Raw genomic sequence first — 144,179 nt, 5'->3', positions numbered from 1 at the left:
AAGTGGTCATGAGTATTGAAAGTGCTGTCTGAGGATCATTGTAGATAGTACACTGCTGCTACAAAATCATGAGGGGCATGGATAGGGCAAATAGGCAAAGTCTTTTCCCTGGGGTCAGGGAGTCCAGAAATAGAGGGCATAGGTTTAGAGCGAGAGGGGAAAGATATAAAAGAGTCCTACAAGGCAACATTTTCACACAGAGGGTGGTATGTGTATGGAATGAGCTACCAGAGGAAGTGATGGAGGCTGGTACAATTGCAACATGTAAAAGGCATTTGGATGTGTATACGAATAGGAAGGGTTTGGAGGAATATGGGCCGGGTTCTGGCAGGTGAGACTAGGTTGGGTTGGGATATCTGGTCGGCATGGACGGGTTGGACCGAAGGGTCTATTTCCATGCTGTACATCTCTACGACTCTATGACCCTATACATGTATGTGGATGTGGTGCCAATCAAAAAGGCCACTTTGTCTTATTGTTGGAGCTGCACTCACCTAGGCAAGTGAAGAGCATTCTGTCACATTCTGGATTTGAGCCTTGCAAATGGTAGAATAGACTTTGGGGAGACACAAGGTGAGACATTCACTGCAGAATTCCTAGCCTCTGACCTGCTCTTATATCCAAACTACTTATATGACTTGTCTAGTCAGTTTCCAGGGAGAAGTGGGTATTGCAGATGCTGGTGATCAGAGTCAAGATTAGAGTAGTGCTGGAAAAGCACAGCGGGTCAGGCAGCATCCAAGGAGCAGGAAGACCTTTGCCCGAAACATCGATGTCCTGGAGCTGAGATGACTGACCTCCAACAACCGTAAGCACAACTGCTTTCTTCTGCCCTGGATGTGACTCCAACCAGCAGAGAGTTCAACCCTGATTTCCAGTGGATCTCATTTTACTTAGGTAGAGACAAAAGAACTGCAGATGCTGGATTCCAAGATAGACAAGAGGAGGCTGGAAGAACTACAGCAAGCCAGACAGCATCAGAAGGTGAAGGAATCAGCGTTTTGGGTATTAACCTTTCTGCCAGACTCAAAGAGGGTTCTGAAGACAGGTTAATACCCAAAACATTAACTTCTCCACCTCCTGACGCTGCCTGGCTTGCTGTGTTCTTCCAGCCTCCTGCTTGACACAATACTCAGCCAAATGCAACCTTGCTGCGTTCCATAAGCTTTTGATTTAAGTGGTACAGTGACCACGGAAATGGTGCAGAGAAGGAATATAAAGAAACACTTATAGTACTTTTCATGACCACTAGACATCTCAAAGCACTTCAGTACATTTGAAATGGAGCCACAGCAGAGATGTAGGAAACACAGTAGCAAACACCAGAGCAATAGTTGTCAGATAATCTGTTTTTGCAAAGTTGATTGAATTGGCAAGTATAATACAGTACACTGGAAATAACTCCCTGCCCCTCTTCAAATTGGTGCCCGTGCGATCTCTTCTACCACCCAAAGAGTCAGACACCACTGTAGTGTAGCTTCTCATCTGAGACACTGTGGCACTCCCCTGGCACTGTACTGGAGTGCCAGCCTGGATTTTTCTTTGCTGAAAATGTGTTGCTGGAAAAGCGCAGCAGGTCAGGCAGCATCCAAAGAGCAGGAGAATCGACATTTCAGGCATGAGCCCTTCTTCAGGATTTTTCTTTCACTTAACTTGATACCTGGAGCCCTGTGACTGAGAGGCTTCAATGTTACTGACTGAATCCCAGCCCACACACTACAAGAGACGGGGGATAACAATCATCTTTATTGAGAATTATGGAGAGTCATAGAGTTTTCCCTTGAGTATTGGAGGCTGAGGGGTGACCTTATTGAGGTTTATAAAATCATGAGGGGCATGGATAGGGTAAATATGCAAGGTCTTTTACCTGGGGTGATGGAGTCCAAAACTAGAAAGCATAGGTTCAGGGTGAGAGGGGAAAGATTTAAAAGGAATCTGAGGTGTGTGTATGGACTGAGCTGCCAGAGGAAGTGGTGCAGACTGGTACAATTACAACATTTAAAAGGCATCTGGATGGGTATATGAATAGAGGGATATGGGCCAAATGCTGGTAAATGGGACTAGATTAATTTAGGATGTCTGGTCAGCATAGACAGGTTGAACCGAAGGGTCTGTTTCCGTACTGTACATCTCTATGACTCTATAAAGCAATCAGCTGGACCACCTCAGACCAGCACTGAATCCTGGGATCACCCTTATGGACTGTAAAATCACTCTTTAAAATAGGAATGACACAACGGATTGTATATTATGCGAAACAATGAAGACAGAGAAAGGAAAGGTGACCAGTTTAAGAAGTAGGACAGACCTGGTGAGGAAGGCTCACTCAAACTGAAACGTTAACTCTGATTTCTCTCCACAGATGCTGCCAGAGTTGCTGAGCTTTTCCAGCAGTTTCTGTTTTTGTTAGTGAAAAGAGAAATAGATGAAGGATTAAAAAAGTGAAAAAGCTGTTGTGAGAAAGAAAAGGCGAAGCGAGGAAAGAATCAAATAAAGAAAATAAAGAATAAAAGGGAAAATGGAAAAAAGGGAGAAAGAAGGGGTGATATAAGAATGAAGTTAAAAAGCTGCATGATTATGAGGAGGAGATAGAATGAAGAGGAAAATGAAGGGGAGAAAAGGACGTCAACAGAACTAAAAGTATTGCGGAGGCTGGAGATCAGAAATAAAAACTGGAGGGACACAAATGTAAGAATATTTTTTTAAATTCCGAAAGAGCAGTAACAGATCACAAGAGGTAGAAAGCAAGATGCGTAAGAATATGATAGCATGAGAGAAAAGTGAGGAAGGGTAAGTGAGAGACAGATACAGGACTAAAGAAAGAGAAGGCTTGTCAGGCCAGATGCAAGGTACAGTTTAACCGAGAAACAGGCCATGTCTCCTCTGTGTGGTTCTGAAAATGTGCCATCTCTGAGAAGCTCCAAGTTGAAACATATATATATAGAGAGAGAGAGAGAGAGGCCCCATCAAACATTACATTGTCAGTCAATTAATACTATTACGGGCTGCAGAAGTGACAACAGAAGTCAATTAAAACCAACAGAGTGACATGTTTCATTCGCGTTAATAGGCCAGATGTTACAAGGGTGGTGGGAGGGGGGAACGGAGGAGCTAGAAAGAAGAGAGCTAAACAGTCGACTAATGGACAACAAGCAAGATCCTTCATGCAACCCCTCCTCCCATCCCCCCCTCTCTCTTTTTTAAAAAAATTAAAGTCTGCTCCAGTTTATTAATGAACTACCTGCTTTCCATATTCATTAAACAGCTGGCCTGACAGATGTGACAAATACTCTGAAAACCCGGAGAGAGCAGAGAAAAAAAACCACTCTCCATCTGGCTCCCTTGTGCAGTAAGAGATAAGATTCTGCCCCCTTTTCGCAGTTAAAGCAAGGAGAGAGACCGAGTGACGAGAGAGAAAGAAAAAAAAACCCCAATGCAATGTCAACATCTGCTCGCTTTTTAAACACTGTGTAAAAGACAGTGACATTTTAAGCAAATGAGCCTTGTAACTTTTTTTTTATCTCGCCATCTATTCCTCATTAAAAGGGGAGCTGCAAAACTCCTCAATGCTCATTTTAATTTATTTGTTTATGACTTAAGTCGATGTTACATCTACACGCCGTTTTGCATTTTTTATTAGTGACATATGGAGCGCATTTATCAACATTTGTTACGATCGTCTTAAATGATTTTGTTAACTCATTTTCTTTTATTTGAAACTTTATTTTCTCTCTCTTTGGAACATGGTTTGCTGTCTGTCTCTGTCTCTCTCTCTCTCTCTGTCTTAAAGTGGCAGCCTTCGATCAGCCGAAGATTGAATGGAATGTTCCCTTCCCGGGTTCAGTTCTCTCCCCATTGCTGTCGAGATTGAGTCCTCAAATCGCAGAGGGCCGCTGCACAGCAGGAGGCCGTTCGGCCCGACTCGCCCCTGCTGTCTCTTTTGAAGGAGTTGCTCACGCCGAGGCAAACTCAAGCGGCATTTGCTGGAGCAACTCTGCAGAGAGAGAGAGAGAGAAAGAGAGAGAGTTTCAGAGAAAACAGAACTTATCCACATTTCCGTTCAAACATTTAAATACCCTTTTTAGGGTGGCATGGTGGTTCAGTGGTTAGCACTGCTGCCTCATAGCACCAGGGACCTGGGTTCAATTCTCTCCTCAGCTGACTATGTGGGGTGTGCATAGTCTCCCTGTGTCTGCATGAGACCCTCTGGGTGCTTGAGTTTCTTCCCACAATCCAAAGAAGTGCAGGTTAAGGTGAATTGGCCATGCTAAATTGCTCCATAGTGTTTGGGGTTGTGGGTTAGGTGCTTTCAACTAGGTAAAAACAAGGATTGCAAGATGCTGGAAGCCAGATTTGGAGTAGAGTGGTGCTGGAAAAGCATAGCAGGTCAGGCAGCACCCGAGGAGCAGGAAAATCGACATTTTGGGCAAAAGCCCTTCATCAGGTGCATTAGTCAGGGTTAACTATTGGACAGTAGGGGAATGGATTACTCTTTGTGGACACATTGGGCTGAAGGGCCTGTTTTCACACTGGATCTTTGTAGGGACTTCTAAGCCCCTAAAGTGGGCAACACAGAAAATGTTCACACCAAACTTTGCTTTTCACATCCTGTCATGGGGTCATGGACTGACCCTTAGGTAGAGCCTGATGTCTCATATGGATCATGGGTCTCTGCCCTGGGTCTTTGCATGACTTCAGGTTGATCCTTGGCCAGTTGAAGTTTGGGGAATAGAGGACAGGATGGCGAGGCCCAGACTTGCTTCCTTTTCATTCCCTCTCTGCCAATCTCTCCGCCTCATTGTTCAGACCTTTAGACTCACATGGACCAGTTATTGCCATTTTGACTAATTGTCACTGAGCTCCTCCCAGCCATTGATGTTACAGAAACCACAGGAAATAGGAGCAGGAGGAGGCCATTCAGCCCTTTGAGCCTGCTCTGCCATTCAATATGGCCATGGCTGATTGTCCGACTCAGTATCTCACACCCTCTGATCCCTTTTGCCCTAAGAACCATATACATCTCACTTTTGAATACATGCAACCTTTTTGGTCTCAACTACTTTGTGTAATGGAGAATTCCTTAGGCTCGCCATCCCTTTGTTACCTTCTCAAGGTCAAAGATGACTTGTTTTTACTTTGGGGCAGTGGGTTCCAAGTGACTGAATATTCCACAGGCTCACCATTCTCTGGGTGAACAGATTTCTCTTCTTCCCTGTCTGAAATGGCCAACCCCATATCCTTGGACTATGACCCCTGCTTCTGGACTGCCTCTGCTATCATGAACAACCTTCCTGTGTTTACCCTGTCTAATCCTTGTTCAAATTTTACAAGTTTCAATGAGATCGCCCCTCATTTTTCTGAACTCTAGTGAATATTGCCAGTGCTGTCATTCTTAAAGGTGTCATTGTCTTCCCCTGAGACACTCTCCATTTGAGTTGGGAAATGGCAACATCATGAGGAAAGGAACTCAGCGAGGGAAGAGCATGTTCCAAATCACTGGAAGGAATGATTTGTCATCGTAACCATGGTTCATTTGTAGTACTCATATTTTTGAAGTATAAGAATCATACATTTCATGTACCAATCCAGGATCGATTGATTGATTGTGTGAAAAATACTAAGATACAGTGAAAAGTGTGTTATACAGGCAGGTTGTGCCATACAAAGTGCATCAGGGCAGCAGAACAGAGTGCAGAATACAGTGTTACAGCCACAGAGAAGGAACAGGGAGAGAGAACAAAATTAACATTTGAGAGGTCTGTTCAAAAGTCTGAAACTGATTGTGCATGTATTCAAACTTTTGTATCTTCTGCCCAAAGGAAGAGGGTGGAAGAAAGTATAAATGGGGTGGGAGGGGTCTTTGATTATGTTGGCTGCTTTCCCCAGGCAGCAAGAAGTATAGATGGAGTCAATGAATGGAAGGCTGGTTTGAGTGATGGACTGAGCTGTGTTCACTACTCTGTGTAGTTTCTTGAGGTCTTGGGCAGAGCAGTTGCCGTACCAAGGTGTAATGCATCCAGATAGGATGCTTTCTATGGTGCAGCTATGAAAATTGATAAGAATCACTGCCGACATGCTGAATTTCCTTAGCTTCCCGAGGAAGTAGAGGCGTTGCTGTGCCGACATGGGTGGACCAGGGCAGATTGTCAGTGATCATCATTCCCAGGAACTTGATGTTCTCGACCACCTCTGCCTCAGCACCATTGATGCAGACAGGGGCATGCCATCCATTCTGCTTCCTGAAATCAATGACCAGCTCCTTCGTTTTGCTGACGTCGATGGAGAGATTGTTGTCTTTACATCCTGCCGCTGAGCACTCAATCTTTTTCCTGTACTGTGCCTCGTTGCTGTTTGAGATCCGACCTACAACGGTGGTACTGGGGTGTGGAGCTACTAATCCCAACTGGTGCTCCATTACGGCACTGAGCTGCTGTCTTTTGTATCAGATATTGAACCCAAGGCCTTTCCCATCCTCAAAGTGAGGCAAGAGAATCCACAGTTCCATCTTGATAGATCTTCCCTGACCAAGATCTATTCCTCCAGCAGTGCTTGAAAAACAGATTAGCCAGTCATTGCTGCTTGTTAGGATCGTGTGGTGCACACTCTTTTGTTCTCTTCATATTTTCTTGGGTTGTGGACACCAATGGAAAAGCCACAATTAGTTACCCATCCTTAATTGCCATTTGCGTGCAGTGACTTGCTAGGCCAAAAGAGTTAAATCTTGCATTGTATTGCTGTGGGTGTGGAGTCATGTGGGGGTGAATTTCCTTCCCTATAATGAAACAGATGCTTTTATTTTATAACAACACCTAACAATTGTCATAGTGTTATGGGCCAGGCCAGACCCCTTTGAAAGATTTCAAGGAGGTAGCCCAGGCCTAACTTTTCTAATCATTTTGAGCAGGTGAAACACAGATAATCCAGGAGTGATGCAGATAATCAAAATTTTCTCAGTTTTAAATAAAACGGAATTTATTTACAGAGTACAGAATGAAACACAAGCAAAAGAGTACAGAATACAGAATAACTTAACCTATCCGAAAACCCAACATATTATCCCAACTTAATGATGCTGTTCCAAATTCCTGCAACAATCTCCATAAACACTCCTTAGCACAAAAAGTAAAATCAAACACAGGGGTAAATGTAGGGGTGGGTGGGTGGGTTGATCTTCAGAGGGTTGGTGTGGACTTGTTGGGCCAAAGGGCCTGTTTCCACACTGTAAGTAACCTAATCTAATCTTACAGGAGAGAGAGAGAGAAAGATGGCAGAGCAATTCAGCATGGACAACATTCTTCCATGTAGCTATTTATTTTGGATTCCCAGCTAACAACTGACCAGTAGCTCCGAACAGCCAGACTGCTCAAACCAAGCCAAACCAGAGAAAGCTGAGCTCCGAGAACTGGCCACTCCCCTTTCATTGTACAAGTGTTTTCTTTTTAACTTGAAAGCCTTTCACCTGAGGCAGTATCTGTTAGCTATAATCAGATTGGTCCTAAAACACATCCAAACCAGATATCTCGGAACCTCTGCATTTACCACCACTCTGAAAAGAAAGACAATCACAACATAACCTTGTTAAAGGAGCAGCATCATCACAATAGTCACACCATAAATCTATTATGGTCCAACAGATTTATTTGGAGGTACAAGCTTTCAGAGCGCTGCTCCTTCATCAGGTAGCTGCAAATCAATGTACTCCAAATCCTAACTATTTGTGAAGAAAGTTCCTTTTGCAAGTCACTTTGCCAATCTGTTTTTTCTCAATTCCTCAGGAGGTAGGAGATTTTTTAAAAATTGTTCCCAACCCAGTGATTTTTCACCCACCCAACCTTGTACACCTGGAGCAACAGCATGCATTATTGTATCACAGATACAGTGATTCAGCACAGTCACCTAGAATCATAGAATCCCTACAGTGTGGAATCAGGCCATTCATTCCATCAAGTCCACACCGACCCTCTGAACAGCTTCCCATTCAGACCTATAAAACGACACCTTATGCCTGTAACCCTGCATTTGCCATGGCTAATCCACCTAACCTGTACATCCCTGGATACTGAGGGCCAATCCACCCAACATGCACATATTTGGACTGTTGGAGTAGACTGGAGCACCTGGAGGAAACCCACACTGACACAAGAGAAAACTAGGGAGCATATTTTTAAAGTGAAAGGAGATAAATTTAAAAAAGGACACGTGGGACAACTTTTTTCAGAGTGTGGCTCATGTGTGGAATGAACTGCCAGAGGAAGGTACACCTGGCTGATGGACGTACAGTTACAGCATTTAAAAGACATTTGGATAAGTACGTGAACTGGAAAGATTTGGAGGGATATGGGCTGAATGTATGCAAGTTGGACTAGTTTAGTTTGGGAAAATGGATGGTGTAGACCAGTTAGACTGAAGGTTCTCTTTCCATGCTGTATGACTCCAAGACTCCATGACTGCACCAAGATATTATGTTACACAAGATTCACATGGTTATTGAATCCTCAGTTCACTAGCACATGAATCTACACACTGATCAGGACAGTGAATGTTAATTTTGGAATTTTTTTTATAATAATGAAATTTACAGCATTAGCCTATATACAGCCATACATAGGTGTTGGGGGTAAAATTTGGTCTTTGGAAAACGGGGAGTGTTGCATTGTAACTCACAGTCGGCACTTAGTCACAGACTAATGCAACCCAGAAACAGACTCTTTCATCCAACACATTCGTGCTACCAAGCATCACAATCTGACCTATTCCCATTCCCCAGCATTTGGCCCATATCCCTCTAAAGGTATAGGGAATGTTGGATGACTAAAGAAATTGAGAGTTTGGTTAAAAAAAGAAGGAAGCATTTGTAAGATATAGACAGGATAGATCGAGTGAATCCTTAGAAGAGTATAAAGGAAGTAGGAGTATACTTAAGGGGGAATTCAGGAAGGCAAAAAGGGACATGAGATACTTTAGCAAATAGAGTTAAGGAGAATCCAAGAGTTTTTACAAATGCATTAAGGACAAAAGAGTAACTAGAGAGAGAATAGGGCCCCTCAAAGATCAGCAAGGCAGCCCTTGTGTGGAGCTGCAGAAAATGGGGGAGATACTACGTGAGTATTTTGCATCAGTATTTACTGTGGAAGAGGATATGGAAGATATAGACTCTAGGGAAATAGATGGTGACATCTTGCAGAATGTCCATATTACAGAAAAGGAAGTGCTGTATGTCTTGAAATGGGTAAAGATGGATTAATCCCCAGGACCTGATCAGGTGTACCCTAGAACTCTGTGGGAACCTAGAGAGTGATTGCTGGGACTCTTCCTGAGATATTTGTATCATCGATTGGCACAGGTGGAGTACCGGAAGACTGGAGGTTGCTAATGTGATGCCACTGTTTAAGAAGGGTGGTAAAGACAAGCCAGGGAACTATAGACCGGTGAGCCTGACATCAGTGGTGGGCAAGTTGTTGAAGGGAATCCTGAGGATCAGGATGTACATATATTTGGAAAGGCAAGGACTGTTTAGGGATAGTCAACATGTCTTTGTGCGTGGGAAATCATGTCTCACAAACTTGATTGAGTTTTTTGAGGAAGTAACAAAGAGGATTGATGAGGGCAGAGTGGTAGATGTGATCTATGTGGACTTCAGTAAGGCATTTGATAAGGTTCCCCATGGGAGAATGATTAGCAAGGTTACATCTCACGGAATACAAGGAGATCTAACCATTTGGATACAGAACTGGCTCAAAGGTAGAAGACAGAGGGTGGAAGTGGAGGGTTGTGACCAGTGGAGTGCCACAAGGATCGGTGCTGGGTCCTCTACTTTTTGTCATTTACATAAATGATTTGGATGTGAGCATATGAGGTACAGTTAGTAAGTTTGCAAATAACACAAAAATTGAAGGTGTAGTGGACAGCGAAGAGGGTTACCTCAGATTACAACAGAATCTTGACCAGATGGGCCAATGGGCTGAGAAGTGGCAGGTGGAGCTTAATTCAGATAAATGCAAGTTGCTGCAATTTGGGAAAGCAAATCTTAGCAGGACTTATAAACTTAATGGTAAGGTCCTAGGGAGTGTTGCTGCACAAGGAAACCTTGGAATGCAGGTTCATAGCTCCTTGAACGTGGAGTCGCAGGTGAATAGGATAGTGAAGAAGGCATTTGGTATGCTTTCCTTTATTGGTCAGAGTATTGAGTATAGGAGTTGGGAGGTCATGTTGTGGCTGTACAAGACATTGGTTAGGCCACTGTTGGAATATTGCGTGCAGTTTTGGTCTTCTTCCTATCGGAAAGATGTTGTGAAACTTAAAAGGATTCAGAAAAGATTTACAAGGATGCTGCCAGGGTTGGAGGATTTGAGCTATAGGGAGAGACTGAACAAGCTGGGGCTGTTTTCCCTGGAGTGTCGGAGGCTGAGGGGTCACCTTATAGAGGTTTACAAAATTATGAGGGGCATGGATAGGGTAAATAGGCAAAGTCTTTTCCCTGGGGTCGGGGAGTCCAGAACTAGAAGGCATGTGTTTAGGGTGAGAGGAGAAAGATATAAAAGAGACCTACAGGGCAACTTTTTCACACAGAGGGTGAAACGTGTATGGAATGAGCTGCCAGAGGAAGTGGTGGAGGTTGGTACAATTGCAACATTTAAGAAGCATTTGGATGGGTATATGAATAGGAAGGGTTTGGAGGGATATGGGCCGGGTGCTGGCAGGTTGGACTAGATTAGGTTGGGATATCTGGTCGGAACGGACAAGTTGGACCGAAGGGTCTGTTTCCATGCTGTACATCTCTATGACTCTATGACTCTCTGTGGCTTGAGGGAATAAATATCACGTTTCATCTTACATCACGATCAACTGAAGCATGATACACTGCTAGATGCAAGCCACCTTGCAAAATTTAAGTTTGGTCCAGAGAATGATACACCTGGGAATGTAATGTTTTTAATTATAGTTAGTCATCATAAATGTCTGTGGAACTCTTCAATGCCACAATATTGGTGCCTAGTTTCTGACATCATCAGAGATAACATAAGCGTTGCTACATTAAATAAAATACCATGCGAGAGCCAAGGTCATATCAGATAACAGTGACCATGAAAATATCATTGTCACTGATTAATCACTAGCCAATGAACAAATAAAGAACCTAGGATCTGTAATCATTAGATTTCACTAATAAATCCAAAGGGGTCACTTTCTAGATCTGCACTTATCCCCTTCCCTATACATTGCGAATGGGGACATTGATGGAGCCTTGTTTAATTCGTGACTAGATGCAGCAGGACTTCAGAGCTGACAGCTGACCCACTTAGCACGTGATTTCTTAGCCATGTCAATTGATAAATGTAGGAAAGTTAAGACAAAAGGAATGCTTGCATTTATGTAGTGCCTTTCTCAGCCTTAGAGCATCTCAAAGCATTTCATAGCCGAACTGCTTGAGGTAGTAAATGCGGCAACCAATTTCTCTACAGCAGGGCCCCTCAGAAAAAAAATAGTGCAGTCTTGACTGTGCAATCTGTTCCTGTTATGATTGCTAATGTATAATTATTGGTCAGGGTACTGGAGAAAACCGATATCAGTCTCCGTCAACATAGTGACTGGGACAGGGCAGACGGAGCTGGGCTAACATTCCATCCCAAAATGAACAATTAAAAGCATTGTCATTTTCAACATTAAAGCTGCATAAAAAAGAATGTGAAAGTATAGTCACAGTAAAACAGGAATTGACACTTCCAATTCAAAGTTGACAAATCGAACGAACAGTTAGACGGTACGGGTCTTGAGGCGGTTGCATGCAGCTGTGGGAGCAAGAGACAACTTTTGGCAGAAACTCTCTTTATTAATGAATTATTAAAGAGGGAGTCATAACTATTTGACTACATTTTAAAGTAATCATTGCTGCATTACTGTGTAACATTGTCGTACTCCTCAGTGAAACTAATTACTTGTCAAAGGCAGCCCATTACTCTGGATAGTCCCCAGACCATTGCCCACTCCCCAACTGCATCATCTAATATTGAGCGACCACTCAATCCCACATATGACACTGTGCCTGTAATGAGATTTTCATCTCACATTAGCCTATATGCATCTTGCAGAATGCCAGTATTTCATTTAGAATTCTTTGTTCTTTTGCATTTTCTAACGGGCATGGTAAGCAAACTCTCTCAGAGAGAAAAGACCAACGGGTGAAGATCCAAATGTTTAAACTTTTGCGGGGTAGAATTTCCACTTTGTTTGTGATCAACAGGCTGGATGCAATAGCATTTGAAATTGCCCTCAATCAGGAAAGTGAAGTAACTGTAGAGTAAAAAGTGAGGTCTGCAGATGCTGGAGATCAGAGCTGAAAATGTGTTGCTGGTTAAAGCGCAGCAGGTCAGGCAGCATCCAAGGAACAGGAAATTCGACGTTTCGGGCATAAGCCCTTCATCAGGATTCCTGATGAAGGGCTTATGCCCAAAATGTCGAATTTCCTGTTCCTTGGATGCTGCCTGACCTGCTGCGCTTTAACCAGCAACACATTTTCAGCAAAGTGAAGTAACTGTCCACGTTTCTTCCCAAACTCACTTCCATCATGACAAATCTAAAACCTGGCAGCATAAGTGAATCAAACTATTTATTGTGCTCTCTTTATGTTGCAAGATGTGGTAGCACTGTGGCTCAGTGGTTAGCACTGCTGTCACACAAAGCTAGGGACCTGGGTTCAATTCCACCCTTGGGCACCTGTCTGTGTGGAGGTGGCACATCCTCCCTGCATCTGGGCAGGTTTCCTCCCACAGTCTGGTTAGGTAGATTGGCCATGCTAAATTGCCTAGGGATGTGTAGGTGAGATAGAGTAGATGTGGGAAATGTATGGGTAGGGGGTGATGGTGTTTGGATAGTCAGTGTGAACTTGATGGGCTGAATAGCCTGCTTCCATTCTATGAAAAATTATCATTGATCTATTTAAGAGTTGTGAGTTTTAACACAGCTCAAAATTAACATCTCAAAAGCATATCACCACCAAATTTTAAATCATTTACAATGACCTAGATATAAATTCATAATTGTTCCATCTCCTAGTTCATTTGTCTACGTTCATTTGGAATTTTTAGAAGGTAAATATTTTAAAATGTGTAAGCACATTTTAGAAGGTGCTTCTAATGGCTGTGAATATACAAAAATGAGTACAAGCACGGCTGAGAAAAGACATATTTTGCTAAAACTTTTGACATTACACTCAAGGAGTACCTATAAAAGGACAACTGTCTGAAGAAGTTAGGAATATTGCAGCAAGTAACTCACCTCCTGACTCCCCAGGTTCTGTCAACCATCTATTAAGCACAAGTCAGGACTGTGTTGGAATACTCTTCATTGATTGGATAGGTACAGCTCGAACAGCACTCAGAGAGCTTGATACTCCCAGAATAAATCAGTCTGTTTGATTGTAATCGCATCCACAGGCACTTCCTCCACCATCAATGTCCAGTAGTAGTAATGTGTACTATTAACAAGATGCACTGCAGAATTCACCAAGTCTCCCTGGACTGCACCATCCAAACCCACAACCACTTCCATCTAGAAGGATAAGGGCAGCAGATACATAGGAACACCGGTAAGTTCCCCTTTGAGCCACTTACCATCCTGACTTGTACATAAATCATTGTTCCTTCGCTATCACTGTGTCAAAATCCTGGATTTCCCTCCCTAAGGGAATTGCGATTCAATGTGCAGATGGATTACAGCTCAAGAAAACAGCTCATTGACCCAGCACCACTGAAGGAACAGTGGTATATTTCCAAATCAGTGATGAGAATCTTGGAGGGGAACCTCCAGGTGGCGGTATTCCCATTTAGCTGCTATCCTTACCCTTCTAGATAGTAGCAGTCATGGGTTTGGGAAGAGCTGACTAAGGAACCTTCGTGAATTTCTGTGATGTATCTTTTTCTCTCCTGTTGGAGATGGACTTTGCCTGGCAGTTGTGTGATATGAATGTTACTTGCCACATGTGGACACAAGCCTAGATGTTGCTACATCATGACATGGTCACCTTCAGTATCTGACATATCACCAATGGTACTGAACATTGTGAAATCATCAACAAGTACTCCCCTCCTGACCTTATGATGGAGCTAAAGTAATTGATAAAACAGATGAAGATGGTTGGACAATAGACAATAGACAATAGGTGCAGGAGTAGGCCATTCTGCCCTTCGAGCCTGCATCACCATTCAATATGATCATGGCTGATCATCCTTAATTAGTATCCTGTTCATGCCTTATCTCCATAGCCCTTGATTCCACTATCCTCGAGAGCTCTGTCCAACTCTTTCTTAAATGAATCCAGAGACTGGCCTCCACTGCCCTCTGGGACAGAGCATTCCACACAGTCACCACTCTCTGGGTGAAGATGTTTCTCCTCATTTCTGTCCTAAATGGTCTACCCCGTATTTTTAAGCTGTGTCCTTTGGTTCGGCACTCACCCATCAGCGGCAACATGTTTCCTGCCTCCAGAATGTCCAATCCTTTAATAATCTTATATGTCTCAATCAGATCCCCTCTCAGTCTTCTAAACTCAAGGGTATACAAGCCCAGTCGCTCCAGTCTTTCAGCGTAAGGTAGTCCCGCCATTCCAGGAATTGACCTCGTGAACCTATGCTGCACTCCCTCAATAGGCAAAATGACTTTCCTCAAATTTGGAGACAAGAACTGCACACAATACTCCAGGTGTGGTCTCACCAGGGCCCTGTACAGCTGCAGAAGAACCTCTTTGCTTCTATACTCAATCCCTCTTGTTATGAAGGCCAGCGTGCTATTAGCCTTCTTCACTACCTACTGTACCTGCATGCTTACCTTCATTGACTGGTGTACAAAAACACACAGATCTCTCTGTACTGCCCCTTTACCTAAATTGATTCCATTTAGGTAGTAATCTGGACAAAAGACATGCCCTGACAAACGTCTGTGGGCCTCTTCAGGAACTGGAATGACTGACTTCCAACAACCATAGCCATTTTTCTTTGTGCCAGTAGAGATTTTTTCCCCTGATTCCCATTGAATCCAATTTTGATAGAGCATTTTAATGCTGCACTCTGTCAAATGTGACCTCGATGTAAGGACAGTCACTCTCACCTCCCTTCTGGAATTCAGCTCTCTTGTCCATGTTTGAACCAAGGCTGTAATGAAGTCAGGAATTGAGTGACCCTGGTGGAATCCAAACTGGGTGTCACTGAGCAGGTTATTGTTGAGCAGATGCTGCTTGATAGCACTGTTAATGACACCTTCCATCACGTTACTGATGATCGAGAGTGGTCGAGAGTGTGGTGCTGGAAAGGCACAGCAGGTCAGGCAGCATCCAAGAAGCAGGAGAATAAGCCCTTCATCACGAATCCTGAGGATGCTGCCTGACCTGCTGTGCTTTCCCAGCACCACACTCTCGACTCTGATCTTCAGCATCTGCAGTCCTCACTTTCTCCTGATGATCGAGAATCGACTGATGGGGTAGAAATTAGTTAGGTACTTCTGTCCTGTTTTTTGTAGACAGTAGTAGAATCATACAGCATGGAAACAGACCCTTCAGTCCAACTCATCCATGCCGAGCAGGTATCCTAATGTGAAATAGTCCCAGTTGTCTGGATTTGGTCCATATTCCACCAAACCTTTCTTATTCATGTATCTGTGCAAATGTCTTTTAAACAGGACTAACAGGACGAGACAGGGTAGATGCAGGGAGGATGCTCCTGATGGTGGGTGTGTCCAGAACCTGGGGTCACATTCTGTGGACCATGTAGGATGGGGATGAGGAGACAGTTCTTCACCCAAAGAGTGGGTGAGCCTGTGGGATTCATTGCCACAGGAAGGAGTTGATGTCAAAACATTGAATGTGTTTAAGAGGCAGCTAGATATAGCATTTGGGGTGAATGGGAATCAAAGGTTATGGGGAGAAAGCAGGATTAGGCTGTTGAGTTGGGCAATCAGCCATAATCGTGATGAATGGCAGAGCAGGCTCGAAGGGCCGAAGAGCCCCTTCCTACTCCTGTCTTCTATGTTTCAATGTTTCTATGTTAAACATTGTACCTGCCTCTACCGCTTCCCCGGCAGCTCACTCCATTGATGCATCCCAGCCTCTGCAAGGATTCCGGGAGGCAACGAAGCTTCCTCATTGTTTATTAGTGCTGTGGTTTGGGCACTTTCACGCTGCCTGGGTTTCCTTCGAGAGTATAGTGCTCGGTTTCTGTGCGCACCATTGGTCCAAACTCCCCTCTGAGATTGGTTTCTCATTCTTCTGAACACTGGATGGATTTTGTTTTACTCAGTAAAAAGTTTACTATGGTTCATTTTGAGGACTTAGTTTTCTACAAACCAAATAAAGTTATGCTACTTCCCTTTGAACTGCTTTCTCCTGTCTGCTGCAAAAGTGAGTGAGAGTGTGTGAGAGAGAGAGAGAGAGAGAGAAATAACAGTGGAGAGTGACAAAGAGAGAGAGAGAGAGATTGTTGAACCTAGCCAATGGATCACATTTATCCATTTTGCAGATATAAAATGTACACCTAAATATCCAAAAGGGAATCTCTGCATACCTTTTCCAGCAAATGGGACAGTGGGATGTATTACATTTCTTGTGGGGACAAGATTGAGGTTCAAAGGAAAGTTTGTTTCATTCGGTATTTGTGAAATGAAAAGCAGGGTTTTGAAGTCTGAATTAAGTTTTCTGAAACACAGTAGCACTCTGAGCATTGTTTGTACCTACTTGGGCAACTCTATCCCACTAGCCACCCTGCAGCATCCCCCTCCCTCGCCCCCCCCAGCCTCTCTCACCAAGGATTTAACTATCAATTATAAACAAAATGCTTTCAAAGTGCACAACAATTCTCTCATCCTTGTGCCACTTAAGTGCCTGACTGCTAAATATATAATTGTGCCTCCCACCCAGTTAGTTTATTGAAGAAAATATCATCTTTGGTAATCTGAAGGATTCACTTTAGCATGTGGAGATCCCATAATGTGTGAGCCTTACATCTGACTATGAGTGGAATAGCAGTATCATAGCCAGACCATATCTTCCACCTGATTGTCCAAGTATAGTCACAGGTTAATACCACTAGATATCATCTAGGCTTCCTGGTGGGTAACACAACCAGTACAGGATGAGACCATTAACAACAACGACTTGCATTTGTGCAGCATCAGCATTACAGTAAAACATCCCAAAACGCTTATCATTCAGTTCATCATCTCTTTTACCAACTTTACGATTCATATTTTTAATCCTTCCAGGATTGTACTGGAAGGTTTAGGAATTGAAGATGAAGCGTGGAGGTTCAGCAGTATTTGGTGAGGAAAGGTCAGGATTACATCCAGTCAGAGATGATGATGCTCTCTTGATCACCTTCACAAATTTCAACCTCCATGAACTACAGTTCATCTAAATCTTTGCTGCCTTTATCCTAACTCTCACCTCATCCAGTTCACCCTCAGCCCTGTGCTCACTGTGACGTTGCCTCTTAATTCAGCAATTCCTCAGTCTTAAAATTCTCACCCTTGTATTCAAATCCCTCTTGGGCCGAGTTAATTCCCGTGAATTCTTTTATTCATTCACAGGATGAGGGCGTTTTCGGCAAAGGCTGGTATTTATTGCCCATCCCAAATTGCCCAGAGGGCAGTTAAGAGTCAACCACATTGCCATGGGTCTGGAGTCACATGTGGGCCAGACCAGATCAGGATGGCAGTTTCCACTAAAGGCCATTTGTGAATTTTCCCGACAACCGACAACAAATTCATGGTCATGATTAAGCTCTTAATTTCAGATATTTATTGAATTGAAATTCTCCAGAACATTGCCTGGGGCTCTGAATTAACAGTCTGAAATAATGCCATTGCCACACCACCACCCCTCCTCCCCCACACCCCACCACCCCAATCTCTTTTTAGCTCTGTAACTTCCCCCAGACTAAACTATCTGAGAGGGAAGGATGCAGAAGAGATGACCTGGGGGGGGGTGCAGTGTTGAAGGGTGTTTGCCTGAAACATCGACTCTCCTGCTCCTCAGATGCTGCGTGACCTGCTGTGCTTTTCCAGCACCACACTCTCATTTCTAAACTATCTGAGAACTCAGCATTCCTCCAGTTCTAGCCTCTTCCATGAACCAGGATTGACAAACATGCCTTGAAACTCTGAAATCCTCCTCTAAGCCTCTCCACCTCTTTGCCTTTCTCTCTCCTCCATTTAGTCTCTCCTCTTACATTAAAAACAGTCATAAAACATTATCCCTTTGATCAAGCATTTTGTCATGTCTCCTAATTGCTCTGTTTGTGAGGTTATCTTTCATAATGATCCTTTTGATGTGCCTTAGAATTTGCTTTGCTCAGGTTTAGTAGGGAGTTTCAGAACGTGGATCCCAAACACTACAGTGAAGCACTGCAAGTTGGCTACGATGCACGAGAATTGACAGCAGATAAAAGTTTTGTCTGATCATCAGGAAAGTTATGTTCCAAACTGGGTTTAGTCAATTAAGAAAATGTTCAATAATAATGCCTGCAGAACCCTAAGGAATAAGATGCTTTTTTTTTGCTGGATTAATTTATAATGATGAGTGCCTTCAAATTACAGATTCATTAGATATCCTAGTCTTCAGGGGGAAGGCTGCTTTATGCAGTGATGTGAATAGATTTGAGTTTTGTGATACTTCTTGTCCCGTTGCGAACCAGATTGAAGAATGCACAGCTACAAGGGGAACCGATCAGTTTTATAGACAGCTACAGTCGATACCTTGTAGCTTAGGAAAAATAAATAGACAGCTTTTTGCCTCGAATCTGAATCCCTGTCACACTTATCCGCCCCATTCTTTTCCAGTTTCTGTTTTTCAAATCCTCAATGTAGCCATTAATGTCAATATGGATTCTATATTAAGCAATAACCCTGGAAATGAATTTCCTTGCCTCGCAACTCCCTGTGTGAAAAGGTTTTACTTATTTTTGGTTCTAAACCTCTTACTCTTGATCTTGTATTATTCAAACCTTCCCAACAGTTGAAGTTGATTGCTCACTCTCTGTTCCTACACTCATTGCAAACAATACTATCACAATTTTCTGGGTCGTTCTGATGAAAAAGAATTCTCTGTCAAAATATGAATGGAAAATCTAAGGTAAACGTCAGGAAGCGTTCCTTTATATTGAGTGAAAGTGAGGACTGCAGGTGCTGGAGATCAGAGTTGTGAGTGTGCTGCTGGAAAAGCACAGCATATCCTGCAGCATCCGAGGAGCAGGAGAATGCTGCCAGACCTACTGTGCTCTCGACTTCCTTTATCCTGAGTGTGATTAACAGATAAATGTGCAAAGTGATTGCTTAAGTAATGATCAGTAGGATTAAAGCATGAAGGCAGGTGGAATACACTGACCTTGTATTCCCTTGGGCATGAGAGTTTAAGAAGTGACCTCGTTGAGATTTTTTTAAAAATTCCTTTATGGTGAGCAATGTGGGCCATTTGTTGTCAATGCATCATTGCATTAGAGAATAGCTGGTAGAGACCTGCTATTGTGATTCCCTGCAGTCAACAGGCGGGGTGAGGAAGGAATAACTACATTTGTCTGGAAGGTAGAACCTGCAATTTTGACCCAAGGGTGGTGAATGGATAGCAATAAATTTCCAAGTCAGTTTGATGTTTCACTTGGAGGTGAACGTGCAGGCAGTGATATTCCCATATATCTCCTGCCTTTATCATTCTAGGTTTAATGTGATTAAATTTTATGATTGTCACATGCACCAAGATACAGTTACAAGTATTGTTTTGCATACTATCCAGACAAATCATAACCTTACATAAGTACATCAGGGTAATAGAACAGAATGCAGTACATAGTGTTATAGCCACAGAGAATGTACAGAGAAAGATTAACTTTAATATATTCCAGTTCTATTCATGAGTCTGCTAACAACAGGGCAGAAGCTGTTCTTGAATCTGTTGGTATATGTTGTCAAACTTTTGTATCTTCTGCCCAATGGAAGAGGGTGGAAGAGGGTGTATAGCCGGGGTGGGAGGGGTCTTTGACAATGTTGGCTGCTTTCCCGAGGCAGCAGGAAGCCAATGGATGGAAGGCTGGTTTATGCGATGGACTGGGCTGTGTTCACAACTCTCTGTAATTTCATGTGGTCTTGGGCAGAGCAGTTCCTGTACCAAGCTGAGATGCATCTGGATAGGATGCTTTGTATGGTGCATATATAAAGATTATTAAGTCATTATAGACACACTGAATTTTCTTCACTTTCTGAGGAAGTAGAGACATTGGTGTGCTTTCTTGACTGTAGCGTTGCCCAGGATGGATCAGAATAGATCGTTGGTGATATTTACTGCTAGGAACTTGAAGCTCTCAACCACCTCAACCTTAGAACCATTGATTCAGACAGGAGCATGTCCTCCACTCCGCATCCTGAAGTCAATGCCCAGCTCCTTCATTCTGCTGACATTGAGGGAAAGATTGGTGTGGTAGTGGACCTGAGTATGGAGGGAGCCTTGGCAAGTTGTTGCAAATTCCCAACCTCTGATTTTTTCTTGCGTTTAAATGATTGGTCCAATTGAGTTTAAGATGATTAAAGGAGTTGACGGAGCTGAGAACGAGGGAGAAATTTAGGGTTGGGTTATTCAGATAGATGTGAGGAAGCACTTCTTCACATATAGGATAGCAGATATTTGGAACAATATCCACCAAAAAGCAGTTCAGGCTGGATGGCAATTGAAAAGTCGCAAATTAAGATTAATAAATTTTTATTTGGCAAGAAAATAAACACTTAGAGAACAAAGGTGATCAGACATGTTGAATTACAGATCAGCCATGGATATAGTTCAAGAGGATGCATGGTCAACACTTGCCCATTGTTGCTATGAGAGGTGGTAGCTTTGTAGTATTACTGCTGAACTGTTAACCCAAAGCATGGGTAATATTCTAGGGACCCAGGTTCAAACTTTGCCAAGGAAGATATTGAAATTTGATTTCAATTTTCAAAAATCTACTATTAAGAGTCTAATAGTGAGCACAAAATCATTGAGTAAAAAGTGAGGTCTGCAGATGCTGGAGATCAGAGCTGAAAATGTGTTGCTGGTTAAAGCACAGCAGGTTAGGCAGCATCCAAGGAACAGGAAATTCGACAGTTCGGGCCACACATTTTCAGCACATAATCATTGTCAGTTGGGTCTGCTGCAGATGGAGGGAGAAGTAGGCATTGAAATGCTATAGTTATAGGGGGGTAAAAAGTGAGGTCTGCAGATGCTGGAGATCAGAGCTGAAAATGTGTTGCTGGTTAAAGTACAGCAGGTTAGGCAGCATCCAAGGAACAGGAAATTCGACGTTTCGGGCCAGAGCCCTTCATCAGGAATAGTTATAGGGGTTCAATCATAAAGGGAATAGATAGGTGCTTCTGTATCTGCTAGTGAGAGCCCAGGATGGTGTGTTGCCTCTCTGGTGCTAGTGTCCTGGATGCATTGGAGCGGTTGCTAGACATTCTGGAGGAGGAGGGGGAACTGCCAGCGGTCATGATACACATTGGTATAATGACATTGGTTGAAAAAAAGGGATGAGATCCTAAAAGCAGAATATAGAGAACTAGCAAGAAAGTAGAAATGTAGGTCCTGGATGTAGGTTTGCTCGCTGATCTGGAAGGTTCATTTCCAGATGTTTCATCACCCTACTAGGTAACATCTTCAGATTGCCTCTGGCGAAGCACTGCCTTCTATTTATGTGTTTCTTTGGGTTGGTGATATCATTTCCTGTGGTGATATCATGTAGGCCCTCAAAGGTAGTTATCTTAGGCTTACTACCAGTGCCATGAGCTAGTCACAGTAGAAACAACATGATATATAGGATAAAGGATGAGTCATTATCATTTAGAATAGGAAGGAAATCTAACAACAACTGAACAACCAGGAACACTATAGGCAACTACCAGCCGATACAACCAAAGGACACACCCGTGAACTGAACAGATTGATCAAGGCTTTTGATCCAATCCTTCAGGGTATTCTATGAAGTCTCATCCCATGTACTTCTCACACAGGGGACTTCTATTGCCTTCCAAAGATACATAAAGCCAACACCCCTGGTCATCCCATTGTGTCGGGCAATGGGTCTCTGTGAGAGAACCTGCATGGTTATGTCAAGGACATCTTGAAACCCATTGTACAAGTGACCCCCAACTTCAGTCATGACACTGCAGATTTCTTACAGAATCTCAGCACCCCCAGTCTAGTCGAACTGGAAACATTCCTTGTCACAGTAGATGTTTTGGCACTCTACACCAGCATCCCCCATGATGATGGCATCACTGCAACAGCCTCAGTACTCGACATCAACAACTACCAATCTCCAAGCACCGTCCTACAACTCATCTGCTTCATCCTCAACCACGTTTTCAGCTTTGACAACCAGTTCTCCATCCAGTCACATGGAAAAGCCATGGGGACCAAATTTGCTCCCAATATGCCAACATTTTCATGCTCAAGTTTGAACAAGACCTCTTTGCTGCACAGGACCTCCAACCAACACTATACACCTGACAACATTTTCTTCCTCTAGGCCCATGTTGAGGAGTCACTGAAACAAGTGGACAGTGATATCAATGAGTTTCATCCCACCATCAGACTCACCATGGATTGCTGTTTAGTATCAGTCTCATTCTTGGATACTGCCATCTCCATCAAGGATGGGAACCTCAGTATCTCACTCTACCGCAAACCCACAGATAACCTCACGATGCCGCACTTCTCTAGCTTCCACTCGAACAGCCATCCCCTACGGACAAGCCCTACACATACACAGGATCTATTCAGATGAGGAGGAGCATGCTGAACGATGCCCTCATTAGAACAAAGTTAAAAATCACACAACACCAGGTTATAGTCCAACAGGATTAATTGGAAGCACACTAGCTTTCGGAGCGACGCTCCTTCATCAGGTGATAGTGGAGGGCTCGATCATAACACAGAATTTATAGCAAAAATTTACAGTGTGATGTAACTGAAATTATACATTGAAAAACATTGATGGTGGGATGAAACTCATTGATATCACTGTCCACTTGTTTCAGTGACTCCTCAACATAGGCCCAGAGGAAGAAAATGTTGTCAGGTGTATAGTGTTGGTTGGAGGTCCTGTGCAGCAAAGAGGTCTTGTTCAAACTTGAGCATGAAAATGTTGGCATATTGGGAGCAAATTTGGTCCCCATGGCTTTTCCATGTGACTGGATGGAGAACTGGTTGTCAAAGCTGAAAACGTGGTTGAGGATGAAGCAGATGAGTTGTAGGACGGTGCTTGGAGATTGGTAGTTGTTGATGTCGAGTACTGAGGCTGTTGCAGTGATGCCATCATCATGGGGGATGCTGGTGTAGAGTGCCAAAACATCTACTGTGACAAGGAATGTTTCCAGTTCGACTAGACTGGGGGTGCTGAGATTCTGTAAGAAATCTGCAGTGTCATGACTGAAGTTGGGGGTCACTTGTACAATGGGTTTCAAGATGTCCTTGACATAACCATGGAATTTGTACTTGCAGAGTTACATTGCACTTTGCTCAAAAACTGCATACATTCATGTAGAACTCTGAGCTCGAAAACTGCAAGAATTTATGTAAAACTCTGTTATCTCACTTTTTAGATTAGAATCAATCTAAACATCAGGTCATAGACAGAGAACACAGGGGGCTAACACCTTCAACATATTGTCTAGCTATCACCATTGTTAACAGCTAACCCGAGAATGCAACTTTTAAAAAAAGGTTTTGTGATTTCCACATGAAAGAAGTGAAACTATCACTGTATTCTAACAGATGAAAGGCTTAACAGACAATCAATTTTTCAATGTATAATTTCAGTTACATCACACTGTAAATTTTTGCTATAAATTCTGTGTTAGGATTGAGTCCTCCACTATCACCTGATGAAGGAGCGTCGCTCCGAAAGCTAGTGTGCTTCCAATTAAACCTGTTGGACTATAACCTGGTGTTGTGTGATTTTTAACATTGTACACCTCAGTTCAACACCGGCATCTCCAAATCATGACTACTATCGACCTCATTAGAACAGAATACGATGCAAGTTCCAATGTGCCGCAATGAGAAACTGTAATGACCTCCTCAGGAGACAGACGCGTGATGCGACCGACAGGGCACCCTTCGTTTGTCCAGTATTTCCTGGGAGCAGAGAAACTATGCCAAGCTCTTCGCTGCCTACAACACATAATCGATGAGGATGAGCACCTCGCCAAGACCTTCCCTACGCCTCCACTTCTCACCTTTAAACAATCGCCAAACCTCAAACGGACCATTTTTTGCAGCAAATTGCCCAGCCTTCAGTACAATATCAACCACAACACAGTATAACCCTGTCATGCCAGCCACTGCAAGACGTGTCAGAGTGTCAACATGAATACAACCATTACACATGGGGACACCATTCATCATGTACACGCAGGTACTCATGTGATTCAGCCAACGTTATGTATCTCATACGCTGCAGGCAAGGATGTCCTGAGCATGGTACATTGGCGAGATCAAGCAGACACTACAACAACGGATGAATGGGCACTACACAACAACCACCAGGGGCGACTGTTCCCTCCCACTTGGGGAACACTTCAGTGATCAGGGACATTTGGCTTTGGATCTTTGGGTGACCGTCCTCCAAGGCAGACTTCAGGATATGTAACAACGCAAAGTGGCCAAGCAGAGGCTGATAGTCAAGTTCAGTATCCAAGGGGATGGCCTCAACCAGGACCTTGGGTTCATGTCACACTACAGGTGACCCCGCTGCACTATACCTCTCTCACACTCACAAACACACACAAGCACACATACACACACACTCTTACATACTCACACACTCACACAGACCCTCTCTCATACACACACTCTCTCAGACACACACACACATATACCCCCCACACTCACACCCACATACACACACACAAACTCCATCACACTCATGCACACATTCTGCCAAACACGCACACACACAGAGACACACACTCTCTCACACGCACATACTCACATGCACTCTTTCTGTCTGTCTGTCTGTCTCTCTCTCTTTCCCTCAGAAACACACATCACACGTCAATGGGGTAAATTTGCATTTGCAGAATTGTATTTGCAGACACATTCTATTTTTGCTCAAAAAGCACACAACTTGCAGGTAGTCAATACAGGCAATCAATCCATATAACATTTTAAAAATTTCTACTTTGGAAATAGAACCAGTCTGACTCAAAATTAGGATACAGACAGACTCTAACCTCACACCTTTAATGCATTGTCTGAGCTGAGATGTCACCTTTTTTAATAAAACCTTAAGTTATCTCGAGAATGTGACTGAAAAAAAGTTCTGGGATTTACATATTAATGAACCGAAACCTGCAACCCTTTCTAAAAGATGAAAGATTTCACAGCAGTCTAGGTTTGTTCAATATATCATTTTAATTGCATGTCACTGATCTTTTGCTATAAATTCTGAGTTATGATCCTGCCCCACTAGTTACCTGAGGAAGAAGCAGCGCTCAAAAAGCCTGTACTTCCAATTAAACCTGTTGGACTATAACCAGGTGTTGTGTGATTTTTAACTTTGTCCACCCCAGTCCAACACTGGCACCTCCACATCATACTTTTGAAAGGTGTCCCACTTGTCAGATGTCTCCTTGCCTGTGAACAGTCCTTTCCAATCAGCTTTTGAAAGATCTTGTCTCATACCATTAAAGTTTGCCTTACTCAAATTAAAGGCATTGAATTTTATGGAAGGGCTATCCTTTCCTGTAACTATGCTAAAACTAACAGAATTATGATCACTAGTCCCAAAGTGTTCCCCTGCTAACACTTCAGTCACTTACCCTGCCCTATTTCCCTAAAGAAGGTCAGGTTTTGCTCTTTTTCTGGTAGGTATGTTTGCATACTGATAAGGAAAATCTTCTTGGACACATTTTTAAAACTTCCCCATCATCTAAGCCTTTAACACTGTGGCAATCCCAAACAATGTTTGATAAATTAAAATCCACTACTAATACAACTCTCTTATACTGACATATATCTGAGATATCTCTTCATGCTTGTTCCTTAATATCCCACTGAAAGATGTTGTGAAACTTGAAAGGGTTCAGAAAACATTTACAAGGATGTTGCCAGGGTTGGAGGATCTGAGCTATAGGGAGAGGCTGAACAGGCTGGGGCTGTTTTCCCTGGAGCATCGGAAGCTGAGGGGTGACCTTATAGAGGTTTACAAAATTATGAGGGGCATGGATAGGATAAATAGGCAAAGTCTTTTCCCTGGGGTTGGGGAGTCCAGAACGAGAGGGCATAGGTTTAGGGTGAGAGAGGAAAGATAAAAAAGAGACCTAAGGGGCAACTTTTTCACACAGAGGGTGGTTCGTGTACGGAATGAGCTGCCAGAGGAAGTGGTGGAGGCTGGTACAATTGCAACATTTAAGAGGCATTTGGATGGGTATATGAATAGGAAGAGTTTGGAGGGATATGGGTCGGGTGCTGGCAGGTGGGACTAGATTGGGTTGGGATATCTTGTCGGTATGGATGGGTTGGACTGAAGGGTCTGTTTCCATGCTGTACATCTCTATGACTCTATGACTATTGGGAGCCCTATAGTAGAAGCCATTTGAGGTGATCATCCCTTTCTTCTAACTTCTACCTGTAGAGTTTCACTGGATTTTTCCTCAGAAATACCTCTCTAATTACAGTAGCAATGTTTTCCTTAATTCAAAAATACCACTCCCCTTCCCCTCTTTCCTTCCTTTCTACCCTTCCTATAGTATCTAACGTTGAGCTACCCATCCTGTCATTTCCTCAGCCAAATTTCTGGAGACATTCCAGTCACATGTTTCCATACATGCCGGGAGTGGATCCACCTTACTTATAAGACCTCTTACATTGAAATAAATGCAGTTTATTTCTTCAGAGTTATCTCATTTTCTGACTTGCTCTTGACTGCCTTTCCTATTCTCACTTTAAACTTCTGCCTGGATGTTGTCCAGATCTTACTGCAGATATAGGGCCTGCTTCAGTATCTAAGTCACAAATGGTGTTGAACAATTGCTGTGCAATCATCAGCGACCATCTGCACCTCTGACCTCGTGATAGATAGAAGGTCGTTGATGAAGTAGCTGAAGATAGTTGACCTAGGACACAACTCTGAGGTATCCCTGCAGACACAGCCTGGAACAAAGATGACTGACTCCAGCAACCACCTTCAAATGTGCCAGGTACAATTCCAACTTGGGCAGAGGGTCTTTCTCCCTCATTCACATTAACTGTTCTTTTGTTAGAGAGCTCCTTGATGCCACACACAGTCAAATGTGACCTTGATACCTCAAGCAGTCACTCTCACCTCACCTCTGTAAATCAGTTCTTTTGTACAAACAAGGTTGTACTGAGCTCAGGAGCTGAGTGGGCCCTGGTGAAACCCAAATTGGGTGTCACTGAGCAAGTTATTGCTGGGGAGGTAATTGGCCAGGTTGGATTTGATCTGCTTTTTGCATACAGGAAGTGCGTGGTCAATTTTTAACATGGTTGGGTAGATGCCAGTGCTGTAACTGTACTGGCAACAGCAAACTCTAGAGTAAAATTCCTCAGTGCTATTGTCAGAATATTACTGCCCTTGCAATACCCATTGTCTTCAACCATTTCTTTATATCATGTGGACTGAAATTACTTGGTTGGAGTCAGGCATCCCTGATGCTGGAGACCTCCAGAAGAAGCTGAGACGGATCATCCAGACAGCAATTCTGGATGTGACTGCTGCAGCCATATCTTATTCATTGATGCACTGGGATCTCCCATTTTTGAGGATGGGGGTGCTTGAGAAATCTCCTCCTCCAGTCAGTTATTTAGCTTTCGACCATCATTCATGACTGGGTGTAGAAGGACTGCAGATCTTAGGCCTGATCCATTGGTTTTGGAATTGCTTAGTTATCAATCGCTTTCTACTCAGACCGTTTGGCACGCAAGGAGTTTGGTTTTCGAGCTTTACCAGTTTGACACTTTATTTCTACTTAACCCTCCGTCAACAACAACAACAACAACAACAACAAATTATTAGTGTGACTAGAGACGGGCAATAAACATTGGCCCCGTCAGCACATCCAATGAATACATTTTAAAAAGGATGTAATATGCCATTCCAAAACACGTTAGAGGAATATAAGCAACTATTTGATCAGATAACCAAAAGCTCAATAAGGTCAGATTTTGAGAGCGTCTCAAAGGAGGAAAAGGAGGTGTAGATGGTTAGAAGAGAAACCTTAGAGCTTGGGGCCGAGGCAAGTGATGGTGTGGACACTACTGGTAGAGCGAATGCCTTGCAGGAAATTCCATGGGCCCCAGTTAGAGAAGCACAAATATCTCAGAGAGTTGTGGTTGTAAAGGAGAGGAGATGGTGAAGGATGAGGCCAACAAGAGATTTAATAGGGTGCAAGATATGAAATCAAGATGTTGATTGATGAAGAGGCATTGTAGTTCATCGAGCCCTCGGGCAACAGATGACCGGGTGATGGTGTAAATTAAATCATAGGCAATAGAGATTTTTGTTGATCTCAAATTTATTGAGATAGGGAGTCCAGTCAGAAGAGCATTCGAATTGTCAAGTCTTTTTCATTTCAAGATGGCGGAGGCAGCAGGGTAGGAGGTGTTCGGGCTCCTGGCTCATCCGTTCCCTCTTGCATGACCATTCCGCACCTTTTTTTTAAGTTTTATTTTTCTTCGTTCAACTTTTGAATAATATTCATGTTTTGTTCTTCCTGTGATGGTGGAGAGAGTTTGCGGGGTGCTGTTGGGCAGTGGATCCGGTCTATAACTCGTGGCCATGGCAGTCCAGGTATTAGCATCTGTTCCGGTGTCAATGAATCATGGTCCGTTCCTCTCTTTCGACGTTTCGGCGGCATTTGCAAAAGCAGCGGAGTGAATGATCCCTCCATCATTGGGAGTTAGGTCAAGTGATTCTCAGAAGTTGAGATGGGCCCACTCCTTGAGAGCTGGGACAGTGTCTAGACTATTGTGGTGGCTGGAGTATCAGCAGTAATGAGGTGGCTTTGGCAGAGGTGACAGTCTGAGTCTGGTCAGCAGTGGAGGGGACTGCTTCAACCTGCTTCCTTCTTGCTGTTGTGACCTCAGGGACAGCTATGTCAGCTGTGAGGGTAAGGAGTGTCCTGTAGCCACTTGTGAAAGCAAGAAGCCGTGGTTGGAACAAAAAGTGAAATTTGTCTTAACTTTGCATTTTTAAAAAAATAATTTATGTAATTAACTGGGCACTGGATTAATTATGGTGACTTATTCACACTTTACAGTGTTTTCAGAAATGCACTGTGACTCAGTGGTTAGCACTGCTGCCTCACAGCGCCAGGGACCCAGGTTCAATTCCAGCCTCGGGCAACTGTCTGTGTGGAATTTGCACTTTCTCCCCATGTCTGCGTGGGTTTCCTCCGAGTGCCCCGGTTTCTTCCCACAGTCCAAAGTTATGCAGGTCAGGTGAATTGGTCATGCTAATGTGGGAGATATAGCTGTTTGGATCAGTAATTGGCTTGCTGAAAGAAGACAGAGGGTGGTGGTTAATGGGAAATGTTCATCCTGGAGTCCAGTTACTAGTGGTGTACCGCAAAGGTCGGTGTTGGGTCCACTGCTGTTCATCATTTTTATAAACAACCTGGATGAGGGTGTAGAAGGTGGGTTAGTAAATTTGCAGGTGACACTAAGGTCAGTGGAGTTGTGGATAGTGACAAAAGATGTTGTAGGTCACAGAGAGACATAGATAAGCTGCAGAGCTGGGCTGAGAGGTGGCAAATGGAGTTTAATGCGGACAACTGTGAGGTGATTCACTTTGGTCGGAGTAACCGGAATGCAAAGTACTGAGCTAATGGTAAGATTCTTGGCAGTGTAGATGAGCAGAAAGATCTCAGTGTCCATGTACACAGATCCTTGAAAGTTGCCACCCAGGTTGACAGGGTTGTTAAGACGGCATACAGTGTTTTAGCTTTTATTAAAAGAGGGATCGAGTTCTAGAACCATGAGATTATGCTATAGCTGTACAAAACTCTGGTGCGGTCGCACTTGAAGTATTGTGTACAGTTCTGGTCACCGCATTATAAGAAGGATGTGGACGTTTTGGAAAGGATGCAGAGGAGATTTACTAGGATGTTGCCTGGTATGGAGGGAAGGTTTTATGAGGAAAGGCTGAGGGACCTGAGGCTGTTTCCTCAGAGAGAAGAAGGTTGAGAGGTGACTTAATAGAGACATATAAGATAATCAGAGGATTAGATAGGGTGGACAGGGAGATCCTTTTTCCAAGTATGGTGACAGCGAGCATGAGGGGGCATAGTTTTAAATTGAGAGGTGGTAGATATAGGACAGATGTCAGAGGTAGTTTCTTTACTCAGAGAGTAGTAAGGGTATGGAATGCTTTGCTTGCAATGGTAGTAGATTAGCCAACTTTAAGTACAGTTAAGTCATCTTTGGACAAGCATATGGACATACATGGAATAGTGTAGGTTAGATGGGCTTCAGATTATTATGGCAGGTCGGCGCAACATCGAGGGCTGAAGGACCTGCACTGCACTGTAATGTTCTATGTTCTAAATTACCCATAGTGTTAGGTGCATTGGTCAGGGGTGAAAGTAGGGGAATGGGTCTGAGTGGGTTGCTCTTCAGAGGGTCAGTGTGGACTTGTTGGGCTGAAGGGCCTGTTTCCACACTGTAGGGAATCTAATCTAATAAATTACTGTCCTATACTATCGAGGTGATGAAGACATGATGAGGGTCGAAGCTGAGACAGAGCGCAGTCAGGCCGTCTATCGATCGACCTTTTCTATATATTGGGAAAGAAAACCAGGCAGGCATTAAGGGTGCACCATCGCCTGATTTGTGCTGATGACCAAGATGACTTTGTATCTTGTTTGATGGCTTTAGCTTTCTGTCCGCACTCTTTAGTATTTTACGCTCTCTTTGCTATTCAACTAATACTGATTCCAGTTCATTTGGCTCGTTGCTCTGATTCCTCGCTTTGTCAGTGCTTAATGATGCAGGGAGGAATTAATCTCGTGCTCCCACTCACTCCATGCACGTAAGTGCCAAGAAATAGAGTCCAGGTGCAGAGACAATCAGCCGGAGTCCTTAGTCACCAAATACTTGGGACATGTTTTTCCTCTTCAGATAACAGGAGCAAGACTTTGTTTTGACTAATATCTCCCATGTGAAGTCTTTTATGTTGCTTCACAAGTGCCACCGATCAAGGGGAAAGAAGCACTTCCTCGCAACATTAACCAGTCTATTAGAGATGAGGCGAAGCAAATGAAAGAGTCGAGCCAAATAACCTAGCATTAGACACGGTTAGAAGACAAAAAGTGAGCCGGGTATTGAGATAGCTGCCAAAAGAGAAAGTTGCCAGATAAAGGAAGCATAATTTCCCCTGTTTGCGCTTGCTATTTTATCTTTTCTTAAAGAGAACTTCTTGTTTTTAAGTTTGGCCCATTCTCTTCCCTTTCTCCCCTTAGCTTGTGAAGATGCTAACTCATAATGGGACTGAGATTGCAGTAATGGTAGCAAGCTTGGTGACATTAAGTGAGACAGTCAATCATGGAGATGGGAACAGAAGGTTGCAATGTAACATTGACTGATTCAGAGTGAGAGGGAGAAACCTGTTCTCTTCCCCAGATGGGGGTGGAGGCAGGGTTATCAAATATTTTTAAGTCAGAGGTGTGCTAGGCCCAACTATCTTCAATGGCTTCATCAATCATCTTCCTTCCATCCTAAGGTCAGAAGTGGGGATGTTTTTTTAAGATTGTACAATGTTTGGCACCATTTTCAATTCATCAGATACTGAAGCAGTCCAATTTCATATGCAACAAGACCTGGACAATGTCCAGGTCAAGTGACAAGTAAAATCCATGCTGCACAAGTTCCAGGTAATGGCCATCTCCAACAAGAGACAATCTAACCATTGCCAATCAGCATATAATGACATTGTCATTGATGAATCACCATTGACTACAAGTGGAGAGGTGATTGTGGAATGGTAATGTTACTGAATGAGCAAACCAGAACTCTCAGGAAATATTCTGGGGTTAAGAGAATCCCACCTGATGGCAAAATTTGAATTCAGTAAGAATCTGAAATTAAAAGCTAGCCTGATTTCAACCATGACGCACTTGCTCATTGTTGTAAAAAGATAACTGGTTCATTAATGTCTATTGGGCTGAAAATTTGTTGTGTTCACCTGATCTTGCTAACATGTGACTCCAGACCCACAGTAAACTCCGCACTCTGAAATGGTCTGGCAAGCCACAAAGTTGCATCAAAACACTACAAAGCCGGAAAAAAAATTGAGGGAAACCAGGTGAACCACGCAGCATCAACACAGACACCGGAAACAGTGATGGTACAAGCAGACACGATCAACCCTGCAAAGACTTCCTTACTGACATCTGAGGACTAGTGTCAAAAATGGGAGAGCTGTCCTACAGACTAGTCAAGCAACAGCCTGATATAGTCATCCTCATGGGATCATACCTTACAGGTAATGTCTCAGACAACACACCATCACCATGCTAGGATATGTCCTGCCCCACCAGAACAATACAGTGGCACAGTGATTAACACTGCAGCCTCACAGCGCCAGGGACCCAGGTTCAATTCCCACCTCGGAACTGTCTGTGTGGAGTTTGCACATTCTCCTCGTGTCTGTGTGAGCACCCTCCGGGTGCACCGCTTTCCTCCCACAGTCCAAAGATGTACAGCTTAGGTGAATTGGCCATGCTAAATTGCCCATAGTGTTAGGTGGATTAGTCAGGGGTAAATAGAGGGGAGTTGGTTTTGCTTCGGAGGGTCAGTGTAAACTTATTGGGCTGAAGGGCCTCTTTACACACTGTAGGTAGTCTAACGTTGGCAGCGCAGTAATACTCAGACCAGAAGAAATTGCACTGGGAATCTTCAACATTGACTCCGAGCACCATGAATTCACATGGCATCAGGACAAACAGACAAGGAAACTTCCTGCTGGTTACTACGTATGCTCCATGTTGAACAGCATTTGGAGGAAGCACTGAGGTGACAAAGGCACTGAATGTACTCTAAATAGGGACATTCAAAATCTACCACCGACAGTGCCTCTATTGAGTGAGCTAGTTGACATTGCGGCGATTGTGGTGGATGTTGAGGGAACCAACAAGAGGGAAACATCTAGTTGACTTCATCCTCACCAATCTGCCTGCTGAAGATGCATCTGACAATGACAGTATCGATTGCAGTGTCCACTGCACAGTCCTTTTTGAAAATGCCCTCTGTTGTGTTGTGCGGCACTGCTACTGTGCTAAAAGGGGCAAAGTTCGAACAGATTTGGTAACTCCTACCTGGGGGCAACCTTGGGAAGCTGTGGGCCATCTGAGGCTCAATTATATTGAGTAACAGTAATCCCAAGGCCCAGCATAACTACAAACGTTATGCCATTTCAGGAGCTCATCCAAATACTTTTTAAAAGCTGTGAGGTTATTTGCCCCAGCTACCCACCCAGACAGTGCATTTCAGACCTCCATCACTTTCTGGGTGAAAAATGTTTTCATCAAATCCCCTCTAAACCTCCTGCCTTTCACCTTAAAATGATGACCCCTTATTATTGATCCTTTGAATAGGGAGAACAGCCACATTCTATTTGTCCTTTCTGTGCCCCTCAGTCAGATCCCCCCTCAGCCTTCCCTGCTCTGAAGAAAACTAACTAAGCTTATCCAATCTCTCTTCATAGATAAATTGCTCCATCCCAAGCAATGTCCTGGGGAATCTCCTCTGTGCAGGTTTAGTGGGGTAGAGGACAAATGCAAGAAAATGGGACTAGTTTAGTTTGGGAAACCTGGTCAGCATGCATGAGTTGGGCTGAAGGATCTGTTTCTGTGCTGTATGACTCTATGACTTGGAAATATATCAATGTTCCTTCACTGTCAAGATTAGAGAGATGCTGGAAAAGCACAGAAGGTCAGGCAGCATCCAAGGCGCAGGAAAATTGACATTTCAGGCAGGAGCCGTTCATCAGGAATCTTCACTGTTCCCTTCCTTCAATGTTGCTGAGTGAAAATCCCGAAATCCTCTCCTTAGTGGCATTGTTGATCGAGCAACAGAAGGTGGACTCCCGCAGTACAAGAAGGCAGCTCACCACCACCTTCTCAAGGGCAAGTAAGGATAAGCAATAAGTGCCAGCCCAGCCAGTGGCAACCACGTCCCACGAGACAACAAAGAAAAAAGCCCCTGATCTGAAACCAGCCTCCCTCTCTCTGCCTGAAACTCAATAATGCCAGCCCACGCTGGACAACATCTATGCCTGCATTGGACCCACTTTCCTTTTCCTCAAATTCATTGCTCCTGACCTAATCTGCCTCCGTGCTAACTCCATTCCTCTTACACCTCTGAAGGATCTCAGAATCAGAATCTCCGCTCACAAATACCGAGCTCTCTCATTTCATAGAAACAAAGGGAAAACCAGCCAAATGACTTTAGACCTTTGAAAGATTATCGTCTGAGAGCTATTATCTTGCAGTAGATCTGCCATTGCAATTAATGTCATGGACACCAAAGGACAGTGAAAGAGTTTATAAAAATGCAGTTTAGATAATTAGTGTTCCAGTACAGTTGCAAAGCTGGCATCTACCCACCAACGTGGAAAATTGTCCATGTAATTAATGGGAGATGTCATTCACAGTGCTATCAAGTAGCACTTGCTCAGCAATAACCTGCTCACTGATGCTCGGTTTGTGTTCCATCAGGGCCACTCAGCTCCTGACCTCACTATAGCCTTGGTCCAAACAGAAACAAAAGAGCTGAATGCCAGAGGTGAAGGTGAGGTAAAAGTGACAGGCCTTGACATCAAGAACACATTTGACTGAGAGTGGCATCAAGCAAAACTGGAATGATGGAAAACTCTTGCTGATTAGAGTCATCCCTGGCACATAGGAAGGTGCTGAAAATGTGTTGTTGGAAAGGCGCAGCAGGTCAGGCAGCATCCAAGGAGCGGGAGAATCGGCGTTTCGGGCATGAGCCCTTCTTCAGGAAACTCTGAGCCCTTCGCATTCCTGAAGAAGGGCTCATGCCCGAAACATCGATTCTCCTACTCCTTGGATGCTGCCTGACCTGCTGCGCCTTTCCAGCAACACATTTTCAGCTCTGATCTCCAGCATCTGCAGTCCTCACTTTCTCCACATAGGAAGGTGATTGTGTTTGTTGGAGGTTGGTCATCTCAGCTCCAGGACATACCTGCAAGAGTTCTCAGGATAGTGTCCTCAGCCCAATCATCTTCAGCTGCTTCATCAATGACTTTCCCTCCATTATAAGGCCAGAATTAGGGATGTTTGTCAATGATTGTACCATGTTCAGCACCATTTGTGACTTCTCAGCTGCTGAAGCAGTCCATGCCGAAATGCACCAATTTCTGTGCAAAGTCCTGGCTTATGTTGAAAAATGCCATCTGCACCACACAACTGCCAGGCAATGACCATCTCCAACAAGAGAGAATCTAACATTCAAATGGTAATACCAGAACTGAATCCCCCACTATAAATACCGGAAGAAACATCAAAGCAGCGCTTCACAGGAGGCTCCAATAGCACTGATGATGTTCCCTAGCCAGGGAATGAAACGTTTGCAGCAAAAACTTCCAGCTCGGCAAACAGAATCACAACAACGGACACCCGAGCTACAAATTTTCAACCAGACTTCCCCCACTATCAACATCCTGGGGATTACAGTTGACCAGAAACTGAATTGGATTAACCATACAACAAGAGAATGTTCATGCTTAGCTGGCCACAGATGAAGTGTCAGATATTGGAGGATACTCAGTGTAGTTTCCTTTGTTCAAGAAGGGAAACAGGAATAGGACAGTTGATTGCAGACCAGTTGGACTGACGTCAAAGGTAGGAAGAAATTCTGAACGACAAGATTAAACAATACTTGGAAAAGCAAGGGCTGATCAGGGATAATCAGCCCAGATTTGTTAGAGAGAGATCCTGCCTGACAAATTTAATTGAGCTATTGAAAAGACAAGCACATATATTGATGAGGATAGTGCAGTTCGTGCGGTTTACTTTAACAATGCCTTTGACAATTTCCCACACAGAAGGCTGGTCCAAAACATATGAATCCATGGGATCCAAGGCAAATTGGCAAACTGGATCCAAAATTGGTTTGCAAATAGGAGGTAAAGGGTAATGGTGATTATTTTTGTGACTGGAAGCTTGTGACCAGCTGTGTATCACAAGGATTGGAATTGGGATTGTTGCTGTTTGTTATGTACATTAACACATCAGATGTGGAAGATATAATTAATAAGTTTGCAGAGACACAATTGGAATATTGTTGGTAGTGAGGAGGATGGTCCCAGGTTACTGTCTGATATTGATAAGCTGGGAAATTGGACAGAACAATGGCAGAGGGAATTTAATCATGGTTAGCACAATGTGGTGCATTTGGGAGGTCTAATAAGGGTAGAGATAAAATCGCATAATGCCAGGTTATAGATGAACAGGTTTATTGGAAGTACAAGCTTTCAGAGTGCTGCTCTTTTGTCAGGTAGCTAGTGGGGCAAGATTGTAGGACACAGAATTTATACTAAAAGGTCAAAGTGTCATACAACTGATGTGATGTATTGACAAACCTAGATTTCTGTTAGGTATTTTATCACTTAAAATGGGGATGCAGGTTTTGATTGATTAATAAGTAAATCCTAGAACTTCTTTCAAGTCACATTCCTGAGATAACGTAAGGTTTTATAAATAAAAGGTGACATCTCAGCTCATCCAATAAAGGTGTGAGGTTAGAGTTTATCTGTATCCCAACCTTGAGTCAGACTGGTTCTATTTCCAAAGTAGGAATTTATAAATAGTCACATGGACTGACTGCGTACAGATTGTATGCTTATTGAACAAAGTTGAATGTATCTGGAAGTACAAATCTGCAAATGCAAAATCATCCTACAGAGGTGTGTGTGTGTGTGTGTGTGTGTGTGTGTGTGTGTGTGTGTGTGTGTGTGTGTGTGTAAGATGCACCATTGAGAGCATACTGTCTGGATGCATAATAGCCTTGTATGACAACTGCTCTGCCCAGGACCATAAGAAACTATAGAAGGTGGTGTGCACGGTCCTGATCATCACAGAAGCCAACCTTCCATCCATGGACTCCATTTACATGGTTCACAACCACAGAAAGGCTGCCAACATCATCAAAGACCCATCACATTCCAGTAATGATCTCCTACAACCTCTTTGTGAGGCAGAAGATACAGAAATAGGTTCAAGAGCAATTTCTCCCCAGCTTTATTAGACTGATGAATGGACTCTCTAACTTGTAGTAATGCTGATCTTGTTAATGCTAATCTTGCTTAGCGCATGTCTTATGTGATGTAGCCTGTATGCCTTATTCTGTCCAGGTGTTTTTCTTCGGCCTATGACCTGTATGTCCTTGCTTACTATGATCTGCCTGTACTGTTCACAAACAAAGCTTTTAACTGTACTTAGACACACATGACAATATATCAAATCAAATCAAATCAAATCATCCCTCAGCCTGTGGTGTTCTAGCAAAAATAATACAGGTTTGTCCAAATTTTCCTTATAGCTAAAACTCTCCAGTCCAGACAACATCATGATAAACTTATTTTGCATCCTCTCCAAAGTTTCCATATCCTTCCTATAATATGGTGACCAGAACTGCAAGCAATACTTCAAATGTGGCCTGATCAAAGTCATATACAGCTACAACATGACTTGTGAACTTTTATACTCAATGCCCTGACTGAGGAAGGGAAGAATGTCATATGTCTTCTTAATCAACTTTTCCATCTGTGTTGCCACTTTCAGAGAGCTATGGACTTATGCCCCACTGGATATCAATGCTCCTAAAAGTCCTGCCATTTACTGGATACTTTCCTCTTGATTTCACCTCCCAAAATGCATCATCTCACACTTGACCAGATTAAAGTCCATCTGCCATTTTTCTGTCCAGTTTCCAACTGATCTACATCCTGGGGTATTCTTTGATAACTTTCCGTACTATCCACACCTCCACCAATTTTCATGTTGTCTGCAAACATACTAATCAAACCACCACCATTTTCATCCAAATCATTTATACATATATTACAAATAACAGAAGTCCCCACACTGATCTTCGCAAACACCACTAGTCGCAGACCTCCAGTCAGTAAAACACCCCTTCACAACTACCCTCTGTCTTCTATGACCAAGCCAATTTTGTATCTAACTTGTCAACTGACTATGTATCCAATGTGACTTAATCTTCTGAACCAGCCTACCATGGGTGACATTGTCAAATGCTTTAGTAAAGTCCGTGTAGCCAACATCCACTGCCCCACCCTCACCACTTGTCTTTGGTTTCTTTCTCAAAAAAACTCAATCAAGTTTATGAGACAAGACCTCCCCTGCGTAAAGCCAATAGTTTGGTGTTTGTTGGTCAGCATAGACGTGGTGGGCTGAATGGCCTGTTTCTCTGCTGCATGATTTCATGACTGTCTGGTGAGTTTAAACCTGAAAATATATTGTTGTTCCTTCAGTGTCACTAAGTCAAAACCCTGGATCTCCCACCCAAACAGCATTGTGGGTTTAAAGGACTCTAGTAGTTGAAGAAGGCAGTCCTCCACCACTTTCTCAAACATAATTCGGGTTGGGTAATGAATGCTGACCTAGCGAAGCAGATTAACATTTCCAGGACTGGTAAATGTTAGGTACTTACTGTAAATACAATGCTCTGCTCAAAGATCTAGTGGCAGTGTTCCTCTCTCTGGTCTCGATAAAGTGGGTTTCAGTCCCATTTACTCCAAATGTACATGTGTGAACGGGTTAATTTAAAACATTTTAGATGGAGATCAAATTATTTCATTGAAACAAAGGCTTGAATCTACAAAGTACCTTTCGCCACCAGAGTACATTCAAACACATTGGAAGAGTGCTCACTTTGTAAGAAGGAAAATGCAGCAGCCAATCTGTGCGCAGCACTTTTCCTTAAACTGCAGCTTGATAATGACCAAGTGTTCTGCTATTCAATGGTGTTGGTTGAGAAGTAAACATTGGCCAGGACATGGGAAGAAAACTCCACTGGGATGAAGAAGTACCGGACTCAAAGTGTTTACTCTGTTTTCTTCACACAGATGCTGAGTTTCTCTAGCAATTTCTGCTTTTGTGTCAAAATAGGCATGTTTGATGACCACCAGTGAAAGGGCTCTGGCTGACATCACACCTTGGAGATGGCACCTTCAAATAAGACATTCACTTGGAGTGCTAGCCTCGTTGTTTGTTTATTTGTACAAGTTCACAGAGAGGGGAAGACTTGAAAACACAACTTCTGGCTGAGGGTATCACTATCTGAGCCAGAGCAGACACAGACAGAAAAGGCACTAGACATGTAGAAACAGCTGGATGCACAGTGTTGATGCATCAAGAGATAATTAGATGCATTTCTGGAGCTGGAGAAGGGGCTAAGGGATTATGGTGATGACAAAGAGAGGGAACTGATCTCTACGTGAGGGACTAGCTTGTTGGACTTAACAGCTTTGTTTTAAATCTTTAATCATTCTTAAATTTTGACATATACTGTCTGACCTAGATGGAGCAAATGATGTCGGGTTATTGCAAATGAATTTGAGAGGGAGGGTGGAAGTTTTCATTAATGCATCTGTCATGATCTGGAATGTGATGCCTACTAAGGTGATGGATGGAAGTAACTTTCAAAAGAGAATTGTTTGTACTCTAGATGCAGTAAAAAAAATTAACAGTTTTTTAGTGAAAGTATGTGGGCCTAATTTGGATAACTCTTTCTAAGAACCAACAGACGTACAATGAGCTGAGGTCTCTTCCATAATGACAATCATCATGCAGAGGTTAACGAGGAATATTTGTACCTGACAGGCGGGAATGGTCAAGTGAGGGAGCTGTGGTTTACAAAAGAAGTTGAAGCTCTTGTCAAGAGGTAGGAGGCTTTTGTTAGGATGAGACATGAAGGCTCAGTTAGGGCTCTTGAGAGTTACAAGTTAGCCAGGGAGGACCTAATGAAAGAGCTAAGAAGAGCCAGGAGGGGACATGAGAAGTCATTGGCAGATAGGATCAAAGAATACCCTAAGGCCTGCTATAGGTATATCAGGAATAAAAGAATGACCTAAAGAAAGATTAGGGCCAATCAAGAATAGTAATGGGAAGTTGTGTGTGGAGTCCGAGGAGATAAGGGAAGCGCTAAATGAATATTTTTTGTCAATATTCACCCTGGAAAAAGGCAATGTTGATGAGGAGAATACTGCGATACAGGCTACTAGACTAGACGGGATTGAGGTTCACAAGGAGGAGGTGTCAGCAATTCTGGAAAGTGTGAAAATAGATAATGCTCTGAATGGGATTTATCATCGGATTCTCTGGGAAGCCAGAGAGGAGATTGCAGAGTCTTTGGATTTGATCTTTATGTCGTCATTGTCTACAGGAAAAGTGCCAGATGACTGGAAGATAGCAAATGCTGTCTTCTTGTTCAAGAAGAGGAGTAGAGATAATCCTGGTAATTAGGGAGCAGTGAGCCTTACTTTGGTTGTGTTGGAAAAGATCATAAGAGATAGGATTTATAATCATCTAGAGAGAAATAAGTTGATTAGGGATAGTCAACACAGTTTTGTGAAGAATAGGTCATACCTCACAAACCTTATTAAGTTCTTTGAGATGGTGACCACTAGATTAGATTAGATTACTTACAGTGTGGAAACAGGCCCTTCGGCCCAACAAGTCCACACCGACCCGCCGAAGCGCAACCTACCCATACCCCTACATTTACCCCTTTACCTAACATACGGTCAATTTAGCATGGCCAATTCACCTGACCCGCACATCTTTGGACTGTGGGAGGAAACCGGAGCACCCGGAGGAAACCCACGCAGACACGGGGAGAATGTGCAAACTCCACACAGTCTGTCGCCCGAGTCAGGAATTGAACCCGGGTGTCTGGCGCTGTGAGGCAGCAGTGCTAACCACTGTGCCACCGTGCCGACAAACACTACTGTTTGTCATTCTTATAAATGACCTAGATGAGGGCATAGTAGGATGGGTTAGTAAATTTGCAGATGATGCAAAGGTCAGTGGAGTTGTGGATAGTGCTGAAGGATGTTGCAGGTTGCAGATGGACAGAGATAAGCTGCAAGGCTGGGATGAGAGGTGGCAAATGGAGATTAATGTGGAAAAGTGTGAGGTGATTCACTTTGGAAGGAGCAACAGGAATAAAGAGTATTAGGCTAATGGTAAGATTCTTGATAGTGTGGCTGGGCAGAGAGATCTCAATGTCCATGTACATAGATTTTTGTAAGTTGCCATCCAGGTTGATAGTATGCCCTATTAGCAACCCAATGTGTTAGCTTTTATCAGTGGAAGGATTAGGTCTCAGAGCCATGAGGTCATGCTGCAGCTGTACAAAACTCTGGTGCAGCCACACTTGGAACATTGCGTACAGTTCTGGTCACCACACTAAAGTAAGGATGTGGAAGCTTTGGAAAGGATTCAGAGGAGATTTACTAGGATTTTGCCTGTTATGGAGAGAAGGTCTTACAAGGAAAGGCTGAGGGAACTGAGGCTGTTTCCATTAGAGAGAAGAAGGTTCAAAGGTGGCTTAATTGAGACAGAAAAGATAACCAGAGGGTTAGATAGTTTGGACAGTGAGAGCCTTTTTCCTCAGATTGTGATGGCTAGCATGACAGGACATAGCTTTAAGTTGAAAGGTGATAGATATAAGACAGATGTCAGAGGTAGTTTCTTTACTCAGAGAGTAGTAAGGGCATGGAACACACTGCCTGCAACAGTAGTAGATTCGTCAACTTTAAGGGCATTTAAATGGTCAGTGAATAAACATATGCATGAAAGTGGAATAGTGTAGGTTAGATGGGCTCCAGATTAGTTTCACACGTGGACACAACATCGAGGGACGAAGGGCCTGTACTGCGCTGGAACATGTGCCAGACACCCACCACCCTCTGCGTAAAGAACTTTCTACATATATCTCCCTTAAACTTTTCCTCTCTCACTTTGAACTCATGACCCCTAGTAATTGAGTCCCCCTCTCTGGGAAAAAGCTTCTTGCTATTCCACCCTGTTGATACCTCCCATGATTTTATGGATCTCAATTAGCTCCCCCTCAATTTTCGTCTTTCTAATGAAAATAATCCTAATCTATTCAATCTCTCTTCATAGCTAGCGCTCTCCATAGCAGGCAACATCCTGGTGAACCTCCTCTGCACCCTTTCCAAAGCATCCACATCCTTTTGGTTATGTGGTGACCAGAACTGTATGCAGTATTCTAAATGTGTCTGAACCAAAATCTTATACAACTGTAACATGACCTGCCAACTCTTGTACTCAATACCCCTTCCGATGAAGGAAAATATGCCATATGCCTTCTTGTCCAGTCTATTGATCTGCATTGCTAACTTCAGGGTACAATGGACCTGAACACCCAGGCCTCTCTGTACATCAATTTTCCCCAGGACTTTTCCATTTGCTGTATACAGAGGAGCCTCAATTATCCGAACGAGATGGCCGGGCACTATTTTGTTCAGATATTCGGTTCATCGATTCAATGCCTTTCCTCTGGGGCTCAGAATTTTCTGTAAAGTCTGCTCCCTGTTCAGACTAGGTATCAGCACACTGTGCGGGAGTCCCCGCCCCCTGCCCACCACAAAGCCCATCCAGCACCGTACCCCCGCCTCTCCCCTGCCCCCATCCAACACCAACCCCTCTACCTACCCCAACACCTCCACCGTGCGCCCCGCACCGACCCCCAACTCCATCCAACACCACCCCCCACCCGCCCACCAACATGGCCCCGCCCGCGCCCCCCCCCACTCCCCAATCTTGTCCAAAACTCTCCCCCTGTCTGCCCCTACTCCACCGTGCGCGCCCCCCCCCCCGTCTGCTTCTGACCCTACTCTGGGGCAGCCAGACTGGACACCAACAACAAGATTGCTGCTGCTGCTACTGCCTTTTGGGGTGAGTCTACAAATAGTGCACGCGCGTGTGTATATACGCACACGCACACACACACACACACACACACACACACACCTTTTTTACAGCAACTTTTCGATAGGTTCCACCTTTGCCCTGTAGTGGACAATGTTGGAGAAATTATCTGGGGAAGGAGGGTTTAGGGTTAACCCCTATATAGAACTCCAGGGAAAGTGTGGGAAAAGGGGGGGGGAGGGGGTGGTGGTGGGAGATCAGTCATTTAGAGATAGTGCCTGTGCTCCCATCAATCCAGGACTGTTCTCGGCAGCATTGAGTTCACTTTTATTCACAGTAAACAAAAGACACGATCAATGTTGGAAACACGTCTTTGATGTAATGTTTCTGTCGGGACCTCAAGAGCTCCTTTGGATAATCCGATATTCAGATAATTGATATTCGGAGAATCAAGGTTCCACTGTAGTTCATTCTTGAATCGGATCTTCCAAAATGCATTACTTCACATTTGCCCGGATTGAACTCCATCTGCCATTTCTCTACCCAACTCTCCAATTTATCCATATTCTGTTATATTCTCTGATAGTCCCCTTCACTATCTGCTACTCCACCAATCTTAGTGTCAACAACAAACTTGCTAATCAGGCCATCTATACCTTCCTCCAGATTATTTAAGTATATCACAAACAACAATGGTCCCAGCATGGATCCCTTGGCATACCAGTGGTCACAGTTCTCCATTTTGAGAAACTCCCTTCCACTACTACTCTCTGTCTCCTGTTGCACAGCCAGTTCTCTGTCCATCTAGCTAGTACACCCTGGACCCTATGCAACTTCACTTTCTCTATCAGCCTACTATGGGCAACCTTATCAAACTCCTTACTGAAGTCCATGTATATGACATCTACAGCCCTTCCCTCATCAATCAACTTTGTCACTTCCTCAAAGGATTCTATTAAGTTAGTAAGACATGACCTTCCCCGCACTATGCTTCCGATTACTAATAAGCCCATTTTTTTCTGAATGGGAATGATCCTATCCCTCAGTATTTTCTTCAGCAGCTTCCCTACCAATGACATCAGGCTCACCAGTCTATAATTACCTGGAGTTTCTCTGCTATTCTTCATGACCAATTCTCCGGTCTTCTGGGACCTCACCCGTGTTCAAGGATGCTGCAATGATATCTGTTAAGGGTCCAGCTATTTCCTCTCTCGTTTTCCTTAGTAACCTGGATGGATCCTATCCGGACTTGGGGACGAGTCCACCTTAATGCCTTTTAGAATACACAACATTTCCTCCTTCCTTATGCTGTCTTGACCTAGAGTAATCAAATATCTCTCCCTAACCTCAACGTCCGTCATGTGCCTCTCCCCGGTGAATACTGATGCAACATACTCATTAAGAATCCCACTCATTGACTCCACGGATAACTTTTCCCCTTTATCCTTGAGTGGGCCAACTCTTTCTCTAGTTTCTCTCCTGCTCATTATATATGAATAAAAGGTTTCGGGATTTTCCTTTACCTTATTTGCTAAAGATATTTCATGACCCCTTTTAGCCCTCTTAATTCCTTGTTTCACATTGGTCCTACATTCCCGATATTCTTCCAAAGCTTTGTCTGTCTTCAGTCACCTAGACCTTATGTGCGCATCCTTTTTCCTCTTAGCTAGTCTCACAATTTCACTTGTCATCCATGGTTCCCTAATCTTGCCATTTCTACCCCTCATTTACACAGGGACATGTCTGTCCTGCACTCTAATCAACCTCTCTTTAAAAGCCTCCCACATATCAAATGTGGATTTACCCTCAAACAGCTGCTCCCCCAATCTACATTCCCCAGCTCCTTCCGAATTTTGCTGGAGTTAGCCTTCCCCCAGTTTAGCCCTCTTCCTTTAGGACCACTCTCGTCTTTGTCCATGAGTATTCTGAAACTTACAGAATTATGATCACTATTCCCAAATTAATCCCCTACTGAAACTTCAACTGCCTGGCCGGGCTCATTCCCCAACACCAGGTCCAGTATGGCCTCTTCCTGAGTTGGACTATTTACATACTGCTCTTGAAAACTGTCCTGGAAGCTCTTTACAAATTCTGCTCCATCTAGACCTCTAACACTAAGTGAATGCCAGTCAATGTTGGGAAAATTAAAATCTTCTACTACCAACACCCAGTTGCTCCTTCATCTTTCCATGATCTGTTTACATATCTGTACCTCTATCTAAAGCTTGCTGTTGCCAACATTGTTACCACACCCCTCCTATTTCTGAGCTCTGCCCATACTGCTTGAGTCTTCCATAGTGCCATCCTTCAGCACAGCTATGACATCCTCTCTGACCAGTAATGCAACACCTCCACCCCTTTTACCTCATTCTCTTTCCAGCCTGAAGCATCTATATCCTGGGATATTTAGTTGCTAATCATGTTTTTCCCTCAACCAAGTCTCAGTAATAGCAATAACATCATACTCCTGGGAACTAATCCAAGGCCTTTCCTTCTACACTTCTTACATTAAAACAAATGCACCTCAGGCCACCAATCCCTTTGCATTCATCATCTGCTCCCTGCCCACTCTTCCCCTTAGTCATGCTGAGGTCATGATCTAGTTCCTTACAGGCTCATTTGGTTCCCATCCCCCTGCCACATTAGTTTCAAACTTCCCAACAGTGTTAGCAAAAGCACCCCTTAGGACATTGGTTCCAGTCCGTCCCAGATATAGACCATATAGATGTAGCCACTGCCCAAATATATCAGTTCACTCACCTTCCCAGTGTTAATTCAACCGCTCCCACTCAGCTGCTCGTTCTCACCCCTCCCACCGCTGATGAAAATAAATAGGCTGGTGTTATTTTCCCTGGAGTGTCGGAGGCTGAGGGGTAACATTATCAGGATTTATAAAATCATGAAGGGTGTGGATAAGGTGAATAGCCAAGGTCTTTTCCTCAGGGTAGGGAAGTCCAAAACTAGAAGCCATAGGTTTAGGGTGAGAGGGAAAAGGGTAAACTTTTCACACAAAGAGTAGTACAAGTATGGAATGAGCTGCCAGAGGAAGTGGTGGAAGCTGGTACAATTACAACATTTAAAAGACATCTGGATGGGGAAATGAATAGGAAAGGAAAAGAGTTATATGAGCCTAATGTTGGCAAATGTGACTAGATTAATTTAGGATATCTGATTGGTATGGACGAGTTGGGCTGAAGGGTTTGTTTCCGTGCCATATAGCTCTATGACTCTATAAATGTCCAAACATTATAAAACAAAGTATGACACTGAATTATTTAAGGAGATATTAGGCAAAAACAAGTATTGCAGATGCTGGAGATTAGAGTATAGTGCTGGAAAAGCACAGCATCCAAGGAACAGGAAAATTAACATTTCAGGCAAAAGCATTCCTGATGAAGGGCTTTTGCCGAAACACTGACGTTCCTGCTCGGAAGGAGATATTAGGTCAGATGATGAGAATGTTCGTCCACAATGTAAGTTTTACTAGGTTTCTAAAAGGAATAAAGTGAGGTAGCAAAAGAGGGACATGTAGGGAGGAATTCCAGAGCTTGGGGACTAGACAAGTGAAAATACAGCCATCAATTATGATTGTGAATACACTTGAGACCTATAAAGAACAATGGGCTTTGTGGGTTTCTGTATTTTAGTCTGCAAAACATATACTGCAGAGAGTCAGGTTCTTTTGAGACAGATGTCTTGAAGTTTATTTATGACACTAACTATATACACTGCTGCAATATCACAGATTTACATACATAACCTGTGTTCTGTGCTTACTGATTTTACTGAACATTACATACATGAATCTGAATGAATGAAGACACTATACTGACTGCTTTGCACAGAGAGCACATGACTAAAGGCAAATTAGGTACCTTTATACTGGAACATAATGTAATTGCCTAACTTGTCTGAAATCTATTCCATAATGCAACAAAGAGAACTCCCTGAAATCCCCACCCAAAGAGGAGAAAGATGAAGAAAAGAGGATGATGGAAAACAGGTTAGAACGGAATCACAAAGGAAAAGGGACATTAGATCCAATGACTCAATTAGAAGTCTTGCCCATGAGTCAGAAGATTAACACTTCACTCTCAATTCTCAATCTGGGGACTGAAGCACAAACACATTTTACGACAATATCTGGGAGTACTACACTGTTAGAGCCAGTAGGATGTTCCAATAAAATGTTCAACCAAGACCTTTACAAGTGGACCCTATAGCAATATTTTGAAGAGAGTAATGACTCTGAAATAAAATGGGCATTGGGTAGTGGGGTGGGTCAGGGTGGGTTGCTCTTCAGAGTATCAGTATGAGCTTGATAGGCTGAATGGCCTGCTTTCGCACTATAGGGATGCTCTGATTCTAGAATTCTATGAACTGGAGGAGTTTTCCCCAAATTCTTGGCCAATAGCTATCCCTCAAGCAGCGTCACTAATTATAAATGACCTGGTCCTTATCATGGCATTGTTAATGGGAGCTCGCCATGCACTGAGTTCCTACATTGCACTTCAAAAGTACTTCATTGAATGCACTTAGGATTTGCTGAGGATGTGAAAGGGTGTATATAAATACAAATTCCTTCATCTTTTTGAACATGCATTTCTCGTCACGGTGTGGAATGGGTTTAAAATCAGGATCATGAACAGACTTGGGCAAATGTGAGATATTCTGAGAATGGAGCACAATTGGATGGATCCAAATTTGTATCCAACAAAAGAATGGTTAGACAGAAGGAAGGGCATTTAACTCAAGGAAACATTCCAACATACAATCTCAATTATGTGACACTTAATTCAGACAATGATTCATGATGGCAGCTTTTGCTAATCGGTTTAAATTAATTTACTCCTGGCACAGAGTAGTACAAAGTGCTGCCTTCCCTTAAATAAATGATGAACAAAAAAAAACATACCTGTATTAGCTCTGACTTTTTAATCATTTAACAACACAATCTGTTAATTAGCTGAGAATAGTGCATGTGCTTTCACTTGCAATTAAGGTTGGACTGATGGAATTTTTCAGTCACCATATTCACTTATTCATCTCTCCAATCTACTGTAGGGAAAATAACTCTTCACAAGACTAACCTCTGAGGGCTTACATGGGGCACCATTGCTTTTACAGGCTCTGGTCTTTTTGATATTTAGTCATTTCTCTATGGTACATGTGTCTACACACTGTGTAATATCTGAAGATTTTCTCCTGATTATGCAGCACATACGGTGTGAATTTATTATACACAAAGTGCTTCAAAAGAAAATCGAAGTGTCCTCTATTTGGAAGGACTGCAACCTTAAATTGTTAAGAAAAATATTTGTTTTGCCCCCCCATTCCACATTACCTTCCCTTTCTGAAAGAACGTCACAATTTGACACATGCATCAGAAACATTATAAAATCCTCTACACACGATAAACTAGATGTCATACGACACCACATTATTGTCCAACAGGTTTATTTGAAATCACAAGTTTTCGGTTCCTTTGTCAGGTGATGTCGTGTGACTTGTGACTTTGCCCGCTCTAGTCCAATACCGGCATCTCCGCATCACAACAAATTATTGCAGGGTGCGGTAATTATTAAGGGAAAACACAATAGCTGTTCGGACTCAGTAGAGTGCTGTACACCAGACTGTAATGAATAACCAATATTGATACAATTGATTGAGGAGGGATGGTTGATTAGGGCACGAGGGGAAGTCCTAGAAAGACATTCAGAGAGGTCATGGGATGACCCTTGATCTCAGAGAATGACGATATGAATCCTAGTGAGAAAAAAAAATATAGGGAAGAACATCTGGGAACCTGGATTCTCCACTACGTATCATCTCCCCACCTGGTTTCCATCTGAACTCTAATTGCACTGTGGTATGATTCCAGCTGATGTCATTGCTGGTCAAATCAGATCCCAGATTGAAGTCTGGCTTCACACATCATGTCTTGCTTCTTCTTTTCTTTCTAACAAGGTGGTCTCTCACTGAAAAGTAAGCATACAATTTTGCTGATTCTGTTTTAACAATAAAACAGCAGCTGCACTGTGGCTCAGTGTTTAGCACTCTACCTCATAGCACTGGGGTCCCAGATTTGTATCCAACCTCGGGCAACTGTCTGTGTGGAATTTGCACACTCTCCCCTTGTCTGTGTGGGTTTCCTCTGGGTGGTCCAGTTTCCTCCTACAGTCCAAAGATGTGCAGGTCAGGTGAATTGGCCATGCTAAATTGCCCATAATGCTAGGTGCATTAGTCAGAGGGAAATGGGTCTGGGTGTTACTCTTTCGAGGGTCGGTGTGGACTGGTTGGGCCGAAGGACCTGTCTCCACACTGTAGGGAATCTAATCTTTATGTAAAGGAATTGAGGATGAAATAGAATGAACTAAACTATTAGCATATAACACATTTAAAGTTTCTGAAGTACCTCATAATATGACAATCCCATTACTCACAACAGCATCCCTTTAGAGTACACAAACATCAGAGAGAATTCCCTTCTCTATCTCATACAGAGCTTGTTTCACAGATTTCAATTCCCAGTTGTGAGAATCTGATCCCTCCTTCCTTGATTCATCACGCATCTGAGCTTAAACTTTCCAAGCTTCAAAAAACCTCTTTCGGACTTCAAACAAATGCTTCTGGACTGGAAATTTTACTAAAGTTCTTACTAAGGTAATTTTTTTAAAACAATGCCAGAGGAGGTTGTGCAGGCGGGTACAATTGCAACATTTAAAAGACATCTGGATGGTTATACAAATAAAAAAGGTTAAGAGGGATATGAGCCCAATGGGACTGGATTAATTTAGGATATTTGGTTGCCTGGACAAGTTGGACCGAAGGGTCTGTTTATGTGCTGTACAGCTCTCGTTTTTTTTGTGGGATGTGGGGGTCACTGGCTGGGCCAGCATTTTTATTGCCCATCCCTAGTTGCCCTTGAGAAGGTGGCGATGAGCTGTCTTCTTGAATTATTGCAGTCCACCTGCTGTGGGTTGAGTCTCAAGGCCATTAGGGAGAGAATTCCAGGACCTTGACCCAGTGACAGTGAAGGAACAACGATACATTTCCAAGGCAGGATGGTGAGTGGCTTGGAGGTGGTGGTGTTCCCATGTACCTGCTGCCTTTGTCTTTCTAGATGGAAGTGGTTGCGGGTTTGGACGTTGCTGTCTCAGGATCTTTGGTTAATTTCTGCAGTGCATCTATGACTCTAATTGTGAACAGCCCTCTCCTTTTCTCGGGAGCAATTGTTTTAGCTTCAGCTGAACTGCCCCAATCTCAAACTATAACGCTGCTTTCCAAGCCCTGTGCGTTTTCTCCAAACCCAAAAGCAACTCCAGTAAGTTATATCTGAAAGTGTACACAATATACTGCTTGGAGAAAGTGAGGACTGCAGATGCTGGAGATCAGAGCTGAAAATGTGTTGCTGGAAAAGCACAGCAGGTCAGGCAGCATCCAAGGAGCAGGAGAATCGACGTTTCGAGCATGAGCCCTTCTTCAGGGATGAGGAAAGTGTGCCAAGCAGGGTAAGATAAAAGGTAGGGAGGAGGGAATTGGGGAGGGGCGATGGAAATGCGATAGGTGGAAGGAGGTTAAGGTGAGGGTGATAAGGTGAGGGTGATAGGACGGAGTGGAGGTGGGGGCGGAGAGGTCAGGAAGAAGATTACAGGTTAGGAAGGTGGTGCTGAGTTCGAGGGTTGGGAGTGAGACAAGGTGGGGGGAGGGGAAACTGAGTTCATCCCTTGTGGTTGGAGGGTTCCTAGGCGGAAGATGAGGTGCTCTTCTTCCAGCCGTCGTGTTGCTATGGTCTGGCGATGGAGGAATCCAAGGACCTGCATGTCCTTGGTGGAGTGGGAGGGGGAGTTTCCCCTCCCCCCACCTTGTCTCAGTCCCAACCCTCGAATTCAGCACCACCTTCCTAATCTGCAATCTTCTTCCTGACCTCTCCACCCCCACCCACACTCCGGCCTATCACCCTCACCTTTACCTCCTTCCACCTATCGCATTTCCAACGCCCCTCCCCCAAGTTCCTCCTCCCTACCTTTTATCTCAGCCTGCTTGGCACACTTTTCTCATTCCTGAAGAAGGGCTCATGCCCGAAATGTCGATTCTCCCACAATATATTGCTTACTTTCTTCACTCATAAACTTCCCAATGTAAATAAAAAATTAGAATTCACTTTATTGTCACACGTACTCATGTGAATACAGTGAAAAGTTGACAAGTCGCCATCCTAAATACTAAGGTACCTGGGTCCAGATTCTTGAGTTCAAATTCTTAGGAAGAAATAAAGTAGAAAAGTAAAGAAATAAAATGTTCAGCATTACAGATCTTCAAAAGTAGAAAATCAAAGTAGTAAATTAGAAAAAATAAAGAGATAAAAAATATATTAGAAAAAAATAATTTTTTAAAAAAAGAGAATTTAAGACAAAGTCCATCTTAGTCCGTTTCATGTCTCTGGGCTGGGGAACCGGAATCTCCCATCTCTTCCCCCACCTTTGGAATCGTGGGTTGGAGCTCCACAATGGTGAAGAAAACACCATGTAGTGTCATTGACCAATGCCAACAAAAACCACCACCAAATCTGCCGAATGGGGTTCCCAGACCGGTCCTAGGAATCCTGGGTCTGGGCCAGTTTTCAACACCACCGCCAAAGCGGCCTAGTCGAAGGTCCCACCAGGCCACAGCTAGGAGGAACAGCCTCATCCACCCCGCATTCTCCACTGCAGCTGCTTCTCGGAGCTCCTTCCTTGCACGAAGCCAAGATAATGTCGAGGTAATTACTTAATCTGAGACTTAGAGTCATTTCAAGACGTTTTAAGTTTTAATAAGTTCACAGAGAGGATGCCATACTGTCTCCACTATCCCACAGCACTCTCCTGAGGTGAACGGTTAGCCTATACTTATACAATGACACAAACAACTTTACTTACATTCTGCACTTTACAATAATTCAAGATAAAGGTAAGCACAGTGCGGATATCTGAGGAAGGGCTTTTGCCTGAAACGCGATTTTCCTGCTCCCCGGATGCTGCCTGACCTGCTGTGCTTTTCCAGCACCACTCTGATCTAAACTCTTGTTTCCAGCATCTGCAGTCCTCACTTTTGCCACAATGCGGCTATCGCCTTGTTGCTCAAGGACAGAGAAGCTAATAAACTCAAGAAGCACCCCCACTAACAAGCATTCGATATAATGCCTATGCTTGGTCAAATTATATTTACACAACCTCAGTATTTATCTCCAGTAGTATTTTCCTTCTAAAGTGAGAAGCTGAGAGCCAAGACACCTTTTACCTTGGTCAAGTATCCCATCATGCAGCAGTATGCCAAGTTCTTACTACATCCACAGATGAACTTGATGTTACAAAAAATATTTTTGAAAAAGGATGCAGCAGGCTTGGTGATAGAAATAGACAGGCCATGAGCCCAAGCATTTCCTACCCTGCTGCAGCCATTTTGAATAAAACTATTACTCACCAAGAAATCTCTCTTTCATATTGTGTTTTTAGGAAAAAAATCATCAGGGCTACAGAAATACTAACAATTTAATTATCAAATCCTCTCAGACACACAGAAAACCCCACATACCATTAGTTCAAATTCAAAAATCCAAACCCAAAAAAGATAATATTCTAATATATAGCAAGTGCATGTCTTACATCACACTGAACAATGGAGACTCACTGGGATCTGACTCAAAAAGACCTTCCTCTTGTCCATTTAATTATAGTGGAGGGGTCAGTCGAAAGAGCCTTGATGAATTTCTACAGCGCACCATGTAGATAGGTATATTGCTGCTACTGAGTGTCAGTGCCGGAGTGAATGGATGTTTGTGGATGTGGTGCCAATTAAGTCAGCTGCTTTGTCACATCATATCAAGCTTCTTGAGTGTTGTTGGAAGTGCATGCATCCAGGCAAGTGGGGAGCATTCCATCACATTCCTGGCTTGTGCCTTGCAGATGATGGATAGGCTTTGGGAAGTCAGGATGTGAATTACACACTGCAGTATTTCCAGCTTCTAACCTGGCCTTGTGGCCAGTGTATTTAACATGACTTGTCAAGTTCAATTTCTGATCAATGGTAACCCCGAGGATGTTGATATTAGGGGATTCAGTGATGTTAATGCCATTGAATGCCAGTTATGGTTAAATTACCTCCTGATGGAGATTATCATTGCCTGGCATTTGTGCGGCACTAATGCCATTTCCCACATGTCAGCCCAAATCTGGATATTGTCAGGCCTTTCTGCATTTGAATATGGACTGCTTTAGTCCCTGAGGAGTCAGAAATGGTGCTGCACATTGTGCAACCATCAGCGAACATCCCCATTTCTGACCTTATGACACAGGGAAGAACATTGATGAAGCTGGTTTGGGCCTGAGGAAATCCTGAAGAGATGTCCTACAGCAGAGATGACTGACCTCAAACAATCATAACCACCTTCCAAAAATGAATTTAAACACTAGAAAGGTTCTCCTCTGATTTTCATTGATTTCAGTTTTTGTAGGGTTCTGTAATGCCACACTCAGTCAAATGCAACCTTAATAGTCACTCACCTCACCTATGGAATTCAGGTCATAGAGTCATAGAGATGTACAGCATGGAAACAGACCCTTCGGTCCAACCCGTCCATGCTAACCATATATCCCAACCCAATCGAGTCCCACCTGCCATCACCCGGTCCATATCCCTCCAAACCCTTCCTATTCATTTACCCATCCAAATGCCTTTTAAATGTTGCAATTGTACCAGCCTCCACCACTTCCTCTGGCAACTCATCACCTACCACCCTCTGTGTGAAAACGTTGCCCCGTAGGTCTCTTTTATATCCTTCCCATCTCACCCTAAACCTATCCCCTCTAGTTCTGGACACCCCCACCCCAGGGAAAAGACTTTGTCTATTTATCCTATCCATGCCCCTCATGATTTTATAAACCTCTATAATGTCACCCCTCAACCTCCGACGCTCCAGGGAAACAGCCTTAGCCTATTCAACTCTCTCTATAGCTCAAATCCTCCAACCCTGGCAACATCCTCGTAAATCTTTTCTGAACCCCTTCAAGTTTCACAACATCTTTCCGATAGGAAGGAGACCAAAATTGCGCGCAATATTCCAACAGTGGCCTAACCAATGTCCTGTACAGCCGCAACATGACCTCCCAACTCCTGTACTCAGTACTCTGACCAATAAAGGAAAGCATACCAAATGCCTTCTTCACTATCCTATCTACCTGCGACTCCACTTTCAAGGAGCTATGAACCTGCACGCTAAGGTGTCTTTGTTCACAACACTCCCTAGGACCTTACCATTAAGTGTATAAGTCCTGCTAAGATTTGCTTTCCCAAAATGCAGCACCTCGTATTTATCTGAATTAAACTCCATCTGCCACTTCTCAGCCCATTGGCCCATCTGGTCAAGATCCTGTTGTAATCTGAGGTAACACTGTTTGCTGTCCACCACACCTGCAATTTTGGTGTCATCTGCAAATGTACGAACTATATGTCTTATGCTCACATCCAAATCATTTATATAAATGATGAAATGTTAGTGGACCCAGCACCAATCTTTGTAGCACTCCACTGGTCACAGGCCTCCACCACCACCCTCTGTGTTTGCGCCAGTTCTGTATCCAAATGGCTAGTTCTCCCTGTATTCCATGAGATCTAACCTTGCTAACCAGTCTCCCATGGGGAAACTTGTCGAACGCCTTACTGAAGTCCATATAGATCACATCTACTGGGTGGCATGGTTAGCACTGTTGCCTCACAGCGCCAGAGACCTGGGTTCAATTCCTGCCTCAGGCGACTGTCTGTGTGGAGTTTGTACATTCTCCCCGTGTCTGTGTGGGTTTGCTCTGGTTTCCTCCCACAATCCAAAAATGTGCAGGTTCAGTGAATTGGCCATGCTAAATTGCCCTTAGTGTTTGGTGAAGGGGTAAATGTAGGGGAATGGGTCTGGGTGGATTGCGGGTCAGTGTGGACTTGTTTGGCCGAAGGGCCTGTTTCCACACTGTAAGTAATCTAATTTACCACTCTGCCCTATTAATCCTCTTTGTTACTTCTTTAAAAAACTCAATCAAGTTTGTGAGACATGATTTCCCATGCACAAAGCCATGTTGACTATCCCTAATCAGTCCTTACCTTTCCAAATTCATGTATATCCTGTCCCTCAGGATTCCCTCCAACAACTTGCCCATCACCGAGGTCAGGCTCACTGGTCTATAGTTCCCTGGCTTGTCCTTATTACCCTTCTTAAAGGGTGGCACCACGTTAGCCAGCCTCCAGTCTTCCGGCACCTCACCTGTGACTATCGACAATACAAATATCTCAGTAAGATGCCCAGCAATCACTTCTCCAGCTTCTCACAGAGTTCTAGGGTACACCTGATCAGGTCCTGGGGATTTATCCACCTTTATGAATTTCATGACATCCAGCACTTCCTCCTCTGTAATATGGACATTTTTCAAGATGTCTCGAGCTATTTCCTTACATTCTATATCTTCCATGTCCTTTTCCATGGTAAATACTGATGCAAAATACTCATTTAGTATCTCCCTCATCTCCTGTATTATCTAGGTGTCTTTTAAACATTGTAACAGTGCACACATCCACCACATCCTCAGGATGTTCATTCCATATGTGAACCACTCTCTGTGTAAAAAAGTTGCCCCTCACATCTTTTTTAAAATCTCTCCCCTCTCACCTTAAAAATATGTCCCCTCATCTTGAAATCCCTTTGGGAAAGATGTCTGCCATTAACCCTTTCTATACTGCTCATGATTTTATAAACCTCTACAAGATCACCTCTCAACCTCCTGAGCTCCAGTGAAAAAAATCCCACCTTATCCAATCTTTTTTTATAACTCAAAACTTCCATTCCCAGCAACATCCTGGTAAATCTCTTCTGAACCCTCTCTAGCTTAATTATAAGTTCCCTATAACAGAGTGGCCAGAACTGAACACCATGACCTGACTCCAGAAGATGAGTACCAACAAATATGGGAGCACTGCCTTCTATTGAGAAATTTAAATACACAGACATATACACATAACCACACACACACTGGCTATTAATGTACATCGATATTAACGCACAAATGTAAAGTAAACATGGAGCCACATCCACACACAATACACCCACAAATTATCACTCACACATGCTAATCTAACCAGGCAAGCTCAAATTGATAGCTATACATTGGAATAATTTGCCCACTAGTAAGAAACCAAAGGCCGACAGATGTGTGAAAAAGGCAAAGAGAGAGAGAGAGAAATAGACAGGGAGAAACAGAAAGAGAGAACTTGTTGAACAGGAATGAACTGAAGGATTCTTTTAATTCACCCTCCCTTCATTAAGCCAGCAGACAGCTGCAGTTTTGAAACAGAATGCACAATCACTGATCCTTACACACTTAGCCAGCCGATACTGTGTGTTAAAGATTGCTGCCTCGATTGGTAAATATTCCCCTAAGGCAGGCCCATCTGTTCCTCTGTTTCAGCTGTGGCACACAGGAGGCAAGGAGGCTGTGTTTCTCTCCTTCCTCTTGCGTCCTCTCCCTAGGGTTGTGAGTTGCCTGCCCTATTAGCTAATTTGTGTGTGTGTGTGTGTGTGTGCGTGCGTGCTTTGTTTTCCTCTTTATTCAGGAAGAAGGGAATGCAGTGGAATTTAAAGAAAAGCACAGCTTCTTAAATATGACACGGTGTATCTGTTGTCAGATTGTTCTGTGAGTGCTTGATCCTGCATGTGTTTTGATGCTAAGTCAGCACACATTAACTAAGGGAAGCCTTTGCTTTGCTGTCAGCCATTTTGCTTTGGCTCTGCAGTAGTTGTAGATATTTCTACCCTGGGATTCATTGTGGTTACATGGCTCTGTTTAAATGAGTCTCTAAAGGCATCTTTAATAATCTTACCCTACTTTTATATACCAATATGCGACATTTACAGAAGGGTTCCCTGTGGTTGCATAGAGGACAACGGCTCCAATACTGGAAGATGCAAACGACTGCTCCCCCTATAGGGGTAATGGGAAAGGTGCCAATCCTCCAGGTTTGCCCTTGAGTCACCAGAGACAGAAATGTTAGTTACCTGGATTCTGTCGCGAGAAACCTCCAGGTGAATAGAATATAGCAATGAAGGAAAGTTATATTTTTTTAAATTTGTTTCAATCACTTTGCCAGTTATAAGACTATCAGGCACAGGCAAAGAAAATCCAATCAACCATTGTTCCTCAGTCAGCCAAATGGGTGATGAGGCGTTGGGAGGCAATGCACTGTGAGGGCGGACATGTCAGGCAGGATGGTAGGGCTTTGGCAGAAGCTCCATCTTGAATTAGCATCCCAAGTTTCAGCCCAGGATCAAAGTAAAGGAACACAAGCCCAAGGCACCAATGCTGCCTCTGATTGAGGAGTGTAGCTCGCCCTTTGCATTTTGATCAGACTGCGATTCTGCACAGCCCTATTTCACTCTTGACCTCTTTCTACTCTGGCCATCAGCATGTCTTGCTTCAAGTGACCTGAATTAAGATGGAGACTAAGGGACACTTACTTAAGGTGAGAGGAGAGAAGACATGGGGTCAAATGTTTTACACTTGGGGTGGTTTGCGTGTTGAGTGAACTTCCTGAGAAAGTGGTAGATGTGGGTACAGTTACAATGTTTAAAAGATATTTGGAGAAATACATCAAGGTTTGGAGGAATATGGGCCAGCTGCAGGTTAGTTTAGTTTAGGATTGTGTTTGGAATAGACTGGTTGGACCAAAGAGTCTGGCTCCATATGCTATCATACACAGAATCCCTACGGTACGGAAGCAGACCATTCAGCCCACCAAGTCCAAACCAACACTTTGAAAAATATCCCACCCAATCCCTGCATTTTCTAGGGCTGATCCATGTAGCTTGCACAGCCCTGGACACTACAGGCAATTTTAGCATGGTCAATTCACCCAACCTGCACATCTTTGGACAGTGGGAGGAAACCGGAGCACCCAGAGGAAACCCATGCAGACATGAGGAGAACGTGCAAACTCCACACAGATAGTTGCCTGAGAGTGGGATTGAACCAGGGTCCCTGGCACTGTGAGGTAACAATGTAAACCATTGAGCCATCCAAAGCAGTGAGTTGCCTTGAGTATGTCTTTTAGCAATTTACTGACAATGCGACAAACACTACAGAGACCATTATGGAGTCTAAAATCACATGTGGGCCAGACCAGGAAAGGGACTTCCTTCCCTAAAAGGGCACTGGTGAAGAAGAGAGCTGTTTCTGAAAATCAGCTATCGTTTTGCAGTAACCATTATTGAGATTAGCTTTCAATTCCAGTGCACTTTGTTTTCCTCAGATAATTGAACTTCACCAGCTGCTATGATGGGATATGAATCATGTTCCCTGAACATTGCCTCTGGACTTCTTGAATACTAATTCCAGTGATGTTATATTTACACCAGTGGCTCCCCCCAGGAATCACATATTCCCAACCCCAACCCCAACCCCCAACACCCCCTCCCCCTCCCCCACAACCAGCTTTCCACACATACTCAAATTCCTGGGTTGAAAAGAGGAAGAATCTTCATTACTAAAAAGCTTTACATGATCTGATGGCGAGTCAAAGTGAGTCTAAATCCGGGAAAGAAGCTGCAACTAAAGCAGGAGCAGAGCCTGCCCAGGCTGACCAGGGGGATGAAACCTGGAGGCAAATCCTGGACAGAGGCCTGCAGGTGGAGATAGCGAGGCCTCATGCTCTGAAGTCCAGTGAGTACAGACTCAGTGGAAAAGGACTATAACTTGAGTGCTTTGAATGTACTTTTTATTCTCATTCTGAATTTTTTAAACTCGGTATTCCCACACTAGTCTTTTCCTTTAACTATTTCAGTTCTGTAACAATGCTTAAAGCATCTGTACTTCAGTACCTCTGATGGTGCCAAGAGATAACATTACAAACTTTTGACTGTACTCATTCCACTGCATGGGATAATAACAGCTATTCTATTCTATTCCATTTTGGCTGCTTTTGAGATGAGGCCATTGTCAGAAGCACACAGCAAGCTCCCACAAACAGCAATGTGACACCAACTAGATTAACTCTTTCAGTGACTTTGATTGATGGATAAGTATAGGCCAGGACAGTAGTGGTGAGTCTCAATTGATTCTTCCTTTTCCATATCAATATCTGTTGCCTCGGTCATATGTGAAAGGGGAGCATTACTCAGAGTTGATTCCAAAGACCAAATGGCCCTTTCTACACTGTAACGATTCATTACTTCTACGATCAGAGCTAAGTGAGTTAAGGCGATAATCAGATTGGTGGAGACAAAAAAAAACTCCAGATGCTGGAATCCAAAGTAGATAAACAGGAGGCTGGAAGAACACAGCAAGCCAGTCCTAATGAACGGCTAAAACCCAAAATGTTGACTTCTCCAGCTCCTGATGCTGCCTGGCTTGCTGTGTTCTTCCAGCCTCCTGCTTACCTGTATTGAATGGTGGAGCAGGCTCAAGAGGCTGGATTGCCTACTCCTGTTCCTGTTTTTTCCATGCAGCTCTATCAGTGATGATCTTAATGAATGGCAGAACAGTTGCAATGAACTGGATGGCCTCATCCTGCTCCTATTTCTCATATTCTCTACGTACCTTCCATTCTTTCTCACAATTAACTTGGTCACAGAGGGCATTGGGACATCTTGGAGGTCATGAAGGATTTAAAGTCCTCCTTTAGTTAGCGCTCCTCAGCTAAAACTTGCTTTGAGCCTGTCAATCAGCCTGACACCAGCAAACCCAAAACAGGCCAGGAGTGTGGAATTTAGAATTAACCGCTGTCTACATTTCAGACCCAGTCTGCTTCCACACTACTCTGCAGCACATTAACTGTTATTGCATTCTGTCAGGTGATGCACATTGACAGAAGTTCTGATCTGATCATGTAACACCTGAAGATAGGGTGAAGTTGCAACATATGTGCTGTTACCATGTGATTTTTCACAGTGAATTAAAGGAGAGATCACCACTTTGGAGAGACTAAGCAGAGGGAATTGGATAGCTGAGAGTCTCCTTATACGGTAGTACTCCAAACCAGCAGAAACTTTAACATCCCTCCATGGGAGCACTTTCAGCTGTAAGGCAGAAGCTCCCGAGTACTCACTGCATTTCCACCATAGAAGAACCCAAGGCTTTGATCAGCCCATCAGTCACCCCTTGTGAATGTAGGAGGAGCATATGAACATACTGCAGATGATGGAACCGGTACTGAAAACAAAAGATACTGGAAATCACGGCGGGTCAGACAGTGTCCGTGGAGAGAGAGGACACTAATGCTTCTAGTCTAGATGACTCTTCGTCAGAGCTCTGACGGAGATATGAGGGGCAAGTTTCTTACACAGAGAGTGGTCGGGGTTCAGAACACACTGCCAGGGGTGGTAGTGGAAGCAGATATGATAGGGCGTTTAATGGACTTTTAGATAAGTCCATGAATATGCAAGAAATGGAGGGAAATGTGCCATGGGTAGGCAGAGGGATTTGACGTCATGTTCACCTCAACATCATGGGCTGAAGGGCCCATGCCTGTGTTATGTTCTATGTTTCAGAGATGTGCAATAATATCACTGAACAGGCTGATTAGAAAATGGGCATCATGATAAATCTGGGGGCTTCTATAGTGTAGTAGTAGTGTCTCTACATCTGGCCCAGGAGACCAGAGCCTAAACTTTAGAGAACGTGAGGACTGCAGATACCGGAGACCAGAATCGAGAGTGTAATGCTGGAAAAGCACAGCAGGTCAGGCAGCATCCAAGGAGCAGGAGAATCAACATTTTGGGCAAAAGCCCTTCATCAGGAATGAGGCTTGTGGGCCGGTGGCTGAGAGATAAATGGGAGGAGATGGGGTTAGGGGTAAGGTATCTGAGAAAACGATAGGTGGATGAAGGCGATAGGTCAGTGGGGGGTGGTGGAGTGGATGGATGGACAGGTCAGGAGTCAGGACTGCACCCACCAACCCCACTACTCTGTGGCTAAACACTTCAACTCCCCCTCCCACTCCATCAAGGATATGCAGGTCCTGGGCCTCCTCCACCACCAAACCCTGACCACCCGACACCTGGAGGAAGAACACCTCATATTCCGCCTTGGGACCCTGCAATCACGAGGATGCATGTGGATTTCAACAGTTTCCTTATTTCTTCCCCCCACCCTTCACATTATGCCAGTCCCAAGCCTCCAACTCGGCACTCCCCTCCTGACCTGTCCATCACCTTTCTCAGTCATCCGCTCCACCCCACCCCACACCCCACCCCACCCCACACCCCGACCTATCGTCTTCTCCCTCATCTTCATACGCTTTCTCAGTTGCCTTCCCCCCAACCCCACCCCCTCTCATTTATCTCTCAGCCCCCCTGCCCCACAACCTTAAGCATGAAACTTCGATTCTAGATTAGATTACTTACCGTGTGGAAACAGGCCTTTAGCCCAACAAGTCCACACTGAAGCGCAACCCACCCATACCCCTACATTTACCCCTTACCTAACACTACGGGCAATTTAGCATGGCCAATTCACCTGACCTGCACATCTTTAGACTGTGGGAGGAAACCGGAGCACCCGGAGGAAACCCACGCGGACATGGGGAGAACGTACAAACTCCACACAGTCAGTCGCCTGAGGCGGGAATTGAACCCGGGTCTCTGACACTGTGAGGTAGCAGTGCTAACCACTGTGCCACCGCGCCTCCTGCTCTTCGGATGCTGCCTGACCTGCTCTGCTCATCCAGCACCACACTCTTGATAGAGTCGAAACCTTATCTGCTCCAGAGATTTATATTAATGTCTCCGGGCAGGTTGATTAGAAAATATATGCAATTACACCTCATTGTTTTTCCACTGACTGCAGTCAAAAAAGGTGGAAGTTTGGTCTCTCTGGAGGGTGGAAGGTGACGCTTGGGAGGAAATCAGCTGCTACTTCAGGTGAGGAACAACAACAACAAGCCTGAGAAGCTATTGTCAGAGATGTAAGCAAGCTGTGTCAACCCTGGGGATATCCACGCATGGACGGAACTACACTAATGTGTCGGAAAACTGAGTTAAGTGGCATTATCTGCTTCTCTCATCCTTTTTTGTGGTTCACTTTCTGCTTTCCACCCATCTGAGATAGGCTACACGGTTGTTATAAGGATAAGGATGGTCATCAGCAGGAAGTTACACGAAAGCCTTTCACTGACTTTGCATCTCAGCTCTATTATTCCACCCAATTCTGGACGCTTTAAGGAGGAGGTGGAGTACAGGAAGATTGAGTAGAATCGTAGCAGGACTCGAAGGTGGGTCTTCAGCATTGGGTGGAGGAGAGCTAAAAAAGCCATACTTGTTGCCTTGAGACCAGTGAAAGTTAAAGGCATCCAAATTCAAGTGAGGTTTTGATGCAGTAAAGAAGGAAAATTGTTTTCATTGGCAGGAAAATTGGTAACCAGAGATAATTGGACAAAGAACAAAGGTGGAGATGAGAATATTTTACACAGTTCCAATCTGGAATGCAGTGTCAGAAAAGCAAGTAGACACAGTGTCAATGGCAACTTGCTACCTGTTTGGATTCTTATGAGGTTACAATGGGTCAACAGAGCTAACAGTACGCAGAAGAATCAGACTCCAATTCTTCACTTTACATTTTCAGACTCACACACTACAAAATTCCTTCAGGTAGTTCTCCTGTCGTAACTCAGCAGCATCCTCTGAAAAAAGATTAGTTGCTTTCAAATGTTGCTCCAGAATTCCCACTCTTATTTATTCATGCCTTGGTATACCCTTCGATAGGAATAAATTGCAGGGGCGATAGAAACGAACAGGGAATCCTTTTTAAAGCCTGGGACGGCATAAATAGGCTGAATAGTCTCATTCTGTGTTCCACACAATGGGTAGATCTACTTAATGAGGTGATTCAGGGAGGAATCTCACCACTATCTTCTCAAACGTAGTAGGGATGGGCAATAAATGCTGGCCCTATCAGTAATGCCCACATCCCAAGAGTGAATTAAACTCACTACCAACACCATTTTATGATCATATGATCACACCCTATTTCATTAACATCACTTGCATTTATTAATCCCTGATTTCAGTTTAGGTTAGCTATCTTGAGTAGCTTTAGTTTATCTTTAGTTATCTTGAATAGCTATTGTCACATTCCTTGGCCAAACTGCAATACCCGAGGCTTCATTTCCTTCCACCCCCCCACAACCTCTCTCTCTCACACACACACACACACACACACACACACACACACACACACACACACACACAGTCTTGGAAGAGCTTTGATGGAGAGATTAAAACACTTCATTACGAAAGGTTAAAAAAAAATGCTCTCTCTCTTCCACTGGTTTGAGTGTGGCTTTGTTCTAAAGACATCTGGAAAAATCTACCGTCTGCCAGTTCGTGTCAACATCCCACTTCCTCCACTCACTCATCAATAACGCTCCTCACTACCAGAACTGTGCTGAAAGGCAGACAATGGTAATATTGTTGCTCTCAATATGACTGATGCTGCCTGGAAGTCCCCCAGTGACCATTGAAATGCATGATATTGGTGCACGAAAATTATCTTTAAACCAGATGGAGAGGAAGGGTCTACCTGTTTTGATTCTTGCAAGGTTACAAAAGGTCAACAGAACTAAAAGGATATAAAGAAATCAGATCTGCAATTATCTATTCTGCACTTTTGGACTCACAGATTACAAAATTCCTTACAGTAGTTCTCCGGCTCCCTGCTGAACTCATCAGCGCCCCCTGGACAAGTTGTCTGTTTTCACACTTTGTCCCAGACTTCCTGTTGTTCTCCCACTCTTATTTATTAAGGTCTTGTTTTGGTTCAAACTTAGCACCTTTGTGAGGTTTGGCACTGATACATTCACCGGCTTTTGTTCCTATTCTGCTCTCTTTCTTCTGGGAGACCTTTAATGGAAAGCATAATTGGGATTTCAGTGATTAAGGAGAATAATCCCACTTTCTGCAGTCTTTCTGGAATCTCTCATCCCTCATACCCAATCCAGTAAATCTCTTCTGCACACTCTCAAAAGCCCTGACACAATTTCTGGACACAACCGTAAAGGACTAACCAGATAAATATTGAGTCTCAATGAAAAATGTTCATTCCAGCACTTGTCAGGACAGATGCAAGAATGCCAAATTTCAAAGGGAAAACAATTTATACTGCTTGAGAACTTTGATTTTGATTAGTTGGAAAGTCATCTCTGATTGGCCAAAGCATTGCCATGGAAACTGCAACAGGAAACTACTCTTGCCCACATTTTTGGATTTTTTTTTCAATCACAGATGAGGATGTCACTGGCTGGGCAGCATTTATTGCTCATCCCTAATTGCCCAGAGGGCAGTTAAGCGTCAACCACATTGCTATGGCTCAGGAGTTACGTGCAGGCCAGATCAGGTAAGGATGGCAGTTTCCTTCCCTGAAGGACATTAATGAACCAAATAGATTTTTCCAACAATCAACAATGGATTTATTGTTATCATCAGACTCTTAATTCCAGACTTTTACTGAATTCAAATTCCATCATCTGCTGTGGTGAGATTTGAACCTGAATCCCAAGATTATTACCTGGGTCACTTGCATTAACAATTTGCCCATCATACCATGAGGCCTTTCCCTTCCCTGAAATTATCATAGATCATTGAATCTCTACAGTGCGAAAGGAGGCCATTTGGTTCAACAAATCCTCGCTGGCTCTCCAAAGAACATCCCACCCCCAGACTCACATCCCACCTTCGCCCCCATCCCCTACCCCCTACCCCCAGCCCAATCCCTGCACTGCTACATTTCCCATTGCTAATCCACCTAACCCTGGACACTATGGGGGGAATTTAGCATTGGCCAATTCACCTAATCTGCACATCTTTGGATTGTGGGGGGGTAACCAGAGTATCCAGAGGCAATCCATACAGACATGGGGAGAATATGCAAACTTGACACAGACAGATGCCCGAGGCTGGATTTGAACCTGGGTCCCTGGCACTGTGAGGCAGCAACGCTGACCATTATAATTCATGCATAATTCAAAGAGGAAATGCCCAGGCAATAAAGTGAGCAAAAGAGCTGAGGACAATTGTTTTCTAATTGGGTAATCTGTTTTAGTGATTTGGGGTTGAGAAGTAAGTGCTGGGGTAGTGCACTGAGCATATATCCCATTCACTAATTGACATTCAAATCTGAAAGGACAGACAGAGCCTTGGGACTAAGCACATTTCTCTGACAGTGCAGCTCTTCCTCAGTACTGCCATAAGGAACATCAGCCTTGGTCAGATGGTCAGGCCTTAGAAACTAAAGCCACTTACTGAGAGGGAGAGTGTTCCCCACTGAGACACAGTTGACAGCTTAATCTCATTGTGTGTTGCCCCAAAGGACAGGGTGGTCCAATGATTTCTAAAGCAGTGATTTTCTAAAAGGTTTTCGGGGAAAGGAAAGGAGCATCTAAAAACAAATTTTACTTGAAGTTGGGCTGCTCAAAGTAAGAGCAACATGGCTCCAAGGGTTGAGCAGGTCCCTGAGGAAGGACTCAGCGGAGATTGGACAAGGCGGATAAATACTCCAGCTAGGACATGGTGGAAAACACACAGAGGCAGAGATTAGAAGCCAACAACAGATGGATTGCATTCACCGGGTCTTGGACCACCGCCGAGACAGATGCAGCAACGTTGGCCGGAATCAGAGGACCACCTCAAAGATCAGACATGTGGAAACCGAGCAAAGCACTCGCTCCTGGTGCCTGCCAAGGCAACACACCCACGGCAAGGAGACTCTCTTTATTTTCTTCATGAAGGGATGTGCAGTGGGACCGAAACAAAGGGTCAAATGCAGTGATGCATTCTGAGTGGATCCATTCTGGTTCGGATTCTTGCTGACTCCAGGCTTGGCTTCTAACTTTTCCCAGGAGTGGAGGGAGGGAAGGAGGAGGATCACTGGTTTCATCTGTCTTTTGTACTTTGCCACTTTGTAAACACAGACAGAAGATTTCATTTTGACAACGGAATAGACTTGTTGGGGGCTCGTATCCTTATGTTCAAATGTTGCCATTGCCGCCTCCTCCTCCCCCAGCCACCCCTAACCTCTGACAAGTTCCACCCAAGACTGAAATCCAATCTGGGATCCCTGCGTTCCCCCAACTCTGGCCTCTTGTGGTGCACAATTGCGCCCGTGTCTTCAATCATCTCAGTTCAATGCTCTGGAACCTCCCACCTCACCTTCTTCACCTTTCCAAAGAGAGTGACTTTGGGGAAAGAGTGAGAACAGACGGCCCTGGCAGGACCCATAGGCAATTGCTAATTCATCTCCATGTGGCTCTCATTGAGAATGAGGTTCCCCTTGGTAATGGCCTATGAAGCGAGAACTCATCACCTGAGCCCTTTCTAAAGCAGACCAAGGGTTTGGCCCCACGGTGTTGGATGCCCGCACATTCTCAGGTGTGAGTCGGTTGGGGGTCTATCGTCATGGGCGAGAGTGAGGGCCTGTTGCTGGTTGATTTTCTGAGCCAGCTTGCAGAAGCTTCAGTGAGTAAAGAACAAAATAGGGATAACAGAGGAATCAGGAGCAAGAGTAGGCAATTCAACTATTTAACATGATCATGGCTGATCTTATCCTGGTCTCAACTCCACCTCCGCCTGTTCCCCATAGCCCTTTATCCTACTTTTCATATTTATTTCTGTCTTGAATTTGTTGATTGATTCTGCCTCCACCGCACTCTGGGGCAGTGAGTTCCACAGAGTCACAACGTTCCCAGGGAAGTAGTTTCTCCCCATCTCAGTTTCGAACCTCCCTCCTCTCACTTGAGATCTGTGACCTCTTGTTCGAGGCTCTCCTACAAGGGGAAACGTCTGTTCAGCATCTACCTTATCAATCCCCTTTAGCATTTTATATCCCTCAGTCAGACCCCTCCCCCACCCCCACTTCATTCTTCTGAACTCCAGTAAGTACAAGCCCCAGCTATTCAACCGCTCCTGATATGCCAGCCCTTTCATCCCTGGAATCAACCTAGGAAACCTTCTCTGAACCGTCTCCAGTGCCACCACATCCTTCCTCAGGTAAGGAGACCAGAAATGGACACAATATTCCAGGTGTGGTTTCACCAATGCCCTATATAATTGCAATAACACTTCTTTACTTTTACAATTCAGTCCTTTTTGCAATAAATGCTGGGATTCCATTTGCCTTTCTTATTTGATGCTGCACCTGCATACCCACTTTCTGCGGTTCATGCACAAAGACTCCCAGATCCCTCTGTACTGACTCACTTTGGATCTGTTTCCCATTTAAATAATAATTGGCCCTTTTATCTTTCCAGCCAAGGTAGGTAACCTCGCACTTATCCACATGAAACACCATCTGCCAGATTCTGGATCAATCTCCCAATTTATCAATATCCATCTGTAAACTCTGTCTCGCCATCACTGCCTGCTTTCCCATCTATTTCAGTATCACCCACAAACTTGGCTATGCTACAGTCTATCCCCGCTTGCAGATCATTTATATAGATTGCAAATAGTTGAGGTCCAAGAACTGAACCCTGCAGCACCATTAGTTACAGTTTGCCATCCAGACTAGTCCCTATTTATCCCAACCCTCTACTATCATTCACTCAGCCAAGTCAATACTTAACACCACCCCCCACCCCGATCTACCTTTCTGCATTAGTCTCTTATATGAGACTTTGTCAAATGCCTTCTGGAAGTCCAGATATACCACATTCTCCAGATCCCCATTATCCACCTTGCTGGTTACATCTTCAAAGAACTCCAGCAAGTTTGTCAAACACAACTTGTCCTTCATGAAACTATACTGAACTCAGCTTTGTTATCCGCCTTTAATCTCATCAGTTTACTTAATACCTTCTCCTTCGTTATAATTCTTCTGTAGTAACTGCTGGTTTTGGGATGAAATTACTAACTTCCACTCTGAAAGCAGAGACAAACTATTGGTTTAGTGTCTCTATCTTTCCAAGCTGCTCATTATTACCTCTAAAGGACCAACATTGACTTTTGCTATTCTCTTCTTTTTTATTTACTTGTTGAGGCTTGTGGGATCAGTGCTTATGCTTTACGCTAGTTTCCTTTCATAGTTCATCTTAGTTCTTTTGATTTTGTTTTGAGTAACCCTTTGCTGATGTGTACAGATCTCCCAATGCCCCAGAGTCCTGCTAACCTGCGGAGTATGACAAGCCCTAGTTTTTGCCTTTATGTTATCTTGAACTTCCTTGTTAAGCCGTGGATGACTTTTCACAATTCCCTTTCCTCTCAGGAATATCCTCGAATTGAAAGAAATTTAATATTTCCTGAAGTATTTGCCAGTGTTCTTCAACTGTCCTGCCCTTTAATATTCTAGCCCAGTCCACTTGGGCCAACTAACACCTGTATAATTAATTTTGCCTAACGCTAAAACTCTTGTATGTGACTCTGTGTTCACTCATTAGATCTGAATTTGAAACTCTAGCATGTTGTGATCACTCCTTCCAAGAGGATCTGTAACTACAAGACCATTCATCAATCTTTTCTTGTTATGTAACGTCAAATCTGAAGTAGCTTGGTCGGCTCCACGACATATCGCTCTAAGAAATAATCCCTCGTACACTCCAGGAGTCTTTTTCTGTGGCTGACGTTGCAAAGTTGATTAATCCAGTCAAGAGGCATTTTCAAATTACCCATAAATACCATTGTGTCCTCACAAGCTCTCATGGATGCTGAAAGGGATTCAATATAAGATCAAAGAGCAAAGGCTTTGCTCAGAGGACCAATCTGTGTTTTGCAACACCATTATACCCAGGACAAGTGACTTGTTTGTGAAGAAAGCAGCAAGCTCACACTGGAGGATGCCAAAGTATATTGTCAAGTTACATACAGAGTTTCAGCGATGGCCATAGCATCATGCCCCAGTGCTGAAAGAGCAAACAGTGAGGGAGGTCTCCCTGTATCTGTGGTGGCAGTGTCGAGCACAGGCAGCTGAAGTCTCCCAGGGAGCAAGTGAAGCAGAGGATTCATCAAGGACTGCTGAACATTTTAGCTTGGTTCCTTAAGAAGGACCTTAATAGAGTCATAGAGATGTACAGCGTAGAAAGGTGGAGGTGAGGGGCAAATGGGAGAAGGTGAGGAAAGGAGGTGAAAGGAGGTCTGCCCACATGGAGGGGAATGAGGAAGCAGGGCATTAAGGAGGATGTAAGAAGAGAAGAAGCAAAAGCTGGCAGGAGGGGAAAATGACAGAAGGACAAAAGCACAAAAACAAGTTCGATAAAATAATGATTTAGAGTGGTAGAGTCACAGAGATATACAGCATGGAAATGGACCCTTCGGATCAACTCATCCATAGTGACCAGATATCCCAACTTAATCTAGTCCCATTTGCCAGCATTTGGCCCATATCCCTCTAAACCCTTCTTATTCATATACCCATCCAAATGCTATTTAAATGCTGTAATTGTACCAGCCTCCACCACTTCCTCTGGCAGCTCATTCCAAACACACGCCACCCTGTGAGAAAACATTGTCCTTTAGGTCCCTTTTATATCTCACTCTAAACCTATGTTAATTATTACATTATTTCCTTATTTTTCTATCCGTGAAGGTAATGCTTCTTTTTTTACTTTATTTATTTTATTACTTTGTACCCGAGATTTTTGTACAGAGGGGCCTTTGTACCTAAGACGGTGCCATGGGTGATGATATTATACACTTTTCACCGTTTCACTGTACTCCTGTACTTGAGTACACACGGCAATAAGACCTAATTCTAAATTTAAAACTGAGCGCTGATAATCAGCAACATCAAGACAATCAAAATTAAAGCCAAGTCAAACTATGTTTAAACATTGTATAATTTAGAAAACTGTTTTTAGTCCATAACATAAATGCTGATAAAATGCAACTTAAAAGAAAGCGGACCCAGCCCTTGGTGGACTTTGTATATTAAAATTTAATTGGCTACACGTGGGTTTTATTGGTGGTGGTTAGTGTTTCAAAAGGTGATTTTGATAGTGGTAAAGTCACTCAGTTGTGTGATAGCCCTTCTGCCGCACAGATGCAAAGAAAATTAAAGCAGAACATGAGGTTTCTTGTAGTGCAGTGGTAGTGTCATTGCCCCTGACCTTTAATGCGGTGACCAGAACTTTATGCAGTACCCCAAATGTGGCCGCACCAGAGTTTTGTACAGCTGCAGCATGATCTCATGGTTCCGAAACTCAATCTCTCTACCAATAAAAGTGAACACACCATCTGCTTTCTTAAAAATCTTATCAACCTGGGTGGCAACTTTCAAGGATCTATGTACCTGGACATTGAGATCTCTCTGCTCATCTACACTGCCAAGGACCTTACCATTAGCCCAGTACTCTGCGTTCCTGTTACTCTTTCCAAAGTGAATCACCCCACACTTTTCCACATTAAACTCCATTTGCCACCTCTCAGCCCAGCTCTTCAGCTTATCTATGTCCCTCTGTAACCTACAGCATCCTTCCTCGCTATCCACAACTCTACTGACCTTAGTGTCATCCACAAATTTACTAATCCATCCTTCTATACCCTCATCCAGGTCATTTATAAAACAACATTGAGTCATAGAGATGTACAGCACAGTAACCAACCCTTTGGTCCAACTCGTCCATGCCGACCAGATATCCCAACCCAATCTAGTCCCACCTGCCAGGACCTGGCCATAACCCTCCAAACTCTTCCTATTCATATACCTATCCAGATGTCTTTTAAGTGTTGCAATTGTACCAGTCTCCACCACTTCCTCTGGCAGCTCATTCCATGCACGCACCACCCTCTGTGTGAAAACGTTGCCCCTTAGGTCTCTTTTATATCTTTCCCCTCTGATCCTAAACCTTCACCCTCTAGTTCTGGACTCTCCCACCTCACAGAAAAGACCTTGCCTATTTATCCCTATCCATGCCCCTCATGATTTTATAAACCTCTATAAAGTCACCCCTCAGCCATTGACACTCCAGGGAAAACAGCCCCAGCCTATTCAACCTCTCCCTATAGCTCAAATCCTCCAACCCTGCCAACATCCTTGTAAATCTTTTTGGAACTCTTTCAAGTTTCACAACACCCTTCCGATAGGAAGGAGACCAAAATCGCGCGCAACATTCCAAAAGTGGCCTAACCAATGTCCTGTACAGCCGCACATAATTCCCAATGCCTGCACTCAGTACTTTGACCAATGAAGGAAAGCATACCAAAACGCCTTCTTCACTATCCTATCTACCTGCAACTCCACTTTCAAGGAGCTATGAGCCTGCACTCTTGGTTCAGCAACACTCCCTAGGACCCTTCCATTACGTGTGCACGTCCTGCTAACATTAGCTTTCCAAAAATGCATTGAATTTATCTAAATTACACTCCATCTGCCACTCCTCAGCGCATTGGCTCATCAGGTCAAGATCCTGTTGTAATCTGAGGTAACCTTTGCTGACCACTACACCTCCAATTTTGGCATCATCTGCAAACTTACTAACTGTACCTTTTATGCTCACATCCAAATCATTTCTGTAAATGACAAAAAGTAGAGGACCCAGCACCGATTCTTGTGGCACTCCACTGGTCACAGGCCTCCAGACTGAAAAACAACCCTCCACCACCACCCTCTGTCTTCTATCTTTCAGACAATGGACCCAAAACAGATCCTTGCGGTACACCACTAGTAACTGAACTCCAGGATGAATATTTCACATCAACCATCACTCTCTGTCTTCTTTTTGATCCAAACCACTAAATGACCCTCAATCCCGTGCCTCTGTATTTTGTGCAATGGCCTATCATGGAGAACCTTATCAAATGCCTTATTGAAAACCATATACACCACATCAACTGCTTTATCCTCATCCACCTGTTGGGTCAACTTCTCAAAGAACTCAATAAGGTTTGTGAGACACGTCCTACCCTTCACGATCCCTAATCAACTTATTCCTTTGTAGATGATTATAAATCCTTTCATAACCATTTCCAACACTTTACCCACAACTGAAGTAAGGGTTGTCTCTACTCCCTTCCTGAACAAGGGAACAACATTTGCGATCCTCCAGTCTTCTGGCTTTATTCCTGTAGACAATGACGACATAAAGATCAAAGCCAAAGGCCTCCCAGACAATCCTAGGATAAATCCTATCTGACTCAGGGGACTTACCTATTTTTACACTTTCCAGAATTGCTAACACCTCCTCCTTATGCACCTCAATCCCATCTAGTCTAGTAGCCTGTATCTCGTATTCCCCTCGACCACGTTGTCTTTCTCTAGTCTGAATACTGATGAAAAATATTCATTTAGCACCTCCGCATCACCTCTGACTCCACGCACAACCTCCTACTACTATGCTTGATTGGCCCTAATCTTACTCTAGTCATTCCTTTATTCCTGATATACCTACAGAAAGCCTTAAGATTTTCCTTGATCCTATCTGTCAATGACTTCTCATGTCCCTCCTGGTTCCTCTTAGCTCTTTCTTTGGGTCTTTCCTGTCTAACTTGTAACTCTCAAGTACCCTAACTAAGCCTTCACATCTCATCCTAACATAAGGCTTCTTCTTCCTCTTGACAAGACATTCAACTTCTTGAGTAAACCATGGCTCCCAAGCTCAACAACTTCCTCCCTGCCTGACAGGTACATACTTATCATGGACACGCAGTAGCTGTTCCTTGAATAAGCTCCACATTTCAACTATGCCTATCCCCTGCAGTTTTCTTCCCCATCCTATGCATCCTAAATCCTGCCTAATTACATCGTAATTGTCATTCCCTCAGCTATAGCTTTTGTCCTGCGGTATATACCTATCCCTTTCCATCACTAAAGAAAGCATAACTGAATTGTGGTGATCATCACCAAAGTGCTCACCTACCTCCAAATCTAACACCTGGCTGGGTTTATTACCCAGAACCAAATCTAAAGCAGCCTTGCCCCTTGTTGGCCTGTCTACATACTGTATCAGGAAATCTTCCTGCACATATTGGGCAAAAACTGACCCACCTAAAGTATTTGAACTATAGTATTCCCAGTCAATATTTGGAAAGCTAAAGAACCCCATAACAACTGCACTGTCACTCTCGCTTCTCACGGGGATCATCGTTGCTGTCTTATCATTGTATAGGATTGTTTGTAGAAATGAAAAACAAAAGTGGACACAGCATCAATCCCTGTGGAATACTGCTGGTCACAGATTCCAGTCCAAGAAACAACCCTCCACCACCACCCCCTCTCTCCTCCAGTCAAGCCAATTTTGTATCCAATTGGCAAGTTCTCCATGAATCTCATGTGATCTAATTTTACTAACCAGTCTACCATGCGAAACCTTGTCAAAAGCTTTACTAAAGTCCATATAGGCAATGTTTATTGCTCTGCCCTCATCAATCTTTTTGGTTATACCCTCAAAAAAAAAACTGAAAATAATCATAGAACATACAACAATGCAAGTCCTTTGGCCCTTGATGTTGTGCCGACCTTTTATCCTACTCTAAAGATCAGACTAACCCCATATCCTATATTTTACTATCATCCATGTGCCAATCCAAGAGTCGCTTATATGTCCCTAATGTATCTGACTGTACTACCATTGTTGGCAGTGCATTCCACACATCAGCCACTCTCTGTGTAAAGAACCTACCTCTGACATGTCCCATAAATCTTCCTCCAGTCACCTTAAAATTATGTCCCCTCTTGATAGCCATTTCCACCCTGGGAAAAACTCTATCCTCTCTATCTCTACACACCTAGCAAGTCACCTCTCATCCTTCTTCGCTCCGATAAGAAAAGCCCTAGCTCCCTCAACCTTTCTTCATAAGACATGCCTTCCAGTCCAGGCAGCATCCTGGGAAATCTCCTCTGCATCCTTGCTAAAGCTTCCACATCCTTCCTATATTGAGGCGACCAGAACTGAAAACAGTATTCCAAATGTGGTCTAATCAGAGTTTATAGAGATGCAGCATAACCTCATGGCTCTTAAACTCAATCCCCCCTGATAATGAAAGCCAACACACCATAAGCCTTCTTAACAACCTTATCAACTTGGGTGGCAACTTTGAGGGATCTATGGACGTGGACCCTAAGACCCATCTGTCCTTCCACACTCTGTATTCAGCATTAAAATTTGATCTTCCAAAATAAACCTCTTCCCACTTTCCTCGGTTGAACTCCTTCTCAGCCCAGCTCTGCATCCTGTCAATGTCTTGTTGCAACATACAACAGCCCTTCACACTATCAACCACCCCACCAAACTTCATGTCATCGGCAAACTTAGCATCCCACCCTTCCACTTCCTGATCCAAGTCATTTATAAAAAAAATCACAAAGAGCAGAGGCCCCAGAACCAATCCCTGTGGAACACCACTAGCACTGAGCTCCAGACTGAATACTTTCCATCTACTCTGTCTTCAATGGGCCACAATTTCCCATGCACAAATCTATGCTGACTATCCTTAATCAATCCTTACCTCTCCAAATGCATGTAAATCATATGTCTACAATTTATCCACCACTAATGAGAGGCTTAGGATCCTAGGTTAATAGTTTCCAGGTTTTTCCTGTCTTAAATAAACACACATTAGCCACCCTTCAGTCCCCCAGCACCTCGCCCATGGCTGTAGATGATACAAATATCTCTGCTAGGGGTCCTGCAATTTCTTCCCTAGCTTCCCACACATCCTGGGATACACTTGAGCAGATCCCAGACACTTATCTGCCTTTATGTTTTTTAAGACCTCCTGCACCTCTTCTATAATTTTGAGACATCAAAACTTATTTCCCAGAGTTCTTTAGCCACCATTTCTTTCTCCACAGTAAACACTAAAGCAAAATATTTGTCAAGTATTTCTCCCATCTTCTGTAGTTCAATGCACAGATGATCTTGTTGATCTTTAAGAGGCCCTAATCTCTGCCTAGTTGTTCCTAATGTCCTTGCAGAATCTCTTTCGATTATCCTTAACCTTATCTGTGAAGACTATCTCATATCCCCTTTTGACCCTCCTGGTGTCCCTTTTAAGAATGCCATACACACCTTATACCCTTCAAGAGATTCACTCTATTCCAATTGTCTACACCTAACTTATGCTTCCTTCTTACTCTTGACCTGAGCCTCAGTATCTGAACCATCCGTTGTTGCATATTGCTTTTATTTTAACTGAATCAGCTGGTGATTATGGCTCAGTTGGTACTATGCTAAATGCTGAGGGAGAACATGCTGGATATCACAAAACATAGAATAATGCTGCCCTGAGGGAGGGCTGCACTGTTCGGGAGAGTTGTATACACAAAGCCTTTTCCTTGCTGACCCAGGCAGGTGGAAAAGACCCCTTGGTCTTTTTTGAAGAAGAGTAAGCGAGGGATCTCCTGGGTATCCTGGGCAGGATCGACCCCTCAACCAGACACCTTCCTTCACATTGTTCTTACCAGGAAGTAGATTATCCGGAAACCTTCACACCCTGGGCTGTTGCTGAGCTGCCTACATGACAACAGTAGCTGCACTCCACAACTTCTCCATCATCTGTAAAGCATATTGGAACATCCTAAGCTTGAATACAGCACTATCTGAAGGCAGGGAACCCAAAGTGAATGATTTTATTTATCTTAAGATGGAAACAAAGAGAGACCATTTCCTCTGACAGAGACACCAACCTAAAAACACAGCTGGGGTCTCCCTGCCTTCCACCCCGACCTCCCCTTTTGTTCTGCTGGTGGGTGAAACTAGAACAAAGGGGCAGAGCCTCAACTTAAAGGGGAGCAGACTTAGGACTGAGTTGAGGAGGAACTGCTTCACGCAAAGGGTTGTGAATCTGTGGAAATCCCTGCCCAGTGGCTCTCAGCGCCAGGGACCAGGGTTCAATTCTAACCTTGGGCGACTATGTGTGTGGAGTTTGCACATTCTCCCCGTGTATGCGTGGGTTTCGTCTGGGTGCTCCGGTTTCCTCCCACAATTCAAAGATGTGCAAGTTAAGTGAATTGGCCATGTTAAATTGCCCAGAGTGTTCAGGGATATGCAGATTAGGTGCATTAGTTAGGGGTAAATGTAGAGTAATAGGTTCGGGGAACGGGTCTGACTGGGTTACTCTTTGGAGGGTTGGTGTGGACTTGTTGGGCCAAAGGGCCTGTTTCCACACTGCAGGGATTCTAGTGAAGCAGTTGAGGTTGAAAATGTGTTGCTGGAAAAGTGCAGCAGGTCAGGCAGCATCCAAGGAGCAGGAGAATTGACGTTTTGGGCATGAGCCCTTCTTCAGGAAGCCCTTCTCCTGCTCCTTGGATGCTGCCTGACCTGCTGAGCTTTTCCAGCAACTCATTTTCAGCTCTGATCTCCAGCATCTGCAGTCCTCACTTTCTCCAAGCAGTTGAACAGTGAACAAATTGTTGAATGTTTTTAAGGGAGAGATAGGTATAATTTTGAACAGTAAAGGAATTAAGGGTTATAAATGACAAACGAAGTTGCTGGAAAAGCTCAGCAGGATTAACAGCATCTGTGAAGAGAAATCAGAGTTAACGCTTCAGGTCCAGTGATCCTCCCTCAGAACTGATGGTAGCTAGGAAAATGTCAATTTATATACAGAAGATAGGGTGGGGAGGGGGCTTAAGGAGCAAATGATAGGTGGAGATAGAGCCCAAAGAGAGAGAAGAAAAGTTGGACCAAACAGAGGAGTCAATAACGATCTGGTGAGGGTGAATAGCTGTTAATGGAGATGTTAGTGGCTAACAATAGGTGGTGTGTAATAGCAGAGTATCTGATAACAAGGCCTGGAGTGTGTGGTAGGGGGCTAGGACATGGGGGAGTTCAGACCCCAAAGTTAAACTTAATATTGTGCCTAGAGGGCTGTAGGATCCCCAGGTGGAAAATAGGGTGCTGTTCTACCAGCTTGCACTGAACTTCACTGGAGCACTGCAATAAGACTGGGACACAGATGTTGGCCAGAAAATAGGGTGGTGTGTTAAAGTGGCAGGCAACTGGAAGCTCAGGGTTTCCTTTGAGGGCAGAACATAGATGTTCTGTGAAGCAGTCACGCAGTTTACACTTTGTTTCCCTAACTTAGAGGAGATCACATTATGAGCAGCACAATTAAGGGTTATGATGAGCGGGCGGGTAAGTGGAGCTGAGTCCATGAAAAGGTCAGCCATGATCTGATTGAATGGCGGAGCAGGCTCGAGGGGCCAGATGGCCTATACCTGCTTCTCGTCCTTGTGTCCCTATGCTCTGCCCTCTTTCCTCGTCTCTGTACTTGCTCACAGCCTGTTGCTGTTTCACTGTTTTCCAAGTCTAACGAAAGGTCATCGATCTGAAACGTCTGCTTTTCCCTCAGTCCTGCGGCCTCTGAACTCGTTGGGAGTATTTCCAGCATTTTTTGCTTACCTTTCCAGGAATGAAACACCAACCAAGGTCACATCACTGGCACCCAGGAGACAGCTGGTGGAGCTGATGTACACAATGTATGGAAAACCTCAAGTTCAGGCAGAGTTCTGGTTCACAGTGGAACACTGTCTTACCCAGAGACCGAGTGAACAAGGAGGGCATTAATAAATAACATTGTGCAGAAAAAGACACATTTTTGCCGAACCATCTGAGGAAAAAAAGCAGGAGGTTTAAAGGGAATGTAAGAAACAGTTTTACCCCCAGAGGATGGTGGAAATCTGGAATTCACTGCCCCTAAGGGCGGGAGAGACAGAAACCCTCATAACATTGAAGGAGGGGGTGGCATGGCGGCTCACGCTGCTGCCAGGGACCCAGGTTCGATTCCACCCTCGGGAAACCGTGTGGAATTTGCACATTCTCCTTGTATCTGCATGGGATTCCTCCGGGTGCTCCGGTTTCCTCCCACAATCCGAAGCTCTGAAGGTTAGGGTGATTTGGGCCATGCTAAAATTGCCCATAGGGCTCTGGTATGTGTAGGTTAGGTGCATTAGTCAGGGGAAAACAGAGGATAATAGAGTAGGAGAATGGATCTGGATGGGTTACTCATCAGAAGGGCCTGTTTCCACACTGTAGCAATTCTACGATTCTAAGTATTTAGATGTGCACTTGTGATGCCAAGGCATACAAGGTTGTGTCAAATGCCGAAAAATGTAATTAGTTGGCCACTTTTGACCAGCACAGACTTGATGGGTTCAAGGCCTTTTATCTCTCTGACTGTACCTCGATTTTATGTCCATCAAGGTGTATGCAAGAAATGCCAATGCACAAACAAAAAAATCTTTGATGAAAGATTTGATGGATTGGGTCTTTTTCAGTTACACATTTTCATTAATAGTCCTTGTGTTTTTACCTCGAGTGAGCAGTTTACCTTGTTGGGGAGTTTTTATTTTAACAATACAAAGTGGAGTGTGTGGAAAAATTGTAGTGGTGGGGACGGGAAGGCAAAAATGGGTCATTTGCAGTTCAACAGCGACACTGTGTGGCTTCTCCAGGAACAGCAGGTCCTGGAAACTAGCCTTTCTGACACCTTTGGGCACAAGCACAGAAGCACCACTTCTAGGCATCCATTTGGGATGTGGACTGAACCATGAAGGAAGGGGAGGGATTCACATGGGAGCCAAGGCCAATTTTGGTCTCCTTCCTATAGGAAAGATGTTGTGAAACTTGAAAGGGTTCAGAAAAGATTTACAAGAAGGTTGCCAGGAATGGAGGGTTTGAGCTACAGGGAGAGGCTGAATAGACTGGGGTTATTTTCTCTGCAGCTTTGGAGGCTGAGGAATGACCTTATACAGGTTTATAAAATCATGAGGGGAATGGATAGGGTAAATAGGCAAGGTCTTTTCCCTGGGGTCGGGGAGTCCAGAACTAGAGGGCATAGGTTTAGGTTGAGAGGAGAAAGATATAAAAGGGACCTAAGGGGCAACTTTTTCCCACAGAGGTTGGTACGTGTATGGAATGAACTGCCAGAGGAAGTGGTGGAGGCTGGTACAATTATAACATTTAAAAGGCATCTGAATGGGTATATGAATAGGACGGACTTAGAGGGATATGGGCCGGGTGTTGGCAAATGGGACTAGGTTACGTTAGGATATTTGGAAGGTATGGACAAATTTGACTGAAGGGTCTATTTCTGTGCTGTACAGCTCTATGGCTTTATGATTCAAACACACCAGAAAGAACAACCACCTCCAACATGGGGTACTTTACAAAGTCAGACAAGCCAAAGACAGAGTTGTTTGCAGAGTTTACCAATTCTTGGTTTAAGGGGTTTTAGGGACTGCCTAAAAGAAGTGTGTGAGGGGTGGGGAGGGGTTTGTTTAGGGAGGGAATTCTATAGGAACACCGCCACCTCCAAGTTCCCCTCCAAGCCATTCACCACCCTGACTTGGAAATATATCGCCGTTCCTTCACTGTCACTGAGTCAAAATCCTGGAACTCCTCCCTACAGCAGGTGGACTACAGTTCTTCAAGGCAGCTCACCCCCCACCTTCACAAGGGGCAACTAGGGACAGGCAATAAATAATGGCTGAACCAGCAATAACTCGAGGAATTAAGGGCTACGGGGAGAATGCGGGTAAGTGGAGTTGAAATGCCCATCAGCCATAATTGAATGGCGGAGTGGACTCAATGGGCCGAATGGCCTATGTCTTATGGTCTTATAACTGCCTCCCATCAATGAATGAAAAATAATATTGGAAGGGCCTGTATAGATGTTAATGAAACAGCATTAACCAATAGCATAATCAAATGGGAGCAATGCAGGATAACCCCAGAGACGGTGAAATTTATGGTTGGCAAATTCATCCCGTGTCCATCCTCCATCTCACAATGCCTGTAAGATATAGGAGCTGAAGTAGGCCATTCAGCCCATCAAGTCTTCTCTGCCATTCAATGGGATTGTGGCTGATCTGACAGCACTCCAAAGCAAAACAAAGAACTGCAGACACTGGAAATCAGAATCAAAAACAGAAACTTGCCGGAGAAGCCCAGCAGGGCCTGTCAGCATCATAGAGTCACAGAGATGTATAGTACAGAAACAGACCCTTCAGTCTAACTCGTCCATGCTGATCAGATATCCTAAATTAATCTAGTCCCATTTGCTAGCACTTGACCTATACCCCTCTAAACCTTTCACATTCATATACCTACTCAGATGCCTTTTAAATGTTGTAACTGTACCAGCCTCCACCACTTCTTCAATCAGCTCATTCCATTCCCGCACCACCTCCTGCATGAGAAAGTTGCCCCTTATGTCCTTTTTAAATCTTTCCCCTCGTCTTTAAATTATGCCCTCAAGTTTAGGACTTCCTCATCCTGGGGAAAAGAACTTGTCTATTTATCCGATCCATGCCCCTCATGATTGTAAAAATCTCTATCAGGTCACCCCTCAGCCTCCAACGTTCCAGGGAGAACAGCCCCCAGCCTACTCAGCCCTTCCATGTAGCTCAAACTCTCCAACCCTGACAACATCCTTGCAAATCTTTTCTGAACCCTTTCAAGCTTTTCAACATCCTTCCTGTAGTAACGAGATCAGAATTGAATGCAGAATTCTAAAGTGGCCTAACCAAGGTCTTGTATAGCAATATGGCTTCCCAACTCCTATAGTCAATACTCTGACCAATAAAGGAAAGCATACCAAACACCTTCTTCACTATCCTACCTACCTGCGACTCCACTTTCAAGAAACTATGAACCTGCATTCCAAGGTTGAGGATAAGGAGTACTCATTCCTGCTTTTTGGAGGGAAGGGAGGGTAGAGGTTTTGGAGAACAGAGTCCCCAGACATAATTGACGGCTCCATCTGTTTGAGTGGTGGTGGTGGGGGTGAGGGGGAAAACGCTAGAAAGGTTGAGAAAGCACATCGGATATGGGAAGACTGCATTGTTTTCACAGAGGCAATACAGAAATGCTTCGGTAATGCCGGAGGAGGATAAATATAGGCCAGGGTACACTTGTTGGCAATAAACATTGACACAACCACTCACAGGTCTTCATCAAAACTTGCCCTGAAATCATTCACATTCAGCTGAGGACATCTTGAGCTGACACCTCATCCAAAAACCTTAGAAACGTTGGAGATTATTCAGCTTGTATATTTGATTAGAACATCACAAGTTCCTCAAAACCGCAGCTTGCGATTATGAATTTAAACTGGACAGATGTTTGCGGCAGAGATTCTGTTTAACTCTGTGGTTATAGTCACTCTCTGACCAAGGAGAACCAAATCCTGGTTCAGCTGCTCCATCTAGTGGACAGTGTAGAAACTTTCAAACAATCACCTCTCAGCTCAAAGCTCCTTCCAATATATTACAATACCCATTAACCTTTGTTGGATTTGGACATGCAGTGTGAGCATCCGCTGATGTACCTTCCCCTCTTCCCTCAATCTCAGGATATTCCTAGGCCTCAGTCAGTCAGTAGAACTTAAGAATGTGGAGACTTGCCCTCCCTGATCATTGTCAGATCATTCATCAACACAACGGACAGGAAAGGTTGAGAAGAATATGGGTTTAGATCAGAGTGGTGCTGAAAAAGCACAGCAGGTCAGGCAGCATCCGAGGAGCAGGAAAATTGACGTTTCGGGCAAAAGCCCTTCATCAGGAATAGAGGCAGGAAGCCTCCAGGGTGGAGAAGAAGAATATGGGCCAAGAGCAGAGAAATGAGGTTAGCGTTGATGGACATTTTGGTCGCTATGAACCAGTTTGGATCAAAAGACCTGTCTCTGTGCTGTAGGACTCTATGACTGAATGACAATGACTCAAACTAGGGCTGAGATTCCCACATTAGTCAGTCATTCTCCAACATCAAGACCATGTGATCCTACCTCTGTGGCACAGTACCATACCAACTCAGCTTCAAGATCTTCTTCCTCCACAATCCTCACCCAGCTCTTTGTTACCCTGAGGCTGGACTACTCCAAAAGATCATGAGAAATTGGAACCATCTGGCCCCCTCGAGCCTGCTCTGCCTTTCGGTAGGATCATGTCTAATCCGATATTGCTCACATCCACATTCCTGTCTGTTCCCCTTTACCCTAGGTTTCCCTACTGATCAAAATCTATTGCAGCCTTAAATATAAATAAGGACTTTGCCTTCACAGCTATGACAAGGAATTCCAAACACTTAGAACCCTGTAAAGAATAGAAATTATTCCTTATCTTCACCTTAATTGATGTCCCTTTATTCTGAGACTATGCTACCTAGTCCTAGACTCTCCCGGGGGGAGGGGAAGCATTCACCCTGTTAAACTCCTTCAGAATCCTTGATGTTTTTTAATGAGATCACCTCTGATTCTTCTAAACCCCAGTCAGTATTGTTTAATCTTAGCTCATTGGACAAACCCTGCCAACCATGGATCATCCTAGTGAATCTTCAGTTAACTCCCTCCAATAAAATAATGCATTTCCTGAGATAAGGAGAGCACTCCAGAGCTGGTCTCCCCAGCACCTTGCACAGTTGCAGTGAGACTTCCCTACTCTTGTACTTCCAACCCCCTTGAAATAAGGGCTAACATTCCATTAGTCTTCCTGATAACCTAGTGCACCTGTGGGCTATCTTCCCATGTTTCATATTCAAGTAACCCCCATTTCTTTGCAGCTTTCTACACCTTTTCCTTATTTAAATAATATTCTATTCTTTTGGTTCTTGCTCCCACATGAAAAATTCACACTTTCCCAACGTTCTCCATTTGCCAACTTTTGTCCACTTTGAGATGTACAGCATGCAAACAGACCCTTTGCTCCACCTCATCCATGCCAACCAGATTTCCTCAATTAATCTAGTTCCAATTGTCAGCATTCCGTCCATTTTCCTCTAAATCCTTCCTCATCATTTAACCACTTAAATGTAATTGTACTAGCCTCCACCACTTTGTCTGACAGCTCATCCCATACACACACCACCCTCTGCATTAAAAGGTCGTCCCTTTAGGTCTCTTTCAAATCTTTCCTCTCCCACCTGAAACCTATACCCTCTAGTTTTGGACTCCCCCCACCCCAGGGAAAAGACCTTGACTATCCACCCTATCCATGCCCCTCACAACTTTGTAAACTTCTGTGAGGTCACCCCTCAGCCTCCAATGCTTCAGGGAAGATAAACCTAGCCTCTCCCTTAGCACAGACATCCTTGTAAATCTTTTCTGCACCCTTTCAAATTCCCTAACATTCTTCTGTTGTACCTGTCACACAGCACGTTTAACTCATATCTAGCAAAGAAGCTGTGTCAACTCTTAATAAACAATCATATTTAACACAATTAATACTATAACAACAATATACACAATAAACCAATAATTTACACTATAAATCTAATCAACTATCTCATGCTTTAACTTAACTCCGGACGATCATATCCCACCACACTACATTGTGGACTTGACCCACGTGGCAATAATCGTCTCATCGTCTTCTCCCAGTGGTCCTGGGCTATCTTCTTCACGCAATGATTGCTCTCGACGTACTGCTCCTGAGGATGGTGTTGCGACGATTCTTATACTTAAAAGTTGCTCCAGCTCTTTTGGGAGGATCTTTAATGTCCTCCAATATATAAATCAGGACTTGATTACCCTGATTGATAGGCCCAACCAGGTGTGGAAAATTTCGATGGCAGTGTGGTCCTTGGGCATCCATTCCCGGTGGTGTTGGGAACACGGAGGTCAGATAGCCCTTTCCAAATAAGGGTGTGAGCCCATCCCCCTCGCCGGGTCTGGTAAACAACCCGAGGTTCGATTATCCTGGAGATCGCATTTAGTCTGATTATATTCAATTCCAATTCAAGTGCATAGTCATAGAGATGTACAGCATGGAAACAGACCCTTCGGTCCAACCCGTCCATGCCGACCAGATATCCCAATGCAATCTAGTCCCACCTGCCAGCATCCAGCCCATATCCCTCCAAATCCTTCCTATTCATATACCCATCCAAATGCCTCTTAAATGTTGCAATTGTACCAGCCTCCACCACATCCTCTGGCAGCTCATTCCATGCACGTACCACCCTCTGTGTGAAAAGGTTGCCCCTTAAGTCTCTTTTATATCTTTCCCCTCTCACCCTAAATCTATGGCCTCTAGTTCTGAACTGCCCACTCCAGGGAAAGGACTGTCTATTTATCCTATCCATGCCCCTCATGATTTTATAAACCTCTATAAGGTCACCCCTCAGCCTCCAACACTCCAGGGAAAACAACCCTAGCCTATTCAACCTCTCCCTATTGCTCAAACCCTCCAACCCTGGCAACATCCTTGTAAATCTTTTCTGAACCCTTTCAAGTTTCACAACATCTTTCCGATAGGAAGGAGTCCAGAATTGCACGCAATATTCCAACAGTGGCCTAACCAACGTCCCGTACAGCTGCAACATGACCTCCCAACTCCTGTACTCAATACTCTGACCAATAAAGAAAGCATACCAAACACCTTCTTCACTATCCTATCTACCTGCGACTCCACTATCAAGGAGCTATGAACCTGTACTCCAAGGTCTCTTTGTTCAGCAACACTCCCTAGGACCTTACCATTAAGTGTATAAGTCCCGCTAAGATTTGCTTTCCCAAAATGCAGCACCTCGCATTTATCTAAATTAAACTCCATCTGCTCTTTCTCAGCCCATTGGCCCATCTAGTCAAGATTTCATTGTAATCTGAGGTAACCTTCTTTGCTGTCCACTACACTCCAATTTCAGTGTCATCTGCAAACTTACTACCTGTACCTTAGGCTCACATCCAAATCATTTATATAAATGACAAAAAGTAGAGGGCCCAGCACCAATCCTTGTTACTGCCCATTTCCGTAATCCATCATTTTGAACAGCCTGTCTGGCCATACGTCCTGTAGCAGGGAGACCAGAATTGTATGCAATATTCCAAAGATGGCCGAACCAATGTCTGTATAACCGCAACATGACCTCCCAGCTCCTATACACTTACTTAACATAGCAATATATCTCTCAAAGAACTGTTTTTAATCCCATTTGCAACTTGCCTTTCCACTTTTGTGTTGTTTGCAAATTTGACTATAGTGCTTTCACTTCCTTCTTTCAAGACATTTATATTGTAAACTGTTGTGGCCCGAGGGCTGATCCCTGTAGAAGCCCAATGGTCACAGGATGGCAACCTGAAGAAAACCACCCCTGTTGCTCATAGAGTCATACAGATGTACAGCATGGAAACAGACCCTTCCATCCAACCCGTCCATGCCGACCAGATTTCCCAACCCAATCTAGTCCCACTTGCCAGCACTCGGCCCATATCCTTCCAAACCCTTCCTAATCATATACCGATCCAAATGTCTCTTAAAGATTCAATTGTACCAGCCTCCACCACCTCCTCTCGCAGCTCATTCCATCCTCCAAGATTAGTTGTGAATTTCACTGTTTGATAATTTTCCCAGATGCACAATGTCCAGCAATACTTGAATTCAAACAGCAAAGGTCTCTCTCTCTCCTGCACTGACCTCAACATGTGCTTCCTTTGTCTGTTCTTCTCCCTTTTAAAACTGCTGTTGTTTTGACTTTGCAACAGCATATGAAACAGTAATTGCTGTTCCTGTAATACGAGAAATCACCTCCAGCACCTAAAATACCTCAAAAAAGGAGCAGCTGTTACAGCCAGAAATTTTTCCCGTTCCTCCATCTTGGATTACCCAGAATCTTGCCCACGCACCAATCCTCCAACACAGTGGGCTCTTACCTGATGACTTAATCTTTTGTGAGGTACATTGTTGAACCCCCCTCTGGAAATCCCCTCTATCCACTTTATCTTGGAAAAAAAGCTAATAAATTAGTCAGATACAAGTTTTGTTTTCATCAAGTCATGCTGACTCTTTGGCTAGATCATGATTTTCCATACATACTGTTATTACTTCCTCAATAATTGATTCCAAAATCTTTTCAGTAATAGATGTGATGCCAATCAGTCTATAATAACCCATTCTTTGCCTCCCTCTCTTTTGAACTGGCCTGTCACTGTCAGTTTTCTAAACCTGTGGTAGTCTCCATAATCCAAGGAGCAACACACTCTTGACCGGACTTCCATCTTCCACCTTCTGTAAACTCAAAACCATTCAAATCTCGCACCAAGTCATCATCGTTTTCCCATGCAGACCCCCAGGATTGAGGATGACCTTCCTCCACCCTGGAGTTAAGGATCCTAAGGTGTCGAGTCCTACAAACCCTGCTACAGACAGATTGGAGGGCTGCCTGCTGAAGTGGGTGGGTGGGATTCCAAGGCTATCACATGCTCCTTCCGCTTGGCCTCCATTCAGGCTGTCTGAGCCGCTCAAAGTGGTTCGCCCCCTTCCAGTCTGAGCAGTGACTCCCGCCAGTTGCTGGGGATGTTGCATGTTTTCAGGGAAATTTTGAGGATGTCTTTGAGGCACTTCCTCTGCCCTCTTGGTAACCGCTTGTCATAACAAAGCTTAGAGTAGACAGCTTGTTGTGTGGGCCTTGTGTCAGGCACATGGTCAACGATGTCTACCCAACACTGCTGTCTGATAGTAATAAGTGCCTTAGGAACATTGGTCAGGGAGAGGTCACTGACATTGGAGAATCTCTCAAGCCAGTGCCTTTGCAGGATTTTGCACCGTCATCAATGGGAGTGATATTTGTTGAGCCATTTCTGGTGTCTGCTGTACATGGTTTCCATTGCAGATCATGACTTCCTTCCCCAGTAGACCCTGCAGCAAGTTTCAGTTCTTTGACAGATGTTGGCGTCATAGGTTCCCTTATTGATCTTAAGTACATTCTTGGTCAAGAAACACTGCAATCTTTCACAGGATCTCAGAATTAGTACAGTGCAGAAAGAGGCCATTCGCTCCATCATGCCTGCACTGGCTTGATTATCCTGTAGCAACCTCTACATATCCACACATCATTACTATCCAAATAATCATCCAGGGTCCCTCTTGAATGCCTCAGTTGAACCTGTTTTCTCTACATTTCTGCATGGCGCATTCTGTACACTAACTACTTACTAACAGACAAGTTTTTTTGTCTCACAATACCTTACTTTAGTGCGTTTTGAGAAGATTTGTTGTTCAGGTTGAGGTTGTGTTCACTGGGTATCTGTTCTTTTTGAATATACAGTATAGCTGTGTATAGGTATTCCAACCGGAACTCTATCAACATTGAGTTAGACCCCATCTACAAACCCCTGAGAAAAGGAACAGGAAATGACATCACCAACCCAAAGAAAGCCAAACACATAAATAGAAAGCAGCAATCATCAGCAGTGCTTTGCCCGGAGGCTCACTGAAGAAGTTATCTAGTAGGGTGACAAAACGTCTGGAAATGAACCTTCCAGCTCAGCGAGCAAACCTACACCCATACCTTACTTTGTTTGCACATTATGTTAAAGCCATGCCCTCTCTTCTTGTCTTTTTTTTGGGCGAGAAAATGTTCACCCCATCCAGCTCAGTCGTGATTTTGAATACCTCAGTCAGATCTCCTCTCAGCCTTCTGTCCAGGGTGAACAGTCCCAACTTCTCCTCTTTTAAACTTTAACATTCTCCAACCCCGTGTATTCCCTTCCAGGGTCCTGCTCATTCTCCATTTCAGCAATGACCTCCTGTCCCATAGCGCTCCGAGATATCTGTACTCCTCTGATTCTGATGTCCTGCATATCGCTAGTCTCATTTAGTCTGCCATTGAAACTGACTCCCTTCGTGATTATGGCCAGTTTTCCATTTGGCTGATGCTGGTAATAAGTTAATGGACGGTCTATTACAAAAAAATACAGAGGCTGACTCTCCCAGCATTTGGTATCCCAGTGCTCTACCTGAGTGTCAGTGTTGCAATTTGCATAGAGTTCTCATTGCTTTTTGTCAGACTGCAATGGCTAGACAATTCAATTTTCTGACACTGGCCTGAACACGCATTCATTCCTCTCCACTTTAAGGGGAGACATTAGCCTAATGGTATTATCACTGAACCAATGAAACGTTCTGAAGACGTGGGTCCAAATCCTGCCATCTGGGTCACTAACATCCTTCAGAGAAGAAAGTTGCCATCCTTACCTGGTGTGACTTACACGTGACTCCAGACCCACAGGAATGTCGTTGATTCTTAACTGCCCGATGGGCAATATATGTTGAGCCAACCAGTGTCACCCACATCCCGTGAATGAATTTAAAACATTTTAGACAACAGTCCCCCTCTCCTGAACAGCTCAGCAATAGTTTTAAATTAATAATCTTTGTTCTCAATTCTCTACTGAGAAAATTATTTGTCTATGACATTGATAATTTCCAACAATTTAACAATTCGGTCAGCTTGCACCCCTGGAACCTGCTACATCAACACTTCTCAAACGCTGTCACTATCCCATTTCAAGGCTTCAAAGTTATCACTACCATCAGAGATGTGAGAAGGGAGCCCCAGGGTTGGGGGGTTGGGGGCAGGGGAGCTGTCTGCACAGGTAGGAGTGCAGCAGTTGGGAGTCACGGTGGGGAGGTGGGGGCTTGGAGGTCATACCCATGGACGAGCTCGAGTCCCAACGAAGGTAGATGGCGACATTTGAATTTAATAAAATTCTGGAACCAAACTATAGACTGCTCCAATGTCAACCGTAGCCAATCATCATAAAGCCCAACCTTATTCACCAATTTTATTTAGGGAAGGAAATCTGCCATCCTTACCTGGTCCGGCCTACATGTGACTCCAGACCCACAGCAATGTGGTTGACCCCCTCTGGACAACAAATGCTGGCCCAAGCTAGCGATGTCCACACTCCCATTAACAAATGAAGGAAAATAGTTAGCCAGAGTTCGATGGTGTCCATTGCCTCACTTAGGGTCCTGCACACCCCACCCCTCCACTTTAAGAAGCCCTGTCCAACAGTCATTGGGAAAATAGCCAGAGTTACATGAGATGCCTTCGCAGGGAACTCCAGGCTACTCTAATGGAGTTTGCGTCTGACCCAGCGCAGGATCTGCTAGAATGCAAAACTGGAAACAGGAGGAATGAATCACAGCCACGACTCGAACTGAGATAAAATAAAACTTTCAGTTCAATTCAAATTCCCAAAGGCTCACACAGATCAAACCTTCATGTTAAAGTTATAGAATACAAGGCAGAGAAGGAGGAGGAGACAGGACAAAGGCACAATGTGGTGTCCTTTAGCTAAATGATGACTGAATTCCTGCATCTCAAACATCGATGATCACAACCTCACCCAGACCTTCTGGACCTGGATTACAAATGGTAAGAATTCCAGAAATTTCCTTGACCATGATCCTCTCCTGCTTTCGGCTGGGGCTTCTCCCTGCAGTAGTTTGGAGGCCGGAGCTGGAGAATAATGATAGGGTCAGCAGGAGGGGCAAAGCACAACGTTCCCCCATCGCTTTGACTCAACATAATCCAACTCTTTCTTTGAGGCAATCTGGCCAGAGCAACAAATGGACATAACTAACTGGGTTGGTCAGGTCAGGCAGTAGGGCTGTCAACGCTGGTTGGGCATCTCCAAGGAGATCTCATCACATGACCTCCAACCACCTCACCCAGCCTGCCATTAGTCACCTGATCTGTCAACTACCACCTTCCCCTCCCTAATTATTAGTCCGAGCATGAAACTACTATCCACTGGATGATTCTCAATCTGTCAAATAACCTCTTTCCTCATTTGGATATTTAGATTAGATTACTTACAGTGTGGAAACAGGCCCTTCAGCCCAACAAGTCCACACCAACCCGCCAAAGCGTAACCCACCCATACCCCTACATTTACCTTCTACCTAATTTAGCATGGCCAATTCACCTGACCCGCACATCTTTGGAATGTGGGAGGAAACCGGAGCACCTGGAGGAAACCCACGCAGACACGGGGAGAACGTGCAAACTCCACACGGTCAGTTGCCTGAGGTGGGAATTGAACCCGGGTCTCTGGCACTGTGAGGCAGCAGTGCTAACCACTGTGCCATCATGCCGCCCACAACAAGTCCACAACGACCCTCCGAAAAGCAGGTAAATAAACAAAATTAAATTGAAGAAAGCATTCTTGCAGCTACAATCCTTCTCCCCTGAGTTATTCACAGCACCGTTAATCTTTTCCTTACACTGTTCCTGAGGACACCCCTGGATAATTCACCCCCTCCATTCCCCCAAAGCTCATCCGGGGCTCTGGGTGGGGTCAATTGAAGATATCAAAGTTGAGGATAGGCAGGTTTTTTCCAATAGGTGGAGAGGTAAAGGGTTACGGCACCTGAGGTGAACTCAAAACACAGATCAGTGGCCATCTAAATGCACAGCAGCGCAGGCCTCTTCCCCTTCCTCCCTCGGAGGGTTTTCAGCATTGTCAGGGAGAGTTTGTGAAAGGGTAGAGGTGGATGGAAATCAGGTGAAGTTGGAGAGTATCGGGAAGAGGGGGCAAACCTGGCTGCAGACAGCACTAGTTCCACCCTTGCCCACCTTTCACTTCCCACTCCCACTCAAAGAAGCTCTAGGGAAATTGAAGGTTAGTGCCTCGTTATTCAGTGAGGGACTTTACATCCTGACACATTCAACATAGCACAACAAATCCAGTTCATAACCACTACTCCTATTCTTTACAAATACAGCTCCTGGTTGTGCCAGGGTATCTACTTTCGAGAGCTAGCCTTTACTTAACATCACTAAAAATTCTGTCTATCGCAGCTCTGTCGGTCAGTCAGTCAGGGAATCGAGGGTTACGACAGGAAAAGAGAGTTGCGGTTGCACAGGACATTGGTTAGGCCACTTTTGGATTACTGCATGCAATTCTGGTCTCCTTCCTATAGGAAGGATTTTGTGAAAATTGAAAGGGTTCAGAAAAGATTAACAGGGATGTTGTCAGGGCTGGAGGATTTTAGTTGTAGAGAGAGGTTGAATAGGGTGGGGTTATTTTCCCTGGAGCATTGAAGGCTGAGAGTTGACCTTACAGAGGTTTATAAAATCACAAGGAATATGGGGACAAGGTAAATAGGCAAGATCTTTTCCCTGGGGTTGGAGAGTCCAAAGCTAGGGGGGCATAGGTTTAAGGTGAGAGGGGAAAGATTTAAAAGGGACCTAAAGGGTAACTTCTTCACCCAGAGAGTGGTGAGTATATGGAATGAGCTACCAGAGGAAGTGGTGGAGGCTGGTACAATTGCAACCTTGAAAAGGCCCCTGGAATTTTGGTGATTTTCTGCAATATATCATGTAGATGGTATACATTGGGATAAACATCATTGTTCGTTCACTGTCGCTGTGTCAAAATCCTGGGTTTGCTTCCTAAAAGCACTGAGAGTGCTCAAATGCCCGAGAACTGCAGCTATTCAAGATGGCCACTTACCACCATCTTGCCAAAGACTGTTAGGAATGAGGCAATGAATGCCTGCCCTACCAATGATTCCCAACTGCACAAACAAATAAAATCAAACCAAGAACACAGGGTTAGTAGTGGAGACACCTACTTTCGCTGGGTCACTCCTTGGTAGCTTGGACTACCAGCAAGCCTTCAACCAACAGCAACCTCGGTGAAACACTTCTCAATGTGTTCACTTGAATGAGGCCAGGTTCGATCAACTTTGACCCTTTCCTGACTTCTCTGAAAACTGGGGATTTCCAAGATAGCTGCCACCGAAGGACAGTCAAAGGTCAGAGATCAATTTTTTATACATATATATGAATGTATGTACACACATGTTGAGTGGACAAGCTGAATGGCAACACAAACCAATTCTGTTTTAACAGGAACATAGTTTATATCCTTTCATTCTCGCCTGTCTTGCCAAGTCGTAACAAGGTCAACTTTCTTCATCATGCAAAGTCAGTTCTATTTCTGAGGGTTGGTTCCTTGTGGAGATTGGTGAAGAATCCCTGATGTCTGCTGGCATTCCTGCTTTGTCTGGAAGAGGTTTAACATCTCGATTTGCTGACTCATTGCACACAGTGTCCTGTTGACTCTCTCCGCCTGCGCCAGACAGGAGGCTCAGTTCCTTGGAAGGAGTTTTCCCACAGTCCGGGCTCTCCTTTTCATTTTCTCTCTCTATTTCAACCAAGTCCATTCCGTCCGCGGAATTGTTTTCTTCCAATTCTGGAATTCCAAGATGCCAGCCTCCCTTTGGAGTCTGGGATTTTTCAGGTTCTGCCCTCTGGTAAGAATCCTCACCTTCGACCTGGCTTGTGACCTTTCCCTGACCATCACATTGCAGTTCGCCATCTCCGCTGGAGCTAGGCCCAAAGTCTGGGGCCTCGGTTTGTTCCTCATCACCTCCCAAAGGCACTGCTGTCCCAGTTGCTTCATTGTCTCCCTGAAGGACTGGCTGTTGGTCATGAATCTGTCCCTCCTCCTCTGTCTGCTGAGGAGGTTCAGGTGGAGGGGGCGATGGCTTTATGAACTGATGGCACATGGGACATGTTTTTTGGACATACAGCCAGCGCCGGAGACACGATGAATGGTAATAATGTCCGCAAACTGTTACAACAGCAGCCCTCATACCCTGAGCGGGGGAAAAAAAAATTGAAATGAGACAAACAGCAATCAGCATCCAACAATAACAGCCACAAACATGTTAACCTCCATACCCTGCACCACCGATGCTCAGGAGCAACAGTGTGTACCATCTACAAGATGCACTGTAGCAACTCACTAAAGTTCCTTCGGCAGCACCATACGATCATAACAAATCCTGTACTCTCTGATATGCAAACTAGGGAATGTTTCCAAACAGAAATGTTTGTCTCACAATCTTTTGCTACTCAAAGTGTGGGCGATGGAACAAAAATGTGGTTCCTATTAACTGGAAGATTACACACACAGTATTACTGTATAAGCTACAGATAACCACTGCTGGAATTTCAAATGGCTTTTTTTTTAAGTTAGATTTATAACTATCATCTTGATGGAATTTACTTTCTTCCATCTGATCAGCATTGATATAGAGTAGCATTTAAACTTGTTCAGGGTATTTGCTTACATTAGACTGGTACCAAGTTGTTGGACAAGGTAACCAAATCATTTTGAAAGTTACTTGGCGTAATATATTAATTATTTCAAAACTTGTAAACTCTACTATCAAGAAGGGCGAAGGCAGTAGACTACAAGCTGCCGGTTCCCCTCGGAGCCACTCCCCATCTGACTTGGAAATATATTGCCATTTCTTCAGTGTCACTGGGTCAAACTCCCTGGAATCCCCCCAACTTTGCCCAACAGGAATGTGGGTCAACCTACAGCTCATCGCCACCTTCTCAAGTGCAATTAGGGACAGCCCCACTTGTGACTCCCAATCCCCAAGAAAACAAAAAACTCTGGGCGTACCTTCACTGTGACGCTGAGATTGAGAATACAGGAATGTAGGAAACAGGAACAGGAGTAGCCTTCATGGCTGATCATGCAAAACATCTCTCACACTTGCTCCCCATATCCTTTGATACCTTTAGCCATAAGAAATATAAGTTTGTAAGTTAGCTCACTGAGCTTGAAGATTTGTTTTCAGACATTTCGTCACCATACTAGGTAACATCATCTGGTGAAACGCTGGTGGTATGTCTTGGTTTCTTAAGGTAAGTGATGTCATTTCCAAAGACTCTCACTGATGATGTTACCTAATCATGGTAACGAAATGTCTGAAAACAAACCTTCAAGATCAGCGAGATAACTTACAGACTTTTCATCAAACTGAGCTATAAATCTTCTCAAAGATCCCTATGTCTAACGCCTTACTGAAAACTTCAACATATTGGCCTCAACCATTCTCCACTGTGGAAGATTCCACAGGATCCCACTCTTTGGGCGAAGACATTTCTCCTGATCTCAGTCTTAAAATGGCTCTTCTTTATCTTTAGACCGTGAACCCTGGTTCTGGGGTCCCTCACCACTGGGAACGTATTTCGTGCATCTAACCCGTCTAGTCCTGTTAGAATCATCTAGGCTTCAATGAGATTGCCCCTTGTTCTTTAAAAATCCACAGAATATAGTCCTAACTGATCCAGTCTCTCTTTATACGTCAGTCCTGAACATCCTCGGAATCAGCTGAAAAGGTTACTTATGAAGATGGTATATTTGGGATTGAAGCAGACTGTAGGGAAAGTGAAGATGCCCTCACCTCAGTTGATCTCCAATCTCCCTCAGTCGCTAACCCTTCCTTTCCATTCCACTTGCTTCTCCCGCCTTTTCTTAGTATTACACCCATCATTTCCCCACCTCAGTCTCCAGAACTGCTGAAGGATCACTGGGCCGGAAACATGAACTCTGTTTCTCTCCACGGTGCTGACTGACCTGCTTAGCTTCTCCTTTGTTTTAAGTTCTGATGTAAAGCATCTGCAATATTTGGGCTTGTTTCGTCCACCCCAACATTAGTCCCAACCACCAACATCGCGAAAACAAAAAGGCTTTCCAAACACGAGCAACTTGCATGTGGGACTAGTTATATAACCAGAGAATCCCTGCAGTGTGGAAACAAGCTCTTCTAACCAACAAGTCCACACTGACCCTCTGAAGAATAACCCACCCACACCCATTCCCCTACCCTATTATCCTATAATTACCTTTAAACAATGGGCAATTTACCGTGACAAATTCACCTAACCTGCACATCTTTGGACTGTGAGAGGAAACCCATGCAGACACAGGGAGAATGAGCAAACTCCACACAAACAGTCGCCCGAGGTTGAAATCAAACCTGGCACTGTAAGGCAGCAGTGCTAATCACTGAGCCACCCTGTCGAACCAGGAAGCATTTTCTTTCTTGCTTGTTAACAGGACCTGGGTAAAGGACAGTTAAGAGTCAGCCACATTGCTATAGGTCTGGACTGCATGTAGGCCAGACCAGGTAAAGATGGCAGTTTCTTTCCCTAAAGGACAATAATGAATCAGATGGGTTTTCCGACAATCAACAATGATTTCCTGGTCGTCACAAGACTCTTAATTCCAGACATTTACTGAATTTAAATTCCACCATCTGCTGTGACAGGTTTCGAATCCAGGTCCTCACTGGTTCTCTGGATTAACAGTCCAAGCCATCGCGCCCCTCCCCCCCCCCACGTTATTTACATTGCCCATGCAGACACGGTGAGAATGGTCAAACCCCACACAGACAGTTGCCGGAGGGTGGAATCGAACACGGGTCCCTGGCGCCATGAAGCAACAGTGCTAACCACCCAAAGGCAAGTAATCCTGTGAATTGGGTTCCTCAACATCCTATGTGCCCTCACCATCCTACATTTGCATCGTCTTCCCGAAACCCCCCTCCCCAGCCCATTGGAGGTGCAGAGACCTACCTGGTAGCAGATGGCACAGACGTCAGCGTAGTCAGCAAGCTGTTGTTGGGTGGCGCAGGGCAAAGAGCTGATCTTCTGGGCGGCCTCTCTGCGGAGGACAAAGCTGTTCCAGCCAGCGCGGGCGCGCAGCCAGACGTTGAAGTAAGAGTGCACGACGATGACCGAGGCGCCCATCCAGCTCCACTCCCCAAAGATGGACTCCACCACGCCGTAGGCAACGACGCACACCGCCACGAGGAACTCCAGGACCCGGCACGAGCTGTTGACGTAGTAGATGACGTCCTCCAGGTTCTCGATGGGCTCCCTCCTCAGGTCCTCGGTCACAAACAGCCCGTAGATGAAGATAGTCCCAGTAACCTGGAGGAAGGAGTTTCAGTCACAATATGGCATAATACACCAGTGAGGGGGCAAACTCAGAGAGGGCATGAGTGGAGTGGGGGGGGGGGGGGGGGGGGGAGAGAGAGAGAGAGAGAAAAGGAAGTGAGTAGTGGAGAGGGCATGGGGGGCGTTGGAGGGCGAGAGAAGGGGGGTAGACCGCGAGGGAAGGGGGGGTGGAGGGCCAGGGGAGAGGGGTGGAGGGCGAGGGAAGAGGGGGGTGGAGGGCCAGGGGAGGGGGGCTGGAGGGCGAGGGAAGGGGGGTGGAGGGCGAGAGAAGGGGGGTGGAGGGCGAGAGAAGGGGGGTGGAGGGCGAGAGAAGGGGGGTGGAGGGCGAGAGAAGGGGGGTGGAGGGCGAGAGAAGGGGGGTGGAGGGCGAGAGAAGGGGGGTGGAGGGCGAGAGAAGGGGGGTGGAGGGCGAGAGAAGGGGGGTGGAGGGCGAGAGAAGGGGGGTGGAGGGCGAGAGAAGGGGGGTGGAGGGCGAGAGAAGGGGGGTGGAGGGCGAGAGAAGGGGGTGGAGGGCGAGAGAAGGGGGGTGGAGGGCGAGAGAGGGGGGGTGGAGGGCGAGAGAAGGGGGGTGGAGGGCGAGAGAAGGGGGGTGGAGGGCGAGAGAAGGGGGGTGGAGGGCGAGAGAAGGGGGGTGGAGGGCGAGAGAAGGGGGGTGGAGGGCGAGAGAAGGGGGGTGGAGGGCGAGAGAAGGGGGGTGGAGGGCGAGAGAAGGGGGGTGGAGGGCGAGAGAAGGGGGGTGGAGGGCGAGAGAAGGGGGGTGGAGGGCGAGAGAAGGGGGGTGGAGGGCGAGAGAAGGGGGGTGGAGGGCGAGAGAAGGGGGGTGGAGGGCGAGAGAAGGGGGGTGGAGGGCGAGAGAAGGGGGGTGGAGGGCGAGAGAAGGGGGGTGGAGGGCGAGAGAAGGGGGGTGGAGGGCGAGAGAAGGGGGGTGGAGGGCGAGAGAGGGGGGTGGAGGGCGAGAGAAGGGGGGTGGAGGGCGAGAGAAGGGGGGTGGAGGGCGAGAGAAGGGGGGTGGAGGGCGAGAGAAGGGGGGGGGAGGGCGAGAGAAGAAGGGGGGTGGAGGGCGAGAGAAGGGGGGTGGAGGGCGAGAGAAGGGGGGTGGAGGGCGAGAGAAGGGGGGTGGAGGGCGAGAGAAGGGGGGTGGAGGGCGAGAGAAGGGGGGTGGAGGGCGAGAGAAGGGGGGTGGAGGGCGAGAGAAGGGGGGTGGAGGGCGAGAGAAGGGGGGTGGAGGGCGAGAGAAGGGGGGGTGGAGGGCGAGAGAAGGGGGGTGGAGGGCGAGGGAAGGGGGGTGGAGGGCGAGAGAAGGGGGGTGGAGGGCGAGAGAGGGGGGGGTGGAGGGCGAGAGAGGGGGGGTGGAGGGCGAGAGAGGGGGGGGTGGAGGGCGAGAGAGGGGGGGGTGGAGGGCGAGAGAGGGGGGGTGGAGGGCGAGAGAGGGGGGGGGGGGCGAGAGAGAGGGGGGTGGAGGGCGAGAGAAGGGGGGTGGAGGGCGAGAGAAGGGGGGTGCAGGGCGAGAGAAGGGGGGTGCAGGGCGAGAGAAGGGGGGTGGAGGGCGAGAGAAGGGGGGTGGAGGGCGAGAGAAAGGGGGGTGGAGGGCAAGAGAAGGGGGGTGGAGGGTGAGAGAAGGGGGGTGGAGGGTGAGAGAAGGGGGTAGAGGGCGAGAGAAGGGGGTAGAGGGTGAGAGAAGGGGGTAGAGGGTGAGAGAAGGGGGTAGAGGGTGAGAGAAGGGGGTAGAGGGCGAGAGAAGGAGGGGTTGAGGATGAGAGTGGGGGGGTTGAGAGCGAGAGTGGGGTGGTGGAGGGTGAGAGTGGTGGGGGGTGGAGGGCGAGAGTGGGGGCTGGAGGGTGAGATTTGGGGGGATGTGAAGGGTGTGAGTGGGGGATGGAGGGCGTGAGTGGGGGGCGAGGCATGATTGGGGGGAGGGCATGAAGGGGGAAGGAGATTGAGAGTCGGGGAAAGGTGCGAGAGGGAGGGCGTGAGTGGGTGGGATGGGGGGAGGAAGAGGGTGTGATGGCAGAGAGTAGCGAGTGGGGGATTGAATCATCTTGTACTCATCAGTGGTAGCTTCGTTAGATTTATCATTTATTCTGGTCTTTAAGACTAGTCTGAGGGGCAGAAAATACTTAAAATGATGAGGGACTGTGAAGCATTTATCTCCCACGTACCTGGCTGTCCTTGTTTACCATAAGGCTATAAGATACAGCGGCAGAATTAGGCTACTCAGTCAAATGCATGTTCTAGCATTTGATCATGGCCGATATGTTTCACAACCCCATTCTACTTGCCTTCTTCCTGTAACCCTTGATCCCCTTACCAATCAAGAGCCTAACTATATGCTTTTTATGGTTTATTCACAGAATGCGGACATATTTACTGTCTAAGTACTGGGAGTCTGGAGTCATATGTAGGCCAGAACCAGGTAAAGATGGCAGATTTCCTTCCCCAATTAGCGAACCAGGTGGACTTCTTTTCTGACAAGCGATGATGGATTCATGGTCATCACTCCAGATCTTACTGAAATCAAACTGCAGCATCTGGGATTTGAACCCAATTCCCCAGAATTTTCCCAGAGTTTCTCAATTAAAGGTCTAGTAATAATACAGCTAGGCTATTGCCAATCCCATCTCTGTCTTAAATACTTGGTTGTTGTGGTTCTGTTCGCCGAGCTGGAAGTTTTTGCTGCAAACGTTTCGTTCCCTGGCTAGGGAACATCATCAGTGCTATTGGAGCCTCCTGAGAAGCGCTGCTTTGATGTTTCTTCCGGTATTTATAGTGGTTTGTTCTTGCCGCTTCCGGGTGTCAGTTTCAGCTGTAGTAGTTTGTATGTGGGGTCCAGGTTGATGAGTCTGTTGATGGATCTTCTTGCCGTTTCCGGGTGTCAGTTTCAGCTGTAGTGGTTTGTATATTGGGTCCAGGTCTATGTGTCTGTTAATGGAGTTTGTGGATGAATGCCATGCCTCTAGGAATTCCCTGGCTGTTCTCTGTCTGGCTTGTCCTATGATGGTAGTGTTTTCCCAGTCAAATTCATGTTCCTGGTTGTCTGAGTGTATGGCTACTAGGGATAGCTGGTCGTGTCGTTTTGTGGCTAGCTGATGTTCGTGGATGCGGATTGTTAGCTGTCTTCCTGTTTGTCCTATATAGTGTTTTGTGCAGTCCTTGCATGGTATTTTGTAGACTACGTTAGTTTGGCTCGTGCTGGCTATTGGGTCCTTTGTTCTAGTGAGTTGTTGGCTGAGTGTGGAAGTTGGCTTGTGGGCTGTTGAGTCCTAAGGGTCGCAGTAGTCTGGCTGTCAGTTCTGAGACGCTCCTGACGTATGGTAGTGTGGCTAATCCTTTTGGTTGTGGCATGTCCTCGTTCCGTGGTCTATCTCTTAGGCATCTGGTGATAAAGTTGCGTAGGTATCCGTTTTTGGCGAATACCTTGTATAGGTGTTCCTCTTCCTCTTTTCGCAGTTCTGGTGTACTGCAGTGTGTTGTGGCTCTTTTGAATAGTGTCCTGATGCAGCTTCGTTTGTGTGTGTTGGGGTGGTTACTTTCATAGTTTAGGACTTGGTCTGTGTGTGTTGGTTTCCTGTGTACCCTTGTGGTGAATTCTCCGTTGGGTGTTCTCTCTACTAACAGGTCTAGGAATGAGAGTTGGCTATCCTTTTCCTCTTCTCTCGTGAATCGCATTCCTGAGAGTGTGGCGTTGATGATTCGGTGTGTTTTTTTTTCACACTCAGACAACAACTCACTAGAACAAAGGACCCAATAGCCAGCACGAGCCAAACTAACGTAGTCTACAAAATACCATGCAAGGACTGCACAAAACACTATATAGGACAAACAGGAAGACAGCTAACAATCCGCATCCACGAACATCAGCTAGCCACAAAACGACACGACCAGCTATCCCTAGTAGCCATACACTCAGACAACCAGGAACATGAATTTGACTGGGAAAACACTACCATCATAGGACAAGCCAGACAGAGAACAGCCAGGGAATTCCTAGAGGCATGGCATTCATCCACAAACTCCATTAACAGACACATAGACCTGGACCCCATATACAAACCACTACAGCTGAAACTGACACCCGGAAACGGCAAGAAGATCCATCAACAGACACATCAACCTGGACTCCACATACAAACTACTACAGCTGAAACTGACACCCGGAAGCGGCAAGAACAAACCACTATAAATACCGGAAGAAACATCAAAGCAGCGCTTCTCAGGAGGCTCCAATAGCACTGATGATGTTCCCTAGCCAGGGAACGAAACGTTTGCAGCAAAAACTTCCAGCTCGGTGAACAGAACCACAACAACGGACACCCGAGCTACAAATCTTCAACCAGACTTTAAATACTTGGTCTCCACAGCCTTCTGTGGCAATGGGTTCCACAGATTCCCCACCCTCTGACTGAAGAAATTCCTCTGCACCTCAGTTCCATAGGGTCCAGTTCTCTGTGCCTCAGCGGGGGTCCGGTTCTCTGTGTCTCAGTGGGGTGCCAGTTCTCTGTGCCTCAGCGGGGTGCCGGTTCTCTGTGCCTCAGCGGGGGTCCGGTTCACTGTGCCTCAGCGGGGGTCCGGTTCTCTGTGTCTCAGTGGGAGTCCGGTTCTCTGTGCCTCAGTGGGAGTCCGGTTCTCTGTCCGTCAGTGGGGTGCGGGTTCAAGCCTTTGTGAGGAGTAAAGTGAGAAAGGGGTGAAAGTCCCCCTCGTGGCGAAATTTGAGGCTCTGTAAGTCTTTGTTCTTGGGGAAGAGTGTGACTTGGATTGCAGCGCTGTGTGGTCCACTGCCAGGGCTTTCTCTTTTTATAAGTGTAATATCAGTGAGAGGATGCAAAAAAAACTCTGATCAAGCTAACATCACAACAGCCAATTGGCTTTGTTACATTTAGATTAGATTACTTACAGTGTGGAAACAGGCCCTTCGGCCCAACAAGTCCACACCGACCCTCCGAAGCACAACCCGCCCAGACCCATTCCCCTACATCTAACAGCCCAGCCCCCACTCACGCTCTCCAGCACCCCCCACTACAGCACAGTTAGTCACCTGAGGCGGGAATTCAACCTGGGTCTCTGGCACTGTGAGGCAGCAGTGCTAACCACTGTGCCATCGTGCCGCCCACTGCAGAGAAGGAGCAGACGCAGCAAAGGATATTGCTTTTACCCAGCCTGTAGCTGCAGTACTGCACACTCGGGTGCACTGATATCCATCTGAAGCATCTCCAGAAGGACAGAAGTCTCGTCAGTTTTGTGAAGCATTCATCTGCCCTTATCCAAGAATTCAGATTTCTCCAAGGAGTGACTCAAGAACAGACTGATTTTTTTTTTCAGATTGGACTTTACTGAAGGAAAATTTGGAGAACAGCTAATTTCCTCTGTAGTTGGAGGGGATGGAGTGGTCACTCAGGACTGTGGATTGAAGAACTTTACTGGTGGATTTTCTTTTTCCACATAGAATTTGAAGAATCCTATTTACTGTAACGGATTTGTAATTTTGTTGTTATAATCATTGTATGCTGTGTCTTGCTTAAATGCTGGCTGTCAGAGTCTTATAAAAGCTGGTAATGCCATCTCGGTGGTTATCATGAAATGATAAAAGGAGGGAATGAGAACGTGTATAGGGTATAAGCAGGCAGGGAAAGAGGTAAGTTTTGAATTTAGTGAAACAAGAGGTTTAGCTGAGCATGACTCAGATCAGATAAGAACTTACCGTTAACAATGGGGTGCTGGAGGCAACGGTAATGGGTTAACAAGGTAGAAAAGCATTCATTATGTAAAGCCATTTAAACAAGATGAAGTAGCATTCAGTATGTAAGGTCAGTTAACAAGGTGAAAAATATTAGATTAGATTAGACTAGACTCTCTACTGTGTGGAAACAGGCCATTTGGCCTAACCAGTCCACACTGACCCTCCGAAGAGTAACCCATCCAGATCCATTTCCCTCTGACGAATGCACCTACACTATGGGCAATTTAGCATGGCCAATTCACCTGACCCGCACATCTTTGGACTTTGGGAGGGAACTGGAGTACCCGGAGGAAACCCACGCAGCCACGGGGAGAATGTGCAAACTCCACACAGACAGTCGCCCGAGGCAGGAATCGAATCTGGGTCCCTGGTGCTGTGAGGCAGCAGTGCTAACCTCTGAGCCACCGTGCCGTATTCATTATGTGAAGTCAGTTATTCACTGTGTAACAGCAGACAGCTTAACCTTTACTATTGACACTTGCTGATTTTAACGGTCACCCAATTAATATGTATGTTGCCTTATCTGGATGCTCCTCCCTGTAAAATGACTATATAGTTCACTGAGAAACTGCTGTTCCAGAGAAGACCATGAACTCATGTCCCTGTGCACATGGGCGATCATTCTCCCCTCCTCCAGGGCCCGGAATAAAGATGAAGGAGGCAAAACAACTGTCTCTGAGCGTTTTGCTTCGACTGAGGGTGGGGGGGGGGGGGGGGAATGGAATGACAACCTGAGGGGCAACCTTTTCACACAGACAGTGGCTTGTATGTGGAATGAGCTGTCAGAGGAAGTGGTAGATGCAAGTACAGTTACAACATTTAAAGACTTTTGGACAGGTAGATGAATAAGGAGGTTTTGGAGGGATATGGGCCAAATGCAGACAAATGAGATTAGGTCAGTTTAGGAAATCTAATCAGCATGGATGAGTGGGGCTGAAGAGTCTATTTCCCATGCTGAATGACTCTATGACTCAGTATATTGGGCAAGCCATTGAGAACTGGATGGAGGCGAAATTTCTTCACTCAGAGGATGGTGAGATTTTCCAATTCGTGACCCCAGAGGCTGATCGAGGCTCAGTCATTGAGTATGTTCAAGAGAAGGATCAATAGATTGAGAATTTAAAGAATAAGGGGATAGTGTGAGAAAATAGTGCCTAGAGAGATGATCAGCCACGATCTTGCTGAATGTCAGAGCAGCCTCAAGGGGTCCAATGGCCTATTCTGATCCTATTTCCCATATGCTCATAGGTGCTTACAGCACAGAAGAGGCCATTCATCCCATCGCGTCTGTGCAGACCAACAAAAGTCTGATGACACTAACCACATCTTCCAGCTTTTGGCCCATAGCCTTGGAATCACAGAACCCTACAGTACAGATAGAGGCCATTTAGCCCATCGAATCTTCACCGACCCTCCAAAGAACAACCTATTCCCGTAACCCCACATTTACTATAGTTAATTCACCCAGACTGCCCACTACTGGACAATTTAGCATGGCCCTGGAGGCTATGGCAGTGCAAATGAATATCTAAATGTTACAAGAGTCTTTTGGACAGCAAGTTCTAGACCCCACCCACCCTCAAAGTGAAAATATTTCTTCACATCTTTCCTTATATCCTACGCTTACTTTAAATCAATGGCCCCTGGTTATTGACCATCTGACCAGTGGAAGAAGCAGCTTCTACTCCACCCTCAATCTCATGCACCTCCATCATCACCCATCTGAACCTTCACTGCTTCATGACCAACAACCTCCAACCTCTCCAATCTTCCCTCAGACTGTTCAGCCCAGGCAGCTTGAGAGGGTAACTTGCCTCTGCACCCTCTCCAGTAGATTCTCATCTTTTCCTATAATGTGGGGACCAGGCCTGCACACTGCACTCCAGTTGTAGCCGAAGCAATGTTTTATACACGTCCAGCATAATCTCCTTGCTTATTCTCTGCCTCAACTAATATGCCAAGAATCCTAACTACCTGCCCTGTTAGCTTCAAGGATCTGCGGATATGCACACCAACATCCATCCAATCTTCTGTCGTTTCCAGGATCCTATCATTCAATGTAATTTACTTGTCAGCCCTACCCAAGTGCATCATCTCTCACTTTTCCAGGATGAATTCCATTTGGCTCTGCTTTGCCCACCTGACCAGTCCGTCCATATCCTCCTCGTTGCGTACCACTTTATCAATTTTTATCTCACCCTTTGTTGTACCTCAAATCCAAAATCTACAAACACCAAACCCTGTGGAACTCTACTGGAAACAGCCTTACAGTCACAGAAGCCTCTAGCATCACTCTCTCTACTTCTCAGCCAATTTTGGATCCACTTTTCCTTGGATCCCATGTGCTCTTACTTTCTTGACTAGCCAGCCATGAGGGACGGTGGCTCAGTGGTTAGCACTGCTGCCTCACAACACCAGGTACCAAGGTTCAATTCCAGCTTCAGCCAACTGTTTGTGTGGAGTTTGCATATTCTCCCTGTGTCTATATGCGTTTTCTCTGCTTATGTCCCACAGTCCAAGGATCTGCAGGTTAAGTGAACTGGCCATGCTAATTTATCCCATAGTGTCCAGGGATGTGCAGACTGTGGGGGTTAGCCATGGGAATGCAAGGTTACGGGGATAGGGTAGGGAGGGAATGCGTCTGGGTGGGATCTTTAGAGGGGCAGCGTGGACTTGATAGGCCAAATGGCCAGCTTCTACACTGTCAGGATTCAATGATTCATCCATTATTCTCTCTCTCTCTCACACACACACACACACACACACACACACATGTGTTAACAGTGTTGTCTACATTGTTCTTGTTAATCAATGCAAGACAAGAGCAAAGCATCTTGGAGACCTGCTGGATCACAACTGTAAGAAATTAATCGTCTCTCATCAACATCATCCTGAACCCATACTCTCTGGAGCTCAGGAGAATGAGAGGATCTGATTGGAACACACAAAATTCTCCAGTGTCTGACAGGGTCCATCCAGGGAATCAAAAATGTGGGAGTCACAGTATTTTTTTAAAAATTCACTGATGGGATAATAGCATCGATGGCCGAGCCAGTGTTTATTGCCCATCCCGAACCTAATCTAATCTAATCTAATTGTTAAGTGTCAACCGCATTGCTGTGGGTCTAGAATCAAATGTAGGCCAGACCAGCTAAGAATGGCAGTTTCCTTTTCTAAAGGCTATTAGTGAACCAGATTTTTTTTTTCTCTGACAATCGACAATGAATCTTAAAACCAGATTTTCATTGAATTCAAATTCCACTGACTGCCATAGCAGGATTCAAATGCAGCTCCCCAGGACATGACCTGGGTCCCTGGATTAACAGCCCAGCAATAATACCACTAGGCCATCACTTCCCCTTAAAACAAGGTGAGGCGAAATTTCTTCACTCAGATGAATGTGAATCTTTGAAATTTTCCACCCCAGAGATGCTCATTCCCTTTGAGCAATAAAGGGAATTAAGTGATAGAGGAGTAGTGAGAGAGTAAGGTAGCTCAGTAGATGATCAGCACAAGGGCCAAATGGCCTACCCTGTACACATTGCACAATATGCCATCACATCAGTGGCTTCTATCTCCATTTAATTGATATAATTTGTTTTAACATTTGTCTAACACTACATTGTTACCACATCGATCCATCAAGTTTGTGTATACATTGCTACCGTTCAATACTCATTGATCTTTCACAGTGAATGCAACAGTTACCAGATAAAGCCCTCACTGCCTTAGCTTGACATCACCACCGTCGAATCTAATAATGCTTGACATTCCCATGCCTAACCCACATCCTCACTCATGATAATTCCTTACCATCAAAACATTCCGAGAGAAGGTATAGCACAGGATCAGATACAGAGAAACGATCACTCTGTACAGTCCCAGCAAACACTCAAGGTTATGTACAGAATGAGTTATAAACGGAGTAAAGCTCCCTCCATTCTAACAACATCCCAGATACCATCGTCACCATCTTTGGTCCTCTCCCACTGACAAGACACAAATGGCAGTGCACTGACATACAGTCGGGGCACAGCTGCTCTGGGAATCCTCAATGGTGGCTTTGGATGCCATGAGGTCTTGTGGCATCAGGTTAAACATAGGCAAGGAAACCTCCCGCTGATTGACATGTCACTCCCTTTGGCCAACAAATCAATCTTCCTCCATTATGAAATGCACTTGGAGGAGGCACTGAGGGCGGCGAAGAAAACAAAATGCACTCTGTGTGGGGGATTTCAATGTTCACCACCCCCGTACTAGGGCAGTTAGGTGGTTCAGTAGTTAGCACTGCTGCCTCACAGTGCCAGGGGCCTGGCTTCAATTCCACCTCAGGAGTAGAGTTTGCACATTCTCCCCATGTCTGGATGCTCCGGTTTCCTCCTACAATCCAAAGATGTGAAGGTTAGGTGAATTGGCCATGGGAAATTACCCATAGTGTTCTGGGATGTATAGGTTAGGTACATTAGTCAGGGGTATATATAGGGTAGGAGGAACGGGTCTGGGTGGGTTACTCTTTAGAGGATTGGTATGGACTTGTTGGACTGAAGGGCCTGTTTCACGGTGTAGGCTATGAAAAGTGGCTCGGCAACAGCATTACCGATCGAGTTGGTTGGATCCTAAAGAACATATCTGCTTGACTGGGTCTGCGGCAGGTGGTGAGGGGACCAACAAGAGGGAAAATCATGTCAGACCTCATCCTTACCGATCTGCCAGCGGCAGATACATCTGTCCATCGCAGCATCACGAAGAGAGACCACCGCACAGTCCTTGTGAAGACAAGTTCCCATCTTTACATTAGTAGTACCTTACATCATGTTGTGTGGCACTATCACAGTATTGAGCAGGGCAGACTTTAAACTGATTTAGCAACTCAAAACTGGGCATCTATGAGGCAGCATGGACAATTAGCAACAGCAGATTCATACTCCAGCACAATCTATAGCCTCACAGCTTGGCATATCTCTCACTCTACCATTGCCAGCGAATGAGCAGATCAAGCCTACCTCAATGAACAATGCAGGAGGGAATGCCAGGATCAGCAGCAAAATGAGGTGTCAAGCTGATGCAGCTGCAACACAGGACTCCTTGTGTGTCATCAGCACAAGCAGCAAGTGGTGGAGCTTAGAGATTGCACTGCCAACGGATCAGATCTGAGGTCGGCAATTTTGCTACATTCAGTCGTGAATGGTGGTGGGCAATTGAACTCACTGATGGAAGTAGCTCCACAAATATTTCCACTGTCAATGTTGGAGGAGTCCAGCACATAAGTGCAAAAGATAAGGCTGAAACAATTGCAACAATCTTCAGTTACAAGTGCAGAGTGGATGATCCATCTTGCCCTACTCTGAAGGTCCTCAGAATCATTGATCCCAGCCTTCAGTTAATTCAATTCGCTCCAAAATAATGTCAAGAAATGGCTAAAGGCACTGGATACTGCAAAGGCTGTGTGCCCTGTCAATAATCAGCAATAGTACTGCTACATCCCTAGCCAACTTGTTTCAGTACAGCTATAATACTGGTACCAGAGAATCCCTACAGGCCATTTGGCCCAATAAGTCCACACTGACCCTCCGAAGAGTCTCTCACCCAGACCCATTCCCCTACCCTATTCCTCTGTTTCTCCTGACTAATGCACCTAACCTACACATCACTGTACACAATGGGCACTTTAGCATGGTCAATTCATCTCACCTACGCAACTTTGGATTGTGGGAGAAAACCGGAGCACCCGGAGGAAACCCACATAGACACGGGGAGAACGTGCAAACTCCATACAGTCACCTGAGGTTGGAATTGAACCTGGGTGCCTGGTGTAGTGAGGCAGCAGTGCTAACCACTGAGCCTCCTTGTCGCCCGACACAACAGTATGATAAATTGCCCAGCTATGTACACAAAAAGCAGAACAAATCTAATCTAGCCAATTACTGTCCCATCAGTCTGCTCCAGTCATCAGTAAAGTGATGGAAGGTGTCTTCAACAGTGCTAACAAGCAGCTCAGCAATAACCTGCACAGTGACACCAAGTTTGGGTTCTGCCAGAGCCACTCAGCTCCTGACCTCATTACGGCCTTGGTTCAAACACAGACAAAAGATTTGAATTCCAGAGGAGAGGGGAGAATGACTGTACTTGACATCAAGGCTGCTTTCGATCCGGTGTGGTATCAAGGAATCCATGCAAAACTCAAACAGAATCAGGAGAACTTGCCCCTGGAATCATTCCTGGCACAAAGCAAGATGCTCTTCTTCATTGGAGGTCAATCATCCAAGCTGCAGGACTTCTTCAGGGTAGTGGGGATGTTTGCTAATGATTGCATCTGCATCATTCTAATCTAATCATTCACAACTCGCCAGACACTGAAACAGTCTATGTCGAAATGCAGCAAGACCTTGTCAATGTCCAAACTTGGCTGACAAATGGGAAGTGACATTTACATCATGCAAGTGTCAGACAATGGCCATCTCCAACAAGACAGAACCTGATCTTTGCCCCTTGACATTGAACGGTGTTACTACCATGACTGAATTCCCCCATTATCAGCATCCTGGACGATACCATTGACCAGAAACTGAACTGGCCTAGCCATATAAATACAACGATGACAAAAACATGGTCTGAGGCTTGGAATGCTGTAGTCAGTGACTCATCTCCTGACCGCCCACCCCCCCACCTCCCACAGCCTGTCCACCGTCTACAAGGCACAATTCAGGGACTGATGGATGATGGGTGCAGCTGAAACACCACAAGCAGTTTGACACCATCCAGGACAAAGCAGCCAGTTTGATTGGCACCAGATCCACCAAGTCAATGTTCTGTTGTCTACAAGCTGCACTGCAGAAATTCACCAAGCTCCTTCCAAACCAACGACCAACTTCATCGAGAAGGACACGGACATATACATGAGAGCACCACCACCTGAAAGCTCCTCTCTTACTCGACATCACCTTGACTTGGAAATATACCACATTTCCTTTAGTATCACAGGGTCCAAACCCTGGAATGCTTTCCCTAACCATATTGTGGGTGTACCTACATCAAATGGATGGCAGTTGTTCAAGGTGGCTGCCCTCCACCACCTTCCCAAGGGTAACTTGGGGTAGACAATAAATTCTGTGCCAGCCAATAAAGCCCACATCGAATAAAAGAAAAGACCCCATCAAATACTTGCAGGGCAGGAACAGCACTGGATTAGATACAGAGTAAACCTCCCTTCATACTGTCCCATTAAACTCATCCAGGGTCAACTTCTCTCAAAGGATGGTGAATGCGGGGAATTCCTTACCACAGAGGTGAGCGAGTGTCTGAGTGATGGCTGAAACAGACAGATTCTTAATCAGTAAAGGAATGAAGGGGAAAAACAGCAAAGTGGAGTTGAGGATTATCAGGTCAGCCATGATCTCACTGAGTCATAGAGATCAACAGCACAGAAAAGCCAGTCAAAACAAACCAACTACCTGTTCTTATCCCAGTGAATAACGGAGCAGATACGATGGGCCAAATTATCTAAGTCTAGTTCAAGGTGTTACAGTCTTATGTATGCCGTGGTATTTATGTTTTAACTCACTCAGGGGTGTGGGCTTTGCTGGTTTGGACAGCATTTTTTGTCCATCCTTAGTTGCCCCTTGTGAAGGTACTGGCGAGCTGCCTCTTGAACCACTGCAGTCCATTTGGGGTAGAGACACCCACAATGCAGTTAGGGAGGGAATTCCAGGACTCTGACCCAGAAACAGCACTCACATACATACCACAAGTCTGTCTCTGCATCCTCAATCCTGCTACGGATCTTCCTGACCTACTGACGGCATTTCGAAGTATTTGCGCCGTCTGCAACCTCTCAAACTTCGTCCACCTCACCCAAGTCATGACCTGATACAAACAGTGCCCTCCTACCTGGAGAGAGGTCAGCGCACTGCTGGAGATGATGATCAATAGCCAGAAGTCCATCTTGAAAAACTGTGCAATCCTATAGGCCATGAAACTGGGAAAGACCAACAGGAAAAGACACATGCTGACGGCACGGAAATGCTTCCACAAACTCCTAAACAATCAGAAAGCACATAAAGATATGGAACGTGAGCAGAAATGGGTGATACTGCCTATCAAGCTCCACTCCTCCCATACAGCATAACCCGGGATTTAGCTGGGTCCTTGAAGGAGTGATGCAGATAATGGGCCAGGTTACCAGAAGGACATCCTGGGCACTAAGGGTGGCTCATTGGTTACCACAGCTGCCTCACAATCGCCAGGGATCTGGGTTCGATTCTAGCTTTGGGTGACTGTCTGTGTAAAGTCCCCGTGTCTGTGTGGGCTCCCACCAGGTGCTCCAGTTTCCTCCCACAGTCCATAGATATGCAAGTTAGGTGGATTGGTCATAGGAAATGCAGCGTTTGTGGGGCTGCGGGGCATTGTGGAAGGCGAGTCTGGGATGTCCTTTAAAGGAGGTGCAGAGTTGATGGGCTGAATGGTCCCACACCACTCTATTTGCACTGTAGAGATTCTGTCATTATTTTGCCAAAGGGTGTTTTCGGAAATGGAGAACATTCCATCTTTCAAGGAATAAATGAATGATGGTTTGAAACAGAAGCTAATACGTAAGTCAGGATAATGGGATAGGTTTTTCATTCCTGCAGGAAAGGATCAGTACAGAATTGATGGGTGGAAGGGTCACCATCGTGCTGGAAACCTCCCATGACTAATGAACATACTCCAAAATCAGACAACAGCTTCGCTGAGCCTTTTCCTGAAATCATCGTAAATTGTCTCTGCAGGAACATTAAGTCTCAACAAAAGTCCCGGGTTCAGTCTCAGGTAAGTGAGAGACAAGCCTACAACTGGGTCAAAAAGGGTGGTGCTGGAAGAGCACAGCAGGTCAGGTAGCATCCGAGGAGCAGGAGAGTTAACGATTCGGGCAAACCAGCCTACAACTGGCCTTAGTGTCTGGTGGGCAAGGACAGGAGCTGGGCAGGGGATCACAGAGTGAGCAGCCCGAGCTGCTGTCGCTACCAGCCATTCCCCAACCGGCCGACGAGGAAGCCAAGGCCAGGAGGGGGTTGAGCCCTGGGGGCAAGGTCCCTAGGAATCCACCTGCCTCACTGCTGAAGCTCAGGTGAAATGAGACAGACGTTTGGCTCCACAGGCTGGGAAGCAGAGCTCAGCACGCAGCGGGCAAATAGAGAGGGGCTCAGGGAAGTGAACATGGGCGTGCTCCAATTCTGGGGGCAAGGGGTATTCCCCATCCCCACAATCTCCCCCCTCCCCAGACCACTCACCCCCTCCCCACTCCACCCTCGCCACACACCACTCCGCCACACACCACCTCCCCACAGCACTCCGCCTCCCCACACTACTCCACCAACCCTACCACATCATTCCTCCATTCCCCCCACCACTCCCCAATTTCCCCCCAAACCACTCCCCCAAACCCACTCCCCACCACTCCCCCATTTCCCCCCAACCACACCCCCATCCTATCATTCACCTGTTCCGGGAAGCTCCCAGGGCAAGCACGATGGGGTCAGTGATCTCCAGCATCGATTGGAGGATGGAGGCGACTATGATGAACAAGATGATGCTGAGCAGGAAGGTACGCTGCAGGACATGCAGGTCTATGAGGTCAGTCTGTAGCGCCAGCAGCAGAAAGGTCACCCCTTCGGTCACACCTCTGTGCACAGAACAAAATTACTGCAGGATAAAAACCAACATCAGACCCACTTGTGGTATTATTGTTTGAAAACTTCAGGAAAAGGGCATTAACAGAGAAGATTGAAAACTAAGATATTGGAGGAGTCTGCCAAACGTGTCATCCCTCAGGCTTTACTCTGCCAGTCAATGTGATCTCAATTGACTAAAGAAAGATGCAGCAAAATCTGGACCACATCCGCTTTAAAAGCAATGTGTTGCGGATGCTGGAAATCAATAAAAACACCTTAATAAATGATTTGATCAATTCCCCACAATGGACATCAAGTGACCTGTAGTTACCCATTTGCTGCCTCTTTCCCTTTTTGAATGTATTTACTATTTTCCAGTCTGATGGAACCTTTCCTGAATCTGGTAAATTAACAACCTTTATTAACCAACTCCTTTAACACCTCAAGAATTGCCAGCCTGCAAATTCATAACTTTGCTCCACATGATTTCTCTTGTGACTGCAATTTCACCAAGTTGTTTTCCCCTTCCCACTATTGCCAGAAAGTGTTTCTAATATCCTCTACAGTGAAGACAAAAGTAAATCAATTATTTATCTCATCCCCCATTTCCTTACTACCGACTACCAACTCCTCATTCTCAGTCTATAGAGCAGCAACACTCGATGATCATTTCCACATTGTCTGAGTTTTGGGAATTGCATTGTGGGGTAATTGGTAATGGCTTCTCCCATTATGACTACATTTCAAAAAGGCTTGGCTGTAAAACGTTTTATGATGCCCAAAGAAGGGGACAGGGAGTGGGGGGAACGTGGTGACAGGCTCAGTAGACAGGGCAAGTTCTTCCACGGTTTGTTTGTTGCTTGGTTTAGGGCGTGGATCGGGTCACTGAAGCTCCCTTACCTGTGCATGAGGTTGCCATTCGCAAAGGCTGAATATCCCTGAAGGTAAAATTTGCACAGAGTGAGCAAGCCCAGCGACAGACGGGAGACCGTGAATGTCAGGCCCACCAGAGAGTACGGAGTGACACAGCACCGAGCTACGCTGCAAGAGGTCAAAGGCAGGAGGTCAAAGGGGCATCGAACATCCGACAAGGCGAATACTTGATAGCATCAGATAGGCAAGAGAGAAACACGCATGCTGGAGTTTTACAATGCTTTTGCTTAAACCCATCAAATATATTTGGATTCACAACAATGCCCCGCTAAAAAAGATATTCATTTAGGGTAGTGATGGTAAAGCAGGCAAGATGGTTGAGGCCACTGATCAGATTATGTATGATCTTATCCAAAAACAAAGCCAGAAGTCACACTGCACCAAAATATAGGCCCACACGATTATTTGAAATCATAAGCTTTCAGGTATTATGAACCAGGCCGGAACCACCCCACCCCGCCAAACGTCCACATCATTAGCCAAAGACAGTACAAGTTCGAGGGGTCTAATGGCCTCAACTTCTCCTAATGTACATATTTTAAAGAGGGATTACAGAGAGACCTTGGAAGTTCAGAGACACAAATCCCTGAAGGTGACATGTTCAGTCAAATCATGAGATAAGGAGAAATATCTTCTAACAAAGAGTGGTGAATCTATGGAATTCACTGCCACTGAAGGCTGTGGAAGCCAGGTCATTGAGTATATGTAGGACTGAGATAGATAGGTTCTGGAGTATCAAGGGGGAGAAAGTGGGATAATGGGGTTGAGAAACTTATCAGCCATGATTGAATGGCAGAACACACTCGATGGGCTGAATGGCCTAATTTCTGCTCCTGTTTCTTACATTCTTATGCATCGTTATGTGGAAGCATTCACTTGCACCACAATACGGCCTATACATTAGGTAATCGAGATTAACGTTCCCGGAGCTGAGAGGCACAATCTCACTGAAGCATATAAGCTTCTCAAGGGGCAAGGTGTGGAACTGAGGCCACAAAACGATTTCCCCTCGGGACAGAATTGAAAAACACTGAAGTACAGTTTCAGGATAACTGGCCAATCAATTAGGACAAAGATGAGGAGTAATGTGTTCCGATTAGAATGGTGCTGGAAAAGCACAGCAAATTAGGCAGCAGCCGAGAAGCAGGAAAATCGATGTTTTGGGCCTATGATGAAGGGCTTTTTCCCGAAACGTCGATTTTCCTGCTCCTCGGATGCTGCCTGGCCTGTTGTACTCTTCTAGCACCACTCTAAACTAGACTCTGATTTCTAGCATCTGCAGCCCTCACTTTTGTCGAGTAATTTGTTCACTCAAGTTTATGAATTTTTGGAATTCTCCAGCCCAGAGAATGGTGGATGCTGTATCATTGTGTACATCATGGGTCAGGTGAATTGGCCAAGCTAAATTGCCCGTAGTGTTAGGTAAGGGGTAAATGTAGGGGTATGGGTGGGTTTCGCTTCGGCGGGTCGGTGTGGACTTGTTGGGCCGAAGGGCCTGTTTCCACACTGTAAGTCTAATCTAATCATGGGCCAGCATAGATAGATTCCTGATCTCTCTGGGAATTCAGGAGATACTGTCATCGTGAATGATGGAGCAGGATTGAGGGGTTGAACGCTGTAATTCTCATATTCCTTATGAAATGCTTATATTCCTTATGTTTCATTTGCAATAGAGACCCCATTGGCCGCAAACTTCTTTGGGACGTGCTGAGGTTGAAACCGGTTCAAACAAATGCAGCTCTTTCCTGAGAAAAATTAATCAGTGAATCCGCAAATTGTAAGCAATGGACAAGGTTTGCTGTCACTCTTTTTTTCAAAAAACTTTAGAAGTCTTTGAAATTCTCTTCAGCTGTGATCGCAAACAGTACCTGGTGAGGAAGGCGAAGTCCAGCCCCTCCTGTGATGCCCCCTGCTGATGGTGCGAACTGAAGTAGAAGTAGATCTCTGTGACAAACAGGACCAGCCAGAATGTGGTGAGGAGGGCTGGCACCGCAAATTGGTTCCACAGCATCATGCCTAGGCCCAGCACTCCATACAGCTCACTCTCCTGTGTATGCACACACAGAAAAAAAACACACACACAAGCCAGCCATGACAAGTCAAATCCAGGCACTGCCTCTTCATAGCCAGCATCCCGCCAGCCCTCCACCCACAGCCCAAGACTCCCTTCATCATCAGTCCAAGGGTACGTTCCCATCTGCAAACCACACCTCACCTTCCCCACCTCCTCATCTCTCATCTGTCACTGTCGGAAAGCGAATCCCTTGTTTTCTAAAACCTGTTCCTTTTCTTGACGATACTGTGTCCTTGATTTTTTTTCCCAGAGGGGCTCATAAATGGGCCAGGCTTCGATTAGACTGAAAATTTAGATTAGATTAGATTAGATTACTTACAGTGTGGAAACAGGCCCTTCGGCCCAACAAGTCCACAGTGACCCGCCGAAGCGCAACCCACCCATACCCCTACATTTACCCCTTACCTAACACTACGGGCAGTTTAGCATGGCCAATTCACCTGACCTGCACATCTGATGGACTGTGGGAGGAAACCGGAGCACCCGGAGGAAACCCACGCAGACACGGGGAGAATGTGCAAACTCCTGAGGCGGGAATTGAACCCGGGTCTCTGGCGCTGTGAGGCAGCAGTGCTAACCACTGTGCCACCGTGCCGCCCCAAAAATGTGTTGCTGGAAAAGCGCAGCAGGTCAGGCAACATCCAAGGAGCAGGAGAATCGACATTTGGGGCATGAGCCCTTCTTCAGGAATCGGGAATCCGATTAGACTGGTTTAGTACAGAGATGGTAGGAGATTGAGGCGCCCTTTTGTTTACATGTAAACAGATAAGACTTCAGGCCAAAGTGGTCATGTTTTAGATGTGACCTATACAGTGAAAGGGGAGTGATCAGCTCTCTAGCTGAGCAGTTCAGTCCAGAACTAGTTGGGAGTTCAGCAGTGGACTGTGTGAACAGGTTCTCTCTCCATCGGCCCTTCTAACTTCAATCTGTAAACATCGGTTCCTTTCTTTTACTGTGTTTTAAGGGGATTTTCTCATTGGGACTGTTGTGTATATTTAGAACAGCATAATTAAGTTTAGTTTGGATAGACTGAGTGCTGTAGGGGTTCTTTATTCCGTTCTTTGTGTTTTATTGTGTAATTTTGTGAATAAATTTCTGTCTGTTTTAAAATCTAAACTATCTTATTACTCTGCATAATTTTCACTGTACACTTACCGAAACAAATTGCAAAGTTATGGTCTAGGCTGCCTGCTTAAGAATGTTTTGTGGGGTCTGGCCCAGTCCACAACCGAATGGGGGTTCTTTGCGGGATCTTAAGCAGTGAGTGGGTAGGTGCTAGTGTCTTCATTTTGGGTGTTGGTTTGGTTGGATAGATTAAGCACGGGGCAGTAATGGCTCTTTCAATCGCCAAAAGTTATCTGGAAGTGGATGCGGTAACTTTGGAAGTTTTGCAAAAGGTGAATAAGACCAAGCTGCAGGAATTAGCAGACCAGCTGGGGTTAGGCCTGCCTGCTTCTGTGAGGAAAGGAGAGATAATTACAGCAGTCACTCAGCAATTAGAGTCGCTGGAGAAACCGTCAGAGATGGCAAAAATTCAATCGCAAATGAAACAGCTTGAGTTAGAGGTGAGAGATAAGGAAAGGGCAACAGAAACGAAACCATTTGAGTTACGGTTAAAAGAAGAGAAAGAAAAAGAACAAAGTGCTTTAGCAGAAGAGAAAGAAAAAGAGAGACTTTTTGATCTTCAGAAACTGACACTTGAAAAGGAAAGTCAGCTTAAAAGGATGGAGATGAAGGCTGAAGACAAATCTAGTGAGGAAGAGAGTGGGGATGAGCAAACCCATGGTGGGCGAAAGCCCAATGGGAAACTGTTTAAGTATGGCCAAGCATTGCCTAAATTTGATGAGAAGGATGTGGAAGCCTTTTTCATCTCATTTGAAAAGGTGGCTAAACAAATGCAGTGGCCAGTGGCAATGTGGGTTTTGTTGATCCAAACAAAATTTGTAGGTAGGGCAAGTGAGGTATTCGCATCACTATTAGAGGAGGTATCGGAGGAGAATGAGGAGGTAAAAAAAAGCCATTTTAAGTGCATATCAGGTTGTACCAGAAGCCTACGGACAACGTTTCAGGAATCTAAAGAGACACTTAGGTCAAACCTATATTGAGTTTGAAAGGATCAAACAGAGTAATTTCAATAGATGGATAAGAGCTTTAAAAATCGAGCAAACCTATGATGCCCTTTCAGAGGTAATTATTTTTGAGGAATTCAAAAATTCACTGCCTGAAGTAATGCAAACTCATGTGAAAGAGCAGAGAGCTAAAATAGCAAGGTTAGCAGTTGAAGTAGCTGATGATTATGAGCTGGTCCATAAAACTCAGTTTGGCTTCCAGAATCAATTTCAGTCCATGAGGGAGAGAAATTGGAGCAAAGAGAAATCCTCACGTGGAAAGTAAAAGATAGATCTCAGTGACGATCATAAGGATAACCTACCGCATGGTAAAAATGAAACCATTGATTGGAACAAAGAAGTTAAAAAGCTCCGGTATTTTCACTGTAATAAAGTAGACCACATGAAAACACAGTGTTGGTGGGCCAGGAGAAAGCCAGCTATAGGAAAACCAGACAAGCTTGGAAGTTTTGTTGAACTAATAACAAAAGGCACAAGGGAAGCTATACAACTGCCTCAGACTGTACAAGATGATCGGAGGTTGATTAAGGAGAAAGTGCCAGATCTGCTTAAAAAATATACATGCAAGGGTAAAGTTTATTCACATAGGCCAGGAGCAGCAGTTAAGAAGTTACAATATTAAGGGATACAGGATCCTCTCAGTCTGTAATGCTGAGGGATGAGGTGATATGTACTCCTGAAAGACTATTGCCAGAAAAGGTACTGGTAACAGGAATTCATGGCGAGACAAAAAGAGCTCAATTATGTAAAGTGAGGCTCGAAAGGCCAGAGAAGAGTGGAGAATTTGTGGGAGGAGTACTGGACAAACTCTCAGCTCCAGGAATACAATTTGTCCTTGAAAATGGATGCAAAATGGCACTGGATATGGCCTACTCCTTGTGAGCTCCTGCGTGCAGATCTTAGTTTCCGATTTCCTACTATCGTTCTACACTCTTTAAATTTAATAGCATACTTTTAACAATTACTAATAATTATGTTTTATCTACTCTACTGTTGTTAGAGTACTGAATGGACTCAAACTCTTTAACATTCGCCTGTACTCTGTTTACCTAGTATTTACTTACCTATGCTACTTAACTCCGTGACCTGCCTGCATTGCTTGCAAGACAAAGCATTTCACTGTGCCTCGGTACACATGACAATAAATTCAATTCAAATGATATAGCTGATTCACCAGTAGGTGTGCTGCCTACTCTAGTTGAAAAGCCAATGGAGATACAGGCAGCTGAAAAAATAAAGGATGTTTATCCAGGAATTTTCCCAGATTGTGTGCTCACAAGATCACAGAGGCACAGGTTGAAGCAGGAGAGATCAAAAGGCACAGATAAGGAAGCTGACATAGCTTTATCAGAAACTTACTTTGATCAGATAAGTGGTACAGAGCAGGAGCAACTAGGTCAACATGCAAGTAACGTTTAGCTCTGCTCAGCTGATTGAGCTACAGCCGTAAGGTAAGAACTTAAAACAGTTGTATCAAAAGGCATATACACAGGAAAGTGAATGCATCCCTGCATGTCATTACTTAACAAATGATGTCTTAGTGAGGAAATGGAGACCATCACACATTCAAAGAGATGAGAAATCGGCAGAGATTCGTCAAATTGTTTTGCCAGTAGGATATAGAAAGAAGGTGCTGCAAGTGGAGCAGGAGCTACGAATTGGAGATCATTTAGGGGTGAGGAAAACACAGGCTAAAATACAAAGACATTTTTACTGGCCTGGACTACACAAGGATATAGCTGAATTTTGCCAAACATGTCATACATGTCAGCTAATCAGAAAACCACAGGCAGCAATAAAACCTGCACCTTTAATACCTATTCCAGCATTTGAGGAATCTTTCACAAGGGTCTTGATTGATTGCATAGGTCCCCTATCTCAAACAAAAAGTTGGAATAAGTATTTATTCACAACAATGGATATGTCGACTAGATTTCCAGAGGCAATCCCATTACACAACGTCACAGCAAAAGGGTTTGTAGAAGATTACTTAATTCTTTTCTACTAGATATGGACTACCACTAGAGATCCAATCAGATTAAGGATCAAACTTCACATCCAAACTATTTGAGGTGGTTATGGATAACTTGGGAATAATGCAATTCAAATCGACTGCGTACCATCCCGAATCGCAGGGACTGCTAGAGAGATGGAATCAAAAACAAAAGACCATGTTGAGATCTTATGGTCAGGATGATCCAGATGATTGGGACAAGGGAATTCCATTTGTACATTTTGCGATCAGAGATGCACCAAATGAATCGACCAAATCCAGTCTATTTGAATTAATTTTTGGGCACGAAGTAAGAGGACCATTAAGTCAGAATTCAGAGACCACCCATTTGGGCTATGTGTCAAATTTCAGTGAATGATTAAAGGGAGCTGGAGAGTTCACTCGACAGCATTTAAAAGTATCACAGCATATAATGAAACAGGAAGTGGACAAGAAATCACAAATTCACAATTTTGTTACTCCCAGTAATAGGTGAGCCTTTAAAAGCAAAGTTTAGTGGACCGTATCAAATTGAGAGGAAATTGAGTGAGATAAACTACTTGATAAGGACTCCAGACAGGGAGAAATCTGTGTGTGTGTCATGTAAATATGGTCAAGAGGTATTTTAATAGGGAGGGAAAGCAAGAGGAGAATGTGTTAACAATTACAGTATAGAAGAAAGAACCAAATTCAGAGGATTCTGAATTGGACATTCCTCAAATCAAATTGGACCATGAGGAAGTTGTCAAAAATTGGAATAAATCATTGAGTTACCTTCCACAAGGAAATTGAAATGACCTGAAAGAGTTATTGCTATCACATGGGGAGATATGTGGAAATAAACTAGGAAGTACTAACCTAATTGTGCATGATGCAGATATAGGAGATGCTGCTCCGATTAAGCAACATCCTTGTAGGCATAACCCTCTAATGTTGGCACAGGTTCAGAAGGAGATAAAGCCCATGCTCCAAGATGGCATAATCGAAGTTACAGTGACTGGATCTCACCCATAGTCATAGTGCCAAAGCCAGATGGTACCCAACCGTTATGTGTGGACGATCGCAAATTCAACGCTGTTACAAAGCCTGATACATATCCAGTTCTATGGTTGGAGGATTGTGTTGAAAAAGTGGGACAAGCAACTTACATTTCTAAGTTGGACTTTCTCAGAGACCACTGGCAAGTACCTCTGTTAGTATCAGCAAAGGCAATTTTGGCCTTTGAAACGCCAAATGGATTATATCAGTTCAAAGTCATGCCATTTGGTATGAAAAATGCCTCCAGCCATTTTTCAGAGTCTGACTAATAAGGTCATTACCAGGTTACCCAACTGTGTGGTGTATATTGATGACCTGGTGGTTTTTAGTCACTTATGGAAGGAACATTTACAGCATTTATTGGTTTTGTTCAATCGACTTCGGAAAGTAGGCTTAGTGATAAAACTAGGTAAAAGTGAATTTGCCAATGCCCAAGTCACCTTCCTGGGCCATTTTATTGGACATGGATAAATGGCCCCACAGAATGCAAAAACAAAAGTAATTAGGGAATTTCTGAATTTGCATGTGATAGTGCACGTTTGCACGTATGTAGTTAGTATAGTGTGTACGTGTGTTTAGACTACTAACCAGGTTTTTATTGGTTTTAAAAAGGAAGCCATCTTTTGATACTGATGTTTTTTTTTAAGGGGGGAGGGGGGTTGTCACAAAGCTGGTCCCTATTTTCTAAAAGCTGTTCTTTTTCTCAAGGTCCTTCACTTTTTCTTCAGTGGGGTTGTAAACAGGCCAGGCTCTGATTAGACTATTTTGGTACAGAGATTAGAGGGTATTGAGAGGCCTTTTTGTTTATATTTACAGAGGAATCTCGATTATCTGAATACCAATTATCCAAAAATCAGATTATCTGAAGGAGATCCCGAGGTGCCGATGGAAACATTACATCAAAGACGTGTTCCCAGCAGTGATGTTTACAGTGATTAAACAGGCACCGTCTCCAAATGACTGACCTCCCACCCTCTCTCTCGCTCGCTCCCCATACTTTTCCTGGAAAGCCCCCCCCTTCCCCAAATAATCTCTCCTACAGTGTCCTGTACAGGACAAATGTGGAACCTATCAAAAAGTTGCAGTAAAAAGTTGTGTGTGTGGCTGTGGTTGTGGCTCTGCGGCTGTGTGCGCGCACGCGATATTTGGAGACTTACCCCACAAAGGCAGCAGCAGTCTTGCTGTTGGTTCAGTCCGGCTGCCCCGGAGAGGGGGCAGAGGTGGACAGAGTCGGATGGGGTTGGGGTCAGGGATGGTGTTGGACGGGGTTGGGGTCGCGGTTGGGAGGTGGTGTTGGGGAGACCGTGTTGGGGGCAGGGGCTCACGTACGGTGTGCTGCTGCAGTCTCCTGAACAGGGAGCAGACTTTAAAAACTCCGAGCCCCAGAGGAAAAGCATTCAATCGATTAACCAAATAATCGATTATCCAAACAAAACAGTGCCCGCCCATCTTGTTTGGATAATCGAGGTTCCCCTGCAAACAGATGAGACTTCAGACCAAAGTGGCCATTTTTTAGAAGTGGAGATTAGAGTGGTGCTGCAAAAGCACAGCAGGTCAGGCAGCATCCGAGGAGCAGGAAAATCGATGTTTCCGGCAGATGATGAAGGGCTCCTGCCCGAAACGTCGATTTTCCTGCTCCTCGGATGCTGCCTGACCTGCTGTGCTTTTCCAGCACCACTCTAATCTTGACTATGATCTCCAGCATCTGCAGTCCTCACTTTCGCCAATGTTTTAGACGTGACCTGTATAATGAAAGGGGAGGGGTCAGCTCTCCTTCAGTCAAGTTGACTGTGTGAACAGGCTCTCTGTTTCTGTCCTTCTAACTTCAACCTGTAAGCATCGGTTCCATTTTTTTTTAAAACTGTGTTTTCAGGGGGTTTGCTTATTGGGACTGTTGTATATATTCAGAACAGCATCATTAAGCCTTGTTTGGATAGGCTGAGTTCTGTTCTTTGTGTTTCATTGTGTAATTTCGTGAATCAAATTTTGTCTGTTTTAAAACCTGGTAGTCAACCTCATTAACTTACTCCAGGTAATTTTCACTGTACACTTACCGAAACAAATTACAAAGTAACAGGCTGGACAGCCTGCTTAAGGGTGGTCTTGCGTAGTCCATAACAGTCACCTCCATCCCTTTCACTGATAAGTGACCAAGAAAAGGATGATCCTAACTGCAGCAATCTCACCTACCATAAGCTAATAGAAGTGCCCTTCAGACACAATAGGACCAACAGTATTATATACACAACAACTGGTATATATGTCGGTGTATATAAAACAATAGTACAGGTAGTGACCATTCAGCCCAAACAATCTGTGCTGGTGCTTATGTTTCACACAACTCTCCTCCACTTCCTTCTGCCTCATCTCAGCCCCTTCAACAGACCCTTTCCTCTCGTGCACATATTTAAGCTTTCCTTTCAACACATCTATAAAATACTTGCTTCGACATTTTCCTGTGACAGCAAGTCCCACATTCTCACCACTGAGTAAAGACGTTCCTGCTCTGCCTTTATTAGTGACTAACTTGCACATACAGACCCTTACACTTTGGATTCTCACATTCGTGGGACATGGACCTCGGTGTGGAAGGGAATTGGATCATCATCTGGCAAAGGAACAATCAGCTGAGCTACTTAGGAAAGGCATGGAAGTGGCATTGAGTGATTCAGAAAGCCACCCCAGAAACGATGGGATGAATGGCCACCTTTTATGCTACAATGGGTCATGCCTAAAACTGCTATCAATTGACCTCTCAGTTTCCATTTTGTTTTTGGAAGAAAACTCCCCACCCTACTCATCCTTTCCCAATAACAATTTTCTCTCTATTCTGATGCTGTCCTTAGAAATACTCAGTGCACTTTCTCCATGGCTTCTATATCTGTCTCAGACTATGGAGACCAGAACCGTTCAGAGTGCTTATACTGTAACCAGAAAACCATCCAATGTAAGTTTGACTCAACCTGACCCTTTGGTTAATGATAATCCCTCTTAAATGCATCACTTTTGCAGCAGTGCAATTTTGGAAAGAGGGGGGGAAAAGGATATCATTACAGACTAAATGCTCCATTCAGTTATCACTGGCATGTGACTTGTAACCGGCCAACAAGAGTGACTTCAGAAGGAAACACAAGCAGAAATGGAAATACGAGATACAGTTCACACAGACAAGCCATTGACAAACTTCAAACAGGCCCCATCCCTCCCATTAACATCTGGATCTTTCAGACAAGACATGCCCAACAAACAAAAGGATATGAGCAAGGGAGGCATCATAAGTTGTGGGATTTAAATTTGATTCATTATTTAAAATCTAGAATTCAAAACCAATCTACCAATTGCTATAAAACAGAGAGTGAACAATGGGGTCTAGTGGAACTATCACTGGTTTGTCAATTCAGAAACCCAGGCTCAAATGCCACCGTGCCAGATGGTGGAATCTGTATTCAATGGAAATCAGAACTGATTAATGATAACCATTGCAGATTAGCAGAAAGTGAGGACTGCAGATGCTGGAGATCAGAGTCAAAGAGTGATGAAGGGCTTATGCCCAAAACGTCGATTCTCCTGCTGTGCTTTTCCAGAGCCACACTCCAACCATTCTATGCTCCCTTTGAGTCCTACAAGTCCTGACGAACCTATCCTAACAGTCACTGCATCAGAGGTCAGATCAGTTCTCCTTCGTGTGAATCCAAGGAAAGCGATGGGACCAGATGGAGTACCAGGCCGTGCACGCACAGCATGCACAAATCAACTGGCAGAGGTCTTCTCTGACATTTGCAATCTCTCCCTGCAGCAGGCCACTGTCCCTGCTTGTTTCAAGAGGCCAACATCATCCCTGTGCCTCAGAAGGCTCATGCAGCATGCCTCAATGACTACCACCCAGTGGCCCTAACTTCGGTGGTCATGAAGTGCTTTGAAAGGCTGGTCATGGCATTAATCAACTCCCACCTCCCCACTACTCTTGACCCACTCAAATTTGACTATCAGACCAACATATCCATGTCAGACGCCATATCACTTGCCCTTCTCTCCGCCCTCTAACATCTTGACACCAAGAACAGCTATATATGAATCCTACTCAGTCACTACAGTTCAACTTTCAACACTATCATCCCCTCGAGACTGATTACTAAACTTAGTAATCTCAGACTAAGCCCCACTCTCTGCAACTGGATCCTCAGTTTCCTGACCCACAGGCCACAATCAGTGAAGATTGGGGACAATATTTCATCCTCACTATCACTCAACACTGGAGTCCCCCCAGGGGTGCGCACTCAGCCCCCTACTGTACTCAATGTAAACCCATGACTGCGCCACCAAATACCAGACTAATGCCATTTACAAGATCACTGATGACACCACCATAGTCGGTTGAATCTCAGATGGCGATGAAACAGACTAGAGACAGGAGGTGGAAGACCTGGGAAAATGGTACTCTGAGAACAACCTAGCTCTCAATGCTGGCAAAAACCAAGGAATGCATTATTGGCTTTTGGTGGGATGTTACTCAAGATCCTGGGAGTGGTCATCTACAACAAGCTTTCTTGGACTCTTCATGTGGACGCACTGGTTACAAAGGCCCAACAATGTGTCTTCTTCCTCAGGCAGCTGAGGAAATGTGGCACGATGGCAAATACCCTTGCCAATTTGTATAGGTGCACCATCGAGAGCATTCTGTCTGGATGTATCGCTACCTGGTATGGCAACTGTACCATTCAAGATCAGAGATGGTTACAGAGAGTGGTGAACTCGGCCCAGACAATCACAAAGGCCAACCTCCCAACTATAGAATCCATCTACCAGGCCCACTGTCAAAGAAAGGCCACCAGCATTCTCAAAGAGCCATCCCACCTTGGCAATGCTTTTCTACAACCTCTACCATCAAAGAGGAGTTACAGAAGTTTGCACACACACACACACACAGGTTTCAAAACAGTTTCTACCCTACTGTTGTTAGAATACTGAATGGACTCACAAGCTATTAACATTTGCCTGTACCTGTGTTTTGCTTTTGCTGCTGTTTACCTATTATTTACTATCTATGCTACTTAACTTTGTGATTTGCCTGTATTGCTCGCAAGACGAAGCTTTTCACTGTGCCTCTGTGCACGTAACGATAAATTCAATTCATTGTGGATTGTCAGGAAAAACGCATCTGGTTCATTAACATCCGTTAATGGAGGAAATCTTACCTGGTCTGGCCGACATGTGACCGCAGACCCACAGCAAAGTGGTTGACTCAACTATCTTCTGGACAATTAGGAATGGACAATAAATGCTAGCTGAGTTACTGACACCCACACCTCATGAATGAATTTAAAACAAGCACCATCGGGTTCACCAATCTCCATCTGCCATCCTTACCCAGTCTAGCCTAGATATGACTCCAGATTCTCAAGATTATGCTGGACTCAGAACTGTCCCCTGAAATGGACTAGCAAGTCTAGTAGTTCAAAAGTAATTAGAGATGGGCAACAAATCATAACACTAATTTTTGTTTTAAAAAGTCAGCCCTCAATCCTGTTCCAACATTCAACTCGGCTGCTTGATCCATAACATGTTCTTATTCAACTTAATTCTGTAATACCCCTATTTCGCAAAAACTATAGTGCCCCTATCTAGAAAAACAACTCTCAATCACAGTGGTGATATTTAGTTCATTCCTCCCCAGTTCCGCTGCCTTTGGCCTCAAGTTTTTTTTTTAAAAACAACTTGATCCTTTGAGCTCTGGAATTCTCCTCCGAGATCTCCCAGCTTCTTCTCATCCTTTAAATCTACTCTCAGTGTCTAAGCTTTCAGTCACCTGTCTGGTGTGCTTGTGTCAATGCTTGTCTGATAAACACTTTGGGATGTTTTGCCACACTCAGGGTGCTGTACTCTGCCCTGTTGATGAGAATCCTGAATTTCCAGCACCACTGTATCAACCTCAATGTTTGTGCCACCCCTTACTGTGGCACTCCCCCACCAGAAGACATGGCGCTGCAATCTAGCCTTAACTTGAACGCTGTTTGGAACAGTTCTACCTGCACAATCTCTCGGTAGGCGGACTTGACCAGGTTGTAGGGCACAAACATGTTGCACAACAGGAAGTAGAGCACCTCAAGGCTGGTGAAGATGATGGCCAACTTGTTGACGATGAGGAGGGCAGTGAGGGGCACCAAAAAGAGCCTGGCGAGCAAAGGGACCAGGTGAGCAGAGAACAACCAGAATGGTTTGGGCCTCATGAAGAAAGAGCTGAGAGACAAGACCAGGAGTTGAGCTGCGGGAAATGGAAAACATTCAAAGTTTAGCATGAGGAACATTTCTTACCCAAAAGAAAAACCTCCACACATAAATGGCTTTTTCAATACACAAAAAAAAAATCTTGGTATTCCAACCCTTCTACAGCCTGCCCTTTCCTATCTCTACAGCCTCCTCCGTTACCCTCAGATTTCTACGGTGCTTTCCTACATCCTTAATTTCCCAACCAGGCCAGTGATGACTCTGCCTTTAATTGTAGAGGGCCCACGTTTGGTAAGCCCCTCCCTAAAATGCTCCATCGCTCTACTGTGCTTCTTGCCTTGGAGTGGTTCCTTAAAATTGCCTCCTTGACCAAACATCTGGCCGAATCTCCCCATATGAGGCTATTTGACAAATTCTGTTTGATGGTCATCACGAGCTCTGGAGTGCTAGAGATTCTACATAATTGCAGGTTGTCACTAGCCTACTGTTCTGAAGAAAAGTCTATGTTGCAGCAGTACAGGACACTGGTTAGGCCATTTCTGAAATACTGAACACAATTCTGGTCGCCCTGCTATAGGAAGGATGTTGTGTACCTTGAAAGGGTACAGAAAAGATTTACAAGGATGTTGCCAGGGTTTGGAGGGTTTGAACTATAGACAGAGGCTGAATAGGCTGGGGCTCTTTTCCCTGGAACGTCGGAGGCTGAGGGATGATTTCGTCAATGTTTACAAAATCACGAGGGGCATGGACAGGGTAAAGTCAAGGTCATTTTTCCCGGGGCAAGGGAATCGAAAAGAAAAGGGCATAGGTTTAAGGTGAGAGGGGAAAAATTTAAAAGAGGCCACTTTTTCAAGCAGAGGTTGGTGCATATATGGAATGAACTGCCAGAGAGTATCATGAAGACTGGTACAATTACAATATTTAAAAGGCATCTGGATGTGTATAAGTATAGGAAGGTTTTCAAGGTATATATGCTAAATGCTAGCGAATGGAATTAGATTAGTTTAGAATATCTGGTCAGTATTAACAAGTTGGACCAAGGGTTCTATTTCCCAACTGTACAACTCTGTCTCGAAACGTTAATTCTGTTTCATCTCTAGATCTGCTGAGTTTTGCCAGCAATTTCTGTTTTGTTTCATTTTATTTTTTCTGTACTCAAGGCTATTGTGGTAGGCCAACACTGGAAATATTCCTCTATTTATGTTGTGCCCCTAATGAACAAATGAGCTTCACCGGGAGTGTTAAAAGTGAGGTCTGCAGATGCTGGAGATCAGAGCTGAAAATGTGTTGCTGGAAAAGTGCAGCAGGTCAGGCAGCATCCAAGGAACAGGAAATTCGATGTTTCGGGCATAAGCCCTTCTTCAGGAATCCCTGAAGGGCTCATGCCCGAAACGCCGAATTTCCGGTTCCTTGGATGCTGCCTGACCTGCTGCGCTTTTCCAGCAACACATTTTCAGCTCTTCACCGGGAGTGTTGTCAAACACAAATTTGACACTAAGCCTCGTAAGACGACATTAGAGTATCTTACTAAACCCTGGGTCTAAAAGATAGGTTTTAAGACGTGCCCAAATCAGAGAGCGAGAGGGAGAGGTGAATGTCTGTCAACCCATGCCCAGGACTTGGGTGTCACTGGCTGGGTCACTATATATTACCCAATCCTAACTGTCCTGGAACTCCAGAGCCTTGCTCGGCCATCTCAGAGGGCAGTTATAAGCCTGCAGCCAGACTAGATAAGGATGGCAGATTTCCTTCCCTGAAGGCCATTCGGGTAACATTAGACTGGGTTAGCAATATCTGAGAGGATGGATTTCCAGAACCCAAGATCCAAAACAACTGATGATATGGACACCAATCAAGGAATGATGATGATCCGGGATGTGAAAGAGGGCAGGATTATGAGACAATGGAGGTCTACAAGTCTGGGTTCGTTTCCTGGGACTAACAGCCCTCCCTTGTTTCTAATAAAGCAATGAAAACAACAACAGACATCAAAACAGATCAGTATTTAAAAAAAAAGAGATTATGAATGTTACTAAGTAGCTCAGGATGGTTTGGGGTCAACACTGGGAATCTAGCATTTGGGATCTGGCTTTCAGGAAGCACAGCTTCATGGAAAACCTTTGGAAAAAGCCAGCCCTAGCATGAGGGGTCACATGGCCTCCAACTGTGCCAATGGTTCCTTGTGTAACTACAGACACACATTCCAATTTCTGAAAGAGATGTGGCCTCTCCTCTTAGTGATAGAAGACACCTTCTTCCTTACCTGTTAGAGCACTTACAAAACGCTGAAGTGCCAATAAGTCAAAATACACTGCTCCGTCGTACCCAGATTCAAGTTCTTTGAGAATGTAGCTCCTTTGAAGGAAAGAAAACACCAGAGAATTTTGACTACAGTTTCCCAGAAATCCATTTAACTGCCTGAATGCCATTTTGTTTACTTTATTCATTCATTCTTATGATGTGGGTGCCACAGATTAGGCAGGGTTGGATTTGTCCTACTTTTCATGTACATGACACACCTGGGCAATCTTTCACATTGTCAGATAGACAACAGTGTTCTGGAACAGCTTGGTTAGGGGATTAGCAAGTGCTGGAGCACAAGTTTGATGTTGTATTATTGGAATGTCATCAGGGCCCAGAACATCTGTAGCATCCAGCACTCCCCAGACAGTAAGGAAACTCCAAAAACCCTCAATGACTTGGCACTGCCTGGACAATGCTGCTCACTCGTGTACCACGTCATCCATCACTTTCAGTCATCCTGACTTGGAAACATATCGCCGCTCCTTCAGTGTCGTCGAGTCAAAATCCTGGAACTCACTCCCTAAGGGCGTTGGCGGGTCAACCCACAGTGCGTGGACTGCAGTGGTTCAAGAAGGCAGCTCACCACCATCTTCTCAAGGGCAATTCATTGATAAAAAAAAATGACAGGCCTTGATAGTGATAGTCAATTCCAGGAATGAAAAAAATAAAATTAATCTGACTCCCAAAATACCAATTTTGATGCAACTTGCTGCACTGCTTCCAAATAATTATCAGATAGAAATCAGCATACAATGCCATGCTATTTGGACCAATAGTCCATGTCATGTTGTAGTATTCCAAAAGCACTTCATTTTCCTAATTCTTTTTCACTCAAGCACCCATTGACCTTCCTCTTAATTGAATCTATACCATTCTATACTATTTGGAGATATGTCCAAATGCTCATCCGAATTTCTGTGGTTTTTGGGTTCAAATGGCAGCTGGTGAGATTTAAATTCTATAAAAACATGGAATTAAAAACTAATCTAATGGTGAACATGTTGGGTGTCTTGAAAGGCATTAAAGGTAGATAGTTTGCCAGGACCTGATGGGATCTATCCCAGAATACAGAGGAAGGGAAAGCAGTAAATTGTTGGGATCATGTATGAAATCCTTGTGTCCCTGTTAGTCACAGCAGAACACTAGAGAAGAACCAACATTGTTCCTTTGTTTAAGGACAACAGGAATAACCCAGGAAATTACAGGCCAGCAAGCCCAACAACAGTGGTAGGGAAATTATTGGAGAAGATTAATAGGGACAGGGTAAACTCACATTTGGAAAAATATGGAAAATTAGCAATGGACAGCATGGCTTTGTGCAGACGGAGGTCACATCTCACAAACGTGATCGAGTTTCTTTCAGCAAATAACAAAGATGATTGATGAGGACAGATCAGTGGATGGTGTCCACATGGACTTTAGCAAAGCCTTTGACAAGGTCCCTCATGGCCAGCAGATACATTAGATGAAGTCACATCCACAGGGAGCTGGAAAGACGGGTATAGGACTGGCTTGATCTTAGAAGACAGAGAGTAGAGGTAGAGGAGTGTTTTCCTGACTGGAGCTCTGTGACCACTGGTGGTCTGCAGGGATCAGTGCTGGGACCCCTGTTGTTTATAATAGTTTTTTTTTTACACAGTGGGTGGTAGGTGCTGCTAATGCCCTGCCAGAGGATGTGGTCAAAGCAGATACAGCTTAAATAGCAACATTTAAGCGGTAGATACATGAATAGGCAGGAAATAGAGGGATATGGACCATGTAAAGGTTTTCAGCTAAGAAAGGTATCGTGTATCAGTGTTGCCTTGGTGGGTCAAAGGGTCTGTTCCTGTGCTGTACTGTTTTTTGTTCACTTCTGATTATTATTTTTAAAAAAAGCATCCAGTTCACTTCCTTCTGCTGTTTTTACCTTGTCTGGCCTCCACGTGACTCCAGATGCATAGACTGATACTATACCACCCTCTGAAATGGCCTAACATATCACTCATTTCCAGGGTAAGTTAGGGATCAGCAGCAAATGCTGGCCTTGTCATTGACAATTATGAAGTGGGCAGTGTGCGCCGGTGGAAAAAACACAGGTCAGGCAGCATCTGAGGAGGAGGGTCTGATGAAGGGTCCTGCCGAAACATCGATGCTCTTGCGCCTCAGGTACTGCTGTACTTTTCCAGCACCAATCCTCCAGCATCTGCAATCCTCACGATCTCCACGATTATGAAGTAAAATTGTCTCAAGCACTGTCTGTGGTTGGTCAGTGATGGAACTTCCTGCAGATATTGATCTGCACGCTGGACCGGATGAAGTCGGGTTTGTCAAGGCGGTGTAGATTGGGGGCAACTGGACCCATTCACAGAAGGGTCATCAAACAGAGGGAACCGAGTCAAGGTAATTGTCAAAGGTAACATGAGGAAAACCCTTTTTTTAAAAAAAAAGCTTAGCAATTGTGTAGAACACCAACTGCACTCCTCGAATGTGCATGGTGGATGCAGATTCAGTAGTGACTTTTAAAATGGAATCAAATCATTAATTCAAGGGAACAACCTGCAAGGTCACAGGGAGAGGGTACACAAATGGGACAAGCTGAGATCCTCTTACAGAGCCAGTATCGACGCAGCAGGCTGAATGGCCTCTTTTTGCACTGTGATCACTTCTATGAGAGGACACTGTTGTGGAGTGTAAATGTTCTAATAGATTTTTCTTTTCTTTATCCTTTCAAAGGACATTGGCACCTCTGGCTTTGCTAGGATTGGTTAGCCATCCCCAATTTCTCCAGAAGGGGGCCATGAGCTGCCATCTTGAAGTGCTGCAGTCCCTTCGGCGTGGGTAAATCCACAATGCCAGCAGCGAGAGTCTTCCAGAATTTAGACCCCAGCAAGATGAAGGAATAATGGTATCGTTCCTAGTCAGGGTGGGGTGAGGCTTGGAAGGAATCTTGTAAAGTCATGATGCTCCAATATATCTGCTGCCCTTGTCATTCTTGGGCTTGGGAAGGACCATTGGTGATACATGCAAACACCTTCCAGATGGTATATACTGCCACCCGTGTGCCTGTGGTGACAGGGGTGAATGCTGAAGGTGGGAGACAGGGTGCCAATTAAGTGATTGAATCAGTTGGGCAAATGACCAGTTACTTTGCAGCAAATGTTACCTAATTTGAAATGGTGAAAGGCACCACAGTAATATTTCTGCCCTCATGTCAAACTCTGCTGGATGAGAAATGAACCTGCAATAGCAAAGCTCAGGTTTCACATTTAATTTCTGACAAAACACAAGAAAATATGATTATACGATGACTCTTCACTGTAAATCGGTGCACATAACAACAATAAATCAATCAATATTGCAAAATGGTGCCAAGCACTCAAGGTAGCAGGATGCACTTGGGGCTAAATTCCACAGACACTAATTCTACTGTGAAAGCCCCAGCCCAGCTGTTCAAATTCATGCTCCCCATTTTATCCAACTGCTGAGATTAAACTTCACTGAGCTCCCCAGCTGAAACAAGAGGCAAGGAATAGGAGTGCAGGCATTGCTGAACCACAAACCTGTCTGACACTCACCTGCAGGTCTGGTGTCCCAAGTACAGCAATGAGGCAGTCAGTAAATACAAGTACAGCTTCACCAAATGCTGGAGGGGCAACACAAGTACAAACACACTGAGAAGATGACCTGTGAAGCAGAAGTGTAGCAGAGCTCAGTACAAATGGAGGCGCAATGAATTTGTTGCCTTTAACGCAAAAGGAAAATGAGGGTGTTCAAAAAAAAACTCAACTGACAGCTCAGTCCCTGCGTACTCTGGCTCGGAGGTACAAAGTTAGAATCCCTTTAATGACTTGCAATTTCTGCCCTTAGACCCATGCAGCGGCACGGTGGCACAGTGGTTAGCACTGCTGCCTCACAGCACCTGAGACCCGGGTTCAATTCCTGACTCAGGCGACTGACTGTGTGGAGTTTGCACATTCTCCCCGTGTCTGCGTGGGTTTCCTCCGGGTGCTCCGGTTTCCTCCCACAGTCCAAAGATGTGCGGGTCAGGTGAATTGGCCATGCTAAATTGCCCGTAGTGTTAGGTAAGGGGTAAATGTAGGGGTGGGTTGCGCTTCGGCGGGTCGGTGTGGACTTGTTGGGCCGAAGGGCCTGTTTCCACACTGTAAGTAATCTAATCTAATCAGCCTTCCTTGCTCTTTACTGGAGCAACCCAAAATGAATCCTACTGTCCTCAGCTCATTGATGTGTATCTCATGGTTACACTACTTTTCCTGAAATTGCAAAGATCTCTGCTGTAACCATTCCCTACGTCCAATCTTTGCTTCTTTTGGGAAATCCCTTGGGATCAAAAATGACCTTCCTCCACTCCAGAATTGTGGATCCAGAGGTGACGAGTCTCATAAACCCCTGGGTGGATGTTGTGCTTGGGTTTTCACTCACTCCTTCTGTTGTCTAAGCTTGGCCTCTACCTGGGCCGAGGAGAAAGTGAGGTCTGCAGATGGTGGAGGTCAGGGTTGAGAGTGCGTTGCTTGGAAAGTACAGCAGGTCAAGGGCTTATGCCTGAAACGTCGATTCTCCTGCTCCTTGGATGCTGCCTGACGTGCTATGCTTTCCCAGCACCAAACTCTCGACTCCACCTGGGCCTGTTGGAGACCCTCAGAATGACCGACACCCTTTTTTTAGGGTGGGTTTCAGTGGGGGGAGAAGAGAGCTGCTTCTTTGGTTCAGGCAGATTCGAGCTAGAGATTCCCATGAATGAATGGGGAATTTGCAATGATCTTTCAGGGAGGCTTTGAGGACAACCTCAACCTGACAACCTGATGAACAGTTCATTTCTGGAATCTTGTGTCAAACACATGGACAACATGAGCTGCCCAATGCAGCCGATTGACCACATCCAGTGCCTCAATGCTGAGCATACTGGCCGGAGAGGGGACACTGATAACCTGCCAGTGGATTTGCAGGTTTTGGCAGATGCATTGCTGGTGATACTTCTGCCACACATGGTCCACGTCTCTGTGGCACACCAGAGAGCTGGGAACCTGCAGTTCTGTTGTCCATATCCATGGTGGCTGATTTAAAATCGTTGTCAGCAAAACACCTAAGTTCCTCGGATGGCCAAAGGCTGTAAGGGCACACTGAAGTTGATGGTGCATTTTGCCATTGATGCCTGCCTTCCCTGAAAGGACACTCGCAAGGTATGGGGAATTGTCCAGCAGCTCACTGTGGATCTTGACAGGTGGTGGAACAGGGGCTGACGAGTAGAGGACCATTGTCTTCTGGATGTATAGTCTGAGGTCCATTTTCTGTGTACGAACACATCAATAACTGCTCAGAGCTTGGACTCTGAACACACACACACACACACACACACCCCACCTCCCCCATGAGGCAAAATTTCCACAGGCAACCATGTTTCAGGAGTACACTCCTTAATCCTTCAAGTTTGAAAAGGTCAAAGGTCTGTGTGAGGTCAAAGGGTACTGCTGTTGCTGCTCCACACTGATCTTGGACCAGGCTTGCTGCGAAAATAAAGTCTACTGTGCCTCTTGATTGACAAAATCCTCTTAGAAGAAGATGGGGAAGAGGAAAAGAAACGAGGGGAGGCAATGGACTAGTGGTTTTGTTTGTATATTGCAGCTTGACAAGGAAGGTTGGGGCTATCTTGGTTCTGGACTTCAGCGATGTAGGTTTTATCATCTCCCTCTTGCCCTGGAGAAGAGTTTCACGGATATGCGGAGAGGTGTTGCAGCGAGAAAGATAGAGGAGGAATACAAAACAGAAATTGCTGGAAAAACTCAGCAGGTCGGGCAGCAGTCTGTGGAACTGTCTGTGGAGACAGTTTTGGTGCAATGACCCAGCCTGTCGACTCCAGTTCGCACAAGTATTGGGACGGTGTTGAATTTTTAGGAGGATTACGTCTTAGATGCTTTCATGCGGCTGGTGGGGAATGTGTGTTCTTATTCATTATCGCTGGCCAGACCAACATCTATTGCCCAGACCAACATCTATTGCCCAGACGGCAGTTAAGAGTTGACCACATTGCTATTGCTCTGGAGCCACATGTAGGCCAGACCATGGAAGGGTCACAGTTTTCTTTAGTGGACTAATGATTAGGTATTAGCGTACCAAAAGTCATAGAGATACACAGTGCGGAAACAGATCCTTCAGTCCAACTCATCCATGCTGACCAGATAGCCGAAATTAATCTAGTCCCATTTGCCAGCACTTGACTCATATCCCTCTAAACCCTTCCTATTCATATATCCAACTAGATGCCTTTTAAATGTTGTAATTGTTCTAGCCTCCATCACTTCCTATAGCAGTTCATTCCATACACGTATCCCCCTCTGGGTGAAAAGGTTGCCCGTCAGGTACTTATTAAACCTTTCCCCTCTCACTGTAAACCTATGCTCTCTAGTTTGGACTCCCCACCCTAGGGAAAAGACCTTGGCTATTCACCCTATCCATGCCCCTCATGATGTGAACCTCCTCTGCACCCCCTCCAGTGCCATCACATCCATCCTATAGTGCAGTGACTAGAACTGCACACAGTACTCCAGCTGTGGCCCAACCAAAATCCTGTACAGCTCCAATGTAACTTTCCTGCTGTTATAAACTCTGCCATGACTGCGTCCCATGCGCCTCCTTAACCACGTTATTAACCTGTCCTGCCACCTTTAGCAATCTATGGACAAACTCCCTCAGAGCTTCCTAGTATCCTGCCATTCACGGTGTACTCCTTTGTCGTGTTACTTCTTCCAAAGTGCGTCACTTTATGCTTTCAGGGTCAAATCCAGCGTCTCCGTGTGAAGATGACTTACTTTTTTCAGATTTTCCCCATTAGTTTCCCTACCACTGAAGCGAGATTCACCAGTCTGTAATTCTGTTTTATCCCAACTATACGTCTTTAAATCTTGAAATCTGCCACCCTTACCCAGTCAGGCCTACATGTGACTCCAGAACCTCAGCAACGTAGTTTACTCTGAAATGGCCTAGTTCAAGGGCAGAAAAGGAATTCTGGCCTGCCCAGGGGACACTCATGTCACATACAGGAATAAAGAAGAATGAGCTCCTAGTGTAGGGAGTAACATATTGGCCAAGATAAAGGGTTGATTAGCTAACAGGAAACAGGCAGTTGGGATAAATGGGTCTTTTACAGGCCAGCAAGCTGTATCCAGGGGATAGGTCACAGAGACCAGCAATGGGACCTCAACAATTTACAATCCACATCAACAATTTGGCTGATGATACTGAACATGCGGTCGTCAAATTTACCCATGACAGCAAGATAGATAATAAAGTAGCAAAGTGGACATAAGGAGTCTGCAGAAAGATGTAGATACGTTAAGTTATTGGGCAAATGTTTGGAGTTTTTTTCTTGTGGGTTGTGGGGGCTGTCAAGCCAGCATTATTGCCTGTTCTTAATTGATGTCAACTGCTGCAGCCTTTTCGCTTGTGGCACATCCACAATGTAGGTGGAGAGGGAATTCCAGGATTTTGACCCTGGAACAGTGATGGTAACAAGTCAGGATGGTAAGTGGCTTGAAGGGGAACTTGCAGATGGTGCTGTTCTCATCTATGTGCTGCCCTTGTCCTTTGGGACAGAAATGGTCATGGGTGGGCTGTCTGAGGATCTTTCGTGAATTTCTGCAATACATCTTGTAAATAATACATACTGCTGCTACTGAGTGTTGGTGGTGGAAGGAATGGGTGCTTGTGCCAACCAAGCAGGCGGTTTTGTGCTGGATGACGTCAAGCTTCGAGTGTTGTTGGAGCTGCACTCATCCAGGCAAATAGGGAGTATTCCATCACAATCCTGACTTGTGCCTTGTAGATGGAGGCTTTGCAGAGTCAGGAGGTGAATTACCTGTTGCTATATTACTGACCTCTGATCTGCTCTCGTAGCCACTGTGTTTATGTGACGAGTCCAGTCCAGGTTCTTGTCAATGGTAACTTCAAGAATATTGACAGTGGGGGACTCAGTGATAGTAACACCATTTAACGTCAAGGGACAGTGGTTAGACAGTCTCTTATTGGCAGTGGTCTTTGCCCAGCTTTTGTCTTGTGTGAAGTTTTCTTGCCACCTGCTAGCCCAACTCTGGATGTTGTTCAGAACTTGTTCTTTAAGAACACAAACTGCGTCAACATCAGAGGAGTCACAAACGGTGTTGAACGTTGTGTAATCGTTAGCGAACATCTCACTTCTGACTTCATAATGGAGGCTGGTCAATGTTGAAGCAGCTGAAGATGTTTGGGCCAAGGGCATTATATATGAACTCTGAGTTTGGACTGATGGGGTGGAGCCTGGACTGAGTGTCTGCAGGAGCATGACTGTGGGCGAGAAAACAGAGGGGTTGATGCTGGTGGGAGATGGTGAGTGATTGAACATCAGAGAGTGTCCAGCCAGTGATGGTGTCCCTACATCTGGACCGGGAAGCCTAGATTCAAGTCCCACCTGGTCCAGAGACGCGTAATAACATTTTGAACAGGATGATCAGAAAATATCCATCTGGAATTGAAGGGGCTCTAGTGGTGCAGTGGTACTGCCGATACCTCTGGACCAGGAGGACCAGGCTCAAGACCATCTGCTCCAAAGATACCTGTGAACGGGTTGCTGTCCTACCACCTGGTTGAAAATATAGGTGACTCCAGTCCCAGATCCTACACGGTCAAGTCTTAAGCTAAACAGGTCACTCAGTTTTTTCACGTCTTCCCCAAACAGACTTGCAACAATTCAGGAACACTATTTGTACAGCAACCTGTGTGAAAATGAGTGCCAGGGTTAACAGTAATGTCCATATCAGTGATGATACCCACTCTAAATCTCAATAACTGAAAATTATACTTTGCAAGACAGGACAGATTGTAGAAAGCCTTACCCAAATAGTATGCATTCCACAAAACGTACTTATATTTGATGTGCATTTCCTCATTCCTGGCTCGGATCTGTTCAGCAAAGTGACCAACGTCCCATTTGTAAAGCAGGTCCAGCAGCATGACACTGGGCACCCGCAGAGCCACATTCGCCAGGGTTTCTACAAAAGGCATCTTGGCCAATTTACCGTAACCTGTTACTTGATTGCTGGGCTAGCACGGGTAGCTATCACACTGGGAGGTCTTGTGAGCACTGAGCAGGCAACTCAAAGCCTGTAATCCCCAGTGCTGTCTGTACCACCAGATAATGTGTACTCACCGGCCACCCCACCCACCTTGCCACCTCTGCCCTGTAAATGCGTGACACTCTCTGCCGAGTTTTGTTCTGAAAAAATCCCACATTCATAACTCAGTCTTGCTTTGCATTCTCTCTCTCTCCGTCCTAAGTTCCCATTCTCTCTCTCTGTCTCTCTCCTCACTCAGTTCCCACTGTCTCTCTCTCTCCCCTCACTCAGTTCCCACTGTCTCTCTTTCTCTCCCCTCACTCAGTTCCCACTGTCTCTCTCTCTCTCCCCTCACTCAGTTCCCACTGTCTCTCTCTCTCTCCCCTCACTCAGTTCCCACTGTCTCTCTCTCTCTCCCCTCACTCAGTTCCCACTGTCTCTCTCTCTCTCCCCTCACTCAGTTCCCACTGTCTCTCTCTCTCTCCCCTCACTCAGTTCCCACTGTCTCTCTCTCTCTCCCCTCACTCAGTTCCCACTGTCTCTCTCTCTCTCCCCTCACTCAGTTCCCACTGTCTCTCTCTCTCTCCCCTCACTCAGTTCCCACTGTCTCTCTCTCTCTCCCCTCACTCAGTTCCCACTGTCTCTCTCTCTCTCCCCTCACTCAGTTCCCACTGTCTCTCTCTCTCTCCCCTCACTCAGTTCCCACTGTCTCTCTCTCTCTCCCCTCACTCAGTTCCCACTGTCTCTCTCTCTCTCCCCTCACTCAGTTCCCACTGTCTCTCTCTCTGTGTCCTCACTCAGTTCCCACTGTCTCTCTCTCTCTCTCCCCTCACTCAGTTCCCACTGTCTCTCTCTCTCTCCCCTCACTCAGTTCCCACTGTCTCTCTCTCTGTGTCCTCACTCAGTTCCCACTGTCTCTCTCTCTGTGTCCTCACTCAGTTCCCACTGTCTCTCTCTCTCTCCCCTCACTCAGTTCCCACTGTCTCTCTCTCTCTCCCCTCACTCAGTTCCCACTGTCTCTCTCTCTCTCCCCTCACTCAGTTCCCACTGTCTCTCTCTCTCTCCCCTCACTCAGTTCCCACTGTCTCTCTCTCTCTCCCCTCACTCAGTTCCCACTGTCTCTCTCTCTCTCCCCTCACTCAGTTCCCACTGTCTCTCTCTCTCTCCCCTCACTCAGTTCCCACTGTCTCTCTCTCTCTCCCCTCACTCAGTTCCCACTGTCTCTCTCTCTCCCCTCACTCAGTTCCCACTGTCTCTCTCTCTCTCCCCTCACTCAGTTCCCACTGTCTCTCTCTCTCCCCTCACTCAGTTCCCACTGTCTCTCTCTCTCCCCTCACTCAGTTCCCACTGTCTCTCTCTCTCTCCTCACTCACGTCCCACTGTCTCTCTCTCCCCTCACTCAGTTCCCACTGTCTCTCTCTGTGTCCTCACTCAGTTCCCACTGTCTCTCTCTCTCTTCCCTCCCCTTCACTCACTCTTTCTCTCTCCCTTCACTCACACTCCCTCACCTCACTCCTCGTTCCCTCTTTTTCCCTTTTTCCCTCTTTCTCTCTCTCTCTCTCTCTCTCTTCACTTTCTTTGCTTCTGTTGTGTGTCTCTCCCCCCCCCCCACTCACTCACTCACTCACTCACTCACTCACTCACTCACTCACTCACTCTCCCAGGCCGCTCACTTCCTCCATTTTTCCTGAGCTCTATCCAGGAAGTGCCCGCCTGACCCTGACCCCGCCCCCAGCCGCTGCTGATTGGCTGCTGCTGCCGCCACGAGACGGCCGGAGGGATCCAAAGGGGAGGCACTTTGGGCTGAGGGGCGTGGCCGGGCTGGTGGGGCGGGGCTTGGGCTTGGGCTTGGGGGTGGAGTCTAGTTAAAGATCACACAACACCAGGCTATAGTCCAGCAGGTTTAATTGGAAGCACTACCTTTAGGAGCAACTGAACCTTTATCATGTAATTAGTGGGGCAGGATCATAAGACGCAGAATTTATGGCAAAGATCACAGTGTCATGCAACTCAAACAATATAGTGAACAAACCTAGATTGCTGTTAAATCTTTCATCTTTTAGAATGGTTGAGGTTCATTAATATGTAAATCCCAGAACTTCTTTAAAGTCACTTTGTCAAGATAACTTAAGGTTTTATTTTAAAAAGGTGACATCTCAGCTTAGACAATATATCAAGGTGTGAGGTTAGAATCTGCCTGAATCACAACCACCACAATATACCATTACCTACACACACTCCTATAGACACACACACATTCCTATAGACCTATACACTCACGTAGACCTCGTCTCGTACACAAGCTCTCTCATACGCTCACACATACACTCCCTCTCTCACATGCATACATGCAGACCTGTACCTCTTTACACTCACACTCACACACTCATACACACTGTCTCTTAGACACTCATAACACCCCCATACATGCACACACACACACATATAACTTTGTGGCATGAATTTGTACTTGCAGAATTATTTTATTTTGCTCAAAAACTGCATGAATCCAAGTAAGACTATGTAAATCTATTTTTTTTGGATTAGAATCAAAGTTTGTGAGAATCAGTCTGAACGTTGTGGCACAGACAGTCTCACACAGGACAGCTCACACATTAAATGCATTATTTGGGCCAACATGATAGCAATTGTTAAAAGTTCACTTAAGAATGTAACTTTAAAAAAGTTCTGCAATTTACATATGAAAGAACTGAAACCAACATGGTCATTCTAAAAAATGAGAGACTTAACAAACAATCCGGTCTTTTTCAATATATAATTTCAGTTACATCACGCTGTAAACTTTTGCTATAAATTCTGTATCTTACGATCTTATTCTCCACAACCACCTGATGAAGGAGCAGCACTCTAAAAGCTAGTGTGCTTCCAATTAAACCTGTTGGACTATAACTTGGTGTTGTGTGATTTTTAACTTTGTACACCCCAGTCCAACACCGGCATCTCCAAATCATTCTCTGTGAACTGTATATCTCTCTCGCAACCTGACCTTCCATCCTTTTTATTGACAATTGCAATTTGGTGACAGTACATCCAAGTCATTGATATATATGTGAGTGTTGCTTAGCTGAACAAGAGTGCTTTGGACGAAAGTGAGGACTGCAGATGGTGGAGATTAGAGTCGAGAGAGTGGTGGTGGAAAAGCACAGCCAGTCAGGCAGCAGCTGAGAAGCAGAAAAATTGATGTTTCAGGCAAAAGCCCTTCATCAAGACTGCTTTGGAGTTGGCGGAGAACAGGGAGTGACATGAGATAGGGTGTCGGTGAAGCTGAAAGACTGAATGCAGTGCCCAGACACAGTCCAGGCAGTTTTAGAAAGTGTCATAGTCTGAACAGAAGATCCCAATTGATACATGATACCTGCAAAGTATTTGCTCACAGTTTTTACAGCACATGATTAAGTAACAAAGAGACTTTCTACTATTAAAGAAATGCTCAAAATGAAGGAAAGTCCCAAGCTCAATTAAATTCTTTTACATAGAACATAGAACATAGAAGGATACAGCGCAGTACAGGCCCTTCAGCCCTCGATGTTGCGCCGACCGAATCCTACCTAACCTATACTAGCCCAATAACTTCCAAATGCCTATCCAATGCCCGCTTAAATGACCATAAAGAAGGAGAGTCCACCACTGATACGGGCAGGGCATTCCATGAACTCACAACCCGCTGTGTGAAGAATCTACCCCTAACATCTGTCCTATACCTACCACCCCTTAATTTAAAGCTATGTCCCCTAGTAACACCTGACTCCATTAGCGGTAAAAGGTTCTTAGTATCTACCCTATCTAAACCCCTAATCATCTTATACACTTCTATCAGATCTCCCCTAAACCTTCTCTTCTCCAATGAGAACAGCCCCAAGTGCCTCAGCCTTTCCTCATAAGACTTTCCTACCATTCCAGGCAACATCCTGGTAAACCTCCTCTGCACTCGTTCTAAAGCTTCCACATCCTTCCTATAGTATGGCGACCAAAACTGCACACAATACTCCAGATGAGGCCTCACCAGAGTCTTATACAACTGCAACATGACCTCAGGACTCCGGAACTCAATTCCTCTGCCAATAAAGCCCAGTACACCATATGCCTTCCTCACAGCACTATTTACCTGGGTGGCAACTTTCAGAGATCTGTGTACATGGACACCAAGATCCCTCTGCTCATCCACACTACCAAGTAGCCTACCATTAGCCCAGTAATCCATCATCTTGTTATTCCTACCAAAGTGAACGACTTCGCACTTAGCTACATTGAATTCCATTTGCCACATTTCCGCCCAGCTCTGCAACTTATCTATATCCCGCTGTAACCTACCACTTCCTTCCTCACTATCCACAACTCCACCGACTTTTGTGTCATCCGCAAACTTGCTTACCCAGCTTTCAAGTCCTTCCTCTAGATCATTTATAAAGATAACAAAAAGCAATGGTCCCAAAACAGATCCTTGTGGTACACCGCTAGTAACTGCGCTCCAAGATGAACATAATCCATCAACTACTATGGGTTATGGGGTAACTAGCTTAATCTAGAGAAAAGTTATGACAGGAGACCTGTAGTGTGAACCTCTTGCACTATGTGGGAAGTAAGGGGCCCTTCCAGTGTTCCTGATGGCTACATATGCAGGAAGTGTGTCCATCTGCAGCTATTAGGTCACTGCTTTTCACAGCTGAAGCTGTGTGTGGACTGACCGTGGAGCATCTACGATGCTGCAAAAGTCATGGACAGCACATTTAGTGAGGTGGTCACACCGCAGGTGGGGATTACGCAGGCAGAAAGGGAATGGGTGACTATCAGATAAAGTAAGGCTCAGGAACAAAGTGCAGGAGTTCCCCCATGGTCATGTAAAGCAGCTTCAGCCAAGTTCATGGCTGCATGGGTGGCTCTGTTGCCTAGAAGGGGAGGAAAATGAGTGGCAGGGCTATAGTGATAAGGAGTTAAAGAGTAAGAAGTACAGACAGGTGCGCTTGTTGCTGCAGACATGAATCCAGGATGGTATTTGCCTCCATGGTGTCAGGATCAGGGATGTCACAGAGCAGCTGCAGGCCATTCTGGAAATAGATGGTAAACAGGCACTGGTCATGGTACAGTGCTTATCTTATCCATGCTGACCCAGCTATGCCCAAATGCTGTTTCTAATTACATCTTGCTGCTCATGGCCCATAGCAGCTTACAGTACTTAAGGTGTGGATCTAGGAACTTTTAAAAAGAGTTTAAGATCTTTTTCTCCACTATCAACTCAGGCAACAGATTCTAGACCCCATCACTCTGCGTAAAAACATGTTTCCTCATGTCACCTCTAATCCTCCTGCCACTTAACTTGAATCTATGATCTGTGGTTTTTGAACCCTCTACCAATGGAAACAGGTTCCTCTTGTCTACTCTATTTCAACTCTTCACAGGCTATGTACCGCAGTCATGTCACCCCTCAGCCTTCTCTGCTCCAAGGAAAACAACTCTAACCCATAATCACTCCTCATTGCTACAATTATCCAGCCCTGGCAACATTCTGGTCAATCTGCTCTCCACTCTCTCAAGAGCCATTACGTCCTTCCTGGTGACCAGAACTCCACACAGTACTCCTGGGGTGGCCTCCTTTCATCTTTGTATCCCTACTTTTGTATTCTATACATCTCCCAATGAAAGAGAGCATTCCGAATACTTTCTTGATAACCTGGCTAGACAGGCAGGAGGCTGGAAGAACATAGCAAGCCAGGCAGCATCAGGAGGTGGAGAAGTCAACGTTTTGAGTATAACTTTCAGGATTCTTCTTCTTTACAACCTTACCTACTGCAGTGCTACCTTTAGGGATCTGTGCATCTCTCACTTCATATAAGGCATCCAGATGGGTATATGAATAGGTCAAATGTGGCAAATGGGACTATGTCAGATTGGGATGTCTAGTCAGCATGGACAAGTTGGCCTGAAGAGACTGTTTCCATTTTGTATGATTCAATTATAACTCCATTCCTTCTTGAATGTCTTCCTATAGCACAGTGCTATGGTCAGTTTGCTCATCCTTTGATGGGCGGCACGGTGGCACAGTGGTTAGCACTGCTGTCTCACAGCGCCTGAGACCCGGGTTCAATTCCCGCCTCAGGCGACAGACTGTGTGGAGTTTGCACGTTCTCCCTGTGTCTGTGTGGGTTTCCTCCGGGTGCTCTGGTTTCCTTCCACAGTCCAAAGATGTGCGAGCCATGCTAAATTGCCCGTAGTGTTAGGTAAGGGGTAAATGTAGGGGTATGGGTGGGTTGCGCTTTGGCGGGTCGGTGTGGACTTGTTGGGCCAAAGGGCCTGTTTCCACACTGTAAGTAATCTAATCTAAAAACCCTTGCTCTCATCCACACAGCGAGCAAGAATTTCAAACCTTTTAGACAAGCTCAAGGGCTGAGGCTCTTTCAGGACTATCTCCTGCATTCCACTACCTACCTCACTTACAGTCACACCCTCCTGTCCCTGACCAATGACCAAATTCGAGGTAGTTAATCTAAGGCGTATGACTGCCTCCTGAAACACAGTGAACAGATAACGTTCCCCCTCCCTGATGTGTTGCAGTGTCCAAAGCTCAGACTCCAGCTCAGAGTTTCTCAAGCAACCAACACTTGCTATAGATGAGGTCACTATGAACCACAATGGGGTCGACCAGCTCCCATATTGTGCAGGTACAACATAATGCCTGTCCTGCATTACTATTTTATTTGATTTGTTATTGACTTATGTACTTTTTAAAATAACTTCTACTAGTCTTTTAGATTTTAATCTGGAAAATATTTCTTCTATTTAACTTTAATTTGCAAGTAATTTATAATCAATAGTCAAATTAGCAGCTCTTATCAACCAATGAACGTATGGTTTTCATGCGATGTTACTCTTTGTTTTGGGCCCCCTCCTGAGCTTTAATTTATCCTGATAACAAGGCTTTCCAAGCAAGGAGCCAAAAAAGCAAACAAAAGCACTGCTTGCTGTCTGCACCAAATTCCCCATGCGACATGAAACTCCCCGAAATACTCACTTACTCAGGCTGTGCCTCACTCCAGATGTGATCTCTCTTTCCTGATTCTGTGAAGCTGACTAAACTTGCTGCTCTCTTTATCAAAACTATACTCGCTTTAATCCCAAGATAAAAGTATGAGATTTCTCTCTATCTACCCTGCTTATGCCCCTCACAACTTGTGCACCTCAATCAGGTATTCCCTCAACATTCTCTAGTATAATGAAAACAATCCCACTCTACTTATAACTGAATCATTCTTACCTTTAAAGATAGACAACCCTTTGAACAATAAAGGAATTAAGGGTTATGGTGAGAGGGTGGGTAAGTGGAACTGAGGCCATGAAAAGATCAGCCACGATCTTATTGAATGGCGGAGCAGGCTCGAAGGGCCAGATGGCCTACTCCTGCTCCTAGCTCTTATAGAGTCATATAGTCATAGAGATATACAGCATGGAAACAGACCCTTCGGTCCAACCCGTCCATGCCGACCAGATATCCCAACCCAATCTAGTCCCAACTGCCATCACCTGGCCCATATCCATCCAAACCCTTCCTATTCATATAC

The 144,179-nt window shown here is 44.9% G+C and overlaps 1 protein-coding gene across 3 annotated transcripts; it reads right to left on the bottom strand.

Annotated features, from left to right (window-relative positions):
* Positions 1 to 91,440: 91,440 nt before the first annotated feature.
* Positions 91,441 to 136,945, bottom strand: LOC132824033 (RING finger protein 145-like). Of its 3 annotated transcripts, none has more exons than XM_060838327.1 (10): positions 136,387 to 136,945; positions 131,080 to 131,188; positions 127,485 to 127,576; positions 125,023 to 125,258; positions 113,631 to 113,809; positions 111,730 to 111,870; positions 110,658 to 110,840; positions 109,070 to 109,217; positions 95,065 to 95,421; positions 91,441 to 92,285 (listed from the first exon to the last, which is right to left on the bottom strand). In XM_060838327.1, exons 1-10 carry the CDS (start codon positions 136,553 to 136,555, stop codon positions 91,590 to 91,592), a joined length of 2,310 nt encoding a protein of 769 aa, XP_060694310.1. In that variant the 5' UTR covers positions 136,556 to 136,945; the 3' UTR covers positions 91,441 to 91,589. The 3 variants fall into 3 exon arrangements, with proteins under 3 accessions (XP_060694310.1, XP_060694363.1, XP_060694449.1); XM_060838380.1 differs by having other exon boundaries at positions 136,416 to 136,479; XM_060838466.1 differs by having other exon boundaries at positions 131,080 to 131,147; positions 136,387 to 136,441.
* Positions 136,946 to 144,179: the final 7,234 nt, after the last annotated feature.

This window comes from Hemiscyllium ocellatum, chromosome 1 (assembly GCF_020745735.1).
Source record: "Hemiscyllium ocellatum isolate sHemOce1 chromosome 1, sHemOce1.pat.X.cur, whole genome shotgun sequence".
In the NCBI taxonomy this organism is placed as follows: domain Eukaryota; kingdom Metazoa; phylum Chordata; class Chondrichthyes; order Orectolobiformes; family Hemiscylliidae; genus Hemiscyllium; species Hemiscyllium ocellatum.
The sequence above is the reverse complement of the archived record's forward strand: the minus strand, read 5'-3'. Positions and strand labels throughout refer to the sequence as shown.

Bases quoted from the DNA above. Each gene is read 5' to 3' on its own strand.
- LOC132824033 (XM_060838327.1), bottom strand. From the start codon at position 136,555: ATGCCTTTTGTAGAAACCCTGGCGAATGTGGCTCTGCGGGTGCCCAGT. The intron at 125,259-127,484 runs GTAAGGAAGAAG...CATTTCCCGCAG, and splicing joins TTTTGTAAGTGCTCTAACAG to CTCAACTCCTGGTCTTGTCT. The intron at 111,871-113,630 runs GTACTGTTTGCG...GACCTCTTGCAG, and splicing joins GACTTCGCCTTCCTCACCAG to CGTAGCTCGGTGCTGTGTCA.